The sequence below is a fragment of the Dasypus novemcinctus genome, chromosome 14, assembly GCF_030445035.2.
Source record: "Dasypus novemcinctus isolate mDasNov1 chromosome 14, mDasNov1.1.hap2, whole genome shotgun sequence".
NCBI lineage: Eukaryota > Metazoa > Chordata > Mammalia > Cingulata > Dasypodidae > Dasypus > Dasypus novemcinctus.
In genome coordinates this window covers 86,957,842-87,102,020 of record NC_080686.1, presented here as the reverse complement: position 1 = coordinate 87,102,020, position 144,179 = coordinate 86,957,842, and the positions used below count along the sequence as shown (strand labels likewise).

Sequence of the window (144,179 nt, the reverse complement as noted above, 5' to 3'; positions counted from 1 at the left end):
TGGCTTTGCCATAAGACCTGTGAAGCTATATTTCAATGGCAGGAATCTCATGTGGATTTGATAATTGTCCTTTTTCTTCTTCTCATAACTTCTGCCTCTATAATAAAGTAGCTTGATAAATATTATGTTTTGAACATGTACTTTTTCTGGAAAACATTTTCTTAAAATTCCTTTGTAAACTATGGGCTTTGTTACTCAATTGTGTCGAACCTAATATACAGAGTTCTTAAACTTATTGGACCACAGAACCCTTTTAACATGGTAATCCTATAACACTTCCCAGAGCGTGTTCTGTAGAATACCAGTTTAGGAAACATGGATTGGATACAACTATGATTTTTTTCTGGTTACAGATTATATGAAGTTTAGTCTCTTTTCTGACAACTTCAGCTATCTAAATCACTACATAAAACTGGAAAGTAAACAAATAATATTGACTTTGCAACATTGCAATGGACCTGTTCTCTTAATATGGGGAGACAAATAGAATCATTCTTTACATACTCATGCATTGGCTATAGAATGAATGTATTCATCATAGTTTTTAATATTTATACAGAGAGATACAGAAGTAAATATAGATGCATGTGTATGCATATGTTGGTATGCACATATATGCTGATATACATGCTTGTGTTCATGTGCATGTTAGAATGCATGTGTGTTGGCGTGTATGCGTGTTAGTATGCATGCATGTGTTGGTTGCATTCATAGTTTCTTAGCTCTGTCCACTTAGAGGCCCAGAAGTGGCCATCCCAGCAGCAAGGAGCACATTCAGCTTCAAGGTTTTGGTTTCTCCAGTAAAAGGAACTAGTGTTCTTTCGATACAATGTTGATTCCAAGGTTGAGGTAGGGAAAATAAAAGATGACCCTAGAACATCCTGTGGTACCAAAAAGTAAGAAAGCACTCAAAAATGACGAGGGTGAAATGAAAGGATACAGGAGTCAACCTAACTAAGCTCTTAATGGCCAAAGCCAGAACAATTTGAGCAACAAAATAAATAGTGATAGTATTAGACTATAACCATAGAATAAAATTAATTACCCATGAATCCATATGGATATAAATTATCAAATAGATAAACACGGGAAAGGGGTCAACACTTCCTTTTTTTTCTTTTTCTTAAAGCAGCTTTTTTTTTTTAAGATTTATTTATTTATTTATCCCCACCCCCACCCCCGTTGTCTGTTCTCTGTGTCTATTTGCTGCGTCTTCTTTTGTCCACTTCTGTTGTTGTCAGCAGCACGGGAATCTGTGTTTCTTTTTGTTGTTGTTGCGTCATCTTGTGTCAGCTCTCCGTGTGTGCGGCACTATTCCTGGGCAGGCTGCACTTTCTTTCGTGTTAAAGCAGTTTTATTGAGATATATTCATATACCATGCAATCTATCCAAAGTGTACAATCAGTGGTTTTTAGTATAATCACACTGTTGTACATTCATTACCACATTAAACAATTTCATTACTCCAAAAAGAAAATCTCCACACTCCTTAGCAGTCATCTCTAGATCCCTATATCCTTCCCCAGCCCTACATAACCACTAAAGATAACTACTAATCTATCTTTATAAATTTATTTATATTTACATTTTATATAAATGGAATCATACAATACATAGTTCTATAAAAATTAAAAATGGAAAAAAACAAGAAAAAAACAAAAACGAAAAACAAAAAACTATGTAGTTCTTCGTGTTTGATTTTTTTCACTTAGCATAATGTGATTTGTTTAGGTTCAAAGAAAAATAATCTTATATATTCAATATTACCCATATTCATATTTTACATGAGGTTTTACTATACTATACAGTCCCATGTTACATTTTTTTAGCTTTCCTTCTATTAATATACATGACCTTAGACTTTGCCTTTCAACCACTGTCATACTCATATAATAGCACTGATAGTTAAAAACACTATGCTGTGCTTTCACCTTTCATATTAGTTTCCAAAGATTAACAAACAACATTTTTACCAATTCTACATAGGATAATCCTCAGCTTTCCATTCTCTAACCTATTTTTATTTTCTGGTGACTCCATGAGTTTACACAATATAATTAACTCATAACAGCACAATCATACATATTTGTCTTTTTGTGTCTGGCTTGCTTCATTCAACATAATGTGCTCCAGGTTCATCCATGGTGTCATATGCTTTACAATTTCATTTCTTCTTACATCTGCATAATATTCCAAAAATGTGACTAAAAGACAGTTTGTTTATCCATTCATCAGTTGATGGACACCTGGATTGTTTCCATCTTTTGGCAATTGTGATTAATGCCGCTATGAATGTCGATGTGCAGGTGTGAGTTCATGTCACTGCTCTCCATTCTTCTGGATGGTTCTTCAGTAGTGGTATTGCTGGGTCACATGGCAAATCTATGTTCAACTTCCTTAGGAACTGCCAAACAGTCCTCCACAGTGGCTGTACCTTCTAAATTCCCACGAACAGTGAATAAGCATTCCTATCTCTCCACATCCTCTCCAACACTTGTACTTTTTGTCATTTTAATAGTGGCCATGCTGATAGGTGTGAAATGTCTCATTGTAGCTTTGATTTGCATTTCCTTAATCACTAGTGATGTTGAACATTTTTTCCTGTTTTTTCACCATTTGTATTTCTTCTTTGTCAAACGTCTATTCAAGTCTTCTGTGCATTTTTAAATTGTGTCATTGGTCTTTTTATTGTTGAATTGTAGCATATATTATTATATCCTGGATATGAAACCCTTATCAGACATGTGATTTCCAAAATTTTCTCCCATTTAGTCTGCTGCTTTTTCATCCTTTCGACGAAGTCCTTTGAGTGCAAAAGTGTTTAATTTTGAGGAGGTCCCATTTATCTATTTTTTCTTTTGTTGCTCATGTTTTGAATGTAAGGTCCAAGAAACCATCACCTACCATAAGATCTTTTTTTTTTTTAAGATTTATTTTTTATTATTTATTTCTCTCTCGTTCCCCCACCCCCCACCCCAGTTGTTTGTTCTCTGTGTCCATTTGCTGCATGTTCTTCTTTTTGTCCACTTCTATTGTTGTCAGCAGCACAGGAATCTGCGTCTCTTTTTGCTGCGTCATCTTGCTGCATAAGCCCTCCATGTATGCGGTGCCATTCCTGGGCAGGCTGCACTTTCTTTTGTGCTGGGCAGCTCTCCTTATGGGGCGCACTCCTTGCGTGTGGGGCTCCCCTACATGGGGGACACCCCTGCGTGGCACGACACTCCTTGTGTGCATCAGCACTGTGCATGGACCAGCTCCACACGGGTCAAGGAGGCCCAGGGTTTGAACCGCAGACCTCCCATGTGGTAGACAGATGCCCTAACCACTGGGCCAAGTCCGTTTCCTACCATAAGATCTTGAAGATGTTTCCCTACATTTTGTTCTAGTAGTTTAATGGTCCTGGCTTTTATATTTAAGTGTTTGCTCTATTTTGAATTGATTCTTGTATAGGACGTGAGATATGGGTCCTCCTTCATTCTTTTGGTTATGGATATCCAGTTCTTCCAGTACCATTTGTTAGAGAGACTATTTTGTCCTGGTAACATGGACTCAGTAGGTTTGTTAAAAACCAGTTGGCTGGGCGGCGGACTTGGCCCAGTGGTTAGGGCGTCCGTCTACCACATGGGAGGTCTGCGGTTCAAATCCCGGGCCTCCTTGACCCGTGTGGAGCTGGCCCATGCGCAGTGCTGATGCGCGCAAAGAGTGCCGTGCCACGCAGGGGTGTCCCCCGTGTAGGGGAGCCCCACGCACAAGGAGTGCACCCCGTAAGGAGAGCCACCCAGCAAGAAAGAAAGTGCAGCCTGCGCAGGAATGGTGCCGCACACATGGAGAGCTGACACAACAAGATGACGCAGCAAAAAGAAACACAGATTCCCGTGCCGCTGACAACAGAAGCGGACAAAGAAGACGCAGCAAATAGACACAGAGAACAGACAACTGGGGTGGGTGGGAAGGAGAGAGAAATAAATAAAATAAATCTTAAAAAAAAACCAAAACCAGTTGGCTGTAGAAGTAAGGGTTAATTTCTGTACTCTCAGTTTTATTCCACTGATCAATATGTTTCTCTTTGTCAGTTCCATGCTGTTTTGACCACTGTAGCTTTGTAATATGTTTCAAGGCCAGGCAGTGAAAGTTCTCCCACATCACTCTTCTTTTTTAGAATGATTTTGGCTATTCAGGTGCACTTTCCCTTCCAAATAAATTTAGTAATTGCCTTTTCCAGTTCTGTAAAGTAGACTGTTGGAATTTCTATTGGTATTACATTGAATCTATAAATTATTTGGGTAGGATTGACATCTTCATGATATTTAGTCTTTCAATCAATGAACACAGAATGTCTTTCCATTTGTTAAGGTCTTTGACTTCTTTTAGCTTTTTTTTTTTTGCAGTTTTCTGAACATAGGTCCTGTACATCTTTGAATAAATTGATTCCTAGGTATTTTAGTCTTTTTGTTGCTATTGTAAATGGGAATTTTCCATGATTTTCCCCTCAGATTGTTCAACACAAAAAAACATTACTGATTTTTGAGTGTTGATCTTGTATCCTGCCCCTTTGCTGAATATTTGTGAATATTTTAAACTCATCTTCATATTTGAAGGACAGTTTTGCCAGACAAAGAATTCTCAGCTGGCAGTTTTTCTCTTTCAGTATCTTAATTATATCATACCACTGTCTTCTCGCTCCATGGTTTCTGATGAAAAATCCACATTAAGTCTTACTGGGTACCCCTTGTATGTGATGGTTTCCTTCTCCCTTGCTGCTCTCGGAATTTTTTCTTTATCTTTGACATTTGACATTTTGAGTAGTATATGTCTTAGAGTAGGTCTATTTGGATTTATTCTGGTTTGGGTACACTGCACTTCTTAGACATTTAAATTCATTCTTTTCATGAGAGTTGGGAAATTTTCAGCTATCATTTCCTCAAATACTCTTTCTGCCCCCTTTCCCTTCTCTTCTCCTTCCAAATCTCCCATAACATGTATGTTGTTGCGCTTCATATTATCATTCAACTCTCTGAGCTCCTGCTCAATTTTTTCATTCTTTTCTATGTTCTTCTCTCTCATTTTCAGCTGTTCTGTCTTTGATATCACTTATTCTTTCTTCTATCATTTTGAGACTGCTGTTGTATGTCTCTAATGTGCTTTTGATCTCACCTATTGTGAGATCATTATCATTCTCATAAGCTCTGCTATTTTTCTTTCCAGGTTTTCAAATTCTTCTTTGTGTTTGCTCGGTGTCTTCTTGATATCCTTTATCTCTTTAGCCATATTGTCTTTCAACTAATTAATTTGATTTTGGAAATTTGTATACATCTCATTAATCACTGGTGACAAATACTGTTTCATCTGGGGCTTTGATTGGGCCGTTTCTTCCAATTTCCTTAGTATGGCTTGTAATTTTTTGGTGATGTCTAGGCATTTGATTATGATGGTGAATTTACTCTGATGCCCAATTTCTCTCTTTCATAAGGACTTAGTGGTGGGATTCTGTGTGTTACTGCCATTTTTGGATTCTTGGTTCAATCTATTCTAGGTCTTTAGGATTGGCCCTGTTAGTTGCTCATATCTGGACAATGGACCCAGTAATGAGTTGCAGATCCACTTCCAAGGGCCTTGGGTAAGGAGGTTATAAAGGCCGGAAAAAAGCCTCTTTTATTTATTCTCAGTTTCCTCTCATACACTACCTTGGTCTGCCAGCAGACAATGCTCTTTGGCAGCCTTCTCAGTTCAAAGCCTGGTCTGAGTGTATTTGCTGCAACACCTATGGGATCAACATGATAGAGGACCCTGCCTTGAGGCCATTCAGAGTCTCACAATTCAAACTTTCTCAGAGGCAGTTCTCTAACCTTTGCTGGCAGCCTCCTCCCTTTTTGCAGGTAGGAAATAATTCCCCTCCCCTCTGAGTCTTCAACAATCAGTCCTGGTCAGTAGGAAGGGTGATTGAGAGGATTAGTTCTCTTTAGTCCTATGCCGGCTCCTACCAGCAAACAATGGTGGGACGCCACCTGGCCTGGAAGTGCTCCAGGGACACAGCAGACCAGTTTGTAGGCCAAAAACTGAATCAGCCTTAGGCTGATTCCCATTTCCTGGGGTGGTGGATCCCTGCAGCCCTGTCTGTCCATAGCCACTAGCCAGAGGTTGGAGAATTCAAACTTGTCTGCTCCTTGGGTGGAAGAAGGGCATCCATTGGCTGCAGCTGCAGCTTCTACTCACAGTCTCTATGTTGAGATTATTTTCCTGGGCGTCTCTCTCTTCTGGGTGGTGTCCAGCCTCCCCCTGGTATCCTAAATCCTAGAACATCTTTTTCCAAGCTGTTTCTGCCTGTCCTCTAGCTATTTTTCTGGAAGAGAGGAGAGTCCCATGTCTCTCTAATCTGCCATTTTCCCGGAAGTCAGGGACAACTCTTTCTCAATTAGTAAATGTAGAAAGAAGAAAGAAAACAGAAAATCATCCATAGGAAGAACTACAGTAATAATTCTTGCACATTAAAAAAATTTTTTAATTAAAAATTAAAATTTTAAAAAATTGTTGCACAGTTACCATTGATAGATGCTAAAACTAGTGGGCGAAAGTATAATGAGAAACAAAATATTTGCAGAGTCTCAAAGTATTTTGCCAAGATATTTATTAATTACACAAGGGAAAATAATAACTTACAGTGGAGAAACCTGGTAGACACCACTTTCACAAAGAGATTAAAGTTAAGATTACCAGAAATAAAACATTACCAACATCATGTTCCTCCTGATATGATGCATGTAGGACATAAACTTCATTCCCATGGTATTCTTGCTAAAGCTTCATTATCTCAATCTAATCTGAGAAAACACAGACAAAATCCAAATTGAAGGACATTCTGTAAAATAACTGACCAGTACTCTTCAAAAATATCAAGATCATTCAAGACAAGGAAAGACAGGAACTCTCAAAGACAGTAGAAGACTAATTTAGTCTCCTACTCATAACTAAATTCAAGGTGGGAGCCAGGTTTGAATCATGGACCAGAAAAGGGGCATTAGTGGGAAAACTGGCAAAATTCAAATAAGGTCTATATATACTTAATAGAATTGTATCAATGTTAATTTTCTGGTTTTGGTCACTGTATTGTGGTCATGTAAGGTATTTGTGGTCATGTAAGGTATTAGTGTTGGGGGAAACTGAGTGAGGTATATGTGCGAATTCTCTGTACTACTTATATTACTTTTCTTTAAGCCTAAAATTATTTCAAAATTTAAAACAATATTTTAAAAAAGAAAAATGTGAAAACAAGCCAAGTATTTCTAACTCAATGTCTGTGTACAAAGTAAACACAACATAGGAAGCAAATAATAACCTATTAGCCATCTCACCCACTCTGCTTTGGTGAGGAGGAGGGAAGATGGAGGTTAGCATTGAGTATACGTTTCTTAGCTTTGGATATTTTTTGGCACTAGTTGGCAGACTCTCTGCCTCTTTCCTCACCCACAACTACACTGAATTATTGCCCAGGAACTCTAAAATTCGGGAAAACAGCCTCTGCTTTCCACTTTGGGGTGGCATAAAATTCCTATCAAGGAAAGCAGATTTGGCCCAAAGGATAGGGTATCTGCCTACCACATGGGAGGTCCAAGGTTCAAACCCAGGGCCTCCTGACCCGTGTGGTGAGCTGGCCCACACGCAGTGCTGATGCACACAAGGAGTACTGTGCCACACAGGGGTGTCCCCCACATCAGGGAGCCCCATGCACAAGGAGTGCGCCCCGTAAGGAGAGCCACCCAGGGCAAAAATCATGTAGCCTGCCCAGGAGTGGCACCACACACATGAAGAGCTGACACAGCAAGATGACACAACAAGACGAGACACAGTTCCAGGTGCTTCTGACAACAATACAGGCGGACACAGAAGAACACACAGCAAATGGACATAACTGGGAGAGGGGGGAGAGAAATAAATAAATAATAAAATCTTTTTAAAAAATCCCTATCAAATAACGCTACAATAATAAACACTACAAAGTTATAAATACAGATTTGAATTGATCCTTCTATCTCATCACCAAAAAATATTCTCTAGGCACAATGGTTACCTCCACCAATAACAGTGGTGTCCTTGACCCTTGAAAGTTTGCATTATGAAGTAAATGGATACAGTCAGCATGAGTACACTTTTAAATGACTATGCTGGTTTTTCTGCATTTGCTCACAGCCCTCCTCCACGGCCCTTCTCTGTGGCCCAGAGGGCTGATCCCCTAAGTGCCCAGGCTCCCTCGCCCTTGACTTCTGCTTAGGTTTGGCCAGTGGGAGTGAACAAATGATAACTGGAGGGTGAGAGAAGTGAGGCTGGGAATTTCCTCCCTTGCTCTTTCCCAGCCTCAGTGTTCTGGCAATGTCTTCATCTCTCGACTCCCACGGCTCCTGTTGGGTGTCCCTTCCAATCCCTACCCCATAGTTCCAGCTCTCTCTGAGCACCATAACACCATCTCTTCCACTTGTTCCTTCAACTTTTGGGGTGATAAGAGCTTCCCTGTCTGGCCAGTCCCTGGGACTGTCAATATCCCTAATGGTTCCCTCCAATCTTGCCCCACCTGGGTAAACATTCCAGTCATTAAATCCTCTTCAGGGAAGCAGATGTGGCTTAAGCAATTGGGCTCTTGACTACCATATAGGAGGTCCAGGATTCGAATCCCAGGGCCTCCTGGTGAAGGCAAACTGGCCCACATGGAGTGCCAGCCCATGCAGGAGTGCTGGCCCACTCAGAGTGCTGGCACAGCAAGATGACGCAACAAAAAAAAAGACACAGAGGAGAGACAATAAGAGACACAGCAAACTAAGAAGCTGAGGTGGTGCAAGAGATTGAGTTCCTCTCTCCCACTCCAAAAGGTCCCAGGATTGGTTCCTGGAGCCGCCTAAAGAGAAGACAAGCAGACACAGAAGAACAGACAGCAAATGGACACAGAGAGCAGACAGTGAACGCAAAACAATGAGGAGAAATAAATAAATAAATCTTTAAAAAGTCCTCTTCAAATTCCAAGCTAAATTCACAATAGCCAAAAGGTGGAAACAACCCAAGTGTCCATCAACAGCAAAACATGGTAAATAAACACAATGGAATATTTTTCCACTGTAAGAGGAAAGAAGTTGAGACACGCAGAAACATAGATGAACCTTGAAGACATTATGCTGAGTGAAATCAGCAAGGCCCAATAGGACAAATACTGTATGACTTCATTTAAATGAAATATTGAGAAGTAGCAAATTCATAGACAGAAAGTAGACTAGAGTTAATTATGGGAGGTGGGAGAAAAAGGTGGGAGTTGTTGCCTGGTGGATTTAGAGTGTCTTCAGATTTTGGAAATTTAAAATAAAATTAATTTTTTAAAAATCTCAGGGGGAAACAGATGTGGTTCAACCAATTGGGCTCCCATCTACCATATAGGAGGTCCAGGGTTCAATGCCCAGGGCCTCCTGGTGAGGGCAAGGTGGCCCACGCAGTGTGCTGGCCCACGCAGAGTGCTGGCCCACGCAGAGTGCTGGCCCACGCAGAGTGCTGGCCCACGCAGGAGTGCCACCCTCATGGGCATCCTGCCCAGCACAGGAAAGCCACCCTCATAGGAGTGCCAGTTGATGCTGAGAGCTGGCACAGCAAGATGACACAACAGGAGACACAGAGGAGAGAAAATGAGAAGATATAGCAGAACAGGGAGTTGAGGTGGTGCAAAAGAGTAATCACCTCTCTCCCACTCCAGAAGGTCCCAGGATTGGTTCCCAGAGCTGCCTGATGAGAATACAAGCAGACACAGAGGAACACATAGTGAATGGACAGAGAGAGCAGACAACGGGGGGGATGGGGAAAGGGAGAAATAAATAAAATAAATCTTTTTTAAAAAAAGATGAAAATTTAAAAATAAATCTCAGGCAAGTGTGCCTTACATTTCCTGTCAAGACCCTGACTTTCTCATTAGCCATATTGCAGAAACAAATAGATACAGAGCTGGCCAAGGCCAGACTCTACAGGGTAACTCCTACCTACGGTTATCCCTCCTGGGCATTGGATTCTTAACTGCAATACCTAATTAGTTTAAGAGCTGCAATAATCCATTCAGGTCCACCCGAACTGCAAAGCCACCTTTAATGATGACTAGAAGACCAGAAGATAATTTATTAAAAATGATTGGACCTAACATTCTACAAAATACATCCCAGATCTTCTAAAAACTGTCAAGATCATGAAAAACAAAGTAAGACTACAAGATGAGGTGATGAATAAATGCAATGTGAGAGCCTGGAATGGATCCTGAAACACAAAAAATACATCAATGGAAAAAACTGGTGAAAGTACAAAGTTTAGTTAATGGTGATGCACCGAAGAGGGTTTCTTGTTTTAACAAAAGTGCTGTGGTAATGTAGGAGGTTAACCATCAGTGGAAACTAAAACTGGGTGAGGGATATATGCAAACTTTCTGTACTGTCTTTGCAACTCTACTGTAAATCCAAAATATTCCAAAGTAAAAAGTTTATTTAAAAGAAAATGATTGTACCTTATTTTGGCATATGAACTATATACAGGTTAATAATAGTTAACCTAAGTACAAATAATTTCTTTATATCAAGAATATTAGGGAAGCGGATTTAGCCCAATGGATAGGGCATCTGCCTACCACATGGGAGGTCCAAGGTACAAACCCAGGGCCTCCTGACCCCTGTGATGAGCTGGCGCACGCACAGTGCTGATGCACGCAAGGAGTGCCCTGCCACGCAGGGGTGTCCCCTGAGTAGGGGAGCCCCACGCACAAGGAGTGTGCCTCGCAAGGAGAGCCACCCAGCATGAAAAAAGTGTAGCCTGCCCAGGAATGGCAGCGCACACAAGGAGAGCTGACACAGCAAGATGACGCAACAAAAAGAGACACAGATTCCGGGTGCCGCTGACAAGAATACAAGCGGACACAGAAGAACACACAGCGAATGACACAGAGAGCAGACAACTGGGGGGGCAGGGGGACGGGGAAGGAGAAATAAATAAATAATAAATCTTTTTAAAAAAAGAATATTATATACTGGGTTTCTTATATAAACTTGATATGTACCTCTCTAATGATGCTAAAAACCCTTCATTCTACCAGAGCTGAGAGAAGTTGTGCTGAGAGAACAGGCAATGCAAAAGAGACTCCAACTCACGTGTGCATACACCCTCCTTTAGGAAGAAATAAAACACCTAGCCAAAGAATGCAAAACAAAGCATCACCTAACACACACAATCGTTATTGTTCAGCCCCGGCGAGGGTGCTGTCGAACATCTCCATCTGTTTGTGGCTTACAAAAGCAATATCTCTTTTTACCCTATTTTCTGTGCTTCTTGAAGGGGGCATTTGGCGTATTGAAATGATAGAACCTTTGCATCTGCGGAGACACTAAGAAACAGCCTGCAGACAGCAGCTGCAGGTGGAACACTGACTCTTCCAGACACAATCTTCAGCCTCTACAACCTCACCCCTTTCTCCAGGCAGTAAAATGGGTCCATCTCATTGGGTATTTTTTTTTTTAAAGATTTATTTATTTATTTAGTTCCCCCCTCTCCCCCGGTTGTCTGTTCTCTGTGTCTATTTGCTGCGTCTTGTTTCTTTGTCCGCTTCTGTTGTCGTCAGCAGCATGGGAAGTGTGGGCGGCGCCATTCCTGGGCAGGCTGCACTTTCTTTCACGCTGGGCGGCTCTCTTTATGGGGCGCACTCCTTACGCGTGGGACTCCCCTACGCGGGGGACACCCCTGCGAGGCAGGGCACTCCTTGCGCGCATCAGCACTGCGCATGGGCCAGCTCCACACGGGTCAAGGAGGCCCGGGGTTTGAACCGCAGACCTCCCATGTGGTAGACGGACGGACACCCTAACCACTGGGCCAAGTCCGCTTCCCTCATTGGGTATTAGCTCTCAGCAAAGAGCAGTGGACACAGAGAGAGGTGGGGGAGCCATGGAAAGAATAAGCTGGCATGATTACTGCGCTCTCCTATTTCATGGAGCAGGTGAAATATATGGAGAGTACACAGGGCTATTGTACAGAATGGACAGTTCTGCTGTCTTGGTTTCCAAGGGCTACCTTACCAAAATACCACAAACAGGGTGACTTAAAACAGCAGAAAGGTATTGCCTCGCGGTTCTGGAGGCTGGAAGCCTGAAATGAAGGTTTCAGCAGGGCTGTGCTTCCTCTGACGTCCATAGGGGAGAATCCGTCCCCTGCCCCTCTCCGGGCTTCTGGAAGTGGCTTCCAGCAATACAGGGCTTTCTCTGCCTCAGTCCTCACATGTCGCTCTCCCCCATCTGTCTGTGTCCAATTCTCCCCTTCCTATAAGGACACCGTTCATATTGGATTAGGACCCACCCTAATCCAGTTTGGCCCCATCTGAACTAATAACGTCTTCAAAGACCCTATTTCCAACTAGGGTCTCACTCACGGGCCTGGAGGCTAGGAAATGGGCCTGTCTTTTACGGGGGACACGATTCAACGATAGCTCCTGCCTAGTCCTGAGTATTAACCTGACCGAGGGTCACGCCTCCAAGTCATCAGAGCCCATTAAAAGCATATTTCCTGCTCCAGTTCCTTGGCTGAGGTCTGTACCAGAATTCCTGCTCCCCCAGGCCCTTCCACTTCATTTCCTGGCCTCATCCCCACCCCCTTGCTCCTGGCCCTTTGCTCCTTCTGTTCACCTCACGCAGAGCCCCTGAACGTGTCTCCTGATAGTCACTGCTCCTCTGGCCTTCGCCTTCCTTGACCGCAAATCTAACAGGATTTGGTTTTCTTCTAACAACCTCAAGGAACCCCCTGCCAAAGGAAAACTAGATATGAATGGCCGGGGATTCATTTAAATATCTGACGCCCTGCAGTAGGCCATACTCACGATATTAACACCAAGTTTAAAGAGATTGATAAAACAGTTAATGCCAATATTATAAAAGCACTTTTAAAACTATGCTAAGCATTCTGGATTAATGAGGGAATAGGAGTATGCTGGAGTTATCTGTATGGGGGTTGTATTATTTTTGTAAGTGTCCTGTACATTTGAAAGTATTAAAAAGTTTATATATTATTCCAAACATCAAAACAACATCTAAATCCCATTAAATAACAACAACAAAATCTTATGTTACTATCTTGTACTGTTGAGTATGTGTTACAACTTTCATAGGCTACCTGGTGGGAATATAAAGTAGTACAAACCTTTGGAAAGCAATTTGATTGAGAACCAAAAAATAACCATGTATTTTCACCCATTGATTCCATTCCTTGGAATTTTTTCCATGGAAATTATACTATACAAGAATAAAAAAGGCTTATATATAGAAGATGTTTATTTTTGAGTTATTTATGTAACATGATGGTGACATAATCAAAACACAACTTTATTGTGTCTCTCCTACCCTCCCTTTAAAATTTATTCAGGTTTTTTTTTCTATTTTTTGTTTTTGGAGGCGGGGGCGGAGCGGGGGGACTTGTTCTGGCTTCTGGATGAATGGCAGGCCCCTGTTCTGGCCGCTTTCAGAAAATGGCAGTCTGATAGTCACATCAATTCACGAACATGGTCTTAGAGTAATTCAATGTGTCAGTTTATTATATTAATCAAGAATTCAATTTTCATTCGAAAGATTTCCCCTTTCCAGCTAAAGCCAGCATTTCCATGAGAGGTAGAGGAAATTAGGGGACTCACACAGTTCCTTCTCTCTTCCAGTCGCTTCCTTACATTTCCTCCCCCACTCACTAGCTACTATTTTAGACCCCTACTTAAAACAGATGGAAAGCAAAGAGGCATAAGTGGTTATGTCTGGAAATACTTTAACTGGTCATGACTAATACTGTTGCAAGCTGGCTTCCTGCTCCCTGGGCTTTGCAGCTATACAAAGCTGCCTCCCACACACAGTACTTCTGGAATCTTGGGAGATTCCCATCGCTGGGGACCTCTCCAGTTTTTATTTTCAGGACAGGGTGAAGCATTCCATCCTAGCTGCCGATATCCCCTCATCCCCAGTTCTCTGGCAATCTGCTTCACTCCGATTTCACCAGTTGGAAATCTCTCATCCTCCCAGGGGGTCCTCTAGGGCAGGACTTAAAATGACTCCAGTCCATCATGTATAAACAGTATATGAGACAGAATTAGAGCAGAGGTTATGTAGGGCTGGGGGAGGTTAGAGGGACTGAGAGGTGACTGCTAAGGAGTTTTTCTTCTTTGGAGTAATGAAATTGTTCTAAAAATTTTGGTGGTGATGAATGTACAACACTGTGATTATACTGAAAGCCACTGATTTTACACTTTGGATAGAATGTATGGCATGTGACTATATCTCAATAAAGCTGCTTTATGGGAAGTGGACGTGGCTCAACTGCTAGAGCATTCATCTACCACATGCAGGGTCCAGGGTTCAATCCCCAGGGCCTCCTGACCTGTGTGGTGAGCTGGCCCACGCACAGTACTGCCGTGCTCAAGGAGTGCCCTGCCATACAGGGGCACCCCATGCCCCACATGCAAGGAGTTCGCCCCACAAAGAGAGCCGCCCTGTGTGAAAAAAGCACAGCTCACCCAGGAGTGACACCGCACACATAGAGAGCTGATGCAACAAAAAAAGAGACACAGTTTCCCAGTGCCACCAGATAATGCAAGCTGATGCAGAAGAACACACAGCAAATGGACACAGAGAGCAGACAACAGAGGGGGAAGGGGAGAGAAATAAATAAAATAAATCTTTTTAAAAATAAATAAATAAATAAAGCCGCTTTAAAAAATACTAATATAGGGTGTTAATAATTGGGTGGGTTGGGGGAAAAATACACCAAATGTAAGATATGGGCTATAGTTAGTAGTAACATTTTGAAGATGCTCTTTCATAGTTTGTAACAGATTTTTCACAACAATGCAAGCTGTTGGTGGTGGGGAGATGTATGGGAGCCTTGTATGATAAAACACGTGTTTGTTCCGTAAATTCACGGATTTTACTATACACTTATTTTTTTGTGTAGGTTCATGTATGAATGATATTCTTCAATAAAATTTTAATTTAAAAAAATAGTATATGGGGGAAATGAACTTGGCCCAGTGGTTAGGGCATCCATCTACCACATGGGAGGTCCGCGATTCAAACCCCAGGCCTCCTTGACCTGTGTGGAGCTGGCTCATGTGCAGTGCTGATGTGCACAAGGAGTGCCCTGCCACGCAGGGGTGTCCCCACGTAGGGGAGCCCCACGCGCAAGGAGTGCGCTCTGTAAGGAGAGCTGCCCAGCACGAAAGAAAGTGCAGCCTGCCCAGGAATGGCGCCACCCACACTTCCCGTGCCGCTGACGACAACAGAAGCGGACAAAGAAACAAGACGCAGCAAATAGACACAGAGAACAGACAACCAGGGGAGGGGGGAGAATTAAATAAATAAATAAATAAATCTTTAAAAAAAAGTATATGGATGTACAATGGAATACTCTGCACCTATAAAAAAGAGAACAAACTATTGATACAAACAACAGCTTGAATTCAACTCAAGGATATTACGCTGAGTGAAAAAGCCAATCTCAAACGATCACATACTGTATAGTTCCATTTATATAACATTCTTGACATGACAACATTACAGTGATGGAAGACACACCAATGATAGAGGGGTTTGGGCTGGTGGGAGGGGCTGACAACAAAGGCATAGCATGAGGGAGTTTCTTTGTGATGATGGAACAATTCTGGTTGTAATGGTGATTACAAACATCCATATATGTGATAAAATTCCATAGTACTAGGCACATGCATACACATACACACAGTGCATATAAAATCTGATCAAAACTGAATAAGGGCTGTAGCTTAGTTTAACAGTATTGTACCAAAGTCAATGTCAATTTCCTGGTTTTGAAAATGTACTATGGTTATATAAGACGTTATTTTTGGGGAAAGCTGGATGAAGGATATACGGGAACTCTTATTTTTGCAGCTTCTTGTGAGTCTTAAATTACTCAAAATAAAAGGTTAAAAAAATAGTTCTGGCTCATTTCTGTCTCTCCCATGTGGCCCACACTTGAGCCACAGGAAACACTTTCTCATCCTTTGCCCCAAAACCCTGGGGCGGCAGGCCAAAACTCTACAGTCTGTGTCCTGCCACACAGACCACTTTAGCCAGTTCTCTTTGCCCCCAAATACTAAAAACATATTTGAGGCTCCGCACATTTCTATGGACGCACCCTGGGTCTCTCGCCCCTGGCATCTCTCAACCCATCCCTCCCCATCACCCTCCTATCACTTTGTGTATTCAGTCTGGCCGAGGGAACCCAAGACTTCTGCGGGAAGTGGTGTTGGGATGCTGTGGTGCTGGGATGGTGTGGGATGCTGCCCAGATCCCCTTTCAGGACACGGGCTCTCATTCCCACAGTTGGAGGGGTGACTTGAAAGCTGTCCTACGCTGAAAGGAGCTACCTCTCCCGAGGTTACATCCCCTTCCCAAGGGCTACCTGCATCTGACGATTGGTCCATGTACAGTACAAAGTCACAGCCTCCTAATGTCAATAGGGGACAACTCTGCAAGACCATCCTAGTGCCAGAGCCCTGTGGGGGGTCAGTCAAGGCACCACCTTCCAGCTCAAGTCCCTCTGCCCACTCCTGCTGCCTTTATTCCCTCACAGGTGTTGATCCCAAGATATTCCTCGATAAACCTCCTGCACTCAAAATCTCCATCTCAGAGCCTTTGCTGGGAAACCTGACACTTGATGAATTCTATAATGGCAGCGGTCTCACATTCACTGTAGAATCTGATACCTATCAAATTGGTGCCTCATTCAAAATTGAGACAGGAAAAATCTTATTTAACACACATTAGGGATGGCTACTTGGCCCAGTGGTTAGGGCGTCCATCTACCACATGGGAGGTCCGCGGTTCAAACCCCGGGCCTCCTTGACCCGTGTGGAGCTGGCCCATGTGCAGTGCTGATGCACGCAAGGAGTGCCCTGCCACGCAGGGGTGTCCCCCGCGTAGGGGAGCCCCACGCGCAGGGAGTGCACCCCATGGGGAAAGCCGCCCAGCACAAAAGAAAGTGCAGCCTGCCCAGGAATGGCACCACACACACGGAGAGCTGACACAACAAGATTACGCAGCAAAAAGAAACACAGATTCCCGTGCTGCTGACAACAACAGAAGCGGACAAAGAAGACACAGCAAATGGACACAGAGAACAGACAACCGGGGTGGGGGGGAGGGGGAGAGAAATAAATAAATAAATCTTTAAAAAAAAACACACATTAGTAATAAACAATAACAGCCAAAGAGAAATTTGTTAATAAATCATGCAAATCAATTTCATGGAATATTAAATAGCCATTAAAATGATAAGTATGAACATTTTGCAGCAAGAGAGTCCAGTAAAATAACCCTGACTCTAATATTAAGAGACTACAGAATTGATCCCCGATTGGAAAAAATAGCAATAAAGGACATTTTGGAGATATTTGAATATAGAAACATTGAAGAGATTTGCATACAGACTGTATATTAAATAATATTGTTGCATCAACATCAAATTGCTTGGACATGATAATGATATCGTAATTATGGAGAAAAATGTCTTCTCTTAGAAAATCCTGCTGAAGCATTTAGAGGTGAAGTTTCACAATATCTGAAACTTGTTTTAAATGGTTCAGAAAAAGATATATATATATTTTAGAGAGAGCGAGCCTGCATGTGCACACCAAAAAAAAACCTGAGAGAGCATGTGCTTGCACGAGCATACCGCACCAAGCAAGCTCTCCCAGCAGAGAGCAAGAAGGCTCCCTCTCAGTGGCACTCACTCTTACTCCCATTCCTGGACCAAATGCTCCCCCTTGTGTACCAAGAGAGTGGAATGCATTCACCAAAACATACCTCAAAGCTCTCCTCCCGGGGCAAATGCACCTAGAAGGCCTGTTTCACTCGATTTTCCTTTCCTCATGCACGATTTCCAAGAAGATGGACCCTTCCGAGGAAGCCGGGCTCCTCTGACTTCTCCGCCCGTCGTGCTTCCTCTGGGCCTTCTGCCTTTGAAATCCTGGCCGCGTCCTTCCGAGGCCGCCTCAGCCCTGGCGGCTCCGTGTTCCTGCAGAGCTGTCGGCTCTCCTGACCGTAGGCCTCGCGAATTTCTCCGCTGCGTTCCCACTTCAGGCACTGTTCTCCCTCCTCCCACCCTTTCCGTCTTCCTCTTGTTGTAGAATTTGAGAGAGGTTCAATTAGTTGCATGTAGAAAGGCCAGGACTCAGGAATGATTTTGAGAAGGAAAAATGGTTTATTGACGGCCGGCCGGACTCGGGAGCTTTCTGTTTCTAACCCGAGCTCTGAACAAGAATTTTGGGTTTCTTTTATACAGAGGAAGGGCTAAATCTTTCTTCATTGCAGTGCTCAATAGGTTTGAATGAGCATATATATCCTTCACATTCTAGGTAAGTTTTTAACATGGACTTCATACATTCTAGATAAGCTTTTAGCACATTTGGTTTGCATTTCCCCTGAATATTTAAAGTTTATAGAGTTTGCGTTGATAAACTGTTTCCTGGGGCTGGAGTCGTTGCCATGGTCATCAAGGGCAGGACTGCAGCCTCTCACCATCCCACACCCACAAGTCAGGACAGACAGTTTAGGTTAAGGTTATCTCTGAAGAGACAAAGAGCCTCCCACTCATAGCCCACATCACTCTAACACCCTTCCATTCAGCAAATCCTTACTGGCCAGCTATCCCCTGAAAGACACGGTTCTTGTTATTCTTGGGTATACAAAATCAGTAAGCCACAGTTCCTACCTTTTATGAATTTATAGTCTAGTCGGCCAGACTCTTGTAGGAAAGGCAAACTTGGAAAAAAAAATTAAAAATAACAACCTGGGGGGTCTTATAGTAGATACTAAAGATGGTACAGCAGAAAATTACATCAGACTTGGACTCGGGAAACCGAGATTAAAGTATCAGAACTGCCACATACTGGAAATGTGAGCTCAAGCAAATAAAATAACCACTTTGGGCCTAGATCTTATCATCTGTAATCTGCGTCAGGGTGGGGTCTCCAATGTAGGCCTTGAGACAGGGATTTGGGTACAAGAGGTTTATTTCAGAAGCGATCCTAGGAAGCATCAGTGGGGAGTGGGGAAGTTAATCAAGGACGGTTAGGAAGCGGTTTACTGAGTAGGTGCCAATTGGCACATCTTTGGGTGCAGCTGGCAAGAAAGCTAACATCCTCGTGCAGCAGCTCCCACCCATGGGTGGCTGAAGACTGCTCCTGTTACTCCCTTCCAGCCTACCCAGGCCAGGGCCAAGTATTACCAGAACCAAGGAAAGCCTCCTGCAGAACGACAGGTGTTCACGTGGGCCAGGAAGGGGGTGGGGAGTGGGCACCGCAGCATCTACTGTGTCAGCCAGAGAACTGTTCGGGGGAGCAAATGCAAGAGAGACTGAAAGCCCTGAGCAGAATGCCTCACCAAAGCATAAACATACCTTAAGGTAAAAGGAGGAGGAAGCGCCTCCTCCACACATCCCCAGGTGATACAGCTTGTTATTCTCTCCTTCCTTCCTTGTGAGCCTTCGAATACTAAACCCTACCAAATCTCAGAACAAAACCTCAGACCCAGCCTTCCTCCCATGTCCCCGTGGCCTCCGTGGTCCTCCCATTCCTGGACACGTGGAGGCAGCCGCCTCCTCCAGCTGGTCCTCGTGGCCTCCCCTTGGCCAGCTCCAACCTGCCAACTGCGTGGTAGGACGCTCTGCAAGACGCTGGTGTTTCCCATCTCCCCTCCGCTTCCGGGCATGCCATGGTCTCTTTCTTTCCTACCTGACTAGGCCCTCAATCTCATCCATAGTTTGAGGTCCTCCAGGAATAAAGCCACCCCGTGTGTCCAAAGACAGGCCACCCCGTTAGTTCCTTAGGTTCTCACTTCTAGAATCCAGCCCACTCCTCAGACCCAAGACCCACATCAGAAGCAACGCCCTTGGGTTTATTCCAACGTGGCTGCTCTTCGTTTTACGGCATAGGGAATTCTGGAGTAATCCAAACCTAAGTTCAAATCAGATCACATCCCTCTAGATACTAACTGTGCCACTTTGGGTAAGCTGCCCATGCCCATTTCCCAGCTGAAAGTTAGGGATAATAATAACTCCTACTGTATAGGGTTGCTGGAGGATAATAATTTATACACAAGTAGCTTTGAGTAGTGCCTGGCACACGGTGAGTACCCGATAGATGGCAGCGATCATTAGGGGTTTCCTCAAGGGGCTATTTTAAGACTCAAGAGATATCTATTAGGATGATTTTCTCTCCTTGCATGAGTGCGTGGGCTTTCTGAGCCCTTTGTACCTGAACTGCAGCTTTTCTTACTTTTATAGGTTGCAACAGTGAAACAACTCATGGTTTCAAAGGCCAGACGTCTAAATCAAGGCATTGGCGGAGAGGGTTGCTCTTCCCAAGGTTGGTAACTTCTGGCTGGCCCGCAGCCGTTGGGTTCCCTGGCTTTCCTGCAGCATGGTAATGCCCTCTCCTTTCTTTTCCGGTTCCAGCTGACTTCCCTTTTTTCAGCTCCTCCCCTTGGTTTTCTCTTCATAAAGCCTCCAGTTATAGAATTAAGATTCATCCAAATTCAGTTGGCCACACCCTAACTAAAAACAGCATCTTTAAAAGGTCTTATTTAAAATGAGTTCACACCCATAGGAATGGGATTAAGATTAAGAACATGTTTTTTTGCTGGGGGTACATAATTCAAATTACCATATAGCTCAAAGCACAGAAACATATCCTTTAGCAGACACAAACACCTGATTCGCTTTGTAAAGATCCCTCCTTTACTCACAATGTAAAGATCTCATCTTTACTGACAGCAGCCAAATAGAAGCGTTAGACTTTTTGAACAAACAGGCTTAAGAGCAGAAGAGCTGTGTTAAGAGAGAAACAACTGGGGCATTTTTCCTCATTCCTTCGTCTCTCATCATGCGAACTCTCGTTTTGAGAGCTGCTATTGTGCATTACAAATTCTGCCTTTTCCTGCTCTTGGTCAATGGAACATCTGCAGCTGAACCTATTAAAAGCTATGTTTGTTTGTTTTTAAATTGTGGGTGGGTGGGTGTGCAAGCGATGGAGGATGTAGTTTATACAGTTTTTATTTTCATTTTATTTTTAATAAATAATATATCCACAAGGGCTTATGACTCTAAAGGTATACAGGGAAGGCTCTCTCCCTCCCTCCCCTGCCCCAGCCACCTAGTTGATCTCCCCAGAGGCAACAAATATTGCCAATTCCTTTTGGATATTGGATCTTTTGTTTTGGATATTTTGTACAAATACAAGCAAATACATATTTTTTTTCTCTTTTAATATACATATCCACTTGCTTTTTCAGTTTAATTTTATTAAATATTTAATACATACAAAAGAATATAAGTTTATGAGAAAAGTATAAAAACACCACCTCTCAGCTTAAGAAACTGAAACGTCCTCATTTATTTTCACAGCTTCCTAATACTTTCTTCATCGGTTGTATCATAATTCATTCCATAAGTCTCCAGTTGATGAGTATATAGGTGTTTTCTAATTTTTTTTTTAATTATTGTTTTGCGCCCACTGTCTGCTCTGTGTCCATTTGCTGTGTGCTGTTTCTGCTCGTCTTCTCTTGAAGAGGCACCGGGAACTGAATCTGGGCTCTTCCATGTGGGAGAGAGGCGCTCAATTGCTTGAGCCACCTCCGCTCCCTGCTTGGTCGTGTCTCTCATTGTGTTTCCTCTTTGTGTCCCCTGGTTGCATAAGCCCACTGTGCCAGCCCGCCATGCCAGCACACTGTCAGCTCACTGTCTTGCCCATCTTTTCTAGGCGGCACAGGAATCTGAAACCGGGACGTCCCGTGTGGTAGGCAGAACTCAATCACTTAAACCATATCCACCCCCCTGGTTTCTAATCTTTTGTTGTTACACAAATGCTACAATGAAAAGTCTTGTGTATGCATTGTTTTATATATGTAAAGTGTAAGTGTAAAAGAAATCCCTAGATGAGAAATTGCTAAGTCAAGGATATATTCACTGGTCGTTATAAATTAATATTTGACTTGCCCTCCCTAGAGGTTGAATCAAATTAATTCAGTCATTTTTAAAATTTGAAAAGATGCCTAGAAATTTAACAAGAGGCAAAGCATTTAAGTGACAGAGCTATGATGACGGGAAAGCAAAAGGATCGTTTTAAAATGACATTTTTTAAAAAGAGAAAAGTATCTTATTTTTCTCCCGAGGCAATCAAGTATAACAACTCCTGGCTTCTCCTTCAATCCTTGGTGAAGAGTCCAAATATGGACTTTATTCTGGTGTAGTTCCTGTAAAGACTGATACTGTTCAGAACTGACCAAAACAATTACTTCCCGCAATGAGGTAGCTATGGAATCAAGCGCAGCCACACTTCTTTGTAACTATGTTTGTTTACTTAAAAATGCCTCCTGTCTTAGATATTTAAGATGTCCATTTTGGTTCCAAGTTTTGAAATAAAAATCCCTGCATTAGGGGGCAGGGGAATGCTGCTCTCTGGGGTTTGTATTGTTTTATAGCTGTCCTGTAAATTAGAAAGTATTTTAAATTTAAAAGTTTTTTTAAAAAATCTCTATAGCGTATAAGTTCCCCCAATGCTCAAAAAACAACAGAAACAAGCAGAATGATTATTAACTAAAGCATTTACCCAGAAATAGAACCGCTGTCACGTTAAAAGAATCTTTTGAATGGACTGCCGGGAGGCCCGTGTGGCTTCGTAGCTGAACGCCAGCTCCCCACATACAAGTTCCCAGGTTCAATTCCCGGCCCCGGTACCTCAAAAATAAAATAAACAGTAAATAGGCTGCCAAGGTTCTGAGCTCTGGCATCGGGGACACACGTGACAGCACCACACTCCTTAGGGAAGGCCGTCATCCTGAGTCCTTCTTGTCAGAGGGTACCACAGCGAAAAAGATGTTTAACATCCTGGGACGCAAGGAGGTCAAAGGCCCGACTACTCTTCCCCACCAAAATCCTCTCTCAAGGACCCACACCTCCTTCAAGAGATTTTGTTTTATTTATTTATTATTTATTTTATTCTTTGTTTCCTTTTTAGCACATTTAGAACAAAGCGTGGATGAGCCGAGGTACAGTTCTCCATCTTGACTGCTGTATTCCTGATTAGCCTCGCTGGCGTCCACACTGGAGAGGTGCTAGGCCACCTACTTAGTAAAAGCAGCCTACTTACCCTAGTGAAGAGCAATACATCTAAATCCATATTTCACAATGTTTGGTCCAAGGAAGGCCAGCAGTGGACTTACCAGTGGGGCAGGGGGTGGGCACGGCTGCTAAAACGCAGGTTTCTGGACCCTGGCGTTCGAGGGTCCCGGTGACCCGAGCGGTTGCTCGCGAGGGGCTCTCGCTGCGGAGGCAGTTCTGAAGAACCGGGAGGCGAGGCGGTCTCTCTGTGCCTGTCCCCCTGCCTCGCTGACCCGCCAAGGGGCGGTCCCGCTGCTGCCTCTGCTGAAGCCCTAAGTGGAAACCAAGGCTGAGCTGCAGCCCCTTAATTGTTGTGGGCGATTAAGGCAGCATGCATAGAATCTACCTTTCAGCAATGCCGGTAGCATGGCCCCCCGAGCCCATACAACAATAGCTTAGGTCACCCTCCCCCCCTTCTTTACAGAACCAGTGCCCGCCAAAAGTTCTTACCTCAAATCTGCCTCCCGCCCTAGCAACAGCAGCGGCCAATCCCAGACCGCCACCTATCCTTACCCACCCCCCCCCCTCCCTAGAGTATATATGCTCAGTCCCCTCAATAAAGTTTTGCAGCTTGATCAGAATACTGTCTTGCTGTCGTTCCTTGTATCTCTCTTGTCCCATACCATTCTTTCCCTCCTAGGATCCGGAGCGCCCGTTGATCCGTCCCACTGGGCGGGACACTTGATCAGGAGGAATCCCTTCCAGACTGGGGTGGAGGGGGTGGCAGGGAATCTTCCCCTCCCTGGAATGGACACTTACTCTGCATAAGTGTTTGCTTTTCCTAGTGGCCGTGCAATTTTACCAACTAACGGAATGCTGTACTCACTGTCATAATTTCTGACACCAACTTCGTTCCTGATCATTGGAGTCATTTAAAGCAAAAGAAATGAGTCAATGTGCCAGGACCCCAAGATTCTGACCATGATCTTGTTTCCCCATAACGCAGAAGAAGCTGGTCTTATGGGTGGTAGAACAGCCTATTGACACTCGGGGACAGCACGAGCTGGGGGACGCCACCCAGAGATGCTGGGGAATTTCCTTTAGAGTGTAGTTTACGCTGTGAGTGACAGGGCCGCCAGGAGTCGCGGGCTGGCTCCAGCGGGTGGAAGTGAGTGCATCTCTCACTGCTACACCTACCGACCTTCAGATGACTGCTTCCCAGCTCTGCGCCTCTGTGTCAAATCCCTTTTGGCTTCAAGTAGCAAAAATGATTTCTGTTATCTAACTGGAGCCTGACTGATAAGCCCACTTCTCAGTGGCATATCAGACCGATATACCCCAGTCCTCTCAGAGAGGGGGGCTAAGCATCTGCTCTTTTTAAAAAGTCTCCAGTGAATTTTGTGCTCCCTGAAACTTGAAATTCACTGACGAAGGTTCTTCGCAGTAAGACAAGGTAAACTGCTCCAGGAGTCTGAAGACTAGTTCACCCCGGCCATGGGGAAGCTTGATGCCCGGCTCCTGCCCACAACAGAGTGACCAGAATGTGAATTCAGAAACTGGGGTGGGGGTGGGGAGGTAGGGCAGGCTGGGAACAAGGTGAATTAGGAATGGGGTAAAATGGATGCGCAGCCAGGCTCTGCAGCTGGACTGCCAGGATTTAAACCTGCCTCTGCTGCTCTCTAGCCATGCAGCTTTGGGCAAGTTACTTTGACTCACTGTGCCTTTGTTTCCTCATCTGTAACACGGGGATAATAATCATAGCTACCACAAATGGTGGTTTTTAAGGAATAAAGGAGCTAAGATACATAAAGTGCTTAGAAGACTATCTGGCACATTAGACACACAATAAGTGTTAGGAATCTATAAGTACTGAGCGCTAACCGATTGCGCCCCTGGAGCTCCTGGGAATCCAAAGTAACTTCAGAGTGCAAAACATTTTCTCCCCAACCCCCACCCCCCAAACCTCAAAAAAAAAAAACCCAACTTTTTCTTAAATAAGGCGTCCAAGGTCCAGAGAGGCTAAGTGACTTCCCCAAGGCCACACAGCAAAAGACCAGCAAAAGCAGAGCAGTAATGATGACTAAGGAGTCAAATCTGATTTTTCCGGTGTTCTGAGTGCAGGACCTAGGTCTCATGCACACCTGGACCCCAAGGAGACATACTGCTTAGCACCTGGTGGGTCTTGAGTGGGAAGTGACTCACCACCCATGGCTGCAGAAATGATGTGTGCCAGAATGGTGTATGAATATTTTGCCCTTCAATTTCATTCCACTGTTTTTTACAGAAATTGCTCTAAAACTCCAGATCCCCATGGAAACCTTAGGAATGGCTGCCTATTGACTCTAAGGGAAATGCTGCTGTGACTACTCTCTTGATAATAAATGGCTATGATTAAAAGCCTGGTCCCAGCAGGTGCCGGCAGTAGGTCATGGCCATTCTCCTTGGACTGAAATCAGAGGCAAGCACCAGCCAGACTGCACAGGACCTTGCAGGCCTGGTAAGAGCCGTGGATTTACCTCAGGTGCCTGTGGAAGCCACTGGAAAATTGTTTTAAAACTGGGGAATGAGGGAAGTGGACTTGGCCCAGTGGTTAGGGTGTCCATCTACCACATGGGAGGCCAGCGGTTCAAACCCAGGGCCTCCTTGACCCATGTGGAGCTGGCCCATGCGCAGTGCTGAAGCACCCAAGGAGTGCCGTGCCACGCAGGGGTGTCCCCCGCGTAGGGGAGCCCCACGCGCAAGGAGTGTGCCCTGTAAGGAGAGCCGCCCAGCGCAAAAGAAAGTGCAGCCTGCCCAAGAATGGTGCCACCCACACGGAGAGCTGACACAACAAGATGACGCAACAAAAAGAGACACAGATTCCCATGCTGCTGACAACAGAAGTGGACAAAGAACATGCAACAAATAGACACAGAGAACAGACAACTGGGGCGGGGGGGGGGGGAAGGGGAGAGAAATAAATAAATCTTTTAAAAAAGGGGGGGGGGCAGGGAATGAGATGATCTAATCCTCTTAGTTTCCCGAGGCTGCCATAACAAATTAACACACAGTAGTTTAAAGAACAGAAATTCCCTCACAGACCTGAAGGCTGGAAGCCACCAACCACGGTAGCAGCAGGCAGCAGGGGGCTCCTCCAAGGCTGTGGGGAGCAGCCTTCCTGGCCTCTTCCAGCCTGCAGTGGCCCTGGCACCCCTTGTCTTCTTGGCAGCATCCCCCATCTCTGCCTCCATCTCCACATGGCCTTGTCTGTGTGTCTGTATCCTCTCTTCTTTTTTTCCCTAATTTTTATTGTGGTAGCATATATACCACATAAAATCTCCTATTTTAATCGCTGTCGAGTGTGCAGTCCAGTGGTCTTTGTTACACTCACTCAGTCCTCATAAGGACATCCGTCACCAGCCCACCCTAATCCAGCATGATCTCATCTTCATCCTTAACTACAAACACCTAGTTCCCAGATAAAGTCACACTCTGAGGTTCTGAGACATGAATTTAGGAGGACACCATCAGCCCACCATACTAATTTCTATTTTTTAAATACTACCCTGGCTGCGTGGTGGGGAAGGAGACAAGAAAAAAGTTAGGGTGGAGCTTCTGGGAAGATGGTAGACTAGAAAGACACAGGACTCTCTTCTCCTCCAGAAAAATGGCTAGAGGACAGGCTGAAACAGCCTAGAAAAAGATCTTCTAGGGTTTAGGACACCAGGTGAAGGCTGGACCCTGCCCAGAGGACAGAGGGACAAAGAAGGGAAATCACCACAACAGAACTGTGAGTTGAAACCAGCAGCTGCTGCTGCCAGCACCACCCCCCTCTTACACTAAAGAAAGAGTAGAATTCTCAGGCCTCTGGGTCTGTGGCTACAGACAAAGGGGGCTCCAGGAATCTACTACTCCAGGAAAAGGGGGAGAGAGGGACACAACCTAAGGCTCACTCAGCTTCTGACCCACCCTTAAAATCTCCCTCTCTTCTAGCCTGGACTGATTGTTGAGGACACACCTCCCCAGGAAAGGGGAGAGAGGGACACAGCCTAAGGCTGACTCAGCTTTTGACCCAGAAATTTGATCCGCTGTGTCCCAGGAGCCCTTCCAGGCCAGGTGGGACGGCACGATTGTTTGCCTAGGGAGCCAGCAAGGGGCTAAAGAGATACAACCCTCATAGTCTCCTTCTCTACTACCAGGACTGATGATTGAGGACTCAGAGGGGAGTGGAAATCTTTCCTAGTCAGGAAAAGAGAAGGGGGTTACAAGAGAAGGCTGGAGAACTGTCTCAGAGAAAGACAAGGCTCCTAGTTTCCGGGCAGGAAGTTTTATCACACTGATCTGGTCTGTGTTGCAACAAACACACTCAGACCAGGCAATGAACTGAAAGCTGACAAAGAGCACCATCTGCTGGCAGATGAAGGAAGTGCATGCAAGGAAATTAATAAGTAGGAGAGGCTTTTTCTGGTCTCTATAGCTTCCCTCCCCAAGGTCCTAGGAAGCAAGTCCACCAATTACTGGGTGCAGTTTTGAGCAACTAGCAACTAGCAGGAATAATCCTAACGATCCAGGTGAAGCCAAGAATCAAAGAGCCGCCTGCCACTAAATCCCTGGAAAAGAAAAGGAATTGAGAATCTGAGTAAACTACATCCTAATCAGATGCCTAGACATCAGCAAAAAATTACAAGCCATACTAAGAAAATAGAAGACATGCCTCAAGCAAAGGAATATATCAAAGTCCCAAAAGAGACACAGGATTTGAAAGAACTAAACAGCGAGAGGTGCACAAATTTCCAAAATCAAATTAAAGAGTTGAAAGACAACATGGTTAAAGAGATAAACGACATTAAGAAGACATTGAGTGGGAAGTGGATGTGCCTCAACTAATAGAGCATCAGCCTACCATATAGGAGGTCCAGGGTTTGAGCCCAGGTCCTCCTGGACCATGTGGTGAGCTGGCCCATGTGCAGTGCTGCTGCATGCAAGGAGTGCCATGCCACACAGGGGTGTCCCCCATGTAGAGGAGCCCCATGCACAAGGAGTGCTCCCCACAAGGAGAGTGGCCCTGTGTGAAAAAAGCACAGCCTGCCCAAGAGTGGCACTGCACACACAGAGAGCTGACACAGCAAGATGACGCAGAGTATTTGAGGAAGTAATAGCTGAAAATTTCCCAACTCTCAAGAAAGAAATGAACATACATGTCCAAGAAGAGCATGGTACCCGAATCAGAATAAATCCAAATAGACCTACTCCAAGACACATACTACTCAGAGTAGAATGTCAAATGTCAAAGATAAAGATAAAATTCTCAGAGCAGCAAAGATGAAGCAAACCATTATATACAAAGGATGTCTGATAAGACTTAGCATGGATTTCTCTTCAGAAACCATGGAGGCAAGAAGACAATGGTATGATACAATTAGGATACTGAAAGAGAAAAACTGGCAGCTGAGAATTCTTTATCCAGCAACACTGTCCTTCAAATATGAAGGTGAGTATAAAATACAAACAAACAGAAAGTAAAATAGTTTGCCAAAAAGAATCCACCTTTGAAGGAAATATTAAAGGAAGCCTTAGAACCTGAAATAAAAAGAGAGAGAAGCCTGGAGGAAAGTATAGAAGAAAGAATAGCAGAAAGGATAACCACAAGAGTAAAAAGACAGACAAAAATATGATATGACATATTGAGAACCAAAGAATAAAATGGTGGAAGTAAATAGTGCATTAACAGTAGTATCATTGAATGTGAATGGATTAGACTCCCAATCAAAAGATAAAGGCTGACCGAATGGATAAAAAAAAATAGAGCCATCCATACGCTGCTACAAGAAACTCACCTTAGACCCAGGGATACAAACCAGCTGAAAGTGAAAGGTTGTTAACAGTCTGTCTAAACTGCTAAATAAAAAGCTTAACTATACTTACGTTGCTCAAGTTATCTTAACTGGTTGCTGATAACTAATAAAAGTGTTTCCAAGTACAAGCTTACATGTTACAGGCAACATGGATTCCAGAAGAAATCTTAAAAACAGTAAAATCTAAGAGGTGAATGATGGAGAACTTAAAAACAGCTATACTGAAAACGTAAGAAAGTAAGAATTATGAGTCAAATTGTAAACTTTATGTTTCTATTGGTGTGTTGTACGTGTTTTGTGTTTGTCTGTTTATTCAATGCCAGTGTATATTTTGATACCTCTGGGTGGTAATATAAATTAATAAATAAAAATTTCTAAAAGACTTCTATTCAAATGGCCAAAAATTAAATAAGCACTTATATTAATATTTAAGTTTAAATGTTAATAAGATCTCTACAATGATAAAAATTGTAAGTCTTGATTAACGAAATTACTGAGTTCTTTCATAAAAAATAGTTCTTGCCAAAATTGAAATGAATGTTTAGTTTTCATCACAAAATAAAGAATGTAAAATTTAAATGAATATTTAAAAAGGTAAAAGGTTTGTGGGAATGCTAACCAAAATTTAATAAGTTTGTTCAAAAAGGTGTGTTTTGTCCTAAAATAGGATGGCTAATTTTCATAAACTCAGAATGGAAATGAACATATGCAGGATGGGATTTAAATGCATGTGGCAAGTTGTAAGAGGTATTGTGGTAACTTTAAGTAAGGAAATATGTTCTGTGAAGGTAAAATTTGTCTCAAAATAATATTATAGTCTATATAGTTGTAAATAATTATAAGAAGTTTAAGGAAGCATTGTTTAAATTAAGGTATTTAAATGGCTAATTCCAAAAAGTCATTATTAAACAAAACCTGAATTGATAATAATAATAAAAGGTAATTTTATAACAGAAAAATTTGTTGGCAGCCAGCCTCCCCAGTCAACTCCCCTGCCAGTTTCTAAAAGACTGTTTCTGGTATTGCATACTACTAAGTATTTAAAGTGAAGAAAAGTTCATTATTTTAACAAGTTTGTTTAGTGTTGATGGTAATTATATATTGTAAGAAGTTTGCCTAACTTAAGTATGTGGGATGTATAGAGTGTGTTTTTATTATTAAGAAAACAGAGGGAAGCGGACTTGGCCCAGTGGTTAGGGCATCTGTCTACCACATGGAAGGTCTGCGGTTCAAACCCTGGGCCTCCTTGACCCACGTGGAGCTGGCCCACGTGCAGTGCGGATGTGCGCAAGGAGTGCCCTGCCACACAGGGGTGTCCCTGCGCAGGGGAGCCCCACGTGCAAGGAGTGCACCCCATAAGGAGAGCTGCCCAGCGTGAAACAAAGGGCAGCCTGCCCAGGAATGGCGCTGTACACACAGAGAGCTGACACAACAAGATGATGCAACAAAAGGAAACACAGATTCCCGTGCCACTGACAACAACAGAAGCAGACAAAAGAACATGCAGCAAATAGACACAGAGAACAGACAACTGGGGCAGGGGGGAGAAGGGGAGAAAAATAAATAAATAAATAAGTAAATAAATAAATAAATCTTAAAAAAAAAAAGAAAGAAAACAAAATAATTTTGTCCTAAAATAAAATGATTAGTTACTAAGAAAAAGTAAAATGTGGGACTAAACCTAAATAAATACAGAATGTGCAAAAGGTTCGTGGAAAAGACATTTTTAATGTTAAAGTTAAGTAAGATTTATCATGAATAAAAGTAACAACACTGTAATATGCAGCAATCCCAAATACTGCTAGTTTGTTGTAAGAAATTAATATCCAACTGTGTCACTATCACTTTGTTTTAAAACTTGCTAAAACTTTCTTTAGTATCTTCTTAAACAATCAAGCCAGCCTGCATTTCCCTATCTATGGAAAACCCAACTATGAACTTTTGCAGTGCTTCCCCGAGGCTATGTGCATAGCCCAATCATCTGTCCTGGCATGGTGATAAAAAATCTGCCTGTGTAGGAAAAATGATGGACTGTTGTAAATCACCCTCAGATCTATGGAAAAACATCTGGGATACCTGCTCATAGTAACAGGTTACTGTCTGCTATGTCCCTGCCCACTCCTCTAACACCCCTTTCAGGACTGTTGAGGCAGATGCCTTCACGAAGATCCAGAGCCATACCATTGAGACCTGAAAAAAGGCTGAGTGGCTCCACCAGCTCATGAACATCACCTGTGAGTGTCCTTTATTGCTCACTCCAAGGACTGTGACATCGGACCCCTCCTGCTCTTGGGAGGGATGAGGTATGCTTTCACCACTACAGACGCTGCATCGGAACTCTTCTAATAAAACAGCTACTATTTTCTGGCATATAACTGGCATTCCATACAATCCCCAAGGACAGGCTATCATTAAACATGACAATAACACTCTTAAAACTTTGCTTAATAAAACAAAAAGGGGAAGAAGCGTGGGAAAGGCTAACAAGCCCACAGCACCGCACGACGGTTGCATTATTCACTCTTCCTGGCAATGTGGTTATGTTCATAACATCACAGGACTCCATAAGGCACTGTATACCTGGGCACAGTGTGTTAAGTATCTGCATGCCCATCTTAAGTTCACCAGAGGTTTTGTCGGCAATGTTTTCAGCAGCCCAGAACAAGTACTCCAACGAGACCTTTGGCAATTGGTGGCTGCCACGCATCATATTAACTTTACAAATCCTGGAACTGTGAATTTGTAGCTTATGTCTGCCTATAGACTTGGGCCTGTGTGCCATCTTATGCTATTGTAGCAGGCACTGTTAACATCACAAAGGTGGAAGGATATTTTTATGTACATTGTTTGCACTGTAATTTAACTAACTGTATTACTACTGCCAGTTGGAATGATGATCTTTTAACAGTTCAACAGCCCCCTTTGGTATGTTTCCTGTACGTTTAGATACCCCCGGTATAGTGACATCAGGGAAAGAGTGTTGCAAATTATTCAACAACAATTAGTACCCCCCCTCCCCCCCACAGTGTCCTTAAGCCCTAGATTTAATTGTAGCTGGCAGATCACAAATTAGAACAAAAATTAAATGCTTCAGAGGATACTGTTATCTCTTTGGGTAATCAACTAGATGCTCTACAATATCGGATGCATCTACAGTGCCATCCTCAGTATACTTGTTTGTGTTACTACCGTATTATTCAATAATACAAAATGGAATTGGACTGCCATCCATCTCCATTTCCAAGGAATTTGCAATCATGAAAATATTAGTTTAGATTTACGGAGCCTACATGATGAAATCCTGGCCCTTCAAACTGCTCATCTGGCAGTTAGGGACCCCAAACAATTGGCTGAAAACCTCCTACATACTTTACAAGGTTTCAGTCGTTGGAACCTGTTGCAGCATAGCTTTTGGTATTTCGCATGCTTTATTGTCTGTGTTCTTGTGTTGTGGTGCATGTCTTCTCTATCTTGCAGCCAAACTCGACAGTTCTCTGACATTTGCAAACTGAAACCATACACCTTAAACTCACACAAAAGGTTCAGCATGGCCTCTGATTGCTCCCGTGGCATCCCATGTACAATAGCCTGTAGCCGGCTGGTAGTCAAAGACAGGTAAGAGTTTCAGAGGAAACCTACCTAAGACAGGCACAGCCAATGCCCAGACAAAAAAGAAAAGGGGGACCTGTAGGGGTCCCCGAAGTAATGTGCTGGGCTCAAGCCATGTTGCTAGGGAAGACCGATGTGTGCAGCGTGGTGAGGGTGTGGTCACACGTCTGTACCTGCATAAGCAGAAAGGAGCTGATTGTCCTGATAGGAAGAAACCCTAAGAAAACCCTCCTCAAAGAACTTCGAGCATGATAGCCCCTGCTCTGAGAACAATGACCTAGTTAACTGCTTTAAATAAAGCTCGCGGTGCCAGCTCGGGGCCTTGGCTTTGCCATCAGCAGCCCGGGCCCACCTGGCCCCCTCTAATCTCGTCTTTGTCTCTATGAGTCTTTCATTTCTCAGCCTCACACTCCTCCCACCTCAGGAACCTGTTCAGCTGCAAGGGTCGCAACAGTTGGAAAAAGATACTGCATGCAAATAGTAACCAAAAACGAGTAGGGTAGCACTAATATCAGACAAAACAGACTGTAAATGCAAAGAAGTTATAAGAAATACAGAAGGCCATTATATAATAAAAAAAGGGACAATACACCAGGAAGACATAACAGTCATAAATATACATGCACCTAAACAGAATATCCAAAAAATATATGAGACAAACTCTGGGAAAACTGAAGGGAGAAATAGACATCTCTACAATACTCGTTGGAGACTTCAACACCCCATACACATCATTAGATAGAAGAATAAGACAGAACATCAACAATGAAACAGAGAACTTGAACAAAATGATAAAAGAGTTAGACCTAACAGACAGACAGAATGCTACATCCAAACTCAGCAGGTTATACAGTCTTCTCAAGTGCCCATGGATCTTTCTCCAGGACAGACCACATGTTAGGGCACAATGCAGCCCACAATAAATATTTTTTTAAAAATGAAATTATACAAAGCACCTTCTCAGGTCATAATGGAATGAAACTGGAAATCAATAATAGGAAAAAAGTAAATTGCAAGTGTGTGGAGGCTGAACAACACACTCCTAAATAATCAATGGGTCAAAGAATAAATTGCAAGTGAAGTCAGTAAATATATTGAGACAAGTGAAAACCACCACTTATCAAAACTTATAGGATACAGCGAAGGCAGTCTTGAGAGAAAAATATATAGCCCTAAATGCCTATATTAAAAAGGAAGAAAGAACTAAACTCAAAGATTTAACTGAACAACTAGAGAAACTGGAAAAAGAATAGGAAACCAATTTCAAAGCAAGCAGAAGGGAAGAAATTATAAAGATTAGAGCAGAAATAAATGAAATTGAGAACAAAAACCAAGAGAAAATTTAAAAAACCAAAAGCTGGTTCTTTGAGAATATCAATAAAATTGACAGGGAAGCAGACTTGGCCCAATGGATAGGGTGTCCGCCTACCACATGGGAGGTCTGCGGTTCAAACCCCGGGCCTACCTGACCCGTGTGGAGTTGGCCCATGCGCAGTCCTGATGTGCACAAGGAGTACCCTGCCATGCAGGGGTGTCCCCCACATAGGGGAGCCCCACGCACAAGGAGTGTGCCCTGTAAGGAGAGCCGCCCAGCGTGAAAAAAAGTGCAGCCTGCCCAAGAATGGCACTGCACACTCGGAGACCTGACACAACAAGATGACGCAACAAAAAGAAACAGATTCCTGGTGCCGCTGATAAGGATAGAAGCAGTCACAGAAGAACACACAGGGAATGGACACAGACAGCAGACAACTCGGGGTGGGGAGGGGAGAGAAATAAATAAAATAAATAAATCGTTAAAAAAATAAAAATAAAATAAATAAATAGAATTGACAAACCCCAACTAGACTAACAAAGAAAAAGAGAGAAGATGTAAATGAATACAATCAGAAATGAAAAGGAGGAAGTTACAACTAACCCACAGAAATAAAAAGAACCATAAGAGGATATTATGAGAAACTGTATGCCAACAAACTAGACAATCTAGATGAAATGGACAAATCCCTAGAAATGCACTACCTACACAGACTCTAAAAGAAATATAAGAACTTAACAAACCAATCACATTTAAAAAGATTGAATAAGTCATCAAAAATCTCCCAATAAAGAAAAGTCCAGGACCCACATGGCTTCACAGGTGAATTCTAACAACTCTTTTTTGAAAAGAGTTAACATCAATCCTGTTTACACTCTTCCAAAAAATTAAAGAGGAGGGAAAATTACCCAACACATTTATTACCCAACATCACCCTAATACCAAAGCCAGATAAAGATACTGCAAGAAAAGAAAATTACAGACCAATCTCTCTAATGAACATAAATGAAAAATTCTCAACAAAATACTTGCAAATCAAATCCAACAGCATTATTGAAAGACATATACATCACGACCAAGTGGGATTTATTCCTGGTATGCAAGGCTGGTTCAACATAAGAAAATCAATCAGCATAATACATCACAGTAACAAACTGAAGGAAAAAAACACATGATCATCTCAATCAATGCAGAAAAGGTATTCAACAAAATCCAGTATCCCTTTTGGTAAAAACACTTCAAAAGATAGGAACAGAAGGGAAATTCCTCAATATGATAAAAAGCATATGTGAAAAACCCACAGCTAACATGGTACTCAATGGGGAAGGGTTGAAAGCATTCCCTCTAAGATCAGAAACAAGACGAAGATGCCCACGGTCACTGCTGTAATTCAATATTGTACTAGAAGTTCTAACTAGGGCGATTAGACAAGGGAAAAAAAAGTTAAAGGCGTCCAAATAGGAAAAGAGGAAGCAAAACTTGGTAGGTGACATGATCCTGTACTTAGAAAATTCTGAAGTATCCACAACAAAGCTACTTGGGCTAATAAATGAGTTCAGCAAAGTGGTAAGATACAAGATCAACACACAGAAATCAGTAATGTTTTTGTACACTAGTACTGAATGATCTGAGGAGGAAATCAGGGGGAAATATCCATTTTCAATAGCAACAAAAAGACTCAAATAGCTTTGGTAGCCAAAATCAGTATACACCAGAAAAGAGGGAATCGAAGAAGAAACACAGCAAAAAAGAAACAAGCCAGCAGCATCTAATTAAAAAAAAAAAAAGGGGCGGGGGGGGGGTAGATAAAGAGGAAAGAAAGACAAGAAAACAAACAAACAAACAAAAAAAAAACAAGACAAACCCACAAGCAAGGAGTCAACCAAACACTGAGGAAAAACAGCTTTCCCTCCTAAGCCCCTGTGGAGTGGTCAGGCTGCCAGTATTTATCAGTTACCCTGCAGCTTTCATGATGCAGATTTTGACGTGGGTTTTAGCAAGTAAACTAAGTTAAATTATAAAACAAAAATAACCTTTTTTTTTTTTTAGGAAAAATAAAAGACTCAAGGAAAGCTAATACAGGAATAATGTCTGTGTTTTTCCCTGTCCTAATGCATCAGGCTAGATGTTTAATATCCTGGTGGGTTCACTACTCTAAGAGGAGCTGGGAATCCAACTTAGACACCTTGTATACCGGAGGTGGAAACTCCTCCACTGAGCTAAACTTTCTTGTTGGGTTGATTAGTTCTTTAGGAAGCTATCAAGTCCCTTTCCCTCAGGCAGGATTGACTCTTTGCAATTGGATAAACTGCTGATTAGGAATCTGTCCTTCCCCCTTTTTATTCTAACTGCTTTCCTTCCCAGGGCAGCAGGATGCAGTCGCCTGTGAGAGTTTCCTTTTGAAATTCAAATGGGACCCTGGTGACTGAACTCACCACAGGAAAAAAAATGACTCTCAGCTTCTTCCATACTCACTCCTCTCAGGGAACCCTAATATGCTCTTGGAAGCGTATTAAGCACTTCCTACTATCCCCCTCCCTTAGGTGAGTTGCACAGGACTAGCTAATTGCCTGACTCCACCTTCTCCCAGGCCAATTTTCCCCATCCCAGGGTGGTTAGATAAATCAGGCTGCCTCAGCAGATTTGCCTCTCTCCTCTTTCCGGTTTCTCCTCGAGCCAGCTGGTATGCTCCTCAAAGCTCAAAAAAAGGGATTCAGACAATCAAACCCACACACGGGAGACCCCTCTCCACCCTTCACCAGAACCCTCCCACTCTCGGATGTGCCTCCTCCTGGCTGGGTGACAGGCTGGGTGGCAGGCTGGGTGACAGGCAAGAGTCAGGCGCTTGCTGCAGCTTCTTGCCCTGAGGGTGGGGCTTAGCCTTCCCATGGCCCCACACTCAAGCATCGGATGTTCATGGTTTTATCTTGAGGAGTCAATCTTTTTGTCACACTCTCTCCAGATCAATGCCCTGAAGCCTCCTGCTTTGTGGGTTCCCAAAACAGCTCACTCAGGCAGGATTTTGCCCCCACTCAGCCATTTTTTGTAAGAGAGATGACCCGTGGGTGCACTTAATCCAATGCCTGAGTCCTGTCAACTGATTTTTGACAAAACTACCAAGTTAATGTTAATGGGACAAAACAGTCTCTTCAACAAATGGTGGTGGGAAAACTGGATATCTACAATCAAAAAAATTAAAGAGGACCCATATCTCACTCCCTATACAAATACGAGAATCAGCTCGAAATGGATCAAATAAATATAAAAGCCAGGGCCATAAAGCTACTAGGAAAAAAACATCTTTAAGACCTTGTAGAAGATAGTGGTTTCTTGGACCTTACACCCAAAGCATGCGCAACAAAAGGAAAAATAGATAAATGGGACCTCCTCAAAATTAAATACTTTTGCACTTCACAGGACTTTGTCAAAAGGGTAAAAAGGCAGCTAGCTCAATGGGAGAAAATATTTGGAAATCACATATCCGATAAGGGTTTAATATCCAGGATATGTAAAGAGATGTTACAACTCAACAATAAAAAGACAAATGACCCGATTGAAACCTGGGCAAAAGACTCGAATAGACATTTGTCCAAAGAAGAAATACAAATGGAAAAAAAACACATGAAGAAATGCTCAACATCACTAATGACTAGGGAAATGCAAATCAAAACTACAATGAGATATCATTTCAACCTATCAGAATGGCCACTATTAAAAAGACAGAACTACAAGTATTGAAGAGGATGTGGAAAGACAGGAACACTTATTCAGTGTTGGTGGGAATGCAGAATGGTACAGCATTGTAGAGGATTGTTTGGCAGTTCCTGAAGAAGCTTAATATAGACTTGCCACCTGACCCTGCAATACCACTACTACTGGGTATATACCCAAAAGAACTGACAGCAGTGACATGAACAGACATCTGCACACCAATGTTCCTAGTGGTGTTATTCACAATTGCCAAAAGGAAACAACCCAGGTGTCCATCAATGGAACAATGGATAAACAAACTGTGGTGTATTCACATGATGGAATATTATGCAGCTGTAAGAAGAAATGAAGTCGTAAAGCATAGACAACATGGATGAACCTGGAGGCCATTATGCTGAGCAAAGCAAGCCAGACACAATAGGACAAATACTGTATGACTGTGTTATGAACTGATTATATTGTATAAACTCACAGAGTTAATAACTAGAACATAGGTCACCAGAAAACAGAAATATGTTAGAGAATGGAAAGCTGAGGATTATCCTGTGCAGAACTGGTAAAAAAGGTTGTTTGTTAATCTTTGGAAATGAATAGAAAAGGTAAAAACACAACATAGTGTTTGTAACTAGTAGTAGTATTATATGAGTATGACAGTGGTTGAAAGGTAAAGTCTAAGGTCATGTATATTAATAGAAGGAAAGCTAAACAATGTAACAGGGGACTGTACAGCATACATTTCCTGAATGGCATGTATCTGGTATGTCCCAGGTTTCCAACCACCGCTGCGTGCAAACCTATCACCTTTATAGTAATCACACAAATCTTGATAACTTGAACACATATTCACCAACACCAAGTCCAACTTCTCTATAAACATTCTCCACCAAGTATTTCTGTGAATCATCATGGGTGCTTACTGTAAGCTGAAAGTACCCAAGTTCCTGACAGCTTTTGAGTTCTATGAAAGGTCATTTTCTCTTTCAAATTCCTGATGAAAAGGAAATTCACAGAGAATCAGAACCACAGCCGTCAGGCTTTATCACGCGTCTGCTCCCGTGCTCTGAGCAAAGGTCAGCAAAAACTGCTGACCACTGAAATAACAACATCTGCCAGGCCCCATCATCACTGTTCTTCTCCTTCTCCTGCCCCCAACCAGCTACTTCTGACGTGCCCACGGAAACCCCGGGCCCTCAGTGATGCAGGACTTCCCTTTCAGTCTCAGGAGGGTGGAGAAGTGGGGTCCAGGGAGCCCTGCATGGGTGGGGCACAATGGGGAAGCCCACCTCACAGTGCACCTGTCGCCAGTGATCCCTCTCCTCTCAGGCCTCACTGCCCAGTCTGGCCCACCCAGCTAGATGTTTCCTTCACTCACAGTGATATTCTCTCAGGGACCCTTATGGCAAGGACTGCTTTGAGAATTCCTCACCCATCAGACAGGCCCAGAGATGTCCGAACCCTAAAGACAGACGGAGTTTATATGACTTCCTTCCCACAAGACTCCTGAACCTCATGCAAAACAACAGGTATGGACGGACATCAGTTTTCAATGTTCTTGAACATTCTGTGAGGAGCAATGATTCCACAAACATTGTAGAACACCTGGGGCAGGCCTGCAAGAGAACATCACAAAATTCTATTTCTTTTTTTTTTTTAAGATTTATTTATTTCTCTCCCCTTTCCCCACCCGGTTGTTTGTTCTGTGTCTATTTTCCGTGTCTTCTTTGTCCGCTTCTGTTGTTGTCAGCGGCACAGGAATCTGTGTCTCTTTTGTTGCGTCAGCTCTCCATGTGGGCAGCACCACTCTTGGGCAGGCTGCACTTTTTTTCACGCTGGGCGGCTCTCCTTACAGGGCGCACTCCTTGTGCGTGGGGCTCCCCTACGCAGGGGACACCACTGCATGGCAGGGCACTCCTTGCGCGCATCAGCACTGCACATAGGCCAGCTGCACATGGGTCAAGGAGGCCCGGGGTTTGAACCGCGGACCTCCCATGTGGTAGACGGATGCCCTAACCACTGGGCCAAATCCGCTTCCCCTATTTCTGATTTAGCCAATGAACCCTGCTATAATGCTTGGTTGGGTTAAATTGCTGAATCAAGACTCAACAATAATTCCGTGGCTTAAAATATGTAAGTTTGTCTCTTATGGAAGAATTCCACAATACATTTTTTTTTTTTTTTGAGGTACCTGGGGCTGGGGATTGAAACTGGGACCTCGTTTGTGGGAAGCCAGCGCTCAGTCACTAAGCCACATCAGCTTCCCTGAGTTGGTTTATTGTTTGTTTTGCTTGTTGTTTTTCTTCTTTTGTTTTTTCAAGAGGCACCAGGAACTCAACCTGAGACCTTCCATGTGGCAGGTGGGTGCTCAACTGCTTGAGTCACATCTGTTCTCCTCCACAACCTATTTTTCAGGCAGATATGCAGCTGGGTCATTGAGGGATCCAGACAGATGGTGGCTCTGCTATCTCTAAAGGGTAACTTTGAAAGTCACACTAGTCATAATCACTTCAGCCAAGGGAAAGGGGGAAATGCATGAAGGAGTAAGTAATGTTCCACAAGTCTGTCCTATATCATCTGTTTTAGTTTCCTAGCTGCTAAAACAAATACCTGGCGACAGGTCGGCTTAACAATAGGAGTTGATTGACGCATGGTTTCAGAGACTAGAAGGCTTGCCCCCTCCCAGGATCGTATCTTCTGCCTGACCAGCAATCTTTGGGATTCCATGGCTTTTCTGTTATGTGGCATACACTTAGTGGCACCTTCTCCTCTCTCTTCTGGGTGCTGACTTTCAGTTTCTGATCACTCCCTGTGGCTTCTTCTTCTACGTCATCCAATTTCCTTTGTTCATAAGGACATCAGCCATGTTGGATTAAGGCCTATCCTCACTGAGTTTGGGCATACTTTAATAACATCTTCCCAGGGCCTATTTACGATGGGTCTATAACCACAGGGCCAGGGGTTGGGACCTGAACACGCCTTTTTCGGGGGGACATGAGTCAATCCCCAATGAGAACCCGGTCACAAGGCCACACCTCACTGCCAAGCAGCCTGGGAAGTGCAGTCCCCAGCAGAGCCACCATGCTGGAACAAGGGACAGCGAACTAGAGTCCATGGGCCGAATTTGGCACCGCCTGTTTTGTAAATAAAGTTTATTGGAGCAAAGTCACACATACTCGTTTACATATTTCCATAGCTGCTTTCTTGCTACAATGACAGAGTTGAGCCCTTGCAACAAAGGCTGCATGGCCCACAGAGCCTAATGTATATACTATTTGGCCCTTTACAGAGAAAGTTTGTCAACCTCTGCTCTAGAAGAGAACGAGTTTTGGCAGACGACTAGCAGTGTTCACGTTAAAATTTCACCTACAAAAGGGGTATACAAAAATGTTCCTTGAAGCAATTTTTGTCCTGCAAAAAGATAGAAAACAATTTACAGAGAGAGAGGACTGCTGAAATATGACCCACATATTCCACAGGGGGAAAAAAACAACAACAGAGCCTCTAAAAAGAATGAGGAAGTTCAACATGTACTGATAGAAAATCTCCAAATAAATTAACTTTAAGGAGTAAAATGCATAACATGTTCATGATGCTACATTTGTCAGGAAAACAGAATTTAATATGTAATATCGATATACTTACATGATGTATTAGTTAGGGTTCTCTAGAGAACACCAAGAAACTGAAAACAGGCTTTTTCTTTCCCATAGGAAAATCAGAAAACTGAAAGACAGAGTGGGAGGGAAGCTTGCTTTGCAGCATATACCCTTTTATAGAGATTTTGACTGTTGTATAACATACATATACCATCTATTTTAAAAATAATTAAAAATTCAACCAAGAAAAACCACATACACAAAAAGGATTATCTTTGTTACTTCTCTACTTCCATTGCTAACTAACCACTTTGCTGAAAGATATCTTTCTTCAAAGCTATGGTAATATCTTCAATCAGATATAATCATGCCTAATTAACCTAGGAGCCACTTGATATTTTTGCATCTGCTTCCCTGCTCTGGGGTATGTCAGATTCTCAGATACCTACTTTTCTTATTTTTGTAGTTAGCTTACAAATTCTGTATTTTGTTTTTTGTTTTTTTAAAGATTTTTTTTTCTCTCCCCTTTCCCGCCCTCCCCCTCAGTTGTCTGCTCTCTCTGTCCATTCGCTGTGTGTTCTTCTGTGTCCACTTTTATTCTTGTCAGTGGCACCCGGAATCTATGTCTCGTTTTGTTGCATCATCTTGCTGCATCAGCTGTCCTGGGCAGGTTGCACTTTTTTCGCACTGGGCGGCTGTCCTTACGGGGCACACTCCTTGCACATGGGGCTCCCCTATGCAGGGGACACCCCTGCGTGGCAGGGCACTCCATGCATGCATCAGCACTCCATCAGCACTGTGCGTGGGCCAGCTCCACATGGGTCAGGAGGTCCTGGGTTTGAACCTTGGACCTCTCATGTGGTAGGCGGATGCCCTATCCATTGGGCCAAGTCCGCTTCCCACAAATTCTGTTTTAGTCCCCTGCTTTTCTTGAAACCTCTTCTTCCCAAATAAACATTATATATTCAGTTCTTTCACACATGTTGAGAATAAAGAGAAGCAAATCTGACCTCAAAAAGGAATTAAGCACAGAAAGACAAAAGTAACAGTTTCGAAGGTCAATAAACAACTTGGAGGAAAAACCTTGTGAGAGAACCTTTCGGCTAAAACTGACAGAAATCCAACTCGCAGAAGCGGAAGAGAAAGGAATTTACTGGTTCATATGACTGGGAAGCTCAAAAGTTGAGGGTATTTTTATTATACACTTGCTGTTTATATATGTTCATGTATGGATGAGAAACCTGAATAACAATTTTTTAAATTAAAAAAAAAAAAAGTTGAGGCTGGCTTCAAGCACAGAGGGACAGAGGGACTCAGAAACACCCCCGGGCTCTCGCTTTTCTCTCAGCTCTGCCTGCAGGACCTGCCAGGCTTTCCGCGGCCTGAGGCCCACCAGCAGCTTCAGCGCTCAGGTCCCTCCCTCAGCAATCCCAGGGGAGAGAGAACTTCTTTCTCTGAACACAGCGATAGCAAATCCAGAAGAAAACCCTGAGGGGTCGTTCTTAGACGTGGCCCACTTGGACAAGGGGTGAGGTCCTAAGACTGACCCAGCCGATGCTATGTGCCCGCATCAGTGTGCAAAGAAGAGCTCCTGAAAGGACAGTTGAGGAGCGCTGGGTAAGAAAAGACAGCACATGTCCTCTATTACCTCTAGTAAGTCCAGAGTATGTCCAATAAATATTTTAACAAGCTTAAAACTATAAAATCTTGCTCCCTATAATGGTTAATAGTGGGTTTCTCAATTTCAAGGCAAGATGGCTGGGAATATCAAACTTCCACATACATATTGCCTGATTTATCTGTACTAGACATACTTTTAATACCGGATTGGAAACTTATTCATAAAATTGACAAAATACCCCCAAAATGCATTTTGTACATCAAATTACAATCCTGTGATCCCTCTAAAACCTTTGTTCAGAGCAGAGTATTTCTATGGTATTTCAGTTTGCCAAAATTTATCTTCTTCATTTTGGTTACAAACTTTCTAAATGGCCATATGAAACTCAAAGGATATGATTTATGTTTGGGGTGTATATTTAGCACTGAATTGTAAAATAACTTAAGAGGATGTATTTGTATTCCTCTTACCAAAAGTTCATTCATTTTCTTCCAGAATCTTCCTGGGCAGCTAAACCAACTGGACAACTGATATTTCCATAACCTGATTCTTAAAGGACTGCAGTTGTTCCATCCATCGCACAAAGCAGATTCATTTTAAGTGAAACTCAACTGCAATTAAAAGCTTACATTTTTGCTAAAAGAAATTGCTCATTTTTACAGTATAACTATGAAAATATGAATAGGAGATAGTGCTATACATGCCAGTTTAATGTCAAACACCCTTTACTTGGAATAATATGACTAAAGCCAAATTTCTAAAACATTATCAAGATGCTTTTAAAGCAACAGTTACCATCTGCTAGTAAGACATTCTATAGTATTTCAGGTCATCAAGGGTGACACAAAATTTTCAAAACAAAATCAATTTTAAATCACTTTTATTTAAAAACATATATAAATAGGCCACATAATACTCAAGCCCAAGAAGGCTACAGTCTTTTAAAAACATAAAAATCCCAAAAGGTAAATAATTATGGCTGATTCAGCTGACAATATTATCCCTCTTCAAGCAGCAGCAAACATTTCATGGTCATCTTTTATAAGCATTAGAGATTCACAGCACTGGGCCTCAGCCCTGCCCTCAAGGAGCTTACAGTGTATCCCGAGAGGCAGGAGACACACAGAACAGACACAAAGAGCTGCTTCTGAGTCCATACCCCTACCACAACAAGAGCAGTCACCGGCTTAAGTTGTCTCATTTTTAACAGATGGCGCATGGGAATATCTAAGCAAGTACATACTGCATCAAGTTTTAAGGTGACATATCAAAAAAAATTTTTTTATTTAGTTGATTAATATTTGTATTCATTTAAATTCAACTTAGTTGAATTTAAAGAAGAAAACATCATTCCAAGTCAACTGAACCATAATGTCCTCAGTCCTAAATGAAGGAATGGACTATTTATGTCCTAGAATTTTTCCATGAGTCCACAACGAGATGTCAAGTTCAATAGTTTTTACTGCCAAACCGATGTGCAAATTCAGATAGTGTGTAGACAGCTCCCCATCCTACTGCAGGATTCATACTGATAAAATCATTCAGATTCATTTTGGAATCTAGAAATAGATATGAAAGAAATGTCCAGTGAGAACACAATTTTGGTTTAACAGAAATAAAACAACCCAGAAAACCAAAGGTAGGGAAAATTATTCAAATGGATAAGGGTAAAATATCATTTCTGTGGTCTTCTTCCCCAAAATGCAAAACCTCAATTTAATCATGACAAAACATCACACAAACCCAAACTGAGGAACACTCTACAAAATAATTGACCAGAACACTCAAAAGAATAAGGTTTATAGATTAGTTCATTGTATTGTAGTAGTAGTATTGCATCAATTGTATCAAATTTCTGGTTTCCATAATTGTACTATGGTTATGTAAACATTTAACATGGGGGAAACTTGAGTGAGGGATACATAGGAACTCCCTGTACTGTTCTGGCAAAATATCTGTAAGTCTAAAATTATATCCAAATAAAAAGTTACATGAAAAAAAAATGCATGAGTAATCAAACTGCCAATTTATTGGATTCAACTGCCAATTTACAGGAATGTTAGAGGATCCAACAGAAAGATTCCAATCAGTAAAATCCAGACAGAGAAACTCAACAAGACAAATGATCCAGTTTCTTCAACAATTATAAGGGGGGAAAAAAAAGAGTCTACATATTATACATATTAAAAAAGACTTAAGAGACACGTCAACCAAGCACAATATGTGGCCTTTATCTGGACCCCAATTCAAATAAACAAATTGCATTAGAAAATTACGGTTTTATGAGAGAAATATAAATTTGAATACCAAATAGATATGATGGTTTTAAGGAATTATTAAAATTTTAGAGGTGACATATATTGCAGTCATGTTTTTTAATCCTTATATTTCAGAGCTTTACACTCAAATATTTAGAGTTGAAATGATATAACCTCTGGATTTACTTCAAAATTATAAGGTGGGGGAATGGGTGGGGTACAAATGGTACATATGAATCAAGACTGGCCATGAGCTGATAACTGCTGAAGGAGTGACACACTTTTCTGTCCACTTTTGCATATGATTTAATTTGCCTATATTAAAAAAGAAATTTAAGTATGTACAGATTTCTGCTCTCCCATCATAAACTACCACAAAACTGGACAAAATATATGAAACTGCTTCCAGACACTGGACAATGGACAGAGCACAACTGTGATTCCTAAGAAAACAGAAATAAGCAAGGGGAGAGCTAGGATCACTCCAGCTTACTGCCTAGAAGTAGTTTCCAACCCCAGCACAGACTGGGCGAACGCAAACAGCTTGGCAAACCTCAAAGTTCAAAAAGGCCAAGGCAGCTAAATGTCGGGGGCAGAGTACACAAGAGGAGGGACCTGCATCGACAGTCGCCGAGATCTGCAGGGTGGTCCCCTGAGTCTTTGGCTAAATACTCTTCTCTCCTTACATGGGATGAAATTTCATGAGGCCAGAGAAGGAAGCACCGGACAGTAGTAGGTATAAAAATTCCCAGAACTTCTGTGGGGCTAGGAATAGTCCACGTCCCCACCAGCTGGAGAGGAGAGAACTCTTAATGCACAGGCCTTGCTCAAGTCCTCAGAATGAGCCCAGCACCGGATGGGGCTGACCCAGGCCCAGAGTGCCTAGACTCAAGGTGCTCGGAACCTGCATGAAAAGCTTAAACGCAAGCCTCAAAAGCACCCAACTAAATCTAAGTACTTTAACTACATACACATGCTAGAACGAAGTTTATATTGGAATTGCTTTTTGGTGCACCGCCCTGCTTCCCAGGCAGCGTTAGAAGTGGGATGCTCTTACTTAGCAGAGGGCTTTGTGGGTTGACCTGTTAGACCTGGGCAAACTGCTGTACAGAGCCTGGGAAACAAGTGCTGTCACAGATACGAACAAACGTCCCCTCTTCCCAAGGAAACAGTTACCTCCTGGCTCCCGGCATTGCACTGCATGTCCTACAGCCGGCATCCCCAGCCCTGGGCAATCTCAACTCAGTATAACCAGTGTCACCCCAACACATCTGAGAGCAAGAGGTCATGAGGCATATGGGGACAAAGGGAGCAAAGGCCTCAGAAAAGAGAAAGGGACAAATTTGGTGAACGCTTTCATTTAGCCTCAGGTGGAATTCTGTAGCCATTGGTGACCCGTGCTGGGAACACAGTCTTTAGAACTAGGCTACACACTACAAATCTCAGTTTCATTCTTATCAGGAAAAAGAAAATATTTCCTTTCTTTAAAATACATTAAACACAAAGAATTGGTAGTGAGACTGTAAACACGTAGCCTCTGGAATTATCAAGTTTATGGGCTTAATCATAATGTAAAATATAATAAATGTATTAAATTTTAATCCATAAGAGTCAATCCCATAACTGAATGGAAGGTATTGAGTAAAGTTGCTATTAGTTATCTAAAGCATTCATTGATTATAAATATAGCTTGGTGTTTTCCCTTTCTTTTTTCAACCTTCTTTATTTTTTCATTTCTTCCTGCCCCCTTGTTTTTCACTTGCTGTGTGTTCTTTTTGTCTTCCTTGCTTCTTTAGGAGGCACAGGGAGCCAAACCCAGGACCTCTGATGTGGGAGGGAGGTGCCTAATCACTTGAGCCACCTCCAGTCCCTGCTTTGTTGTGTCTCTCATCCTGTTTTTCCTCCCCATGTCTCTTGTTGCAGCATCTTGTTGCATCAGTCCCCATGTGTGCTTGTTGTGTCAGCTTGCTGTCTTCTTTAGAAGGCACTGAGAACCTCTGCTCCCTGCTTTGCTGTGACTCTCACCGTGCTTTTTGTCTTGTGTCTCGTGTCAGCTTGCCATGCCTGCCCATGGCGCCAGCTCGCTGTCTTCTTTAGGAGGCACTGGGATACAAACCAGCGACTTCCCCTGTGGTAGATGGGAGTCCAGTCGCCTGAGCCACATGCACTTCACGGCCTTCTTTATTTTTTATAAAACATTACCAATGAGCTAAAAGTAATTCTCACTTATCCCAACTTCTAATATATTTCTTACAGGGGAAAATACAGGGTTTGAAGTAATGAATTTACTACATAAGAGATAATTACAAATAGATTAAATTATTCCATGAGAAACCAATATGCTTACCCTTACTTCAGAGGGTAAGAGATTCCTTTTCATTTCAATCTCAGTTCAGGAGGCTCCTGATGACATTAAATTACTTTTTTTTTAACAGAAGGTCCTGGGGATTGAACATAGGTCCTCCATATGGTAAACGGGAGCTCAACTACTTGAGCCACAGCTGCTTCTGGGGGCCCCTCATGAAATAACTACTCTAAAGCTATGCAACGTGCCAGAAAAATAAGGGAGTAGTAATAGTATTTCATCAAGGAATAAAGTTAGAAACATATTTGGCATATTTGAAGGGAGTCAACACCAAAAGAGGATTCAAACTCTGACCTTTGAGGCTCTCTGTGAAAAGCTATCTTAAATTTAAAAATTTATTTTGGAGGGAACGGATGTAGCTCAGTGGTTGAGCACCTGCCTCCCACATATGAGGTTCCCAGTTCATTCCCTGGTACCTTTTCAAAAAAAAAATTATTTTGGAATTGCTTATTGGTACACCCACCTGCCTCCCAGGCTCGACATGAGAATTTGGATAGCTCTCAGGTTAGCAGAGGGCTTTGTGGGTCGCCAGTTAGTCCTAGGAAACCTGCTGTGCAGGACTAGGCCAGGGCACTGTGTACCTTCAGCAGTTTACCCAGTCCTCTTCTAGATGCGAGGACCTCACCCAGAGCCTAGCACATAGTAGGCATTCAGTCCACTTCGGTTTCTCTTCCGCCCCCATCCTGTTTGAGTCATTCCTGTGCTAACTGTTCTTCATGTGATTTTGTGCCAGACTCTCTACATTTTAGTTTAATCTAATTTTTACCCAACCCAGTGAGTCAGGTTCTATCTTCCTCATTTGACAGATCCATAAATTCAAGCTCATACAGGTTAATCTCTTTTCCTCAGGGTCCATAGCTAGAAAGTGGCAGGGTCAGGAAGCACACTGTGCTTGAAGAGGGATTTCTTATTGGAGCAGTACAATGAATACTGCTAGCTCTCCCCTTCCTCTAATGTAGATTTTATTATAGAGCCAGTGAAATAGCATTTCACACATCATAAGGATGCCCTGGAGATTTCTTTCAATATGACACAAAATCCTACTGTAGTAGGACACAAACATGCAAATCTTCTCAAGTCCAGAGACTCAGTGACAGGTAGTCAACACTCCAGTAGTTTCGTAATTCTCCTAAACACTTTTCTCTAGCTGGGGTTCTTAAGCCTTCCAGTCTTGTTCCCTTGCCTTAATTTCTGAATCTAACACATACACAGAAACTAGCACTCCCTCTTACTCCCTTCCCACTCAGGGATTTTTATACACAGAATAACTTGAATTTTGTCCTTAGCAAGGAAAACTGTTTATCTATACAGTGACCATAAAACCCCTCTGGGAAGGCATCCTTGGGCTCACCTCCAGTTTCAATGCAGGGATATGATGGAGGCGGTTCTCTCCAGTTCCCACTAGAATCTTTCATGTGAGAGCGGTCAGAGGCAAAGTTCTTCAAATATGAATCTGCACGGATCACTCTAAATTTCCTGCAGATAAATTGACATACATTTATATTAGGGAGGTGTCACATTTGAAATTCTAACTCAGTTTTTATATGGGCTCATATTCTATGACATGCACAAAACTACCCAGGCATTTGGGCATTATTAAGAATTCACATAAATGTATGCAGTTTTGTTACCTGTTAAAGAAACCATGGTGTGACAGTATGAAGTTATTTTATGAATTCCAAAAAGAAAAAGATCAAGAATTAACCCATTCCTGCGGGTGCAGGGCCCTTTTGAATGAACAGTGTCAGTGAGGCACGAGTCAAGTTGGGTCTCCACCCTCTTACTGGAACGTTATATAAACAGAGATAAAGAGAGAGACAGAGGAAGTAGCAGAGGATTCCAGTTTCCCCTACAGCTGCACAAAGGCAGAGAAACCCTGAGAGGCCTAAGGAGCCAACCCAGGGAGAGATGCCTCATCGCCCACAGCTGATTCAAGGACAGAAGCCCTAAGGGCTGAGAGAAGGCCTGGAGTCTGGAATCAGCAGAGCACAGAGGCATGGACAAAGGCCCTGGAGGGGTTGGGCCTGATGTGGCAGGATGCCAGCATCACCAGTAGCTGACTGATGAGAAAGCATCTCTGCTGGGGCTTTGATTTGGACATTTCACAGCCTCAGAACTTTTACCCTAAATAAAATTCCCATTATAAAAGCCAAACTATTTCTGGTACTTTGCATCACCAGCCCTTTGGCAAAGTAATGCAGTTGAAATCCTTGGCACTATGAAATTTAGGGAAGGGAAAAGGAAATAAGATAGGTTAAACATTCTAGCTTATTTGCCTATCTTCCCTATCCCCCACCCCATCCATTTCTAGCAAATTTACTTGAAATATATTTTAAATCCAACAACCAGCAATATCAACAAAAATCACCCAGAGAGAGACACACAAACTGAAACCACGTAAGTATAAACAAGAATTAGATGTGCAGTTAAACTGTTTAAGTGGCTCCTCCAGGTTGGGCAAACTCTTAAGCTCCCTGTGACTCAATTTCTTCCTCTACAAAACAGGTTTAATATAAAGCAACTGTTCCAAGACCTGCTGGGAAGATAACTACTTTGACCAGCATTACAAATAGTACCTGGCACCTAATAAGTGCTCAATAAGCATTATTATTAATAAGCTTCTACAAAAAAATAGTTCTCCACAACTCTGTTTTCAGATTTGAAGAATTCACTCTTTCATTAAGCAAAGACATCAAAAGTGATTCAGTCTGGATATATGATGATATAGAGGAATTTTGTTCATTTGTTGGTGTATAACAGAATTACGATTCGTTTTCAAAAAACAAATTTTTACCTTTTAAAAATACACGTAATATATTTACAAATGAAATGATGCCTGGGGTTTACTCCAAAGTATTAGGGAGAGGATGGATGGAGTGGGGGAAGAGAGGGTTGGATTACAGAAGAAACCAAAACTGGTCATGAACTATTTACTATTGAGGCTGGATATATGGAGGCTCATTACTTAACCTTCGTATGTACTTAAATTTCCCATTTTAAAAAAAGCTAAAAGGGGAAACAGGTGTGGCTCCACCAACTGGGTTCCCATCTACCATATAGGAGATCCAGGGTTTGATGAGGGCAAGCTGGCCCACGTGGAGTGCCAGCCCACGCAGGAATGTGGCCCCACGTGGGAGTGCCGCCCTGTGTGGGAATGCCGCCCTGTGTGGGAACGCCGCCCTGCACAGGAGTGCAGGCCGACGTGGAGAGCTGGCAAAGCAAGATAACACAAGAGACACAGAGGAGAGAAAAGAATAAGATGTAGCAGAACAGGGAGATGCGGTGGCGCAAGAGAGTAATCACCTCTCTCCCACTCCGGAAGGTCCCAGGATCGGTTCCCGGAGCTGCCTAATGAGAATACAAGCAGACACAGAAGAACACACAACAAATGGACACAGAGAGCAGACAACGGGGGTAACGAGGATAACAGGGGGGATAAATAAAAATAAATCTCTAAAAAAAAAAAGCTACAAGGACAAAAGTGATTCAGTGGGATGACTGCTCTCATACCCCACAAGTGTCCACCCTTCTCAGAGTTCGGGACATTTTACTTGGGAGCTTGACTCATCTTCCTCCTCTTTTACTTCAGCTGCATGTGTGCTGTGTACCATTGGAGGGGACAGCGTCCTGAGGTGAGCCTCAGGTGCTCACTGCTCCTGCTGGTTACCCAATGCTGCCACTAAAGATCCATTACCCAAGCTTTGCAACTTCATTTTTTTGGTGTAAGGCATTTTGATTTTGTTTAGTTTCCGTGCTTTACTTTTATGACCTTTGTTTTTTAACTTTTCACAATCTAATATGGCTTCTGTCAACCAGAGTTAAATGCAGCCCCTTTACGTGGCAAACATGAACAACACTCTTCTCCTCAATGATGTCTCCAGAGGTCACCACAGCGCATGATCACCTCCACAGGCTCTCAGGCCTTAAAAAGATCAATGGGGGGAGTACATGGGGACCTCATATTTTTTGAATGTAACTTTAAAAAAATAAAGACGAAAAAAAAGAGAGAGAGAGAAAAAAAAAAAAGATCAATGGGTACCAAAGAAGCTTTTGCCTGCAGTCACCCCAGGTTGCCTCATAACATAATATTTCCATTTATGGTCCTCAAACTCAGTTCAGATTAGCCAGTGTTACTGTACCACGGCTGAGAACAAAGGTCAGGAGGTCTATGGGGATAGCAAAGGGACTCAGAAATAGAGGGAGACAAATGTGATGACTCAGCCCAACGCTCAGGAAATGTCCTGAAAACCACAGACATGGGTGGCTGGTGCTGGAACTGAGGCTTTAGAGCAAGGCTATAAGACTATAATTCTCAGTTTCCTCCACGTCAGTCTCATGTCCTAGAACCAAGTTATAGGAATTCATATGAACACACCTCCCTCCAACTCCTATCCTCCTTCCTTTGCAGAGAAGACCAGGAAAAAATTAGAAGGATAAGAAAAAAAAATTCTCTCCCTCTGTTCCTCCCCCATTTCCCACAACCTCTTAATTGTTAATAATGACAGATTATTCACATTTCCTTATTTAAGCACCCAGAACAACATCTGTTTAATGTAACCTATAAAGCATGTGGTAAGTTTTTAGGAATGAATGAAATGCTAGAAAAATAAATTTAATCAGGGATACTAATATTTGAGTTCTTCCCCAAAGTATATATTATGATTTTTACATTATATAATATACAGCACAGAGTATATATATTACATGCAACAGAAAGAACATTTTATTATATATAACATCTTATACGTATTATATATATGAACAAAGCATATATTAAACAATAACATTATATATTTGTTTATATATCATCTGTTACACTACAGTATATGGCATATGTAATACGGTATACATATTATGCTTTGGAAAGCATATTAAAAAGTCCTATAATGCTAAATTACAAAGGTACAGGCACAGAAATATATATTGTTGCCTTATTTATTCAATTATATAGTCAGGGGCATAAAGCATCTTTTTCAGGTGCTATCTTCCAGCCCTTTCAATCTGGCACCACAAACAAGAGTATGAAACAAATCCCCAACGTGCTGGAAAGAAAATGTTTGCGATCTCATCACACAATTTTTAAAAGACTGCCAACCTTCCATACAATGGATAACCTTTAAAACTTTAAAACATTTTGAACCTCCTATGTAGCAAATCATTCTCAAATAGCAACTTAAGGGTAATGCAAAGACAAGTGATCTTTAAAGGGCAAATGCAAAACAAAAAACAAAAACTGTATAATTGTCAAGGTCTTGCTTCAGAAAGTCAGTAAATCCATTCTGAATTTCCTCACCTTCTAAACTGTGGGTGAATGTCATCATCAGACTTAAAGGCATCCTCTACATAAGTGTCAAAGGGGCAGGGAAATGGCAAGACAGTATCGAGATCATAAATGAAGCTCTGTCCTCCACTTGAAACATGAAGCAAAACAACATGGTAATCCTAAAAGTGAAAATTGCTGAAGTTAACTAAGTTATTTTACAATGGTGAGTGTCAAGGTTATAGTCGTGCCATTCATATGGTCAAAAACAGATATATATATTAATATAGCCCTCCTTATAACAGCAAAATAATATAAAGCAAAGAAACACAAAACCCTGAAATTAGACAACGTCTGGTGCCAGGGAATATTTAAATAAATGTATATACTCTAAACCCGCAATTTTACCTCTAGGAATCTAACTTACAGAAAAATGTCCATAAGCATGTACAAGTATATATACAAAATAATCGCTGCAGCACTATCTATATTAATGAAAATTGAGAAACAACCGAAAGTCCATCAAGAGGGGAATAGTTAACAAACTGTGATAAACCATATAATGGAATATTAGACAGCTGCTAAGAAGAATTAGGTAAATTTATGTGGAAATCAGAAAAATATCCATGTTACACAGTTGAATGGAAAAAAGAATTTCTAGAAGAAGTATGTATTCTGTATTATTTTTTAAAATCTGTGTATGAGACATACATGGGCCTTCAGAAGTACACACGTGCTATGAATGCACAGAAAAAAGTCTGCAAGGACATCCTTAAAACTGCTAACAAGGGACTTCTTGGGGTTAGCCTGAGAGGAGAGCAAGGACTTTAATTTCTTGTTTTATTTACTTCTATAGTGTTTCAATTTGTTACATATAAAACGAAGAAGACATTTTTCATGCTCTAAAATTGATTGTGGTGATGAATGCACTACTCTGTGACTATACTAAAAGCCACTGATTATACACTTTGGATGGATTACATGGTATGTGAATATACTTCAATAAAATTGCTTAAAAAGAAAAAAGAAAAATGTTTTCCAAAAATATCAGCCAAGATTTATATGGCCAGTAAGGGAGAAAGATAAAAGGTTCTCCCAGGCAGGGTGTGTGTTGATTCCCACTCTCGCTCCCAGGCATGAAGCGCTGCCCAACACCAGCTACAGCTGAGAGATTTCAGGGCAGTTATCAAGGGCCAGGACTGCAGTCTGGTGCTCTGAGCTCTCCCAGAAGAAAATCCCTTCCACAGAACAACACCGAGAAAGAAAAATGTCAATCTGACCACACTGTAACACCACTTTACACTTGTGCAGTAATTGAGTGTTTACAAAGCCCCTTCTCAAATGTTATTTCATTTAAGCCTTGCAAAAACCCTGAGGTGGGGAAGATAATTTCCTTCAGCTCCAGTTTTATCTTAGGTAAGCAGAAATGGCATCAGAAATGGATTCTTTTCTCTTTCCCCCCTTAGTGTAGCCTACCCCCAAATAAACGAACCAAGACCTGCTCTTCCTAAAACAGTCTATCATTTCCTCCCATTGGGCTTGCTCAATTCCCCTCTGTTTGCAACAATCTTCCCCACTCCTCTTCATACCCACTACTCAAACTCTGCTTTTTCCCTACAAGTCTGTTTTTGATCATCCTCTACCTCCTGCCATGAGTAGTCTCTGCTTTATCCTAAATCTGTTTCTCTCTAACACCTTCTACCTTGTATTAGTGTGTTTGCTTGTTTGTTTTGAAGTACATACACCCTATTATTTATAGGAAACTGTTATTCATCTGTAGATACAACAATGAAGATAAAGTCCCTACTCTTCAAGAGTTCCCAGAGAAGCGAGTGGGAACTACAAGTAAACTGCTACAGAATGTGCAATAATCACATATAATAATGGAGGCCAGGAGAGCATGCAGGTAAGTGTATTCTGAAATCAGACAGCCTGATTCGAATATCAGTCCCTCTACTCACCAGCCTGTTTCCTCTTTTATAAAATGGGGATAACTGCAGTTCTACAGAACAGTGTTACAAGGACAACTAATAAGACTGTGTATGTAAGTGCTCAAGCTTTTTAAAAGCCAACCAAGGAACTAAGGGAACAAGAGCCTAACTTCCCAGAAGAGCTTCATGGAGGAAGGGATGCTATCACTCAACATCGCCTCAAAGGAAAAGCTTTCCAGGAAGAAGGTACAGCTTGTGAACAGGCATAAGCTATAAAAATCTACAACCTTCTGGTTAGTTTAGGTCCCCACTCCTACGTACCAGATGGCTGATGAACTTGTGAGGGGAAGCAGGCCTCGATGCTGAATCACCTTCACAGTGCAAATATGGAGTCAAAGAATACAGATTTCAGCAGGAGCATTCCTCCCCCAGCCCAGCCCAGTGCGTGCCCAGTTGCCAGGAAAAGACCCAGCAGGGAAACAGGGGAAGAGATGCCCACCTTGAAGGTGAGCTGCTCTTTTGGGTCCGGAGTCCTACACACTTTGCTCAACCAGGCCTACCCAAGTACAGGCCCACTTCCCACAATAGCAAGGCAAAGATAAATCTGCCTGAGGATGTGGCAAGACTTCTTGCAGCAGGATTCCCCGTCCTGAGCTGCCATAAGGTGTTGTGGAAGGACGACATAACTGCAGCTCTGTTCCCTGCAAGTTTCCCAAAGACAGGAAGCTTGAACTGAACATTTCAGCAATGAGAATGAACTTCCAGGGCAGACAAAAGGTCGACAAAAGGGGCTATTTAGCATGGCTAACAGTGATAGGTAACACTTCCTGAGCACTTCTTGTGGAAGCCAAGTGTAGGGTGCCACCTTTCCCTGTGACCCACATATAAACTCTGTGCTCAGGACTGCCTGTATTAGCCTGTGTCCTAGGATGGGATGAGGATGTGGGCTGACTCCCTTCTTGGGTCACCTGAACATCCCACAGCAGATAACCGTCTGTCCTGCTGGCGCATTCCTTCCCATTTTGCCCTGAATACACGTATACATTCCCAGCCTATGTCTGCATGTTTTCTAGCACCTGGCCCACCCCTGCTGCTATATCGCTTCCTGGCAGGGAGGGAGGGGAGTCCTTGCACTGGCCATTGGGAACTGATGTCCACTCCTGAAGCTGACCTTGAGGTCTCCTCTCCATGTGTGTAAACATTGCTCTGTCCAGTGCCTGTGGGAGTCGTGTTTTTATTGGTGACCCCAACACCTGCAAGCTGTGGAGGGACCTAGGACTGCTCTTCCTGGTGGCAGGCGCTGTTAAGCTCTTGTGACCCTTGAGGCAGGGAGACTCCCTCCCTGGAGGGGAACAACGCTTACTAGGGCCACATTCGGAATAATACTTCATATGCACATCTCATCTGATCCCCACCACCATGAGGTCCAGATGAAGAAAGTGAAGAGGGAGGGTAAATAACTTGCCCCAGGGCACACAGCCAACCCATGGGAGGACGGGACTTAAACCCAGGCCGCCTGACTCCAGAGACCAAGCTCCCTAACCCCAACACTGCTGTTTTCAGGATTTGACGTTAGAAATAGTCGATTGCAGGCTGGTGAAGGAAGCAAGAATGAGAACTCCATGAGCCCAGAGATTTTTAATCTGTTTTGTGCCTCACATATTACAGGTACTCAGTAAATACGTGTTAAATGAACGGAGCTAATGCAAATATATAAGGTTAAACAAGTACCCAGAAACGTTGTTAGATTATCATCAATGTAGTTTTTCTTTTACTTTATCTTAATATTTATTAAACAATTTTGTTTTTAATGGGGACAGATTATAGTGACACACAGATCTCTATAGGAAAGGACACCTGGCCTGAGACCAGTTTTGCTACTGACCAGCTAAGCAACTATGAGCTACTTACTTTTCCTTTCTGGGCTTGTTTCTTCACCTGGAAAATGAAGGGGTTGGAGTAGATCCGTGTTTTTCAAATACCAATCGTGCTCACTTGGCAGTCTGTTAACACTACTTCCTGAGTCCCTCTCTAGATCTACTAAATCAGCAATCTGTATTTTTAACAGAATTTCCAAATAATTCTAACCTGCAGCTGAACTAAACACTGCTAAAGTTCCTTCCAGTGGTAACTGGATAAGTGTCTCTGAGATCGCATTGGCCACCCTGGCCATTTAAAATCATTCCTATAAATAATTTCAAAATAAAAAGGTTTTTTTGTTTGGCTGGTTGTTTTTAAATGCCTTTAAGCACATCTGCTGTAGACCAAATAATTTATATTCTCAGTGGAATCCCTTGGAAGGAGGCTCTCTGTACTGACCATCTTACCCAGATCACAGGGCCTTCTCCAGGTCTCGCCTGCTGTTTCCAGATGGGTATCTACAAAATACAACAAAATTTATGACCCACAATTTTAGTTAAATCCCTACTACAGCCTGTAAATCAATATATATGAGAAATAAAATATTTGTAAGCAACCATCAATCAAGATGAAAGAATAAATAAAACACAGTTTTTTTCCTTTCAGCACTGATTCATTAAATATAAATCTGCATTTTATTTTTCATAACTCTGAAATTGTTAAAATACATGTACACATCTTAAACACTGATGTCAGGAAGTCCCCTCAAACATCATTTTTATCATGTCTCTCATCAGTTAAAAGTCAATTTTGATTCCCTATTACTTATTGTAGCAAACATTAAAAATCTATTTAGCACTGAAATTAAAAAAAAAAATGAAGAAATTCAAATTCTTCTACTTTTAGCAATGAATTACAACAAAAATTTTAATGTTATAACATTCTTTGGAGAGTGGAAAGGGCTCTGAACTAAGTATCCAAAAACCTGGCAGGTTCAAGTCTTGCCTTCCCACTTAATTCCTCATGGGTCTCCGGGAATCAGTAGCCCTCCCTGAGTCTCTATTTCCTCACCTATAAAATGGAGAAAGTTGCCCAAACCTTGCCTACTTCAGAGGGTTTCCATTAGGATTAAATGAGAAGATGTTTGCGAAAGTGCTTAACAAAATATAAAGGGCTTACTTTTTTAAATACTTCACGTAAGTTTAGTATAGTCCAGAGACAAAGAACCTTACTCCATGATCTAAAAGTGTGTGGCAATAATCTAATTTCCTACCTAAAAGTAATCGACTAAAACTCTTCTAACGAAGCCTTATAAGGGGAAAAAAAACTCATTCAAAAACTAACTCTAAAATGTTGATGTATTTTATAAAGCACATTTAAGAACAGTACTAAACTCATGTTATATTTAGCTTCTAATACCATCCTTATCACTTTTTTTTCTATAATCACTCACCAACTTACCATCTTCCTCTCATTAGATATGAAGACAGCATAACATTCTTCTAAAGGATACTGATCATGGTTTTTAATGTATTCACAGAGCTTCCAAATATTTTCTTCACTGAAATAAAACAATTATTTAATCAAATCATTAAATAGGAATGCTCTGTCTTTCACATTTGAACAAAAGACTAACGATGACAAAAGAAATCTGAAGAGACCGTAAAGGCCATCTCATCCAACAGCTGGCTAATATAATATGGAGGCATTTTATAATCAATAAAATGCTATATCAAAATTTATACTCTTTGGATCCAGGGAGACTTGAGATACAGTTGGAATTCCAGCTTAACCACTGTGGTTGTTTGAGGCTTTTCTGGACCCCAGGAAAGATCATGTCCTCAGAGCTAATCTATTCCTGTGGGTGTGACCCTATTTTGTAGGTGGACCTTTTGAATACATTACTTCAGTTGAGGACCTTTGATTAGATTACTTCAGAAAGGCATGACCCAGAGTGTGTCTTAATTCTCTTACTGGAGTCCTTTTCATAAACAGGATGAATATGGAAAGAAACACACAAAAACACAGAGAGCTCAGAAAGGGACCTACAAAAGTTGAGAGAGAAAGACAGAGATGGAGCAGCCAGAAGCTGAAAGCAATGGAGCCCAGAAGAGAAAGGAGAGGCCAGCAGACACTGCCATTTGCCTTCCCATGTGACAGAGAAGTCCAGGATTGCCTGCAGCCAGTCTTCCAGGAGAGAGCTTCACCTGATGCCTTGATTTGGACACTCTTCTCAGCCTCAGAACTATAAGCTTGCAAGCCAATAACCTCCCATTGTAAAAGCCAACCCATTTCTGGTATTGCATCCTGCAGCTTTTAGCAAACTAAAACAGCCATTTACAAGCTTAGAAGCTTGGCACATATTGATTTCTCTGGGTATCTGCTTTTCTCACCTGCAAAATGGGCATAATCACATAATATTGTAAACACTCAATAAATCCTAGTTTAACATTGATTCTCTGCTCCCTTAAAGAGTGGGGCAGGCAGGGTATTTGGGCTGGAAAGGATCAGAAACAGGTATGTCATCTGCCTGGGAATCTGTTTCAGAGGAAGCCCCAGTGAATGGGATTGTTTAGTAAGAAGGAAGTGTTGACTTTTAGAAAATTCTTTCTCATACTCAACTGAAATTCATCTTCCTATACCTCTGTCCCAAATGAATTTCTCTTCTATATGACAGGCTTTTTGAAGCAGTGATCAGACCCACCTGGGTAAAATGAGGCCCAGTGCAATAAACACTGATGTTCATAGCCGCATTACTCACAACTGCCAGAAGATGGAAACAACCCAAGTGTCCCTCAACTGATGAACAGTTATTAATAAATAAAATGCAGTGTATACACACAACAGAATATTATTCAAACTTAAAAAGGAATTAAGTTCTGATACATGTGACATGTAAGCAATGTGCTAAGTGAGAGAAGGCAGACACAAAAGGCCACATGTTTTATGACTACATTTACATTAAATATCTAGAATAGGAAAATTCACAGAGACAGAAAGTAAAATCAAGGTTACCAAGAGCTGAAGAAAGGGGAGAATGAGGAGTTATTGCTTAATGGGTAAACAGTTTCTGTTTGAAAGGGTTGTAAAAATAAACAGTGAAGGTTGTGCAACAACCATATCTTGTGCACTTAGAAATGATTAAAATGGCAAATTTTACATCATGTATATTTTACCACAATTTTTTAATAAGCCACACCAACACTCAGTCATTCACTGTCTAATTTCCCGCCATCTATACCATGCTATCTGAAAATGAAGCAACGTGCTTAGTGCCTAAGGGCTGTCACCATTTCATGGAAATACAGACTCTTCCAGTTTATAAGGCTTGGCATTGTCTACCTGATCTCAATATTCCATGCACCTAGACTTAAAATATCCAAATTGACCTTGTGGATTTTTCTCCTATAATTTTTCTCCCTCCCAAACACTTAAGAAACCTCAAGGAGAAAAATGGCAGTAGTGCTGTAGAGACAGAAATAGAATAGCAGCTATGTATGGCAGGGGAAGCATAGAGAATTTTTTTGTTTGTTTTATTATTATTGGAATAATGAAAATGCTCTAATAATGAGTGGAGTAATAATTGCACAACTATGTGATTATACCAAATGCTACTGATTAAATACTTTGGATGGATTTATGCTTCATTAATATGTATCAATAAAATTGATTTGTTAAAAATAAGTAAAAATAAAGAACCTTAAAAAAATGACTAAAAAATGGCAGTAGTGGTAGTAACAAGAGATCACTACTGAGTACTTCAATATGATGTAGCAAAACTTTACTGACTGGGAAGCAGATAGGGCTCAAGTAGTTGGGCACCCATCTACCACATGTGAGGTCCTGGATTCAGTTCCCAGTGCCTCCTAAAGATGAGCAAGATGGCAAGCTGATGTAATGGGCTGGCATGACAAGTTGATGCAACAAGATAATGCAGCAAGATGATACAACGAGATGATGCAATAAAGAGACACAAGGAGGAAACACATTGAGAAACATAACTAGCAGGGAGTGGAGGTGGCTGAAGCAATTGGGCACCTCTCTCCCACATGAGAGGTCCTGGGTTCAGTTCCCAATGCCTCCTAAAAAAAGAAGATGAGCAGACAGGGAGTGCAAACAATGGGGGGAGAGAAATAAACAAATTAAATAAATCTTTTTAAAAAATTACTGGCTGCTTCAGTTTGACAAGTAGCATGTATTAGCAAAAACTCTGGTGTGGGGTGTTATTGATGGGGGGAGCACATGGGACGGGGGGGAGTCCTCCAGGGCAAGTATATAGGAACATAAATATGGTAGGACGTACGCTGGGTATTTTTATAATAGTTACATTTACAAACATCAGCTGAAGAAGTGCTGAGTTCCCACCCAGGGGAGCTCTGTCACATTCCCCAATGGAACAACAATAATCCCCCAAGTGCAGCAGCAAAGATCAACAAGGAAGGATGGTCCAATGAAGAGCCCTTGATACTGATGACTATGCTTAGGAGCCTGTGTGCCTGAGAAATGAACTAGGTCTAGAGCTGCAGGGTGCCTAAGTGTTACCTCCCGAGAGCCTCCAAGTTGCTCAAATGTGGCCACTTTTTAAGCCAAACTCAGTATGTAAATGCATTACCTTCCCCCCAACGTGGGACATGACTCCTGGGGATGAGTCTCCCTAGTGCCGAGGGATTATTACCAATCACTAACTGGAGAAGCAACTAGAAAGAGACCTCGAATAAAAGGGTCAACTCAGACCAGCAGAATATCTCAGCCTACATGTTGGACCATGTGTTAAAAATTGCTCTTTGACCTTGAATAAAAGGGGGAAATGGCAAAGACAAATGAGTTGATATGGCTAAGAGTCTTCCAAAGTGATTCGGGAGGTCATCAGAGGAATGGATTAGCTCTAAGGACATGATCTCCTCTGATGACCTGCACACTTCAGCAGGACCCCAGGAAAAGCCAAAATAGATGCAACCCTAGGTACTGGTTCTCCTGAAGGCTATGGAGATCTATAGCGTATATAATCATGGCAGATGGATTTGGAGCTCTGTGCCATGTCAGAGGGCCCTACTTTGGAATTTGTGCTCCTGAGTCTGATGGAGCTGGATTCAGATGTGACTTTTCTACACATGCCTCTTCTGTCACTTTTACTGAACCTGTGGTTGGCGCTAGGGATGGTCCATACTCAGGAGACTTGAATCTCTGGACTACCCATGTGCCAACTGGGCCCTGAGCGTCAGCAGAATGGTGACTCCTACTCTCTGGTTCTTTGGTCTTACCCAGGTCAGCTAATAGGGAGGTGAAAATGGTCAACCAACACACCAGGGAATCATGAGTGCCTACAACTGTAAGCAAAGGAATTGCATCCATCATCCATGTAGAATCTAAGCCCCCTCTTGATCTAGAGGTGGAGGGGACATTGCCATCCCAGGGTCCACAGAATGGAAGAATAAAATATGGACTAGAGTGGACTTACTGATATTTTACTACAAAACTACTGTGATGAGTAATAGAAGATATTTTAGCATCGAGGTGGAGAAAGGGACCACAGTAGTTGCTGAGGGCAGGGAGAGGGTAGAAGAGATGTGATGTGGGGGCATTTTTGGGATTTTGAGTTGCCTTAATTACATTGCAGGGTCAGATGTTGGACTTTATATATCCTGCCATAACCCACCGAATGTACTGAGGGAGAGTGCGAACTACAGGGTAAACTATTATCTGTGTAGTGCAGCAGTGCCCCAAAATGTGCTCAGAGTGCGATGAGGGAGGTTGTTGGTGTGGAATGAGTGGGGTGAGGGGGTGGGGAGTATATAGGAACCTCTTATATTTTTCAGTGTAACAGTTTTTTTGTGATGTATAGATCTTCAAAAAAATACAATTTACAAAAATGATGTGGTAGGGAGTGGGGAGTGGGTTATACGGGAACCGCTTATGTTTTTTGTGGGGTTTTTTTGTTTTTTAATGTAGCATTCCTGGTGTTCTATTAATTTAAAAAAAAAATTTTTTTTAACTTTTTTAAGTCTAAATGCTCTGAGACTGTTTGAGAAGCCATTTGTCTGTCCAGCCTACAGAAATCTTGGAGTTTACCACAAATAAGAGCCTATAGTGTACAAAGCACTGTGCTAGTGGTAATTAAATTAGATAAATTAATGATAAATTAGAGCCTACAGAAGATGAGACATTCAGATCCACAAATAGCAAGCATAACAAGGCCATAAACGATGCATATGAAAGCACTGAGGAGGGAGCCATGAATTTGGAGGGATACAGAAGCTGGAGGAGGTATAAGTCAGTGGTGTCTCCCTGTCTGAGCCTCCTCCACTCTCCTAGGATGGGCAGTGTTAATGCAAAGAGTTCATGAATCCACACGAATCATAGCCACTGTGGGTAGACTGAACTCATCACGCAGTTTGAACACACACTGCTGATTATTTTTCAAATGTATATGATGGTGCACAGATGAAAGACAAAGTTAAGCATAAGAGTTACTAAATTTTTAGTCCCTTTTTAATCATCAGGGGTTTTTTTTACAAAACTTTTGATGTTTTAAAAAGGGAGGGGAGAACCTTATACTTCGAAACCCTGGAATCACTGCTGGAATAGAAAGAGTAAAGTAAAGAGGAGGGGGTGATGATACCATCCCAACCTATAAGCAGATCATTTTGGTAGCAGAAAAGGCTAAGGGCCAAGTCTCTACAGGGGTGCCCAGGGATGGGCTGAGGTCAGAGAGGCATCCCTGAGCACACAGCAGGTACTCAACAAATATATGAAAAACACAGAACAATTAAAATGGAATCACGATGAAAAAGTTTTAATAATGGAAGGTGGTGATGGTAGCACACCATTGTAAAAGTAATCAATTCCACTAAATTGTACACTTAAGAATGGTTAAAATGGCAATTTTTATATTGTACATGTCATCACAATGAAAAAAGAAAGAAAGAAACATGAGTGCCTTGCAAACCACACAGCACCACACGAATATTGGCTACCAACTATTGTTAAGTTGGGCCTTGAGAGACAAGTAACATCAGAAAGAAGCTAACAGAAGTAGAAAACAAGCATTACATTTTAAGAGCAAGCTGGCCCAGGCGGAGTGATGGTCCACACAGGAGTGCTGGCGCAGCAAGATGACACAACAAAAAGAGACACAGAGGAGAGAAAATAAGAGACACAGCAGACCAGGGAGCTGAGGTGGTGCAAGAGAATGATCGCCTCTCTCCCACTTTGGAAGGTCCCAGGATTGGTTCCCAGAGCCGCCTAATGAGAATACAAGTGGACAAGCAGACACAGAGGGGCATACAGCAAATGGACACAGAGAGTGGACAGTGGAGGGAGGGAAGCAGAAGTAAATGAATAAAATCTTAAAAAAAAAAAAAAAACCACTTTAGAACTGAAAATATTTTTTAAAAAAGTCAACAGTGCCAAGTTTGAGAAATCCTGACGAGCAGAAGGAGACAGGTCAAAATGAGGCCGGAGTTGGACTTCATCGAAATTTAAAATTTTTGTGTATCAAAGGACATTATCAGAAAGTGAAGAGACAAGTTACAGAATTGGGAGAAAATATTTGGAAACCATATACCTGATAAGGGTTTAATATCAAGATTATATAAAGAATTTCTACAACTCAACAACAAAAAGACAACCCAATTTTAAAATGGGCCAAGGGGCTTTCTCCATCCCCACCCCCCCCACACCCCATCCCCGGAGTTCAACAGAGAGCTGCAGCTTTTCATGCAGGGTCAGTCGCATCCTTAAGACATAATGGTGAAGGTCAGAATAAACGGATTTGGCTGTACTGGGTGCCTGGTCATCAGGGCGGCTGTGAATGCCGGCAAAATGCAGGATGTTGCCATCAATGATCCTTTCAGTGACCTCAACTACACGGTGTACATGTTCCAGTATGATTCTACCCGCAACAAGTTCAAAGGCACCATCAAGGCTAAGAACAGGAAGCTTGTCATCAATGGGAATCCCATCACTATCTTCCTGGAGTGAGATCCCACCATCAAATGGGGTAACGAATATGTTGTGGAGACCACTGGTGTCTTCGGTGTCTTTATGACTCTGGAGAAGGCTGGGACTCAGTTAAGGGTGGTACCAAGAGAGTCATCATCTCTGCCCCTCTGGCCGATGCCCCCATGTTTGTGATGGGTGTGAACCATGAGAAGTTTGACAACTCCCAGAAGATTGGCAGCAATGCTTCACATACCACCAACTGCCTGGCCCCCCTGGCCAAGGTCACCCATGACACCTTCAGCATCGTGCAGGGACTCGTGACCACTGTTCACACCATCACTGCCACCCAGAAGACTGTGGATGCCCCCTCCAGGAAAATGTGGTATGATGGCTTTGGGGCTAACCAGAACATCATCCCTGCCTCTAAAGGCACTGCCAAGGTGGTGGGCAAGGTTATCCAGGAGCTGAATGGCAAGCTCACTGGCATGGCCTTCCACATTCCCACCCCCCATGTGGATCTGACCTGCCGCCTAGAGAAAGCAGCCAAATATGATGACATCAACAAGGTGGTGAAGCAGGCATCAGATGGTCCCCTGAAGGGCATCCTGGGCTACAGGACCAGGTTGTCTCCTGCGACTTTAATAATAACAACCACTCTTCCACTTTTGATGCTGGGGCGGGCATTGCCCTCAATGACCACTTGGTCAAGCTCATTTTATTATACAACAATAAATTTGGCTTCAGCAACAGGGTGATGGACCTTATGGACCACATGACCTCCAAAGAGTAAGAGCTCCCTGGACCACCAGCCCCAGTGACAGCATGAGAGTTAGAGAGAAGTCAGCTGCTGAGAAGTTCTAGCCCCAGCTTGATCCCCCAACACTGGGCTTCGCCCCTCCTCCACAGCTTACATACCAGACTCCCTGAAGAAGGGGAGGGCTCAGAGGGCCCTACCGTGTCACGTACCATTAATAAAGTATACTGTACCCAGCCAAAAAAAAAGAGGACTAAGTTTGAGTTTCAGTACCACTTGCTAGATGTATGATCTTGGGCAAACAAAAGCTCCTCTGTGGCTCAGTTTGCCATCTTACTCCAACACATATCCAATGACTTTGGGTAAGAAAGTACCTCTTACTGTATATTGAGTTGGTCTCTTTAGGGCCTTGTGACTGTAAGCTTCCACCCCAAATAAATACCCTTTATAAAAGCAAACAGAGTTCTGGTACTTTGCATCAGCACCCCTTTGGTTCACTAATACAGTCATCACTCAGGAAATGAAGGGTGGAGCGGGAGTGAAAAGGACCAAGGCACAGGTGGTGCCTCAGCTACAAGGGCAGTCTAGGACAGGGATGAAGAAAGCCATATTTTCTCACGCTTAAATTCCATTCCTTCATTTTCAAGTTTCCTGGCCTTAGGTAAACTACTTGCACCCCTCTGTGCCCCCGTGTCATCTTTAAAATGGGGATAAGGAGAGTAACTACCTCCTAGGATTATCAAGAAGCTCAAATCAATTTACATCAATCACTCGGGCATATACGCCTTGACATAGGGCAACTATTCTAAGAGCCTAGCAGTTAAGATCATGGTTTCCCATGCAAAAGGGCCTGAACTGGATTTCTGACTGCTAGTAGCTGGTGGTCTTGGAAAGGTTAGTTCATACCCTCTGGCCATCATCTTGCAAAATTAAAATGACCACACAGGCGTCAGCATGGTAACTTTCACAGGTTCTCTGCGCTCGACCCCGCTTCCCATCCCAGAACACCGGGACCTGCTGACAAAGTCCGACCGAAAAGCGCCCTGCAGAAGTAATGCACCGCCATTGACCCGACCATTCCCCTCCAACTGCCCACGCTCTACTCAAGAGGCGAGGGCTGACATTCCCGCTCCCTCCTCCCCTAGAACTGGAAAACCCGCCAGGAGGCCCGAAGAGCCCCCGGCGTGGGGTCGAGGAGAGGTCGAGGGGAGACGCGGCCCGCGCCCCTCACCAGTAGCAGCTGCTGTAGACACAGGCGTCCCGCGGGGGGCTGGCCGGCTGGTAAGCAGCGGCGGTGCCGCGGCGGTCCCCCTCCATGATGGGCCAAGGCGGACAGACCCGACCAGGCCGCCAGCGGCCTGAGAGGTGGGCGGAGTCAGGGCGGCCGGGACGATTTCCGGATGGGCGGGGCCACGCGCTGGTGGGCGGGGAGTGGGCGGGGCAAGCAGCCCTTGCCCTCTGCTCGCGGAGCCCGGGGCCCAGCCGGCACAGCCGGGAACCCGAGCTGCAGGTCGGTGTGTGTGGAGCAGGGCCGGCGTGGGCGGAGCCCGGGGCCGGATGAGCAGGCCGCGCCGGTTCCGGGTGGGTGGAGCCAGGGTCCTGGTGGGCGGCCCCGGAGCGGGATGAGCGGCGCAGTTCCTGGAGGGCGGAGCTCGGGAAGAGGCTGACTAGGTGTGCGGAGTAGAAGGACCCGGGGGCCCAGCGGGCCCGGCGGCGCGGGCTCCTGTCGGGCTGAGGCCCCGGATGGGCCGGGCTTGCTGGCGGAGCCGTAACGGCGGGGGTCGTGTCAACCGTGGCAGAGAGAGGTCACCGGCAGGCTGCTGGGAGGGGAGCTGGGGGGACTTGCTAAACCGCTTGCGTGTGAGTCTGCCGGGGCAGTCTGGGTCTTTTGCCCCCACCGGGGACCGGGGTTGCCAACTGTGGAGGAACCAGATGAGACACTGACGACATCGACGTGTGCAGGTGAAATAAGAGAGCCTTGTGTGTGAAAATGTAAATGTCAGCACTTGGAGCCTAAAGTCCACGGGAGCCTGAGGGGAAAGGAGGGAGGGGGAGGTTAATTCCTGGTGTGGCTGCCTCACCCCCAAATCTCACCATATGCTAACTAATTTTTTTAAATTAGGAGACACGTTTATATTGGCTTGGAAAGATATGTTGGTTCCTTGGTATATTAAGTAAACGTGTTTATTTGCTGGCAGTCTGGAAGGAAAGATACCAAATTGTTAAACCAGTGATTATCTCTGGTGAATGAATGCCCGTTATCGAGGACTTTCACTTTACAGTTTAAAACCTCCTGAACTGTGTTTATTTGCTGTGGATGTATATAGCTGGAGAGGGTACTTCCCACTATTAAAACTGAAATTCTTAGCTTGGCCATTTAAAGTCAGGCTCTCCCAATCTCATGAGCTCTAAAGCCTACACTTGTTGAAGATTTAGAGCATACGTCTTTCTGTCAGTTATCAATTCTCTGTCTCTCAGCTCTGAATACACATGTCAACATATGCTCTATAATAAATAGCAATTCCTTTAACCATTTCTCCTCTGATGGTAAGCTTTCTCAATAAAGAATATTGAAGGGACCCTGCAGGAGAAAGAGGCTCCCTGTGATTGCTGGGTCAGCAATGCTGGTGCGAGAACATCCAGTGGAGTCTGCCCAAGCTGCAGGCCCAGCACTCCAACCCTCTGCCACCTCGAGGCTTTAGCCCAGCATTACTAACGTTTCTGCAGCCCTCTGGACGCTCTGTGTCTAACCAGAGCCCCATGAGACGTAAAGGCAGCCACCTGCCCAGAGTCCCTCAGCCAGCCCTTGGTGGCCTTCAGGCTCACACACTGAGCAAGCCCTCCCCCCATAGCCTTCCGTGGGCCTCTGCTCCCGCTGGTGCCCAGATACCTATTGCTCGCCCACACCACTGGTTGCTGATCACCCTCAGCCTACACTCCAGATGATTGGCCGTTGTTTGCCCAGCAATTCCCTACTAGCTCTGGCCTGGCTAAACCAGCAAACATCTTTGCTGTCTGATAATTGAGCAACACCTTCTCTAATGAGGTTTGAGCCCCTTCCAAGATTGTCCTTCCTTGGGTACTGTCTACAGTGTTTCCTTATGTCTTATAGTTGCCCTTTTACATAATTAATAATTCTTTATATTCAACTTCCCTTGTTTAACCTACTGTATGGTTGCTGTCTCCTGATTGGACCCAGACTACTGCAGTTCTAAAGAGCATGGACTTTGGAACCAGACCACATAGGGCCAAATCCTGGTTCTACCACTTACTAGTTGTGTGACCTTGGATACAGTTATTTAACCCCTCTGTGACTCAGTTCCCTCCTCTGTAAAATGAAGATAATAATAACTTATCTCACAGTGTTATGAGGATTAATTGAGTTAATGTATGTAAAAGACTTAGAATAGTTGCTGGCACCTAATAATAAATGTCAGCAACCATTGTTTTCAGTATAATCTCGCTCCGTTATCTCCAATACACCCCTCCTCCTATCACTGAATGTCTTACTGTTTTAGTTTGCCAAATTGCTCAAAGCAGATACCATGAAATGCATTAGCTTTTAACAATGGCAGTTTATTGGCTACAGGTTTACAGTTTTGAGGCTGTGAAATATCCAAATCAAGGCTTCACCAAGGATTCCTCTGTCACATGGCATGGCACATGGCAGCATTTGCTGGTCCCTCTTCATGCATCTGGTCTATAAAGAACTCCCGTGGGAGGATTAAGACCTTCCCTAGGACATGCCTTAACTGAAGTAACCTAATCAAAAGGCCCTACTTACAATAGGTGTACAACCACAAGAATTGACTACCTTTAAGAACATGATTCTCTGGGGTACATATAGTTTCAAACCACCACACTTCTGTTTACCAGGCCCTCAAAGCCTTTGCACAAAATGTATATACCCACTATCTGATGTGCTCTTTTCACCATCCTTATTTGCAGCTTTCCCCAAAAAGAGTTCATTGCTGCCCTTCATCCTTCCACAGTTTTTATTTTCTGTTGTGTCACATTTTATTCATATGTCTAATAGCATTGTCATGCTAAGTAACTCAACCTGCTGTTTCTACTTCCGTCTTTTCTGTTTTCAGGACACAGGACTTGTCTTAGAGTTAGAATAGAGTAATGGCCCAAACACATATAAATACTATTTTGCTGTCCTGTATGAGTTTGGACAAGTCGCCAACCTTTCTTTGTTATATGAGGATAATAGTAGGAGTTTACTCACCAATGGGTGCTGTAGTGAGGACTAAATAACCAACCTGGGCAAAACAGCATACATCGGTACCCTATGTAGTTAACAGCTACGTAGGTCTGCAGTTATTATACATCTCTATGACCATAGTGCCTTTTGGTCGGTATAAATCCTGGTTGAATTAATAAATTGTTAGGTAGGATATAGGTGAGGTTGCTTTAACTAAGAGGCCAAAAAATTTAGTGACCTAATGAGAAACAAATGTATTTCCCATGGAACAGCCTGAGCACATATAGTCCAGAACTGATACAGTGTTCCTGCAGCGTCTGTGGCCCAGGCTCCTGCTATTTGACTGAGGAGGCCATACCTAGGTGTGCCTTCGTCCACAGAGTTCACGATAGCTCATCACCCTCTCTGCTGTGTTTGCATTCTGGCCAGTAAAATGTGAAGGGTAGTGGAGGTTTAAGGGCAAAGTCCACTAGTTGTACACTTCACTTCTGCTCACATTCCACTGACAAAAGAGATGGTCACATCTGCACAAGGGAAGTTAGGAAATTTTATTCTGTGCATCCCAGGTAATGCTTGAATGTCTCAAAGATGGGAATAATGAATATTGAGGGAGAGTCAGTACTTTCTGCTATAATGTGCCTGCTGTATTATTCTTTTCTGTATTTCCTAAACTTTCTCTCATAGGCAGGAATAACTTTTTAAATAGGAAAAAAAAAGAGATCATAGAAAAAAATACACATGTTCCCATAATAGGGACTTATAATTTCAGAGGGGTAAGAGGTGCTTACAACCACATTCTGTCCCCCAAGCTGCAATGATCTGGATGAGGAAGAAATATGAGATGCATTCAAAGAGAACTATATAACTGACTGGGCAGAGAATTATTCAATGAAATTAAGATGTTCAAGGGCAGGGGTATGTGGAGGAGTGGCATATAACAAAGGAAATTAGAAGAAAGGAGCAGAGCATGTAAGGGAAGAGTCAGGAAATCTACATTGTACGATACACTGAGGGTTAAAAATAAACACACTTCTAACTTTTTATTTTGAAATATTTTCAAACTTACAGGACAGTTAAAAAAAAAAAAAAAGAAATTCCATACAGAGAATTCCAGCAAACCCCTATCTCTCCCAGTACCAGATTCACCAATTTTATTGTTTTGCCACATTTGCCGTAACACTCTAATTATCCATCAATCTTATCAACCCATCTATTTGTCTATCAATCAATATATTTTCTGACCATTGAATATAGGTTGTATACATTATGCTCTTTAGTACTTAATACTGCCATGTTATTTATGAAGAATGAGGAGTCACTTTTTTTTTTTAAGGTCATTTATTTATTCCCTGCTGCCTGCCACTGTTGTCTGCTCTCTTTGTCCATTCGCTGTGTGGTCTTATATGTCAGCTTGTATTCTCATCAGCTGGCACTGGGGATCTGTGTCTCTTTTTGTTGTGCTCTATCTGTTGAGCCACATCTGCATCCCGAGGGTAGTCGCTTATGTAACCACCTTAAGTACAATTATCAGATTCAAGGAATTTATATTGACATAAAGCTTATCGTCTATATCTCAAATTTTTTTCAAATGTGCCAGAACTGTCCTGTTAGGTCTTTCTTCCTCCATTATTGGCTCATGCCCAGGATCACATATTGCTTTTTTTTTTTTAAAGAATAAACAAACTTTATTTTATAACAATATTACAGAAAGCAAAAAATTGTTTAATAAAACTTGAAGCTGCTCTAAATCCAATCTGGCATTATGTTTATACAAAGGGTTGAAAGCAAAGGCAAAAATGTTCAGTATAGCAACTGCATCTCTTTTTTGTTGCATCATCTTCCATTACTAAAACTTTCCCATCTGCCCCAACAGAAACCCTGTACATATTGTACATTAACTACCCATTCTCCCTGTTCCCTGCCCCTAGCAACCTATACTTTAAATTCTGTATCTATGAGCTTGCATATTCTCCAATATTTTCTTTGTGGTTACTATGGGGCTTAAATTTCACATCCTAAATCTATAACATTCTTGTTTGCGTAGATACTTAATTTCAATGGTTACACAAATGATTTCCCAATACCATTCTGCCCCACACACACCTTTCTGTAGTTCTTATCACAAATTATATTTTATACATTATGAGTCCAAAACCACTGATTTATCATTAAATTTTATGCATTTGCTTTTAGATCCTATCAGAAGTAAAAAGTGGAGTTACAAACCAAAAATACATATTGGCAAAAATAGTATTGGTATTTGTATTTATCCACACTTCCTTACTGGAGGTCTTATTTCTTCATAGAGCTTTCATCTATTTTCTAGTATCTTTTCCTTTCAACCTGAAGAAATCCCTTTGGCATCTGTAGTGTTAGTGATGATAAAGTAGCCAGTCTAGTGATGACAGACTCCCTCAGCATTTGTTTATCTGGAAATGTCTCAGTCTCTCCCTCATTTTTGAAAGACAGTTTTGATGGATATAACATTCTTGGTTGGCAGTTTTTTGCTGTCATCACTTAAATATGTCATCCCACTGCTGTCTTGCCTCTGGTTTCTGATGAGGAATCAGCTCCTAATCTTATTGAGGCTCCCTTGTATGTGACTTGTTGCTTCTCTCTTCTGGGTTTCAGAATTCTCTCCTCAGCATTCAACAGTTTGATTATAATATGTCACAGTGTAAGTCTATTTGGGTTTATCCTGTTTGGCATTTGTTGAGTATTTCAGATGTGTGTATTTATGTCTTTTGTTATTTTGGGAAGTTTTCACCCAAATTTCTTTGAATATTCTCTCTGTCCCTTTCTCTTTTTCTTCTCCTTTCAGGACTCCCACAGTGCCCATATTGGTACGCTTGCTGGTGTCCCACAGATTCCTCAGGCTCTGTTCACATTTCTTCTCTTTTCCTTCTTTCTGCTTCTCAGACTGAATGTTAACAGATGTCTTTCTTTGAATTCTCTGATTCTTTCTTCTGCCAGCTTCTATCTGTTGTTGAATTCCTCTTGGGAATTTTTAATTTCAGCTATTATAGCCTTCAGTTCTGTTTGGTTCCTTTTCATGATTTCCATCTCTCTACTGGTATTCTCTTTGTGGTCACCTATTCTTTTTCCCGATTTCCTTTAATTCTTTGTCCATGTTTTCTTTTAGCTCCTTGAGAATATTTAGGACTATTTTTTTAAAAGTCTTTGTCTGGTATGTCCCAGATCTGGTCCTCTTCATGGGTGGTTTCTGAAGCTTTTATCTTCTCTTGCCTGGCATTTCGTTGTATGCTTTGTAATTTTTTTTTGTTGAAGCCTGGACATTTTGATATTTTAATGTGTTACTGCAGGCTGAGACTTCTGTTCCTTAAGCTAGACACAGCTTTCCTTGAATGCCAGGAGCTAAGGTCGGGAGGGGTGAGGAAAAGATAGAAAGAATAAAAGAAAACACCTGCTCCATAGCTCTCGTTCAGAACTTATCCATACAGTGATAACTCCAGGCCAAAGCATAGCATCCACACTGATCCTTTCTGCTCATGCATCTTTCCTTGGGCATAGGAACTCCCACATTTACATAGGTACATACATCCCCTCTTCTCTAGGAAACAGTTTCTTTACAGTCCCAGGCATGGCACTGTATATCCTACAACCAACAATCGCTATCCCAGTCAGCCACTTGACTGCTCTTCCATAGCATTCTGTAGGGGAACATTACAAGCTGCTTTTTGTATGCAGGGCAAATTCTTGGCCAGCAAATCCTTCAGGCTACCACCCAAAAAACTGGACCAGAGATACATTTTCCCAGTATGCGTATGAGGGTTACTGTGCTCCCTCTGGAACTGGAACCAGGGATCCACACTGGAAGTACAAGTAGGCTCTGTGCCAAGCCAGTGAGTTTATTTTTGTTCATAGCAGTCATACACAAGGACTTGTTTTCTTTATTTTCTATACTTCTGTACTGCTCAACTTTTTTTTAACATGTATTACTTTGTAATAACAAATTTTAAAAAAACCATTTCTAAAAAGTCAAAGGTATCCACATTAATAGAAATAGCTGCATGCTCACTTAACTTTTTCTCTGCTATTGGGCTTCTAGTTTGTTTTCAGATCCAGCTATTATAAATGAAGCAACATCTTACACATAAATCTCAGTCCATACCTCTGATTTTTACCTTAGGATGGAGTCCTAGAAGTGAAATTCCTGGGGTGAAGATTTTAAACATTATCTAGGTCTCTTGATACATGCTGCTATATTTCTTTCAAGAAATGGGCGCTTGGGGAACGGATGTAGCTGAAGTGATACTTTCCATGTATGAGGTCCTGGGTTTAATCCCTGGTACCTCCTAAGAAATAAAAGAGAGAGAGAGTGAGGGAAGAAAGAGGCCTATCCTTGAGCACTACATTGAGTATTATTATTAAAAACACAAAATTTGGGCAGCAAAACAAAAAAAACCCTGAAATTCCCCTTGTTATTTTAATTTGCATTTATCATTTTCCTGTGTTAAAGAGAGTGCTTCAATATAAACAGTGTTATGGCAGAAATGTACTATGGGAGCATAGGTTGTTGGGCTGGGTTGGGACTCACTAACTGTTCCATCATACCTACAGAGTGGGGCAGAAGGCGCCAATACTTCCGTGGCCCTCTGCATGGCCAGACATGGCCTATGTAGTATTACTCTCACTTACAAATACCATATTTACATGGGAAAGTTGCAAAATTGGAGTATTTTCAGGGGAGACAGATGAGTGAAAGTCTGAAAACCAAATCATAAAAATATATCTTCCCAACTCACCTCCTGTTCCCACACACCCTCTCTTCCTCCCCTTCAACTTTCAAATCTGAGAGGGGTGTCTGTGTCATATACTTAGCCTCCCAACATTAGTTTGCCATTTCTGTTTTAGGAGACCACTGGTAAAGGTCCCCTTTCTAGCTGACCCTTCTATACCAGTCAGAATTCTTGGTTGCAAACAACAGACACCATCTGGCTAACTTAAGCAGAAAAGAAATTTATTGGAAGGATTGTGGGGGAACTTAGGGGGCTTTGCAGGAGAGGAAACACAGCCCAGGTAAAACTAAGACAGTGTTCGAAGAATCCAAGAATAAGCTGATAAGGACGTCACCATTAATGCTATTGCCTCTGGACCCTCTGAGGCTGCACAGTGAATAATCTCTACCCCTGCATCTTTTGGTCACTCCTTCAAGAAGCAATGGATATCCCAGGCAGTAACATCTGATTGGCTGAACCTAACTCCACATGATTAATGCTTTTTCCTCCTTTGTGGAAAATCAATGAGATTAGCTACTGAATTTAAGAAATGGGAGGAGTCGGGTGGGGATGGTGGGGGGTATTTGGGAACCTCTGATGTTTTTTAATGTAACATTTTTTGAGATATATGTATCTTCAAAAAAATAAAATTACAAAAATGATGGGGGTGGGGAGTGGGTTATATGGGAACCTCTTATGTTTTTTTTAAGGAACATTCTTTATGATCTATTTAATTTAAAAATATGTTTTTAAAAAAGAAAAAAAAAAAGAAAGAAAGGTCACATTTACCAAGTTTCTGAAAGACATCCCTGTCCAAATTGATACTTACTTTCTAATTTTGCTACTTAAGTACAGAAACAAACCTACCAATGACCTCACCTCAAATAAAGTGATGGAATTATGATTCTACATTAAGTCAGCCCTATTTTCTGTCCCAGGCCAAGTAACAACACTTGATCCCTTCTTTGAAGCAGTCAGGGGTTGTGGGCAAGAACCTCAATGCCTACTGTTGGGAAGAGAAGAAAGGAGCAGATGACACCCTTTGGCTGGTCTCCATCTCTCAGGGTTCTGAAACCTCTATCTGCCTATTTTAAAGGAACTAAAATGACATATATAACCTATAGAGGGCAATTTGGCAATCTAACAAAATCACAAATGCATGTGGAAATTCTTATAGCTTTTTATTGAGATATAATATGCATAAAGAAAAGTGCACATATCATAAGAGTTCAACTCTATTAACTTTCACACTTAACATACTTGACTAACCAGAACTCAGAGCAAGCTTCCTTTATGCTTCACTATCTTACCACCCACCCCCAACATAATGTACATTCTGACTTCTAACAGTATAGATTAGTTTAGCCTGTTTTTCTACTTAATAATAGAAGGAATTACGCATTTTTAAATGTCTTCTTTTGTTTAATATTATGTTGGTGAGATTCTTCCATGTTTTTGCATATAGTTGTATATAATTTTTGGCCTCACTATTTCACTTCTACAAGTTTACAAATATAATACCATATGTGTGAAATGACACTTAGATCAATTTATTCAATTATGCAATAGCAAAAGAATAGAAACAAATGTTCATCAATAGAGGTCTGGTTAAATAAATCATTATAGGTCAACAAAATGGATTAATATACAGCTGTGAAAAGGGAGGAAGCTCTTTTTAAAAAAGATTTATTTAATTATACCCTGCCCCATTGTTTGCAGTCTGCTCTCTATGTCCATTTGCTCTCTCTGTCTGCTCATCTTCTCTTTAGAAGGCACTGGGAACCACACCTGGGACCTCCCATGTGAGAGAGAGGTACTCAATTGCTTGAGCCACTTCAGCTCCCTGGTTTGTTGTGTTTCTCATTGTCTTTACTCTTTGTGTCTCTTTGTTGCATCATCTTATTGTGTCAGCTCACCATGCCTGGCCATTGTGCCAGTTTGCCTTCTCCAGGAAGCACTAGGAACCGAACCCAGGACTTCCTGTGTGGTAGGCAAGAGCTCAATTGCTTGAGCCATATCTGCTTCCCAAGATGGTAAAGTTGTTTGTTTTTTTGAGGTACCAAGACCAGGGATTCAACCTGGGATCTTGTATGTGGGAAACCAGTGCTCAAACCACTGAGCCACATTCCCTGGGAGAAAGCTCTTTATGTACTCTTATGGAAAGGTTGCTCAGACTTATTGTTAGATGAAAAAGCACAGGACAGTATACTGTGTACAGTGTGCTACGTTTGTGTAAGTAAGGGGAAATGAACACACACACACTTTCTTGTATAGATCAGGGTTTAAAGAAAGCTACAACCTGTGGGCCAAATATGGCCTGCAGCCTGTTTCTATAAATGAAGTTTTATCGAACACATCCATACCCATTTGTTTTCATATCATCTAGGTCTGCTTTCACATTATGGCAGAGTTGAGTTGTTGCTACAAAGACCATATGGTTTGCAAAGCCAAAAATATTTACTATGTGGCCCATTGCAGAAAAAAATTTGCCACTCCTGGTGCAGTAAGTTGAATATTGGCCCCCAAAAGATATATCCAAATAAGCCCTGATACCTGTGAATGTGACCTATTTGAAAATAGGGCCTTTGCAGATGGAATTAAATTAAGGATCTTGAGATGGCATCATCCTGGTTTAAAGGGGGCCTTAAATCCAATGACTGCTGTTTTTATAAGAGAAAGGAGAAGGAGACTTGGACACCAAAACACAAAGGAGATGCAGAGAGGACAATGCCATGGGAAGACAAAGGCAAGAATTGGAGTGATGCTGTTAAGTCAAGAAATGTCAAGGATTGCCAGCAACCAGCAGAAGCTAGAAGAAAAAAGGAAGGATTCTTCCCTGGAACCTTTGGAGGCCCTGCCAACATTTTGATTTCAATCTTCCAGCCTCCATAACCATGAGAGATTAAATTTCTGTTATTTTAAGCCACCTAGTCTGTGGTATTTGTTATAGCAATCTTAAGAAACTAATACACCCCTGTAGAATGTAAGCTCCAAGAAGCCAGGGTTTTTGTTTGTCTTGTTTGCATATAGTATTATGTTTGTATGCCAAATGACAGTAAACTACACTATTTTAAATATTGTTCTTTCCTCTTTAATTTATATTGGTTAAAATAATCGTTTTAAACTTTTTTTCTATTGTGAAAATAACACATATTCAAAGCAAAAAAATCAGAGAAATTAAGAAAAGTATAAAGAAACTACATAATAATGATATCATCATCCCAAAATTAATGTCAGTTAACATTTGTTGTAGTTTCTCCTGGGCTTTTTCAATGCAATTATACACATTTTTAAAAAACAAAATTGGAATCATATGATACGTATTGCTTTGTGTTGGCTTTCTTAACCAATTACAATGCATTATGCAACTTTACATATAATTAGATTAATACAGAGTTATGTCATAATTGTTAATGACTGTATAGTGTTTTTGTTAATTTAATGAAACCCCACTGATGGATATTCAACTTTTCAGGTACTGGACAGTATAAATAATGCTATGGTAAATATCATGGTGCATACACTTTTGAAAACTTTTTCAAAGGTCAAATTTTAAGTGGAGAATATATAATAATTTCCCTATCTTAAATGCACATCTAAAGGAACATTTGATTTGCCCTCTGAACTTGTTTTAGCCATAGCCTTTCTCATCTCAGTTAAAGGCAACACCATCTTTCCATTTACTCAGGAAAAAAAAATTAATAAATGGAGACATCCTTGACGCCTCTCTTTCTCTCACACCCAAATCTAATTAATCAGCAAATTCAGTTGGCTCTTTCTCAGATATATCCAGAATCTGACCACTTCCCTTTACTTCCACTATTCCCATGCTGGTTGGTATCTTGCCTGAATAATTGCAATGACTTCCTAAACAGAGTCACAAGAGTTAGCAAATGAAAATACAGGACACCCAGTAAAATTTAAATTTTAGATAAACAATAAATACTTCTTTAGTGTAAGCATGTCTCAAATACTACATTCTCCATGCAGCAGAGATACTCCTTTCAAAAGTCAGTATATACAAAGTCATTCCTCTGTTCAAAACCCTGTGATGCTTTTCCATCTCGCTTATAATAAAAGTCAAAGACCTTAAAACTGAGGCCCATTTCCCTGCAGATCTGGTCCTAGCTGCTTTTTCCTCTTTGGTTTCATTGGCCTCCTCATCGTCCTCTGGTTCCTTTTGCCTGAATTCTTCTCCCAGATATACCTTACTTCAGATCTTTGTTTCTCCGCCACACCTTCCCTAATCACCCTGTTTAAACCTGCTCCCTTCCCTGCTTCTCCCTGTAAACATTTAATACCTTCTAACAAACATATCATTTATTTGTTTTGTGTATTGTCTTTCTCCTTCCTCTGGAGTTTAAGTTCCAGGAGGGTACTGTGGTTCTTTTCTGTTCACTTGTGCTCTCCAGTGCTTAGGACGGCACCTGGCACATAACAGATGCTCAATAAATATTTAATAACTGTTGAATTAATGAAATATAGTTATCTAAATCAATAAACAGCCTTTGTTTGTTTTACTGGGAGTCATCTCACATTCTGATCATTCAGCATGTTATCAGTTTCAAAATAAGTCAACCAAATGCTGTACTCTTAGAGAAGCCATTTTTTTCTTTTTTAAAAAGATTTATTTATTTAATTCCCCCTTCCCCCCACCCTGCTGTTTTTACTGTCTGTGTCCATTCGCTGTGTGATCGTCCGTATCTATTTCTCTTTTTGGTCTTCTCATTTTTTTCTCCTCTAGGGTTGACCAGGATTTGATCCTGGGGACCTCTGATGTGGAGAGGTTCCCTGTTAGCTGTGTCACTTCAGTTCCTGGTTTCTGCTGTGCTTCACCTTGACTCTTCCCGTCATCCCGCTTTTGCTGTGTCATCATCTTGCTGCGTGACTCACTTGCACAGGCTCTGGCTCACTGCTCAGCCACTCTTGCCTCGTGGGCAGTGGCTTACCCTGCAGGGACGCTTTCTCTTTTTTTCACCAGGAGGCCCCAGGGATTGAACCTCTCATATGGGTCCTCCCATACAGTAGAGCCCTATCACTTGAGCCACACCCACTTCCCTAGAGAAGCCATTTTTATTCGGTAATTCTGTAATGGCAAACACTTTTGAGCACTTATTATGTGCACAGTTCTAAAGTTTAATAATACCTTTGAATCCTGAGAATTATTATTCTATTTCCCAGATGTGGAAATTAAGACCTGGAGAGGTGAAATCATTTGCTCTAGAGCATATAAGTAGGATATGGCAAAACTGTCTACAGAGTTTGCCTCCTTAACTTGCAATCTGCTGGCTCACGGCTCTTTTTTTTTTTTTTTTTTTGGTCCCTTCCTTCCCTCCTTTTTTTTTTAATTTTAAATTTTTAAAAATTTTCCCTTCTTTTTTTTTAAGCTCATATGTTTTGGTTAAGTCATTAGTAAAAAGCTCCTAAGGCTCAAAGTCAAAACTATCAAAAAGCCAAGAACTGTCAGTAACCCTTAGTAAAGCACTCGGCATTTTGCATTTGAATTCTGCTTGGCGGGAAGCTGACGGCAGGTGTCGGGTGGGGTAAGGAGCAGACGCGAGGCCCGGCCAGCCAATCAGAGCAAGCGGAAGCCTCCCTTCCCCCGTCCTCCACGCGCCAAAATTCCAAACAAGACAGCTCACAGCTTCCCCCGTGTCCTTCCGCCGAGTTTAGCGAGCCGGGACTATCTAAGAATAGAAACTGCGCTTTCCCCTTCTATCTGCTCAAATTTTCGACACCGTTGGTGCGTGTCCCCTTCAACTCCGGCCCGGCCTCCTTCAAGCTACAGATAGGAGGAAAAGGAAGAGTAAGTGCCCTTGGCGAGTCTGCGGTCCTAGGCCAGGGTGGCGGCGTGGGCGGGCCAAGCGGCGGAAGGATCCCGGGCGCGCGCGCTGTGGCCGCTGGCGCGGAGCTTGTGGCGCCAGAATTCGGAGCGCGGAAGAGCCAGAGCGGCGGCAGCGGGAGGTTCACACGGGACTCCTACCTCGGCCGCCAGGGAGAGGAAGAGAGAAGATGGTGGTCCTGCGCAGCAGCTTGGAGCTGCACAGCCACTCCGCCTCCTCGGCAACGGACAGCCTGGACCTGTCCAACGAGTTCCTAAGCTTGGAGCAGGTCGGCCGGAGGCGGCTCCGCTCGGCCCGCGCCCCTGAGAAATCCGCCGTCACCGCTGCAACCGCGGGCGTGAGTAGCGGCCTGGGGCGGGCCCCTTGGGCATGGCCTGTGTGGACTGCCTTTGGCCCCGCGCCCGGATGGGGCCCGGGTGGTGGGCGGCGCAGGTCGGGTGACAGTTGGGGGTGGGGGAGAGGGAAAGAGTGTGGTCGAGGACAAGTAAAATGAAAGGTTTCTCAGGATCGAGCCAGCTTGAAGAGAGAGAGCTGGCTGGAAGAGGGCTAAGCAGTTGGCTCCCACCTCCTTTTACGGAAGAGGAAACCGAAGCCCGCCGGAGCCGGAGTGCCGTTGGGGGCTGAGCCTTGGTTATTTGGACTGCTCCTTCCCACCCCCAAGCCCCTGACCAATCGCCCTGGCCCCGGCTGTGGGTTAACATTCGGCAGTTACCGACATTTACTGACTGCTCTCTGTATGCATAATAAATACTTTCGGAGCTGCGGCGAGAAAGAGATTGTAATGCGGATTACCTGACCATTTCCTCTCCAGAGGGGTTCGGTAATAAGAACTTGGTGAATAATACCAGGGTGTGTAATGTGGCGGGATGGGGACCAACATTTCGTGCACAGTGTCTTCACCGAAGCCTCATAACGACTCTGTGAGAGAAGATAGTTATGATACCTTCATTTTACAAATGAAGAAACGGATTCGAGTGGGTAACCAGTGTTAGATGTAAAATTGAAACCCAGATTCTCGGTCTCCCAGAACCTTTCCCTTTGCTGCAGTTACGACCAGCGTTTATAGGGGAAGTTTGCAAGGGCTTGGAGCTGTGATGTGTTCTTGAAAGCCGTGCTCTTCTAGGGCTGAAGTGCAGCTAGGATTTTTGATTGGCTGTTCAAGGGTGAGAGAAGAGACCTTCCCCCGACTCTAGCTGCTTGAAGACGGGGGTGGAGGGAACAGCCTGAGCAGAAGGTTGGAGAGGTTGAGGAGACAGTACAAGTGCCCTTAGGACAGCAGGAGTTAGCTGGTTGTGTAGGAGTGAGGGTAGGCGTGTAGTAAGGAAAATAGGACCGGAGAGAGAGTTAAGATCTCTGAAGTCGAGGTGGCGTGGGCGTGGGGGGCTGTGTGGTGGAGGGAGTGACAAAGCATATTCCTCCAGTTCTGACAAGACTATTTCATGGTCCTGTACTAAGGGAGTGGTTACTACATGAAATTAGTTATCATTAGATTTTGTGGGTGCCCCATACTGGTTGTTTCTCTGCTGAGGGAAATGAGTTAAAAGAGTGCTGTTAGTCCCTTCAGTCTCTGAAGTCATAATTCCGAGCTGAAAATCCTGATTTTCAGGATTTGTTTCTCAGTCCACAAGTACAGGAGATGAAAGAGATATGGGGAGTCCAAACCCTTCTGCCCTAAGCCCTGGCCACTTGTTGAGAAAAACAAGTTCTTTCTGTAGGTATTTATTGAATATTTACTATATTTGGGACCGTGCTAGATCCTGTGACTGCAGTGATATATTGAATACTGATTAAGTACATAGGCTCTTAAGAACTACAGTGTTAGTTTGAATCAGTTTACCAACAGTCAACTGGTTTCAACACTTGTTAAAGGCGGGTGCTTACCTACTAACTGGGTAGTGAGGATTAAATGTGAGCATGCCTGTAAGGAGTTTAGTTCAACACTTGGCTTATAGTTTGGAACTGGTCATTGTCAGCTATTAAACCCATAGTCATTTTTAGTAAATAGCTACTCCCTCTTTCCAATCCTCAGGCCAAAAGCCTTGGCGTTAACCTAGACTTCTCTCACCCTACATCCAGTGCATTAGCAAATTCTGTTGGCTCTACTTTCAAAATATATTCAGAATCTGATCACTTTTCATGTCCTCCAATTGTTGCAATGCTGGGTCAAACTATTATCCCTTCCTGGATTTTTAAAATAGTTCCTTGTTTGGCCTCCCCTGTTTCCACTCTTATAACCATCCTCCACATCCCTCAACGATCAGTTCTCTGACAGAGTGATCCTTTTAAAAAGTCAAAACAGTTGATCACACCTCTCTTCAAAAAAAAGAACCACACACCCAAAACACCTCAGAACTCATATAATGCTTCCTATGTTCCAAGAACTTTACAAATATGAAGTCAATCTTCACAACCTTATGAAGTAAGTATAATTATCCTTGTTTTTCAGATGAGTACACTGGGCAAAGAGACTTAAATAACTTGCCCAAATTTACCTGTATAATAAGTGGTAAAACTGGGATTCAAATTTAGGAGTCTGATTCCTTTGAGTCCTGCTAAAATATTACCTTTTCAATGATGCTTACCCTAAACACCCTGTTTAAGATTATAAATTGCTGCTCTTGACTTCTTCAGTGTCCCTTTACTCTGCTTTATTTCCCCCTAGCACTTACCATCTTCTAATATATTTTATAATTTACTAATTTATTGTATATATTTTCTCTTCTCATAGCAGAATATATTTCCATGGGGGCTTGGATTTTGCCTGTTTTCAGTAGTGTAGTCTTGGCACTTAGAGTAGAGACTCTAGTACATAGTAAGTGTGCAATAAATACTTGTTGTTGATTGTCCCTGTTCTAAAGGAATTTAGTGTTTCAGAGGAGACTTTACACAGCAATTTACAGAGATTTTATGCTGTAAATGCCATGTCACTGGTATAGAGAGTGGTTGAGCAGACTACCATATGAGAGAACATTCCAGCTGGACATTTTAGAGTGGAAAGGATTTTTTTTTTTCAGGCATACTTGAGACACACTACCTCTTCCCTTTAAGTCAGGCCAGTTGTGTAGACCACATTGTGCTCAGAGGATTACCTCATGAGCATAGTAGTGAATCAAAAGAGCTGGATAGTCCTGAGGGTAATGTATTTATACCTGAGAAAAATACCAATACCAAAAATGAATCATACCTCTGTGATTGGGGTATTTTCTAATTTGGGAACTTCACATTAAGTTCATTTGATTCCATTTATAACTTGCTTTTTACATCAGTCAAAAATTTCAGAAACTAACTACCTGATCAATCTTATATTTGGTTATTTCCTAGTTTCCTTAACCACACATTTATTGACAACATTTCAGTAGGTTGGCTCCTTTTACAGGCAGCTAAATTCATTCCGATTGATTCATTAACTTGGGCTTTTCTTAGTTTAATCGCAGAGGCTGGCCTTATCTTCAAGTTCTAAAGCTACCTATAGTCACGTATTTAGTAAACAGATTTTACTTTTAAGTTTTGAATGTGATCTCTTTCAGCTGGGTTTAAGATATGTAGTTTTGGTTTTTTTCCTGACTTAGAGGGATACTCAGAATATTTTGTTGTTGTTTTAACTTGGGTTTTTGTTGTTCGTTAATTTGCTTGTTTTTCACAACTTTTGTTTTTGTCCTACCAGCCTTTTTAAGTTTGGATGCCCTTTCTGTGGTTTCTTTTTCCTCCAAAGTCAGACAAACCATTGTCTTTTTCTGTACTTTCACAGATTTGAGGCTTTTTTATTTAGAGATGTTTCTCATGCTGTTAAAAATCTGGAAAGATATTCCAAACTCCATACAGATGTGTACAACATATGGGAGATTTTTTAAAACTTGAAGCATAATGCAACACAAAAAAATCAAGTGCATAGTATTGAAGTATCACAAAGCAGGGATAGGGTGATTTTGACATATGTCAGTGAGTGGTATTCCTTGGAGTTGGGTGACATGGCACCCCTGTGTTTAAAAGAGTGCGCTTGTTTGGGGGCAGTGATTTGCTTTTTGCTAGACAGTTTGTATTAGACTGGAGCATATGCCAGAAAGAGCCCTTGATTTTAAGTTTAGAGGTTGCAACTTAATTTGGGAAACAGTGAGTAGCTAGAAATAGGATCTGATGAAATAGTGGATTATATCAACAAATTTGGAGATTATAGTAAAATTAAAAGGCAATAATAATAGATACCTACCACTTATACAGCACTTATGTGCCGAGTAAGGTACCTAATACACATATACCCATTTCCCTTATAAAGTAACTGTTAATAACCTCATTACAAATAACCTTAATGTAACTTGTACAGCATCACATAGCTAATCAGTGTCAAGAATCAACCCTAGGTAGACTGTCTCCAGAGTTTGAGCTCTCATTTAGTACACCATTATCATGATAGGCGAAAGGAGAGAAAGCTGGAGTCTCAGCTAAGCTGGTGGTAGTAAAAATGAAGAAGAAAATGCCAAATAATACTGCAGGGGATCTGAGTTCAGACACAGGGAGGGCGAACAGTGTTATTTCCAGCTAAAGTGATGAGCAGTAAACCTCTTGAGTTTAGCAGTAAACCTCTAGAGTTTGGTGAAAGCTTAAGATTGCATATCTTTGAGAGTCACCTGTGTAGAGTAATTGTTGTAATACTTAAGGGTGGGTAGAGTGTAGCAAAACACAAGGAGAAGATCTGCAGCAGTGGCTGCATTTTAAGAATGAATCATTTGACCAATCATGTAAACCAAGGTATCAAACCATTTAAACGAGGGGAGTGATCAACTCTAGAAGTCTATGTGATAGAGCAAAAACCACTATTGGGGATAGTTTTAGATCTACTGAAGGAGCTGTAGAAGTAGAAACTAAATTGCTTGAGCTTGTGGAATAGAGCAATAGTGAAGAATTAACTATAACATTAGAGAGGAAGCTAAGGAAGGATAGCACAATTACACTGGGCCATTGTGCATTAGAATATGATGTTGAAGTTTTCCAGGATCCTTAAAATCTGGATGAATACATTTTCTAGGTCAGTTTTATAACTGATTTTAAGAATCATGTTTAAACATTGTTTGTTGACTTGATGTTTGAGTTGATGATCCCAACACACATTTTTTGTTATGAACCTAACAGCTTTAATAAATTTGGTATTTCACAACAATTAATATATTAGACTATTTTTTATGTACTTGTGTCTACTTTGAGGAAAAATTATTAAATTTGAGTTCATGATTCTAAATCTATAATTGCCAGCCCTTTGTACTATCTTGCTTATTCTGCAGTCGTAACAGACTTAAAATTTAACAAACTATAAATTTCCCCCTTTTTAAAATTTCATTTTTCAAGAACCATCTGTGGTCTTTGTATCAGTGTACATTTTCACCAAAGAATGAATGAGGACACTGTATCTCCAGGTTTAGTTTTCATATTAAGTATGTTTTCTCTTTTTTTTTTTTTACTTTAGGTAATTTTTTTCTAGTTATATGTGTTGTGAAAAATAGAAAGTGAAAGTCCTCATATCATCCAATGTTAGTAACTATTAAGAGTTGACAGTTAATTTCTTACAAATAAGTTAGCCCTATTAAAATATAATTGATTTAATATCTCCTGCTTATATTAGATCCACACAAGATTATTCATCTATTGGTATTTATAACAGAAAAAAATTGCAGATAACCTAATTGTAATACATTAGACAACTTGTTAAATAAGTTAGTTTCATGTAATGGTTGGAATACTATTTATTCATTTAAAAATATTTAGAATAATATCATGACAAAAAAATATTCCTGTCACTAGGGGGGAAAGTTACAAAGCATATATACTATTATCCCAATTTAAAAATCGTGTTTCTGTATTTGCGTAAGAAAAGAGGGATTTGTGCCTCAAAAGATTAAGAGTGATTATCTGGATAGATGGAATTAAGATTGACATTATTTTTATCTTTATGCTTTTCTTCATTTTTTTCAATTAAAATGGGCATGTATTGCTCTTATTTGTACACTTGGTTTCTTAAGAAAGTTTTTGAAAGTTTACTCAGTGTGCATTACCTGCTTTGTTTTTCTCTCCATATTTTCTTGCTCCTTATTGCTTATTAGGATGAACTAAAACTACTCGCTATGGAAATCAAAGATTCTCTTAAACAGCTAGTTAAGTCTTCCATTCTGGTTGTTTATCATAAAATGATTATTTTCAGATATTAAGTATTATATTGTTTCTTGATACGCAAAATGATACTGTACAAAAAGCAACTGTGTCCTGTTGCTCAGGAAATCTCAGTAATTTTTTTTACACAAAAAGCACCTCCCCTTTTTGTGTAAGAATCAATTTGCTGTTTATACTAATCAGTTTATTAAAATATCTTAGGGAAATGATAAGAGTAAAGATTAAGTTTTATAAAGAAAATTATTAAAATCAAATTTTAGCCTTTTATACCATATGCAAAACAGAATGGTAATGGTAGTAGTGGTTTCAGATAAGTCAATAGGAATCATGTTGATATGGGCCGTTGGGGCGGGGCTGTGTGTTTCTTCATAAATAACCTGGGCTGTGTGTGTAAGCTAAATGTGTTAATTCAAGCTTACCTGGAGAGTATGTGTTAATTCAAAACCTATCTAATATTCAGATAAAACATTTGAAACTCTAAGAAACTAACAAAAAGTCCTTTTGCATATAAGCACCATTTGACTCCCCACACCTACATACTCTATAAAAGGAACCCAAAAATTCTGGGGTCTTGGTTTTTATTAGGACAAGAGTCCCCCGATTCCAGCCGGTCTTAATAAATCTTCCTTCTCAGCTTCTCACATCCTGGCTTTCAATACCGCATACACCCGACTTCTCTCTCTCCACAGCGATAGGTTTAACTTAGTAATAATATCTTCAGTGAAGTCTATACTATCTTTTATTTTCTATAAGGTCAAGCTAAATATGAATATAACAAAATTATGAAGTTTTAAGGTTGGAAAGGTCAAACATTTTTGCTCTCATATGTCCTAAATTGTTTCTAACACTATTTCCTTGTATATTTTAAAGTTGCCATCTAAACTGCCCTTGCCCCCCCCATTGGTTTTAATAGTTACAAAAACTATTTTAAATATTAAAAAACTATTTTAATGTTGACATTAAAAAGAATAAAGCTGTTACATGAGACTTACATGTATCCAAAACCATAGTTATTTAATATCAGTCATGGAACATTAGAAAATAATACGTGAATCTACTTGATGTTCTTTTAAATTTGTTTTTCCAATTCTCTTAACTGACAATATTTTATCTTAATATATTTTTATGCTTGCAAGTCATTTATTAATCATCCTTTCATACTTTTTTGCAACAAAGGTGGAATTTTTCCCCACTTTTCCTGTAACCATAAGGCTATCAGAGATAAATTTCTTCTGGACCGAGTTATGGTGTATAGCATAATTATATTAGTATTTAGATCAAAACAAAAACATTTTTTATTAAAAATGATTAAACAAAAAGTAAGATTTTTTTTAAGCCTCTTAAATGGTTGAAGCCCCACCCCCGTTAATTCATCTATCTGTAATAGGCAAATGTTATTTATTGCTGAAGACAGTGTTTGGCATTAATTCCATTGTTTTTAATAAATGTAAACTCTCTTCAGGTAAATAAATAGATAGTAACTGAGTTTTGTTTAGCAGTGCCACTCAGTTTTTTCTGATTTACACACTGAAAATCACTTGCCAAAAATGTTTAATGTTCTCTTAGCATAATTAGGGCCCCTTTCAGTTTTGTTGAAAGCAGAGAATTGGAAGTCATCTAAAATCGGAAAGAATTTGGTCTCTTTTTCAGTCATTCAATTTCTTAAAACTTACACCAATATTTTTCTTTGACTTTATGGAGTCTTTTAATGCCTTGAGGCTGTCCACAGTAGTCACATTTAGAATAGGTGGGAGATTGGACTTTTGTAAAATGGGAGAAAGGCAAATGAAAGAGGATGACTTGTGTTAAGGCACCTTTCAGGCAGATCTTTTTTTTTCAGAGAAAGTACATATATAGGTTGAGAATCTGGAAATAGAATCCCTTAAATTTATCCTTGGAAAAGTTTATGTTACATGACTCCTGTCTAAAATGTAGGTATTCATTTAAGAAAGAATACACCTATGTAAGGTATGATGTTATTTTTTTTCAAACATCCTTAAATATAGGTACAGTGATAGGCGGTGACAAATCATATACCTCATCCACTATTTTGCGAAGCACCTGTCTGATTCCTGTTGTATGGGTGTCCTTATTTTACCTGTGAACTGGTCAGGTAGTTGTCCAAAGGCATGGAGATGGTAGGACTGGACTAAAAATTTGATTGTTATTCCGACATCCTAGTATCTGGCAACTCCATAAAACAAAATTAAGTGACAAAAGGGTAAAACCAGGTAGGGGTGGCAAAGATAATGTTTCAATTTTTTTTAAAAACTACCTGTTTTCTAAAATCCTCAATTTCCATATTAGTAAGCTATATAATTTAAAAATTGTTTTCTTACTTAATTTAGACATATCCTATATATAATTTTAGAGAAGAATGTATGAACTTTTAAAATATTTCATGACAGAATCTTTCTAGTTTATAAAGCAGCCATTAATTTAGAGAGCCTCCAGTAGTCTAGGAAGCAAACCTTTTGGGAAGTTATTGGTGAAGGGCTATTGTATCCCAACATACTGCAGATTGGGGGCGAGGTATCTTTCTTTGTATGCTTTTCTGTAGCATGATAGGGAAGTTACTTAGAAGTGCTCTGTAATTTTTACAACAAATTAACATACCAAAAGAGTATTTGAATTCTTACAATTGGTGCATTATTTGGGTCAAGATAATGCGTAAGAAACTCCTTTTTGTCATCTAAGCCAAAATTACTTTTCTGATGGTCCAGTTACTTTAAGGTTGCTATTGATGGTTGGGTGGCAGACAATAATTTATGTGGGAATTTGGTATATATTTACGTATCTCTCAATTTGTCTTTAGGTATTCCTGATTTCTGAGCCTTAAAAAAATGAGTGCTTACTATTATGAATGAATATAACATTTTATTAGTGGTAGAAAACTACTTTTTGGACTGGTCATGAAGTAGAACTCTGAACCACTATTAAATCTTTTAGCCAGTTTATCAACATTGCTGGTATTTATCATAAAATGATTAATTCTAGATATATTGTTTCTTGACGATACGCAAAATGATACTGCACAAAAAGCAATTGTTACAAACTTGTGATCCGAGAAACCTAGGAGGAATTTAACTTAAGAGTTTTGACTGAAAAAAAAACTTTAGATGACTTTGTTAATTTTTCTTAAAGGATGGGTCTTCAGTTAAGGAAGTTGAAACCTACCACCCTACACGTGCCTTAAGGTCTTTGACAAAAAATGCACAGAATTCTTCAGATTCTAGTTTTGATAAGAAGATGGAAATAATGGAGAAACATGTTAATGGCAGGCATTTTACAAGGTAAGAAAAAATGAACAATACGAAATATTTTTAAAGTAGTAATTTAGGATTTGCGGTTAATATTTATGTCAGTTCTCTGGGTCCATTTGCTGCATGTTCTTATTTGTCTGCCTTTGTTGTTGTCAGCGGCATGGGAATCTGTGTCTCTTTGTTGTTGCGTCATCTTGCTGCGTCAGCTCTCTGTGTGTGTGGGTGTGTGTGGCGCCATTCCTGGGCAGGCTGCACTTTCTTTCGCGCTGGGCGGCTCTCCTTACGGGGCGCACTCCTTGCGCGAGGTGCTCCCCTGCTCAGGGGCCACCCCCGCGTGGCAGGGCACTCCTTGCGCGCATCAGCACTGTGCGTGGGCCAGCTCTACACTGGTCAAGGAGGCCCAGGGTTTGAACCGCGGACCTCCCATGTGGTAGACAGACACCCTAACCGCTGGGCCAAGTACACTTCCCCAATTCCAGGGTTTTTAAATGAAATTTGTATTATTTATAATATTATCAAATTACAAATTAAATATATTTTCAGAATGGTTTCTTTTTATTTTCACATTAATGACGATATTTGTGATATGTACAAGTGCAGTTGACCAAGTTGGCTGATGCAAGATCAGTTTTTTTTAGGTGCTTGAGAATCTAAAGAGACTTTTCTAATTAACTTGTTTGTGATGTGTGGCTCTGCTTCATCATCTATACAAAGCCTTTGTTCAAAGCATTGAGTCTGATTACTATCAAATTTTCGTCAATTCTGAATCATTTATGAACTTTCTTGTGAAGATTCCAAAGCAGTCTTCAGAAAGGGCAGAACTTAATTTTCTCTCTCTTACTTGTCTAATGAGTGCCTATTAGATGCTTTATCCATATTTTAGTTTGATTTTTCAAGAACCCTGAAGGAGGTGGCATGAATCCTATTCTAACACAAGGAATATGAGTTAAATATTAGGTAGGTTCACCGTACTGGGGTTTGGTTAAGGCAAGGATTTCTATCTAGGTTTAGCTCAAAATTTTAACTTCTTTCCCACTTGGTAGGGCCTAACATAAATGGAGGGGAAACCCCAATTCAGTAAAATTTGATGAAATAGAAGTTTTTAATCTATTCTCATAAATTATTGGTAATGATTTAGAAGTCTAAAATTTAAATAGAATTTCTTTAGCAAATTTTCTAGATAATAGAGTTTCTAAGCTTTTGTTCTGCAATTAATCAGTCTCATATTTTTAAATTTGCATTTTTAAAAAGATTTATTTATCTCCCCCCCCCCAATTGTTTTGCCCTTGCTATCTGCTTTCTGTGTCCATTCACTGTGTGTTCTTCTGTGTCTGCTGGTCTTCTCTTTATATGGCACCAGGAACCAGTCCTGGAACATTCCAGAGTGGAAGAGAGGTGCTTCATTTCTTATGCTACCTCAGCTCCCTGGTCTGCTGTGTCTCTTATTATTTCTCCTCTGTGTCTTTTTTTGTTGTGTCTTCTTGCTCCTCCAGCTTTCCACATAGGCCAGCACTCTGCATAGGTCAGCTTACAGCACAGGCCAGCTTGGCCTTCACCAGGAGGCCACAGAAATCAAACCCTGGACCTTTTATATAGTAGGCATGAGCCCAATTGCTTGAGTTACATCTGTTTCCCTGCATCTCTCTTCATCCATTATTTATGGAGTGTTTACTACTGTATTTCATTAAATCCAAGACATCAACTATTGAAATATGCATTATTTTATGAGACACTAAAAAAGAAAAAAAAGTGAAAATTAAATTTTTTTAAGAGTTACAGGTTTACAGAAAAATTATAAAACACAGAATTCCCATATACCACCCTGTTATAAACACTTGGCATTAGAGTGGTGTATTTGTTAAAATTGATCAACATTTTTATAATTGTCTTAACTATAGTCCATGGTTTACCTTAGGGTTCACTTTATCTTGTACAGTCCTATGTTTGTTTTTGTTTGTTTCTCTCCCCTTTCCCCACCCCCACCCCCAGTTGTCTGCTCTCTGTGTCTGTTCGCTGTATGTTCTTCCGTGTCTGCATGTATTCTTGTCAGCGGCACCAGGAATCTGTGTCTCTTTTTGTTGCATCATCTTGCTGCGGCAGCTCTTGGTGTGTGCGGCGCCATTCCTTGGCAGGCTGTACTCATTTCCGCGTGGGCGGCTCTCCTTATGGGGCTCACTCCTTGCACGTGGGGCTCCCCTACGTGGGGGACACCCCTGTGTGGCATGGCACTCCTTGTGCGTATCAGCACTGCACGTGGGCCAGCTCATCACACGGGTCAGGAGGCCCTGGGTTTGAACTCGACCTCGCACATGATAATGTGGTAGGCAAACACTATCCATTGAGCCAAATCCACTTCCCTGTTTGTTTTTTAATGTCTATTCTAGTGTCTAAAATTTCCCCTTTTAAGCATGATGCTAAAACTTTGATGTGCCATCGATTTTAAGCCACATCCCAATTTCAGAGACCTTAAAAATGTGGGGAATATAGTATAATATAAAGTAGCTCAGAATTCCTGGAACTTGAAATCTTCAGGTTTGTTTATTTATCCCCACCCCCTCACCCTCTTGTTTGTACTTGCTGTGTCTTAGGAGGCATCGTATCTGAACCCAGTACCTCTGATGTGGGAGGAAGGCACCTAATTGCTAGAGCCACCTCCATTTCCTGCTTTGTTGTGTCTCATGTTTTTTCTTCTTGTATTTCTTGTTACTTCATCTTGTTGTGTCAACTTGCCGCACCTGCCTGTCACATCAGCTCACTGTCATGCTTGTTTTCTTTAGGAGGCACTGTGAACCTCTGCTCCCTGCTTTGTTAAGTTTCTCATTACATTTTTTCTTCTTATGTCTCTTGGCGTCATCTTCTTGTGTCAGCTTGCCACGCCTGCCCATCATGCCAGCTCACTGTCTTCCTTAGAAGGCACCAGGAACGGAACCACAGACCTCCTATGTGGTAGGCAGGAACTCACTTTCCTGAGCCACATCTGCTTCCCTCTTTAGGTCTATTTTTGGCGGTCCATGAATTAATTCTTTATGAGAGTCTTTATATTATGTTTCATGATCTGAAGGAGAATTAAACATTCTTGATCACCTAAATCACCACCTTATTGAGAATTGCCATAAAATTTGATCCTTGATCTGTACTTGGGTTACTCAAAGACTTTAATTTTGTTCTTGGGTCTGGCCTGTGTTCCAGAACAGGTGAGGAATTAATGATGACTTACATTTTTATGAGAATAGGTGGATTAACTCTTTTGGACAAGATTGGTTTTACTTCTAAAGTATAATATTTGAAATTCCACATATATAAACCAGCTCACTTAAAAACAGCTTGATTCATAGGTTGATGAACAGATAAGCCTAAGTGCAGAAAATTGAGTCCTTAAAAACAAGTTATTGAGACATAAATACTGTTTTGTTTGCTCAGTGGATTTTTGGGAAAAAAAGACAAGGGTGGGTTTGGTTTGTTTTTTTTAAACTTTGGAAAGTATTCTTTCTAGTTCAGTAGATTCTGTCTCCCAGTTTGTTACATGGGTTATCTGATTTATAAATGGGAGTGTTGCTGCATGTGAATAATACTGCATGTTATGTGAAGATTGTGACAGCAGATGTTCTTAGCTAATTAGCATGTCATTATGGGGCATTAGTTCTGTTTATACTTAAAAACTCCTTGAGGATAAGGGACTACTACCCTGTGATACATATTTTCAACGTTTTTTAGGTACTTAATGCATTTTTTCTCCAGGCTGGTTTAACTTTTTGTCTTAGTTTGTAGCATTATAGAATATAAAATAAAAAGTTATGTCAATTATTTTTAATTTTTCATTATATTTTTTCATATAGGCAATTGGCCAGGCAGCAGGCTGATAGAAAAAAGGAAGAATGCAAAGAAGGTAGTAATATTAAAGGCATTTCAAAGATTTTAAAGTTTGTGATTATTATTTTTTTTACAGGTTTATTGAGGTACATAACAATGTATACATATTTAAAGTGTACAGTTTGTGTTTTGATACAAATATATGACCATGAAACCGTCACCGTAATGTAATAAAGATAATATGTCATAATGCCCCAAAATTCCTCCTGGCTCCCCCTCTCCTCTACCCTCAATTCCCAGTTTCCTGAACAACCACCAATCTGTTTATATTTTTCTATAAACAGTTTGCATTTTCTAGAGTTTTTTAATATAAGTGGATTTTTTTTGTCTGACTTCTTTAACTGTTGCTCTTTGTTGCTGAGGAGCATTCCATTAATAGTATACCATAATATTTTATCCATTCATCTTTTTTTTTTCTCTCCCCCTCCCCCAGTTGTCTGCTCTCTCTGTCCATTTGCTGTGTGTTCTTCTGTGTCCACTTGTATTCTTGTCAGCAGCACCCAGAATCTGTCGCATTTTGTTGCTTCATCTTGCTGCATCAGCTCTCTGTGTGTGCAGTGCCGTTCCTGGGCAAGCTGCACTTTTTTCACGCTGGTGAGCTCTCCTTAAAGGGTGCACTCCTTATGCGGGAATCACCCCTGTGTGACATGGCACTCCTTGCACGCATCAGCACTGCACGTGGTCCAGCTCATCACACAGGTCAGGAGGCCCTGGGTTTGAACCTTGGACCTCCCATGTGGTAGGCGGATGCCCTGTCCCTTGGGCCAAATCCACTTCCCTCCATTCATCTTTTAATGGCCTTTTGGTTTGTTCCTGTTTTGGGCTTTCACAAGTAAAATGTCTTGGAATATTTGTGTTACACACCTTTGTATTATGTGTATTTCCTTTTCTCTTGGAAATGGAATGACTGAGTCATATGGCAGGTGTATGTTATAATTTTTTTTTTTCTAATGTTTTTGAGAAAAGTGAGTAAGATATAATTTTGTTACATTGAAAATGTAGCTTTTCTTTTTGTAGCTTTTCAAGTATTAATTTTAGAATTGTTACAGATTCTAAAATGCTGTTATTTCTAATCTTCCCGTTTATTTTTATGTACACATCTATGAAGACAAAGTGATTCCAGTTACTCGGTCATTGAGGACTAGAAACATTGTCCAAACTGAAGAACACTTGCACGACGATAATCGTAATGTTGAAGTTCGCCGCAGTTGTAGGATTAGAAGTCGTTATAGCACTGTGAACCAGTCTGTGCTATTTGACAAACTTATAACAAAGTAAGTCAAAATTCTTTAAATCTGCACCATTTACTAGGCTAAACATTTAATTTAAGTTTTATGTGAATCATAAAGGAGAATGATTAATAGAATACTTTGTTATGTTGGGTTGAAATTCTTGGGAAGAAATTTAAAAGTATTTTTACACAAGGAAATCAGTGCCTGTTAAAGAATTATTTTAACATTTCATCACCTAAAGATTACAAGGAAAGAAAATTTTTTTTAAGTTCTAAAAATTTGCTATTAAGATTTTAGCTTATGTTTATATCAATTTTTTTTTTAAGCACGGCTGAAGCTGTACTTCAAAAAATGGATGACATGAAGAAAATGCGTAGACAGCGAATGAGAGAACTTGAAGACTTGGGAGTTTTTAATGGAACAGAAGAAGTAAATATATTCTTCCATTAAGGAGATGATTTAATAATCTCCAGTTTAATCTTTTTCTATAGTACCTATCCATTTTTAGTTAAATTATTCACATCTTTGTCCAGCACTTATTTGATCAGTAATTAGTTATTGCTGGAGTTGTAAGAATTTATAACTGTAAATACCTTCATTTTAAACAGGATTGGAGGAGGGTCCTACTAAATTTTTTAAGAAATATGCTAAATGCTAATGGATTTTATTTTAACATTTTTAGGAGAATCTTAACATGTACACGAGAGGAAAACGAAAAGGTATTCAAAGAACTGATGAAGAAACAACTGATAATCAAGAAGGCAGTGTGGGTTCGTCTTTTTTTTCCCTCTCTTTTTGGTTCTACTGGGTTTGAATTTCAATTTAGTAGGAATAGCCTCTTGATTTAGAAGTTGTAGTGTTTATGGTAATTGATCAGATACAGAGGATTGGTCATAATTAAAAAGGAAAAAGTAGGGGCAGCTTAAAAGGATAATGTTTTTCTTGAAAAAGTGTCTGAAATCAACAATTTTCAAGCATATAAAATACCTCCACAAGAACATGTAATGATCTCTACCTATTTTAGTTAGCGATTTAAGTCAAGTCCTAATATTCCATTTAGGGCTTATTATCATAAACTCTTAGAACTTTTCTTGAGTGAAAACCAGTTTTGTGATACGCATTCTAAATATTAGTAAAGGATGATTTGCTATTATCATAAGTAGATTTGAGTTATGCTGCATTGTTGCAATGGCAGCAAGAAGGGGTAGATGGAATGGGAAACTAAAGTTTAAAAGGCAAAAAAGCTAAGTGAGGAGGTGCTAAAAATTTGTCAATTTTATATTAACTTGGAAACCTAGTATAGTTGTATTAAACTAGCAACACTGTAAACTTTTGTTTGGTGTATACTGGCAATAACCTTCAAACCTCTATCAGCTTACGTTCCTTTTTTCTCTCCTTGCTTTTATTCCAAGAATCTTTATTTCTTTTTTTTTTTTTAACCTTTATTTATTAAAAGAATGGCAGATTCCTTCTATGGGTAGTGTAGAAGAAGATAAAAGGGGGTGGCAACTCCTCCTTTTTCTCTCCCCTTTATTAGCAATTGTTAACATTTTGATAAGTACCCTTCTGGTAGTAAGTGTTTATTAATTGTAGAATCTTCAGAAGACGGTGAAGACCAAGAAGATGAAGATGATGGTGAAGATGATGAAGAAGATGAAGAAGAAGATGAAGATGATGATGATGATGAAGACGACGACGACGATGGAGAAGAAGATAATCAGAAACGATATTATCTGAGACAGAGGAAAGCCACTGTCTACTACCAAGCTCCACTGGAAAGTAAGTACTGTATGATGGTTTTTTTTCCCCCAGAAGATGTTATAATATTTGCTTTATCTTTACTGTCCTTCTCTTATTCTCTCTTGCTTTAAAGTATTTTTCATGTTATGGTATTGAGAATACTCACGACTCTTTTCTTATCCTAAATTTACCTGAAGTCATTTCTACCAAGGAAAGTTAAATATTATCCTTGACCAAAGCAAATGAACTATTTTGAAATTTCATGTTTGCCTTCAGTTATTTTAGATTCTGCAACTTCGTTTTAATTTATTTTGTTAATTTGTATAGATAGGACTTTTTTAATTTATGTTAACATTTTATCTCAGTTCTTACAGAGCATATTCAGTTAGGAATGAAAATCAGCTATTATGCATCAGTATAATCCTAATGGTTATTTATGGCTACTGTGTGTTTTGCTTGGTTTGTACCTGCTTTACATATTTCCAGCAGCAACCCTGCAAACATATAAATTTAAAACATTTAATGGTAAAATATGCTATACTAGATATTTACTAGTACTTTCATGGAAGGCAGCACCTTTGTAAGTATTCCAGATAAAGAGCAAAATTGTCTTCATATATATTTATGTCACATAAATATATAACTCTCTTTTTAGAACCTCGTCACCCGAGAAAGCCCAACATATTTTATAGTGGCCCAGCTTCTCCTACAAGACCAAGATATCGATTATCTTCTGCAGGACCAAGAAGTCCTTATTGTAAACGAATGAACAGGTTTGGCTCTGAAATAATGATTGTTTTGTAACAACATAATTGTGGCTACATTAAGAGTAGAATTCTAGAATTTAAGAATAGAATTCTAGAATTTTATATTGAAAGTTTAGCTCTGTGCCTCTCTAGTGTACTAATCCCCACTACCACTCATAGTTTTTTTTTCCTCTCACTAATAGGAAGTATTAGTAATTACCATGGTAAAGTAATTTGTGGGTTCTTTTTCTTCTGCATCCCAGCAATTATTGCTTGTCTAACAGATTTAAGTCCAAAAAAGGTCATTTCTCTTTTTACTTCCTTCGTCTTGTAATGAAAGTTTTCCTCCCTCCATCCCTTCTTTTTCTTTTTCTTTCTCTCTATCTCTCTCTGTCTCCCCTTTCAAACTTTAATGTTGAAATAATTTCAAACTTACAGGGCAGTTGCAAAAATAATACAAAACCAGTACGGAGAATTCCAATATGCACTATCCAGATTATCTCATTGTTTCCTTCATCCCGTCCTCCCTCTCTCCTTCCCTCCCTCTTCTAAACATTTGAGACTATGTTGCACATATCATGCTCCTTAAGCAATACTCCCATGTATATTTCCTAAGAACAGAGATACTCATGTAACCTCAGTAAGTACAGTTTTGTTTTTTAAGATTTATTTTACTTATTTATCCCCCTCTGTTGTTTTGTTCTTGCTGTCTGTTTTTTGTGTCTGTTCATTGAGTACTCATCTTTTTTAGGAGGTACCGGGAACTGAATCCAGGACCTCCCATGTGGGCACGGAGTGCCCAATGGCTTGAGCCACCTCCACTCCCAATAAGTATAGTTCAAGAAATTTAGCACAGTTATGGAACATATAGTCTATTCCATGTAAGGTCTGAGTGTTCACTCAGGGCAATAGCAGCACCATAATATTTTGTGAATGAGCTTTTTGGTGAAGACTAAAAAGAGGGAAAAAATGACATTGGTGTGGGAAATGGTGCTTACCCACTAATATTATAAATTTGCTCAGAAGTAAGACCGAGGTCCTGTGTGATCCTATGAGATTACAACTCTTGCAAGTTTTCTCATAGAAGCAGAGTAACTGATCATGTTGAAGTGCTGACAGATTCATCTCTTTAGAAAAAAATATAATCACTACGTGTGTCCAAAGGTGTGTCCAAAGGTTCATTTTCAGGTTGTCAAAAATCACAAGTGTATATTAAAGATTTCTTCTTGCTCCATCATCCCTTTTCACATGACCAGGGCTTGAAAGGATGAAGGATCAGGAAGGCAAGCTCAGCCTGTTAGGGCTGCTCAAGATAAATTACACTTGAAAGTAGGCCACACCATCGATATTTCATAGACCCCTTAGAATATCACTGAAGACCAGTATTTTGGTAGTGATGGTTAATTATCTTCAGAAAGGGTAGGGTGTGTCCCTGGAATTTCCACCACCACCAAGCACAGGACCCAGGGCCGCTGTCCTGATTGTCTAACTCAAGGGGCAAGACCTCTGTTTGAGTCAGCAGAGGAGGCCAGTATTTACTTTGAGATTTAGTTTCTTCTCCCATCTTTAATGCATTTATGCTTCTGAAAGTAACATACTTGGTCCTGCCAACACCTGCTATGTATTAAAGTGTTAGAGTAGGACCATGTGCCAAGCACTGTGACTATAAGCAGGACTAAGCCAGGGTTCTTGCTCTTGTATCCATAGACTAGGGGAAGATTCTGATACATTTGAATAAGTGATGTAAACTGTCTTGTGAGTCGCATTATTTGACCATAGAATGTTCTTGGTATTGGTTTCAGTAATCAACTTAAATGTTTCTTGTGCCTTTTTTTTTTTTTTGGTAACAGCTTTATTGAGAAAAAATTCACATAACATAGTTGACCCATTTAAAGTATACAATTCAGTAAGCTTTTAGTATGTTCACATAGGTGTACAACTATCATCACAATCAATTTTAGAACATTTTCCATTTTCATCACCTCAAACTGAAACCCTGTACTCTTTTAAGGAGGTACTGAGGACTGAACCCAGGGCCCTCATACATGGGAAGCAGGTGCTCAACCACTGTACTACATGTGTTCCCCAGTGAGAGTTGTTTTGTTTTGTTTTGTTTTGTTTTGTTTTTGTTTTTTTGTTTTGTTTTTAGAAGGTACTGGGGATTGAACTGGGCCTTGTACCTGGGAAGCAGGTCTTGAACCACTTGAGCTACATGTGTTCCCCACATGTACTCTTGAGATTAAGTCCCAAAGCCCCCAGGCCTAAGCAACTACTAATCTGCTTTCTATTTCTATGGATTTGCCTATTATGCACATTTTATATAAATGGAATCTTTTGTGGCTGGCTTCTTTCACTTTGCTTGATGTTTTCAAAGTTCATCCATGTCTACCATGTATCAGTACTTAGTTATTGCCAAATAATAGTCCATTGTATGTATATCATATTTTGTTTATTCACTTTTTTGCTTTTGTGATAATGCTGCTTTGAGCATTCATGTACAAATTTTTGTGTGGACATGTATTTATTTCTCCTGAATGTATGCATAGCAGTGGAATTGCTGGGTCAAGTGGTAACTATGGTTAATGCTTTGAAGAACTGCCAGACCATTTTCCAAAGTGGTTGCACCATTTTACATTCTATTAGCAGTATATGAGGATACCAGTTTTTCCACCTCCTTGGCACACTTCCTATTATCTGACTTATTTATTGCCCTTTAAAGTTGTTTTCCTTTGTTTTTTAATTTTCTTGCCAAAGTGTTCTGAACATGTGTCATTGTTTCTGACAATGCTAATAATCATTTTGCTTAGCTTTTTTACTTTTTCTTGAAAAGACCAACTTCTGTTTATAGTTCCTGTATGATTTGAAATACTTAGGCATGGAAACAAAGCACATATTCAAAGAATCATTAAAGCATTGCTGTAAGTATCCTTGGAAAAAATAGGCAAGAAACCTTGCAACCACAGTGAAGGATTTTTCAAGAAAGCTTCTTTTGAACAGGATTTCTCTTTCTTCCTTGTGGTTGTAAACTCTAGTAATCTAAAGTTGTTTAGTTGCAGTCTGCAGTTTCTGGGACAGGCCTAGCCCCTGTGAACCACTTACTAGGTAACACAGTAGCGCAATTGCTCCACTAATATTTCAGAATACTCCCTTATCTGTCTTCTCATGGGTCTATTTGTCAAAGAACTAGAATTGGCAACTAAAAGCTCTGGTTAGGTCAAAGAGCTGGTCCAGTTCTGGTTTTTACCAGAATTTTCATTGGTTTTTAGTAAAATGGGAAAGAAAGAGTGGATGGATGTGTGGATGTGGGTATATGTATTTAGAATCTCTTTTTTTTTTTTTTTTTTTTTTTTAGATTTATTTTATTTATTTCTCTCCCCCCCCCCCTCCCCCAGTTGTCAACTCTCCGTGTGTGCGGCGCCATTCCTGGGCAGGCTGCACTTTCCTTCGCGCTGGGCGGCTCTCCTTACGGGGTGCACTCCTTGCGTGTGGGACTCTCCTACACGGGGGGCACCCCGGCATGGCAGGGCACTCCTTGCACACATCAGCACTGTGCATGGGCCAGCTCCACACCAGTCAAGGAGGCCTGGGGTTTGAACCGCGGACCTGCCATGTGGTAGGCAGACGCCCTAACCACTGGGCCAAGTCTGCTTCCCCTAGAATCTTTTTTAAACTGAAATAATTGTCATTCTACAGTGTGAAGTCATTAAGAATCTGGACCCATGACTAGGACTGCCTAGGTTCAGAGCTCAGTTCTACTACTTGTTAGTGACCTTTGGTTAGAGACTTACTCTATCTGTGCTTCAGCATTTTGAACTGTAGAATGTAGATAATAGCATTTACCCTTATAATTTTGTGAGAATTAGATGGGTTAATATATGTAAAGCATTTAAAACACTGTTTGGTATATACTGTGTGCTATATGTACTTGTTATAAGTATGCTTTGATGTTTTGTTTTTTTTTTTCATTCTTTCTTTGCAAATCAAATGTTGGAAATGTTGTATTAGTCTGAAACACTTTGTTGCTGTTTGCTTATAACTTGACTGGTTTATAAAATAAACAACTTGAAAATACCAGTAGAGTGTAGTATGGAATGTAGATTCCTTGAATAACAGATATAGGTTTGAGCTCTGACGCCATGTGACTAATTTTGATATATTGAGAAAGTTACTTAACCTCTGAGCCATTCTGGCCCTGACCATAAAATGAGCCTACTAATATCTACTTGTGCAGTGTTTTAATTACGATCAAATGAAATACAGGAAGCACTCAATAAATATTATTCCATTTTATTAATTGTAAAGTTAGTCTTCAATTTTATGAATATGTAGTGAAGTAAGAGTCTATTTGTAATAAAAACGGTAACATAAAATAACTCTTTCAGATTAGATATTTTTAGATTCAGACTGATAACCAAAAGGGTCTTTAGTATGTTTGGGTAGATGGGTGCGTGGAGGATTATTTTCTTAATAAATTACGTTTTGACAACACCTTATCCAAAACCCTTGGTGGGGAAGTGGATATGACTCAAGTGATAAGGCTTCCACCTACCATATGGGAGGACCCGGGTTCAATCCCTGGGTACTCCTGGTGATAAAGAGGAGGAAGCATGAGCCAGTTACCCGCGTGGCAAGCCAAGTGCCCATGCAGTCAGCCGCCCACGTGAGTGCCTGGGTGGTAAGCCAGTGCCTGTGCGGTGAGCCACTGCCCATGCAAGTGAGTCATGCAGCAAGATGATGACTCAACAAAAGAGAGATGTAGGGGAGAGTCAAGGTGAACCACAGCAGAGACCAGGAACTGAGGTAGCTCAGCGACAGGGAACCTCTCTCCACATCAGAGGTCCCTGAGATTGAATCCCAGTGAATCCTAGAAGAGAAAGAGAAGAGAAGACAAAAAGAGGAATAGATACAGAAGATCACACAGCAAATGGACACAGACAGGACAAAAATAAAAACAAAACAGGGAGGGGGAGGGGAAGAGAGGAAAAAACCCTTGGGGCCCTCTGTGTTTCAGAATTGAGGGTTTTTTAAAAAATAATTTACAGTAGTTACATGCTCAATATGTAGTATATAACATTAGCATTTTCAAGGGTGTCTGGGGCCAGCACCACATAGTCAATAAATTATAATTATATTGCAAAACATGAATAAGCATAGTAAGTGGGGTAGAGACTATAAATTTGCCTCTTGCCATTTCAGATCATGTTTTATTGATTGAGTAATGGAAAAACTTGTTCTCAGAATTTTTTTAGATCACAATTCTGGGCATACTATATGCAGATAATGGATTGTGCATTTTTTATATATTTGGTAATAACTACTTACCATGATTGCACTCTTTACTCAGGAAAAGCACAACACTGATCCACTAGAATGAGTAAAGGTTTTCCTAGCCAGAGTCTTAAATTTTTCGTGTGGATCTCTTGCTACTGTCTAAAGGTGAAAGTGACTTTTTAAATTAGTTTTTGTTTTGGGAGTGGCTGTAGCTCAGTTGTTTGAGTTGCTCCTTCTCATGTACAAGGTCCTGGGTTCAATCCCTGGTGCCTCCTAAAAAAATTGTATTACGTGTTGCACTTGGCATCTTATTTAATACTACCAGCCTAAGAATTTGATAGTATTTTATTGCTATTAGTAAGAGAGAAAACTGAGGGTTTTGTATATGGGTTAAGTAATTCATCCGAATTTATATAGCTGTTAAGTGGCAGAGTTGTGAATTTACATTTGATGATATGCTATAGATAAAGGACCATCTTATTTGTCACTGTTTGCCAGCATTGTTTGTTTTTTTTTTAACCTTTCCTGATTGATTTTGGTTTATATAAAAACCTCATGCTCTCTCCTTTTAAGGCTGACATCTCAAAATAGGTGGTCTTCTCCCAAACATGAAATTATTTATGATATGAAATTATGTATAACAAATGCTTTTTAATGAACATTTGATGGATAATCTTTCCCACAGCTTCCTGTCATTTTTACCTTTCCTCTCAGTTATCCAAGTCTTTTCTTCACTTCAAAAGATCAGCCAACAAAGCTTATTTTAGTGGTTTGTTTTGGTTTGTCCCATCACACACCCCAGCCCCCGAGATGGCTCCCTTGTCTGTTTGCTCATTGTCTTGTTTTTCGGTCGTTTGTGTTTTCTTTAGGAGACACTGGGAATGGACCCAGGACTGCCTTTGTGGGAGGCTGACTGATGCTCAACTGCTTGAGCCACATCCACTCCCTCAGCAGACATTTTAGTTTTATGATAAGGTTTTTTGATTCACTAGGTATTTCTGATGTTTGGGTCTTGCACCTTTTTATCCTGCCCTCCCTCATTATGATTTCAGTTTTCATCCTTCCTTTAGGCGAAGGCATGCCATCCATAGCAGTGACTCTACTTCCTCTTCCTCTTCTGAAGATGAGCAACACTTTGAGAGGCGAAGAAAAAGGAGCCGTAATAGATCTCTTGGCAGGTAAATGCCTTTTTAAATTCTCAGATATTTTTTGAATGTTGTGAGAAAGCTAGTTAATTTGAGAATGTATACGGTTTGCCTAATTTAAAAATTACATAACAGGCATCAACTAGAATGTTGTACCATTAGAAATAACCACAGTTGAAACTACTAGCTAGTTAAAACTTACAGTTTTCTTAGAAAATAATTATAATTATGTAGCTCAAAATGGTGCTTAATAAACATTAACTTGAGGAAATAAGGTTTTTTCCCCACATATATTTTCTGGTTAAAACAATGCATTCTTATTGTAGAACTGTTGAGGAAAATTGAAGGGTTTATTCATTTAAATTTTATATACTCTTTACAGTGTAAGTCCACATTTATTAGCCAACTCATTTGACTTTCACAATAATCTTATGAAGTAGATAAGGCAAGAATTCTTCCCATTTTATGAATGTGGATCAAAAGTGCTTGGATTCTAATAAATATTCTTAGAGAACAATCCTTGATAAAGCAAATGGAAAGTAATAGTTAAAGAGACATGCAAACCAACCATTCTTTGTATTCTTAGCTCTATCCTTGTATCATATTAGATCTGCTCTGTATAGGAAGGTAGCCACTAGCCACATAAACATGTAAAGAATGCACGTTTGGTTTTTGAAGACTTTGTGCAAAAAAAACAGTAATGTATCTCAGTTTTTAAAGTATTGGTTGCATGTCAGTGATATTTCATTTGTGATTTGCATTTTATTTCTATTGGACAGCAATAGGTTAGATGACCTGAAATCTGTATTTATATAAACTACTTGGATTTTCTTTTCTTTCATTCATAGAAGTGTGGAATTAATCTTGTGGGTTTTATATTGTCATATCATTAAGAGTTTAAGAAACACTCAGTAAATAGCCACAATTTAATACTTGTCCACTTAGGTTTCACAGTGTAAATTTCTCTTGGATTTTGGGGCAAGCAAGAATTGTCTTTTCTGAGCATGGTGTGCTTTTACTTGTGTTTAGATGCAGTCATTTTTTGCTTAGACTTTCTGGTACAAGTACACATTAGTACATGGTACTAATTAGTACCCTAGAACATGATACGAGTAGTGACCTAAGTGATTTTCGTTTTTTATCTGTAAAATAAGCACGCTTTCTAGGTATCTTCTTTGTAACTTACCATAACTGTGTTTTGAAAGTAGGTAAGAAAGTAGTGATACTTTCTTGCTTGCCTGAGAGGATGGGTATGGCGCCAAACACAGAATATTTTGCTGAGAGGTAATATAGCAGAGTTATTGTAGGTCAGAGACAGGCTGCTTGAGTTTGATTCCTGGCTCTGCCACTTCTGGTTGTGTGACCTTGGACAAGTTAGTTTACCTTTCTGTACCTCAGTTTTCTTTTAAAATAAGGAAAATAATAGTACCTACTTCCTAAGACTGTTGTGCAGATTTAATGAATTTACATGTAAAGCATCTAAAGGTGTGTCTGGCAAATGTAGTAAATGTTCTATATTCTTTGGACATGAACATTATAACGTATATCAACATTATCTTTGACTTCTCTGTGATGGATTACCTTATAGTGTTCATGATATCTTGATAACATTTTCATTTTACTTAATGAGGGAGTTTCAGATATAAATATTTCTAAAATATACTTTTGAACTTCAGTTCCCTCACCTATGCATAAAATGAGGACATTGAAATATATACTCTCATGATTGTTCCAGTTGAGATTTAATTTTTTTTTTAATTCTTAGGAAAAATTCCCATAATCTAACATGGAATTTGGAGAGGGGGTATATTGATGGGTAGTTTCTTTAAAAGTTGTTTTTTAATAGGTGCCTCCCCCTTAATTTTCGGAAAGATGAATTAAAAGGAATTTATAAAGATCGAATGAAAATCGGAGCAAGCCTTGCTGATGTTGATCCAATGCAACTGGATTCTTCAGTGAGTACTGTGTTTGAGATGTATACTTGAACTATAATATTGTTCAATTGTTTTATTTAAAGCTAATAAACAAGTTGTGTGTATGTGCTTTTAAGTCAAAAATTTTAACCTCTTGGATGTGTAATTTTTTTGTTTTTTTTTATCTTCAGGCCACAAGTAAAATACTGTTACTAAGTTAACTCTGTATGGATTAGGTACAGGTTGTGGATTAGGTGACATTTTAATTTTAACTTCATATCTAAGAATGTCAATGTTTCCCTACCATTACCAGGTACGATTTGATAGTGTTGGTGGCCTGTCTAATCATATTGCAGCTCTAAAAGAGATGGTGGTTTTCCCTTTACTTTATCCAGAAGTATTTGAAAAATTCAAAATTCAACCCCCAAGGTAATTTTTTTTCTTAAACTTTATGTTGAAAGAATTTCAAACTTACAAGACAGTTGAAAAATAATAGAAAACCCATACAGAGAACTCCAATATACCCTCCACCCAGATCTACCAACTTTTAGAATTTTGCAACATTTGCTGTATCATTATAATTGTCCATCCATTTGTCAGTTTCCTAAACACCTGAGAGTAGGTTCATCTTGCTCTTTAAACACCTAATACTTCTATGTACATTTCCAAAGAACAAGACTATTCACTTATGTAACCACCTTAAGTGCAGTTATCAAGTTCAAGAAATTTAACATTGATATAAAGCTTAAGTTTATATTCCAGGTTTTTCATATGTCCCAGTAATGTTATTTTGAACCTTTTCTCCTGTATTCTTAGATTCTGTCTAATATTGTGTATTACATTTAATTGTTACTGTCTTTTTTTAAATTGTGGAAACAAATATAGGTGAATTTTCCCATCTCAACCACTCCCAAACATACCATTCAGTGGGATTAATCATATGCACAGTGTTGTGCTACCCCCACGACCATCCATGACCAGGACTTTCCCACCACCCCAAACAGAAACTACGCCTATTATGCATTCAACTTTATTCCCCTTCTCCCCCTCACCTGCTATTCCTCGTAACCTGTATTCTGTTATGAATTTGCATAGTCTATTTATTTCATGTAAGTGAAATCAAACAGTGTCTGTCTCTTTATGTCTGACTTCACTCAACATGATGTCTTCGAGTGTTTCTGAATTTATTAATTTTTAAGGCTGAGTTATATTCCATTGTGTGTATATACCACATTTTGTTTATCTACTCATCTGTGGATGGACATTTGAGTTGCTTCTACTTATTGGCTGTTCTGAATAATGCTTCCTGCTATGAACATTGGTGTATGAAATATCTGTTTGAGTCCCTGCTTTTCATTTCTTTAGGGATGTATACCTAGAAGAACTGGGTCATATGATAGTTCTGTGTTTAACCTTTTGTATTTTATTTTATTTCATTTATTTATTTACTTTTTAGAGGTGCCAGGGCTGGGGATTGATTCTAGGATCTCTTATGTGAGAAGGTGGCACTCAGTGAGCCACATTGACTCCCCTGAGTTGGTTTTTTTGTTGTTGTTGATTTGCTTTTTGTTTTTGATTTGTTTTTGTTTTTAGGAGGCACTGGGAACTGAACCTGGGACCTCTCATGTGTGAAGCAGGTGCTCAACTGCTTGAGCCACATCCACTCCCCTGTGTTTAACTTTTTGAGGACCCTCCAAACTATTCCTCAGTGGCTGTAGCACTTTGCATTCCTACCAACAATGTACTACGGTTCCTATTTCTCTAAATTTCTTCCTGGCACTTTTTTTCTGTTCTGTTTTGTTTTTTTTTTTAACAATAGCCATTTTAATAGGTGTTTTAGTTTCCTTGACTGCTCAGATAAATACATGCAATGGGCTGGCTTAAACAATGGGGGTTCAGTGGCTCCCTGTTTTGAGCCATCATTAAGGCAAGGCTTTTTCCCAGAAGACTATGGTGTTATTGGGCTCATGACTGAAAATCCTTGGTTCTGAGTTCCTCTGTCGTGTGGCAATGCATGTGGCAGCCTCTCCTGGCCTTACCTTCTCTTCCAGATTCCATTGATGTTCAGCTTCTGGTTATTCCATCTATGGCTTTTTCTCTCTCTATCTGAATTTCATTCTTCTTATATAGAGGACTCCAGTAATAGGATTAAGACCCATCCCTGTTGAGGTGGACCATGCCTTAATTGAAGGATCCTCATCAAAAGATCCTACTTATAAAGGATTCACACTCACAGGAATGGATTAGGTTTATGAACGTGTTTTTGTGGAGCACACACAGCTCCAAACCACCAAAAGTGATACTTCAATAATGTTTTTTGTTTTTTTTTTTTAAGATTTATTTTATTTATTTCTCTCCCCTCCCCCCCACCCCAGTTGTCTTCTTTGTGTCTATTTGCTGCATCTTTTCTTCTTTGTCCGCTTCTCTTGTTGTCAGTGTCACGGGAATCTGTGTTTCTTTTTGCTGCGTCATCTTGTGTCATCTCTCTGTGTGGGCGGCGCCATTCTTAGGCAGGCTGCACTTTCTTTGGCGCTGGACGGCTCTCCTTAAAGGGTGCACTCCTTGCACATGGGGGCTCCCCTACACGGGGGACACCCCCGCGTGGCACGGCACTCCTTGTGTGCATCAGCATTGCGCATGGGCCAGCTCCACACGGGTCAAGGAGGTCCGGGGTTTAAACCATGGACCTCCCATGTGGTAGACGGATACCCTAACCAGTGGGCCAAGTCCGCTGCCTCATTAATGTTTTGGTTTTGTATCTCCCTAATGGCTAATAATGTTGAACATCTTTTCATGTGTTATTGGCCATTTGTGTATCTTTGGAGAAATCTCATCTTTTGTTTTGGCCTCTCTTTGCTGTTAGAGGCTTTCTTTAAATGTCTGATGATCCTTGACCCTCCATTAATATTGAAGAGTAAAGCTCTTTTTAAAATGGTTACCAGGCAGCGGGACTTGGCCCAATTCTGTCAATCCATCTCTCTCTTTTCTGAATACTTTAAAGTAGGTTGTATACATCGTGCTCCTTGAATACCTATAAGTTCCATGTATATTTCCTAATAGCAAGGATATTCACTTGTATATCCACCTTAAGTACGGTTATCAAGTTCAAATAATATAACATTGATAGGAAGTTTACAGTCTATATTCCAATTTTTTCATATGTCCAATTAATGTCATTTTGAACCTCCATTGTTAGATCCTATCCAGAATTACCTATTTTGTTTGTTATTGTCTCTTTAGCTGCTTTTTTTTTATTATTATGGAAACATATATACATCTCATGTACTCCCATGTATGCCATTAAGTGGGATTAATCATATTCATAATGTTGTACTATTTCACCACAGTCTATCACCAAACAGTATATCACCAACCATAACTCATTATGCATTAACTCCCCATTTCCCTGGCCCCTGCCCATGGTACCCTTTGCCTCAGTGATTTTGCAGTCTCTGATATTTTCAAAATTCTGTTATTTATGTTTATCCATTTCATTACCTTTACCGGAAATCTTTGTTTCTTTGTGTAGCTTCTATTTATTGTGTACCATCCTTTCCTCCCAAGCTGCAGGACTCCCTTTATAAAGCATTTTTTATAGGACCAGTCTAGTGGTAACAAACTTTCTCACCTTTTGTTTATGTGGAGATGTCTTAATCTATCCCTCACTGAAAGATATTTTTGCCAGATATAGAATTTTTAGTTGGCAATTTTTTATAATACTTTCAGCACTTCAGATATATCATTCCACTGCCTTCTCGTCTCAATGGATTCTGATAAGAAATCGGCACTTAATCTTTTACAGTTTCCTTGTACATGACACATGCTTTTCTTTTGTGACTTTCAAAATTCTCTGTTTGGCATTCAACGGTTTGAATATAATATGGTGTAGTGTGGATCTATTTGGGTTTATCCTGTTTGGTGTTCATTGATCAATTTGGATATGCGTATTCATGTCTTTGTTAAATTTGGGGAGTTTTCAGCCATTATTTCTTTGAAGATTCTCTCTCCCTTTTTCTCTCTTCTGGGGCTCCCATAGTGCATATACTGTTGAATTACTGTTGAATGGTATCCTCAGGACCCTCAGACTGTTCACTTTTCTTCTTCTTTCTACTCAGACTGATTGATTTCAAGTTCACTGATTCCTCTGTTCTTGAATCCCTCAAAGAAATTTTTTTTTCTGTTAACTTTAGTTTTCAGTTCTGTTTGGTTCCTTTTCCTAAGGTCTCTCTATTGATAATCTCTTCATGTTTATCATTCATTTTTCTAATGTCCTTTAGTTCTTTGTCCGTGTTTTGCTTTAGTACTTTGACCATATTTAGGACCATTTTTTAAGTCTTTGTCCAGTATGCCCCAGGCCTTGTCCTCCCCTAATGCTTTACTCTTCTTTGCATGTGCCATCACTGTTTCTTTGTGATGTTTTATAATCTTTTGTTAAAACCTGGACATATCGATATTTTCTTTTACTTATTTTTTTAATATTTATTTTATTTTTCCCCCTTCCCCTCCACCCTCCCTGCTGTTTTTGCTGTCTGTGTTGTCTCATTTTTTCTCCTAGGATTCAGTGGGATTCGATCCTGGAGACCCCTGATGTGGAGAGAGGTTCCCTGTCAATTGTGCCAACTCAGTTCCTGATTTCTGCTGCGCTTCACCTTGACTCTCCCCTTGTCTTTTTTGATGCATCATCATCTTGCTGCGTGACTCACTTGCGCAGGCACTACTCACCACGCAGGCGCTCGCATGGGCACTGACTCGCCGTGCAGGCACGCTTTCTCTTCTTTTTCACCAGGAGGCCCCAGGGATCCAACCTGGGTCCTCTCATATGGTAGGCGGAAGCTCTATCACCAGAGCCACATCCGCTTCTCCATGCTGATATTTTAATGTTATTTTTGGAATTTAGGCTCTGAGGTGTCTGGTCCTTAAGCATGTGTCAGCTGTATCATGACCGAGATTTCTTTGAATGCCAGGAGCTAGCCAAAAGAAAGGCAGGGTAGGAAAAAAGAAAAAAAATGAAAACACCTTTCCCATTCCTTGCAGATTGGCCTGTGTGAGGACTCTATTTCAAATCCTCCCAGTCCTTTCTGTGTAATGCATCTTGTGAGGACTCTATTTCAAATCCTCCCAGTCCTTTCTGTGTAATGCATCTTGTGCTTGAGCAATTGCCCTAGGAATTACCCTGTTTACATAAATCCTTTCTCCTGTTGTGAAAAGCATTTCCTCTCAGTTCCAGGCACTGCACAGTAAGCTCTACAGCCAGTAAACCTTTTCCCCAGGCAGCTGCTATTTGATTGTTCTGTAGAAGAGCTCTGTGAGCTGCCATTATTTGCAGGGCAAGTTCTGAAAACATGTAAGTCCACAAAAGTATGCTGGTTCAGTCCTTCAGCTGCTACCAGGCAGATTGTCACAGACCTACATGCTCCCAGTATGTGCATGAGGGTTACTCTGCTCCATCTAGAACTGGAGGTGTGGGCCTCTGCACCAAGCTTGATGAGGGAGTAGAGAAGGAGACAGCCAGGGTACCAAAAGATCCTACCACTTTTTTTTTTTTGTTAACAAATCAGTTTTATTGATATAAATCATACAATTCATCCAAAGTGTACAATCAATGGGTTCTGCCCCAAATGACCTTTTTCTTATTTTGGCACTCAGCTCTTACTGTAGTCTTTTAACTGCTGAAACTTTGAAAAAGATGTTTCTCCCAGTTCTTGGTGGTTATTCAAAGCTTCTCTGGGGGAACAACCCTGGTCAGAAGGCTCATCTTGTTCAGGGCGGGTCTCTGATTAATTTTCATTTACACCTTATCCGCACTAAGCAAAAACTCTCCCTTCTATTCCTGATAACCTTCATCACCTTACTTTTAAAATTGTCTCCTTTTTTTCCTAGTTCTTATTCCTTAACCATTTATATATATATATATATATATATATATATATATATATACACACACACACACATGTTTTGTTTTGTTTTTCTCCCCGTTCCCCAAGATGGCTCCCTCGTATGTCTGCTCGTTTGTCTTTAGGAGGCACTGGGAACCAAAATTGGGACCTCCCATGTCGGGGGTGAGTGCCCATCCACTTGAACCACTTTCACTCCCTGCAGGTTGAAGCATCTGCTCATCTTCTTTAGGAGGCACTGGGAACCAAACCCCCAGGGCTTTACATGTGGGAGGTGGGCACCCAGTTGCCTGAGCCACATCTATTCCCCCTGCCTTACCCATTTCAAAGTTCTTATGCCTAACCCACTTCAAAATCCTAGTCCCTGATTCCCTTTTGCTTACATAATTTTTCTTCCCAAATTACCCAACATGGAAATATTGATTAAATTAATTTGTTAAAATTAGTTAGGATTTTTACCTTTACATTATAAAAGTAAGGTACCATAAATCAATTACAGTTAAACATTGGTGAACTTTGTTAATTTATAGTTTTAATTTTAAATTAAATTTAATCACAAAGATATTAAGTGGCATTTGATTTTTATAGGAAATGTTGAATGTCCCTAACTAAAGTAATTTTAAGTATTTATGAAAAACAAAATGCCTTGAATTTTTTCTCTACATTTTCTTCCCTCCAACATACATTTTTTCTTATAAAAATGGAATTACATGATTGTGTTAACTGACATTTTCACAAGATGTTATTTTTCATTTTAAAGCTGAATTGTATTCCGTTGTAAGGATGCATCACATTTTATTTAACTGAGCCTGTTACTAGCCATTTAGTTTTCTCCTAACTTTTCAATATCATAACCTTCAATAATGAACATCTCATTGCTTCCTCTTTGTATGAGTCCTCAATTTCTTCTTTGAGGTACAATCTCAGAAATAAAATTGTTGGCTCAATAGATATGTTTTTAATTTTCCTGCTTTGGCTTTTGTATGTTGAGGTGACTGTTCTATTCCATTTGTTTGTCTGATTGTTTAGTCTTAACAGTTCCTTTGTCTTTTCCCTTATGGATTTTATTATGTTCGTTTCTTTTCATTTTTTCTTTTTAGATTCTATTTTGCCTTTAACAGATTTCATCTATTGTGATTTTCCCCCCATCATTCTTACTTTGTTATTTCTAGTTTTCTAGTATCTTCCTTAAGTGTTTCTTTTGAAAAGTAGTGATTAGTCTTCTGAAATTGATTATTTCATATAACTTTGGTAGAACTTAATCCCTGACATCTTCTATTTCTGTACCCTCTTAATTTCTATGAAGAGTTAAGGGTATAGCCAGTTTTCTGAGTTCTAGCCGAAGAACAATGAATAATTTTGACCCAAAATCATTTTAAATTGCTTAACTGTCACAAAGTAAACTGTTAAGTTTTTTTAAGCATGACTTCTATGAAAGATAAGGTGATACAATTAAGTGATGAATGAGTAAAAGAAAATGTGTTTCAAACACAGACTTTTATTTAATTTCTGTATTAATTGCAAGGTTTTAAGTTGTACTTTGTGGAATGAAACTATTTCAGTTGTTTCTTTTAAGTTTTGTTGAAAATATTTTTAATGTACTAAAAATTATGTATTCTTTTACAGAGGTTGTTTGTTTTATGGTCCTCCTGGAACTGGAAAAACTCTAGTTGCTAGAGCACTTGCCAATGAGTGCAGTCAAGGGGACAAAAGAGTAGCATTTTTCATGAGGAAAGGTGCTGATTGTCTAAGTAAATGGGTAGGGGAATCTGAAAGACAGCTGCGATTGCTATTTGATCAGGTATGATGTTAAAATTCACATGTATTAGATAGTTCTATAATCAGTGCAGGAGTAAGTGTACATATTAGATAAATCTTGTGTTTAATCACTTTTTATAGAAATAGAATCAAAAGTATTGGAGGAAATATAAAACCTTTATAGATGATTTCTTTTCTATGTCAAGATAACACCAAACTACAATGAATAGTTTTGTGATAGAAGAGAAAGAAATCATTGAATCTAAATTTTTTGAAGTCTTAGGTCTCATACCTAGAGAGTGATAATTTCATAGTATACAGTACTTTTACTACTTATAAAATAGTAGTGTGTTATGTCTCAATGTGCAGGTTGAAAAATAGTTCCATCTTGGGGTGCTTTCACTTTCAAATCCCAGATTGTATTGACCACACATTGTACATAATACATTCTGATCTGATGAGGCATATTGCTCGACGCTTTTAAATCTCTTGTTGCAGTTCACTGAGGTTCCTTCTTTACTTTAACTATGGAGGTTACTAAATAATATTTTCCCATACTGATATGGAGGAAGGCTGTGTCACTGCTTTCTATTTGCCTTATTTCCACAATTAGTCTTTAATAGATATTATTTTTGTGACCAGTAGCTATTGCTATATGAAATCTAAGGTGTATAACCAGTGGAATAGGGGATTTGAATATTTCCAGTTGAAAATGCAAATAAAATTAAACTGTATGTTATTATAATTTAGTCCAAATCCTTAAAAAGTATGTTTCTTGAATTTACATTTAGATTTATAAGTTATATTCTGATAAGTATTAATAATTTGAAAGAAAATTGTTTCTATTACGCTTACATATTTGAGACCTTTTGTGTAACATGTGCCCACTGAACTTGTTTTCTAGGCCTACCAGATGCGTCCATCAATTATTTTCTTTGATGAAATTGATGGTCTGGCTCCAGTACGATCAAGCAGACAGGATCAAATTCACAGGTAAAGATCTCTTGATGGCACTTCAGCCATTCTTCCTTTACTTTCAACTATATTGACGTTTCACGAGGGATAGAATGTTAAATGAGGGATAGAGGCCCCCAACATAGAGAAGAAAAAGAAGAACAAATTTGTTTTAGGTGGTAAGGTTTTCTTTTTTTTTTTTTTTCCTTTTTTCTTCAGTTTTCAACAGGAAAAAAATGTTTTATTTCCTTTTTAACATTTGAGGGATTCTTTAAATGTCTTGGTTACAGAAGATTTAACTTGTCATGCAAATTTAAATGTGACAAACCAAACCAGAAAAGCTAATGAAAATGCAGGCCAGGCCCAGTGGGAGCAGTAGGGGCCACATTGAGAATGTGGCAAGTGTCTGACCTTAAGAGCATAAAACAACATGGTGTTTGAGGAAACTGCCAGTGGTGTAGTGTTAATAAAGCCAAGAGTTCAAGGTAGATAGCTGAGAGAAACAACTTGAGCAGTAGCTATAGACCAGCTTTTTGCCCTGTGGGCCAAACTGAGGACATTAAGTTTTTTACTCCGTAGGCAATAAAAATACATAATGTGATGTATATAAAAATCTATAGATATAAGTCTTTATCTGTACCTATAAATAAAAATCTATAGATATAATATATTTAAAAATCTATAGCTATAAATCGATATAGATAAAAAATCTATAGATATAAATCTATAGTATACTTATATTAAATTTATCATGCAAATTATATTTTTACCAAAGACTTTGAAAATCTGGCAAAGTAAACATTTTTCGTTAAATTAAGCCTTTTTGGAATATTTTCAAGTATCTTTGAAATTCATCTTTTACTGTATTTTGGGATATACCCTGAGGGCCAAGAAAGCACCACAAACCTTTTTGCTTCAAAAAATAAAATAACATAGAAAAGGGAGTGTCACAAATTATGGGAGAAAAAGGAGCTTAACAAATTAGGGCGTTACTTTAAAAAGTCCTATCCAAGCACATTTATCTTATTTAATCCTAAAAACAGACTCAGTTGTTTCTCCAGGTTTCCAAAAGATGAATAAGTCAATATAGATCGGTAAAATTACATGAAAAAGCTCTTCTTGTTAATGAAGAAAATGAAACAAAATACTTGATCATATTCACATCTCATAAAACTAAATCCCATATTCTTTTCTTTTTTTGAACTTTAGCATTGATATAGTACCTTCTTTGCCTTTGCTACAAAAGTAATTGTGACATTACTGTTAACTTATTAACTGTAGTCTATAAGTTAACACTAGTTGTATTTTTCCCATGTATCACCATATTCATAGTATCTTGTGATAAAGGAATATTTTTGTATTATTAACCACAGTCCTTGTCTGTCACCAAAATCACTCTAAGTCCCTAAGTTTTCCTGTTTTTCAGTGGACATTAACCTCCCTAGACTACCCCTTTCAGCCATAGTCACATTTATAAATCAGCAGTGTTGCACTCATTGTAAGGTGTTAACCATCAGCTCTATCCATTTCTGTACACTAAGTCAACCTTATTAAACATTCTGCATACATTCAGCATCAGCTCTCCCTTCTCCACTCACATTGTTTCCTGCTAACCTGTCTTTTGTAGTTTAACTCCATGTGTTAATCATAGTGTTTAGAACATAGGCTTATTTCATTCAACATAATACCTTCAATGTTTTATGTGAATGTCATTGGGAAACAAGATTTCAGCCTGAGAGAGATTGCAAATATGAAATACAAGAATTTAAGTTAAAGCCTTCAAGTATTTACATTCAATTGGAAATAATAATAATGGTGGGTGTTGTTTTTTGTTTTGTTTTTAAGAAAAAAGGACTTCTAGTTCTGGACACTTAAAAGGCCTAAAAGCAATGTCAATCCAGTAGAAATTAGTGCCCATAGCATCTAGAACCTGGTCTCTAAATTCTAGGTCTCTTAGGAGAGATGGCCATTTGCTGGGTTGATACAGGAAATAAGCAAGACAAGCGTAGAACATCTTGTGATACCTGAAAACAAGGAAACAGCCAGACTACTAGGGTCCTATTAGAATGACACAGGAACCAATTTTGAATGGACTCCCGTTTTGGCCAAAGGGGAAATTTGAGCATCAGAAATAATGACGACTGCAATAGGTCAGAACCTATCAAATACATAAAAACAATCGGTTTTTACTTGTACTTTTTTAAAAAATCTAATTGATTACTCTTGGTTGCTGAGTCATTGACTCATCACTCTGGAAATTAATATAAATAAAGGGGGAAAAAATCAAGCTCAAAAGTTGATAACCTAAAGTTATTGCTAATAGAAAAATCACGGGTAATAGGAAAAGAATGATTCAATTAGGAAATAACTATTTTGCAACCCCTTATATAATGGCTTAAACCAGTGGTTCTCAAACAAGGATGATATTTTTTTTTTCTTTAGGAGGCACTGGGGTCCCACCGGGACCTCCCATATGGGAGGTGGACGCTCAACTGCTTGAGCCACATCCTCTCCATAGGATGATTTTTGGTTGTCACAAGTAGGGAAAGTTTCTACTGGCATTTGGGGTTGAAGACCGGGGTGCCTAAACATCCTACTGTGCACAAGATAGCTCCCTGCAAGAGAAAATTATTTGGCCCAAAATGTCATTATTGCCAAGGTTGAATAATCCTGATTTAGACAACAATCAATGGCTGCTAAAACAGAACGGTAAAAGGTTGCTAGGGAACTGTGATGGTTGGAGCAAGCTGATAACACCTTATCTGAACCTACTGGTCAGTCTTAAGTTGGAAACTGTACCTCTTGAGGTGATAAAATAGGAAGTGCTTAGTACCTTCCTATGAAATACTGTATCCCAGACAGTTAAACCAATATCTATCTAGCTTCTAGATCTAATTACCAGTTTACAGGAAATACAAAGGATAGAGGGACAAGTTAAAGGATATAGCAAGGAAGCAAATCCAGGATGTGGGGAAAAAATACTACAAGAAAATGATCCCATTTCTTGAAGAAATAAATGGCATGGAGGAATAAAAGAAAGTGTGTATGATGGAAACTGCTGCGGATTTGAGGGACTTCAAACCAAATGGATTCTGTGGACTTGGTTTGAATTCTGGCCTGAACACATCAAAATTAGACATTTTGAGGCGATCAGGAATTTTATATTAAGTGATATAATTATTAGGTTAAATTATTAACATTGGGGGTAATGATATTGTGAAGTTCTATTTTTTGTAAGTCCTTAACTCAGAAATGCATACAGGAAGAAAGTATGCATGAAATCATACGTCTAAAGTTTGCTTTTTTTAAAAACTTGACAAGAAAAGGAATACTGGTAATTGTTGAAACTGGATGATTAAAACATGGAGATCACTTTATTATTCTCTTTCCATTTTTTAAAAGTAGTTAAAATCTTTTTATTTTAATGTTTTGAATATATTCTTTATTTGGCGATCCTTGGTTTGATAATGTGTACATAATGGAATATTTTATAATCTTTAGATGCTCTTTGTTTTACCTGGTACTGTTTATTTTTGATGTCACATCCTTCTTTGGGAACTCTCAAGTTCCTTTGTGAAATTATGCTTTATGGAATGATGTTCAAGATCCATTTATGGTGCTCTAAGGACTATCTGTGTTCTTCATTGAGTATTTAATATGTTATTTTGCAAACTTTTTAAAAATCCATTGAAGGTAGTGAGAATGCCCTGAGAAAATTTGTTCATGGTCTTAATACATTAAAATAAAACTTATTAAAAGAAGAAATATTACTGGGTGATATAATCTTTGTCCATGGATTAATTTCTTCTTTCTTGTTTTTAAATTTAGTTCTATTGTTTCCACCTTACTAGCTCTTATGGATGGATTGGACAGCAGAGGAGAAATTGTGGTCATTGGTGCTACTAACAGACTAGATTCTATAGATCCTGCTTTACGAAGACCTGGTCGCTTTGACAGAGAATTCCTTTTTAGCCTACCTGATAAAGATGTAAGAATTTAAAGTCACCTAACACTTTGGCAAAATATGTTGCCTTTTGGTGTTTTGACTGTGCAAAGTCTTAAGTTTCTTGAGTTTTGTATCATGATCTTAAAAGGTAATTATTGAAAAAACTCAAATGGGGATCATTTTTTCTTTAAATTTATAAGAATGCCTCCCTAAAAATACTCATAAAATTTCTTCAACTTGAGCTTAGCATAAAATTATGTGACTTTATTTTAGTTCATTACTCATGATCTATGAGCAAACAATCCTTAGTTTTTGCTGGGCTTTTTCATGTACATCATCATATAATTGTACTCTTTTTTTTTTTTTTTTTTTTTTTTTTTTAAGTCGTTTAATCTTTTGGATACCAAGCAAGGAAATAGGGATAGCGCTATCACTTCTCTTACAAACAGCTTTTAATATCTATAAGAATTAACAATAGTTCAGTACTTATTTAATTCTCTCATTCCCATTTATGATGAATAGGACTTAGGCCCTATAAATGCAGATCTGTTTTATGATGTAATTAAGCTCCTAAAATTCTTACCAGTGCATCGTTTTTCTTATTTTCATTGTATTCATCTTTGGATATTTTTGTTGATGCCAATTTTTTTTAAAGAATAGTTGGCTAAAATTTCACATAAAAGCATTTTAAGTTGAAGCTTTTCTAACTTGAAAAATTAAATTTTTTTTATTTGTAGGCTCGAAAAGAAATTCTGAAGATTCACACAAGGGATTGGAATCCTAAACCACTGGACATATTTCTAGAAGAGCTAGCAGAAAATTGTGTTGGTAAACATTGTTTGAAGCCGTTAACTAAAATTTATTCATTTTAAAGATGGAACAAATTGTAGTCTTACCAAGGTTATGCTTAAAGAGAAATAGTATTTTTGTTTCTCACCTCTCCTTGTGTCATATTTTCTTCTCACAAAGGCATGAATATTAGATGGAGACATTTGGCAAATTGGTCATCAGGGAATGTTGAAGATCATACATCTCATAAATGACAAACTGAAATTAGAGTCTAGTCCTTCTGGGTTTTAAACTCTTGCTTTTGACCCTGATGCTATACTTACTGCTTGTATCTTTCATTCACAAAACTTGATTTGTTAGTTGTGATAACCACCATATTGGTTTACTGGGTAAATGAGAGAACGTGTTTATTGTTCCTAAAGATTTTGCTACTATATTGTTAGACTGAGTTAATTTCTTTAAACCATGATCGTGCTAATAGATATTTTGGTTGCTTTGTCTAGGATACTGTGGTGCAGATATTAAGTCAATATGTGCTGAAGCTGCTTTATGTGCTCTACGTCGACGCTATCCACAGATCTATACCACTAGTGAGAAACTTCAATTAGATCTCTCCTCAATTAATATCTCAGCTAAAGATTTTGTGGTAGCTATGCAAAAGATGATACCAGCTTCCCAAAGAGCTGTAACATCACCTGGACAGGCACTATCCACCATTGTGAAACCTCTCTTGCAAAGCACTGTTCACAACATCTTAGAAGCCGTGCGGAGAGTATTTCCACATGCAGAAATTGGAACAAATAAAGCATTAGATTCAGGTATAAAATTGACCATTTAAAGTTAGTTTTCATAATCAATAAAGCTAAATGTTTTATACATTCCAGAACTGTTTGTTTGTAATTGGCCCTTTTGAAAGGAATTTGGTTGTGCTTTATCTGGGATTTTTGAGGGAAATTTTCTTCTCACGGATTATCCTTAACCTATTTTAAGTTTGGAATATATTTTCATATTTACTTTTTCTTCATATCTATGCAGTTTAGAGTTTTTATTGTATTCTGATTTGCTAACAAGCATTATATAAGCATTTGCTTTGCAATCCAGAAAATTTACTAATGCACAATTTTTAAATTTGTGTTACAGATATTTCTTACCCTCTGCTAGAAAGTGAATTGGTATACAGTGATGATGATGTTCCATCAGTATATGAAAATGGACTTTGTCAGAAATCCTTTAATAAGGCAAAAAAAAATTTTAATTTTCTTCATTTGAATAGGTATCTTTTCCTTGCTAATGAGGTTTTTTGTTTGTAAATTCCCTAAAACTAAATGGGGTTGTAAAAAAGATAAAATATGGTAATCAACCTGCTTTTCTTGAAGGTTAAATTATTAGAACTTTTGTTGTTGTTATATGTCTCATTATAGTAGAAATTATACTGTAGAAACTATTCCTAAAAAAAATATGGAGGTTGTTTCTTGAAAATGTCAACTATTTTGTTATGATTGATCAACCTTGTAGACAAAACTTTGATTTATGAAAGTTCATAATTGGTAATTTGGGATAAAAATTAAAATTTTCAGTTTTTCTGAAAGTTAATTTAATAATTTCTTTTTAGAAATGCTTGTCACCAACCTATGTCTTTTCGACCAAGAATATTGATAGTGGGAGAACCAGGATTTGGGCAGGGTTCTCATTTGGCACCAGCTGTTATCCATGCTTTGGAAAAATTTACAGTATATACATTAGACATTCCTGTTCTTTTTGGAGTCAGTTCTACATCCCCTGAAGAAACATGCGCCCAGGTAATTCACTCTTGCCTAGGCAGATAAGCTCTTTGGAAGGCAAAGCAGTCTTCTATAGGAAGTAAAGAATTATCTCGTTCTTTTTGTGTTGTGTTTTTTGTGTTTTCTTTTTCTGATTTCTTCAGGTTTACAAAGTAGAACTATACATAATTGCTTAGTCATTAAAGAAAATGAGTTCAAACCCCAATTCCACCACTTAGTGGTAAGATCTCTCTGCCTTGTTTTGGTTTGCAAAATAACTTGTGAGAGTTAAATGAGTAAAGTTCTTGGTATAGTGATTGCTAATTAAGTATGTACTCACATATTCTGGTTTTGTTTTTGCTCTTGTTTTTATACTTAATTTTTAATATAAAATGTTTTATATCTATATTTTTTTGTTTAACTTTGGTTACCATAATAGAAAGTCTTCTAGATTTCTTGAACTGTTTATTAATTACTTGGAGCATCTATGTTTTCCAAACATTTGAGACTTTTACAAAACTTTTAAAACAGGGTTGTTATGTTTTATAGGAAGCATTTAAAAACTTGAGGATTTCAGGTAATTCTGGGACAGTAAACGTTGTTCCAGACTAATAGATCTAGCATCACTAATGTGCTAATTGAATGTAATTTTTTTTCTCTCTCCCAGGTGATTCGTGAAGCTAAAAGAACAGCACCAAGTATAGTGTATGTCCCCCATATCCACTTATGGTGGGAAATAGTTGGACCAACACTCAAAGCCACGTTTACTACGTTATTACAGAATATCCCTTCATTTGCTCCAGTTTTACTACTTGCAACTTCAGACAAACCCCATTCTACCCTGCCAGAGGAGGTAATTTATGGGGAAAAATTTTTATATTTATAAAGAGAATTCTTAAGACCAAAATAATAAAAATTCATTTTTAAAATTCTAGTACTAAAGAAATGAATAATGATAAAAATGTTCTTATCAAAGAAAGCCATTGTTAAATCATTTGATATACGTTCTTGCCCAGTGAAGCAGAGTGCATGTCAGGCTACGTTATACATTTTTCCTCTTACAAAAATGGGATTATATGATGCTTACTTTTCTGCAATTTGCATTACTTATCAATATATCTTATGTATTTTTCAGTCCATAAATCTCATTATGTTTAAGAGCTGCATGGCTTTTCCCATTATATTGATTTACCATAATTTATTTATTCAAATCCCTATTGATATGTATTTTGTCTGTCAGTTTTGTCTGTTGATCTGCTACAGTAAGCCTCATGGATTTAATTTTTTGTAGAGAAGTTGTGAGCTTACAACACAATCAACACATATGCAGAATTCCCATATATCATCCCTGCATCAGCATCTTACATTGTTGTGGAAATATTTGTTACAGATTATGAAAAAACATCATCAAACTATGGTATTACCACTAACTGGTCCATAGCATACGCTTGGTATATCTTCTTATGTTTCAATATGTATGAACATTGCTGTGTGGATTTTCCTAGCATTACTTCCTCAAGTCTAATAGCTGTAGCTAAGTCAAAGAATATGTACATTTTAAGTACATATTGCTCTCCTTCAAATCTTCTCCATAACACTTGCTTAATATTGTATATTTTATTTACTTATTTTTTGTCTGCATTTTGTCTATTCACTGCTGTATTCCTAGTACCTAGAACCATGGCACTGAGTAGGATTTCCATCAGTATTTCTCTAATAGAATGCCTTAATTTATCTTCCTATTAAAAAATGTTTTGAAAACTGTGCAAACCAATTTTGTGAAAAGTGTGGAAAAACACAAAAATTTATTTAGATGGGCCAACAGAGCCTGGGTACAATGTTAAATAGGCCAGGGAAGGCTTCAGTAAGAAGATAACATTTAAGCTAAGACCTGAAAAAGGTAATGTAACAAGCCATTTGAGTATCTGAGATATTTAAAAATTCCTGGCAGAGGAAGAAACAAGTGCAAAGGTCCTCAGACAGAAGTGTCTTCTGGCATGTTTGAAAAAAATAGTAAGAAGGCCAGAGTAGAATAGTTAGAGCAGAGTAAAAGGAAATTAGGTTAAAGAGTTGGTAATGAGCCAGATTATATCCTGGCTCTGACTTAATAGTTGATTGGTATATCTGAAAGTTGTATAAGCTGGGGAATTAACATTAAGTATATATTACAGTCTTAGGGTTGTAAGAATCCTTAAAGGTTTTTAGTTCAGTCAGTCATCTAGTTCTGGGGTCTGCTTTACAACTTCTCCTTTATGTACCTTTCCCACCTGTGTTGAAACTCTTCCTATTTGTTAGCTCAGACTCCTAAAAGAAAATCTCATTTATTTTAAGAAATTTTCCTTTCTTCAACTGCATTCTTTTCTTCTTTACAACTTTTTATAGATTTGAACATTCTTTTATGTTCATTGTTGTCTCCCTATTCTGACCCAGCCTCCCTCGCACTAAACATTTCTTGTATGATGTGATATATTCTTGAAGGTTATTGACACAATTGAAGTTTATATCTTGCTCACTTAACAGTACTAGGTTGATGAATAGTGTAACCTAAGTAGTCCTGGCCCATGTAGACATTCAGACACTCAGGCTGGGAGGGGGGCTTTCTCGTTTTCATCATTTTGCTTTCCAGGTTGTTTCCCTTCCAGTCAGCTGAAAAGAGTGGCCATGCATGTGTCTGTTTTAGAAGTAGTGTGTATCACTTCCTCCCACATCCTGCTGGCTAGAACTCAGTTACATAGCCACATCTAACTGCAAGGCAAGCCAGAAAATATGACAACAGTATGCCCAAAAGTTGAAGAACATGGATTGCAGTGAGTAGTAGCAGACTTTGCCACATATGACATATAGTTTTAGTTTCTACAAATTCTAGTCACTCACCTCACCTAAATATCTTTTATCTTTCTATTCCACTTGAAAGACTATGCCCAGAATGAATGGAGTATTCTAGCTATGTTCTAATCAATACAGAATAAAAAGGGATTGTTCCTTAGTAGCCATACTATACCATTGGCTTATTGTACTCACTGTCAATGAAACTTTCATTATTCATCATTTTTACATTTGAAACAGAGATGAGTTTATACTCTTGATAAACTTGATAAACATAAGATAAACTAGCTGAATCTTTATGTAGATGTAATGAGGTTAAAGAAATCTAACCAGTTTAACCTGGGAAAACTTTTGGAGAACGTGGAAATTATGCACTAAAAAGATTTTCTTTTCTTTTCTTTTCTTTTTTTTTTTTTAAGATAGCTTTTCTTAGGGTAATTTTTTCTAAGCCTATAGTATACTGGGTAAAGTATCCCAGTACCATACTGTATAGGAGGGGGGTATGGGCACAGAACTAAGAATTGTTCAATTTTTAAAATGAATAGTCTACAAAGATGCAAATAAGCAAATCAACTTTGAGCCTTATACTGTTTAGTGATCCAGTGATGCTGTTTGTACAGCACTGGGCCATAATATATGAGAAATACTTGTATGTTGCGTTATTAGCTACAGAGAAAGAATGCCACCAGCAGATTAGAAACTTTCATGAATCCATGAAAGACAGCAGTGGGGATTAGATTAATGAAATCATCACAGTTCAGAGCATGTATATAAAAAGACTGCTTTGAAAGGTGCAGTTAGTTTCTAGCCCTGGGTTAGTGCCCAGGAGTGGAAGAGCCCTTGAACAACTCTGGGGTGATTGACTTCCCATCCGTATGCCAAGCAGCAGTCAGCAGAGTTGTTTGTTCTCAGCTAGAGCCATAAGGGTGGCCCTTAGAACCAGTGTGGCAGAGCAGTGACTTAAATATGACTGCTGATATTCAGGAGAAATGGGAAGCCTTTGTGCCTTAAAGATAAATGACAGGCAGAATCTGCTTGTAATCAAAAACTTGTCACTCGTATCAACTACAAAGCTTACAAACAAGCATTTGAGGAAGGACAATGTCATGGATATATCCAGGCAACAGGAACACTGATGACAACCATTTGGAGGTCTTATAAAATAATACCACCTTGCTATATCCCTCCCCCCAACACGGGGAGAAAACCTATAGGGCTTAGATGAAGAATAAATTTTGAATTAGCAAGGTAGAAGATCTTAAGCCCAGTAATTCTTAAAGTACATAGTACTAAGGACAAAGATTTAGAAAGTTATGAGGAAAAAGTTAAAAGATATTGAGATAGCTTAAGGTCTATGATATAAATATTCTGCTACATTTGCCATTTTATTCTATCTATTTTTTCAATCCATTTTCTGAACACTTGGGTGTAGGTTATAATACCTCATGCTCCTTGAACACTTAATGCTGCCATTTACATTTCCTAAGAACAAGGATATTCCCCTTATATAACCACCTTAAGCACAGTTATGAAATTTAGCATTATATACAGCTTATAGTCTATATTCCGAATTTTCATGTGTTCCAATAATATCCCTTTTTTTTTTTTTTTTTTGGTTTTTATAAAGGGTATTTATTTGAGGTAAGAGCTTACAGATATCAGGCCATAAAGCACAAGTTACATCCTTCACCAAGGTCTATTTTCATGTGTTAGAGCAAGATGGCTGCTGAAGGCTGAGAGGGTTTAGGCTTCCTGAGTTCTTCCCTTCCAGGGTCTTGCTTCTTTCTAGGTTAAGGCTCCTTTCTTCCTAGGGCTTGCTTTTTCCAAGGCTCAGGGTTCCTCTCCTCCTGGTGCTGGCTTCTCTTTCTTCTGTGAGCTTATTTCCTGGGGCTCCAGCTTAAGGCTCCAGCCATCAAACTCCAACATCAAAAACCCTTGCATCATAAGCCCCAACATTGTCCTCTGCCATGTCTTTTATCTGTAAGTCCTCACACACCAAGGAGTGGGGACTCAACACCCTAATGACATGGCCAGTTAAAGCCTTAATCATAAATTAATCATGCCCAGTAATAGAGCAGATTACAACAGAATCCAATATCTATTTTGGAATTCACAACTATATCACACTGCTACAGTATGACTTATGGCCCAATAATATCCTTTTGCATCTTTTCTCATCTCTTGCTAGATCCATCTGCAATCATGTATTGAATTTAATTGTTACTATCTCTTCAGTCGAAGTTTTTTTGGGCTGTGGGAACATATAAACATCAACTTTCCCATCTCACCCCTTCCTAAGCATACCATGTATCACATTCACAACATTGCAGTATACTCACTACCTTCCATTACTAAAAATTTCCCATCTCCCCTAAAAGAAACCTACATCTCCATTATGCAATTAACTCCCATTCCCCACTTTCCCTCTTTCCCCACTCCTGGCATCCTGTACTCTTAATTTCTGTCTCTTTGAGCTTGCATAGTCTCCATTATTTTCTTTATAGTAACTACAAAGTATAACCTCCTAACTTTGATTCTATACACAAGCTATGTTCCTATACCCCTCTGTTTTTCCCATTTGTTGTAGTTTGTCACAGATTGCATGTTTATTCATTATGCATCCCAAACCACTGGTTTTTTATTACATTTTTTTTTCTTAGTTACCTTTAGAAGGAAAAAGAGTTACACAGCAAAAATACAATAATATTGGCATTTTTTTTACCTATGTCATTACCCTCCATTGGAGATATTTATTTCTTCACGTGGCTTCCATCTATTGTGTACTGTCCTTTCCTTCCAACCTGCAGAACTCTCTAGTATCCTTGGTAGGACCAGTATAGTCTTAACAGACTCCCTCAGCTTTTTAAAAGATAGTTTTCCCAAAAGTAGAATTTTTTGGTTGGTAAATTTTTCCTTTCAGCACTTGAAATATGTCATCTCACTGCCTTCCTGCCTCCCTGGTTTCCAATGAGAAATCAGCATTTTATCTTTCTGAGGCTTTCTTGTCTGTGACATGTTGCTTCTCTTGTGGCTTTCAGAATTCTATCTCTCTGACGTTCAGTAGTTTGATTATAATATGATGTGGTGTGGGTCTGTTTGGGTTTATCCTGTTTGGAGTTTATAGAACATGTTGGATATGTATATTCATGTGTTGTTGAACTTGGGAGTTTTTTGCCACTATATCTTTCAGTATTCACTCTGCCCCTTTTTCTCTTCTCCTTTTGGGACTCCCACAATGCTAATAATGGGATGCTTGATGGTGTCCCACAGGTTCCTCAGGTTCACTTTTCTTCATTCTTTGCTCTTTCTGATTCTCAGACTGGATAAACTCAGTTATATTCTCAATTCACTGATTCTTTCTTTGTTCTGCTAGTTGCAATCTGCTGTTGAATCCCTCTAAGGAATTTTTTTATTTCTGTTACTGCAGTCTTCAGCTCTGTTTGATTCTTTTTGTAATTTCCACCTCTCTCTCAATATTCTGTCTTCATCTGTTGTTTTCCTGATTTCCTTTTATCTTTGTACATGCTTTCCTTTAATTCTTTGAGGATAATTAGGACCTCCTTTTGTTTTTGTTTTTATAAGTGTTTGTCTGGAATGTCCAGAATCTGGTCCTCCTCACTGATGGTTTCTTTTTTTTTTTTTTTTTCCCTTTTTTAAATATTTATTTATTTTCTCTCCCCCCCCCCCCCCCCACACCCTGGTTGTCTGTTCTCTGTGTCTATTTGCTACGTTGCCATCTTTGTCCACTTCTGTTGTTGTCAGCGGCACAGGAATCTGTGTTTCTTTTTGCTGCGTCATCTTGTTGTGTCAGCTCTCCATGTGTGTGGCACCATTCCCAGGCAGGCTGTACTTTCTTTTGCGCTGGGTGGCTCTCCTTACGGGGTGCACTCCTTGCGCACATCAGCCTGCACATGGGCCAGCTCCACGTGGGTCAGGGAGGCCTGGGGTTGAACTGCGGATCTCCCATGTGGTAGACGGATACCCTAACCACTGGGCCAAGTCCGCCGCCTGATGGTTTCTAATGCTTTAATATTCTCTTTTACCTGGGCGATCACTTTGTCTCTCTTTGTATGTTTCTGTAACCTTTTGTTGAAACCTAGACATTTTTATATTTTACTGTGTAATTGCTAAAATTTAGAATCTGAGATACCTGTCCCTTAAGCGTGTATCCAGCTAGTTTTATGACAGTTTTCCTTGAATGCTGGGATCTAACCATTTAAAAAAAAAGCAAAGAAAGAAAACACCCTTCCTACCTGGGGGAGTGCTGTTCTTCAGGACTTATCCATACAGTGAGTTTAGAGAATAGCTCAAGACCAAAGTTTAGGGACTGCCCTAATCCTTTCTGTACATGTGGCCTTAGAAATTACCACCCCAATCCCCATTTCTTAGGTTCCAAATGTCTCCTCTTCCCCTGGGAAACAATTTCCTCATGATCCCAGGTGTTGTACATGTATCCTACAGCTAGCATTCTCTTGTCCCAGGCAGCCACTTGAATGATTCTGTAGGAGAGGTCTGTGAACGGCTTTCTACACGGGGCAAGTTTTGGAATGGTGAATCACTCAGGCCGCCACCAGACAGATTGGGACAAACACACATGCTCCCAGTATTTGTCCTGGGGTTACTCTGTTTCCTCCAGAACAGGTCCGGGATCTGCACTCAGAGTCTGTACTGACACTATACCAAGCCTGTGAGGGTTTGGAGGGTGGCTAGCCATAGCGTCATTGCTTTTAAGTGGCCTTTTTCTTGATTTGGTGCTTGCCCTCTTATTGCAATCCTTAAACTATTTACTGGGGCTTTGAAAAAAGATATTATTGCTAGTTCTTGCTGGTTGTTCAAATCTGGGTGGGAACAGAGCCCCGAAGCATCTTATACTCCACCATTTTGATCAGAATGGGTCTAGGAAAAATGATTTTGAAGCTATCATTCTCTGTCCAACCAAGAGCATTTGAGTGGAAGAGCAAAACATTTTTGTGCATGCAAAGACTAAGAAACAATTGACCATAAACTCCTGCCTGAAAGAATTATTAAAGGATTATTTCTCCTGTTTGATTTTTTATTTGCTTAAGTGGTGAAGAATTTTCTTGTCTGTTTTTTTATTATTAATATTGAAATAATGAATATGCTCTAATAGTGATTGACATGATGATTGCAGAACTATGATTATACCAGATACCATTGTGCACTTTGGATGAATTGTATGCTTTAATATGTATCAATAAAATTGATGTTATTTTTTTAAAAAGCAAGTAGCTAAGAAATAGTAAAGCTTAAAAAGTCACAAAATTGTTAATAGGGGAAAAAACTATTAAAACACAAAACTAAAAAAAGTGAAATTGAATATATGGTTTATACTTAAATCCAGCATATTTAGAAGTCTGTTTAAAAATCATTTGAGGGAAGTGGACTTGGCCCAATGGATAGGGTGTCCGCCTACCACATGGGAGGTCTGCAGTTCAAACCCTGGGCCTCCTTGACCTGTGTGGAGCTGGCCCACGTGCAGTGCTGATGCACGCAAGGAATCCCGTGCCACACAGGGGTGTCCCCCGCATAGGGGAGCCCCATGCATAAGGAGTGTGCCCTGTAAGGAGAGTCGCCCAGCGTGAAAGAAAGTGCAGCCTGCCCAGAAATGGCACCACACACACGGAGAGCTGACACAGCAAGATGATGCAGCAAAAAGAAACACAGATTCCCAGTGCCACTGATAAGGATAGAAGCGGTCACAGAAGAACACTCAGTGATGGACACAGAAAGCAGACAACTGGGGGAGGGTGAAGGCAGAGAAATAAAAATTTTTTAAATTATGTTTAAAAAAGTAAAAATAAAAAATCATTTGATAATTTAGGTTGTTAAAATACGTATATAATAACTTATTGTTGCTTTCAGTGATTGATACCTACAAAGTGTGCATGTATGTGTGTATTCATTCACAATGCCATTTGTTTTCTATTTTAAGGTACAAGAATTATTTATACATGATTATGGAGAAATTTTTAACATCCAGTTGCCTGGTAAGGAAGAACGAACAAATTTTTTTGAAGATTTAATTCTAAAACAAGCTGCTAAGCCTCCTATATCAAAAAAGAAAGCAGGTTAGTTCCTATATGAAAGTTATAAAAATAAGTTTTGAAAAATATGAATAGAACCTCATTTAATAGCAATGCTCGGTTGGTATGTGCTTCCCATATAAAGAAAGTTCTCAAAGCCATTTGTAATATAGCCCATCTTTTCAAACCTATTTTTGCCAGTTCTCTCCCCCACTCAACCTCTTTCTATACATAGCATTCTTTCTTTTAACTATACTCAGCATAGTACTGCCCTTCCACAATACCAATCTTGCTTGTTCTCCATCACTAATGCTTCTATCACCCATCTCTATTTAAGCAACTATTTATACTTCTAGGTATAACTAAATATTTTTTTTATTATCAAACTTTCCCTAACATGTCTAGGCATAATTAGTTATTCATCTCTTTATGACCCGTCATACTTTTTTCATAGTGCTAGTATGACATGGTGATGTTATAATTCAGTTTCTTACTCCTTTAATAGATTGCCAGCTTATTGGGGCAACATTATCATAGGCCTCTTTTTTTACCCTGAGAACTGGTCAGACAAAATTAAACTGTACAGAGGATAACCACTCAAAACCTGGCCACTACTTGCGCTGAATCATTTTGTCACCCTTGATATTATGAAGGAATATTAACTGAAATCTTCTATGTGTGTGAAGTTTTGCAGGCCTTGGAGGTACTCCCAGTAGCACCACCACCTGAGCCAAGGCTACTGACAGCAGAAGAAGTTAAACGGTTAGAAGAACAGGAAGAAGATACATTTAGAGAACTGAGGATTTTCCTAAGAAATGTTACACATAGGCTTGCTATTGACAAGCGATTCCGAGTATTTACTAAGCCTGTTGATCCTGATGAGGTATTAATTTTTGCTTTAAATGTGTTCTAGGCAGTAGTGGTTCGAAATCAGAGAATAGTTGAAGAATATGTGGTTGCCTACCTGTATCCTGAACTTGTTTTCTCTGTACAGAATCATGTGCTGAGTAGTGTCCTAATAAGCTTGGGGAGAATTCAATAGCTATGTAACACAGTTTTCTGTCCTGCGAAGAAAAGACTTAGGTTTGCCCAACCCAAACATTCTAGAAGCAATTTGAGAATATCTTAATGCAGTATCATATTACCATGACCTCCATGGTTGAAATAAACTGGAATTGAAGAAGACTTAATGAAAGAGCCAGGACTTACATTAACATTGAAGGATGGGTGACATTTGGAGAAGGATAGAGGTATAGGATGATACTATGCTATGCAAGAATAAGGATAAATACAAAACAAAACCAACTTTAAATATCATTAAAGTTTTCATATATATATATATAATTGTTATTCTCTCCCCTATACTGCCTGGCACAGAAACTTGATGCATTAACTGTTTTTTATGTACAGAGTTAATATTTGAATCCTTTGTTATATTTTAGGTTCCTGATTATGTCACTGTAATTAAGCAGCCAATGGACCTTTCATCTGTTATCAGTAAAATTGATCTACACAAGTATCTGACTGTAAAAGACTATCTGCAAGATATTGATCTAATCTGTAGTAATGCTTTAGAGTACAACCCAGATCGAGATCCTGGAGGTGAGCATTTAATTAGTGGGGTTTTCTCAGGGGGTGAAGTGAGGGCTGCTAACACTTAGTACTGTGAACATGTTACATTCACAGTGCTATTTAATCCTCACAACATCATTACCCCAGTTTACAGGTAAAGAAAATGATATTTAGAGAGGTTAAAACACTAGCTCAAGGTCACACTTCTAGGAGATTGCATACAGAATTGGAATAGAGTTTTGTTTCACTTCAAAATCTGTGTCTATTAACACTTAAACATGATATATCCCCTAACAAGGCAAAATTGTATAAAGCTTAACTTGTTTCTTTTGCATGCCAGTGCTCTTTTCTCAAAGTGGAAAAATAAACACTGACTCAATAATAAAATAGGTTTAAAAAAGGATATTCTTAGTTAAGACCATTACATTTTTTGTTACAAAAGTAATATAGTATAATATTTGCTAATAGTGATTTTCAAAAAATTTAAGTCCCTATTTCCTTTCTCAAAAAGTGGGCACTGTTAAGTTTGGGGATATCTTTCGATAATTTCTATGCCTGTACCCTCTCTACCTTCATCTATGTTCTCTTAAAATAAATAATAAAATATATAAGGTAAGGGATTATCTAACTTGTTTGTTCATTTCCAAGAAAAATTCTTCCGGTGCTTCGTTTTCCTAATTTCTTATTCTTGTTTTATGGATGCAGTGTCTTTAATTCTCTCAGTGGATAAAAAATAGTATTTTTAAAATATTTTTTTAAAGTTCTGTTTCCTACATTAACTCTGCTCAAGTCGTTGGTTTTCTGTCTTTAAATTGATAAGGTTTATAAATTAAATCCATTAGCCCAAGGAGGTACTTAGCATTTCTTCAATAATTGTAAAGATGAGTGTTCTTCCCTGTCTAGTCTTCTACCTTCCCTAGGCATTTTCCTATAGTTCAAAGTTCTGGAGGTAAGCAATGAATAACACTCTTACGATGGTGGAGCTTCCCTTAATTATGGAAAAAAGGAACCATTTATTCAGGAGGCAAAGGGCTTTTCCTGTTCCATAGCAATCTTGCTCCTGTTGCTTCTGTTTTTGACACTTTGGCAATCTAAAATTACTTTAGACCGGTATTCAAACTTTAGTAGGCATATCAGAATCACTTCAAGGATTTGTTAAAATATAGATGGCTGGGCCTCATTTCCAGGGCTTCTCATTCTATTGGTCTAGAGGGGGGGCCTGATAATTTGCATTTCTAAGAAGTTCCCAGATGCTAGTCCCTGGACCCCACTTTGAAAAGCATTGGTTGAGACTTTTTTATAGATAGGTTTTGTTACAGAAACAAAACAGTCATGCATAATATACAGAATTCCCATACATGACCCTTCCACCAACACTTTACATTGTTGTGGAACATTTGTTACAGATTATAAAAGAACATGATCAGGCTATTACCACTAATTATGGTTCATAACATACTCCTGGTATTTTTTTTCCATACATCCCTTATTATTAACAGTATGTATTAGCATTTTACATGAGTTGTAGTTTATGAGAGAGCACTCATATTTGTATTAACTATAGTCCATCTTCCATCACATGGTTCACTGTGTTATATAGTCCCATGATAATGCTTTAGACTTTATCCATTGCCTTTCTTCAGACACAAATGCCATGTAGACGCCCCTAGCAGCATCCCTTCTGAGAGTTACATCTGTTAGCTGTATTCTGTGAGTGACTATTGCAGGACTGACCTAGCAGTAAAAGCAACCTTGTAATCACTTATTTCCTGCCTTCTGCCTTACAGTTCATAGTGCCTGGACTCTAGCCTTAGGATTTTTCCCACCATTTCCTGTTTAGGGTTGCCATTTCGTTGTTCTTGTTTAGTTGCTCTCAATGCAGTAACATTCTGTGTGTCTCTTCCAGGAATTCTTTTAACATTTCTTGTTCAGTATGATTCTGGTAGCCTTCTCTCTTGTATTGTCACCATTGTTTAGTCTTGCTTTTGGTTGACTCTTAGGTATTTCAAAAGAATATGGATAGGGCAGAGCAACAGATTGTTGGAATAATGCCTTAAACATAGAAGTGAGGAAAATGATTTAACAGAGGAATTACATTGTGAACATAGTTAACAACACTGAAATATATATCTGAATGGTTAAAGGGGGGAAATGTTAGGTTGTGTATATGGTAACATTTTTTTTTTAATCCATGGAATTACACTACACAGTGAACCCTAAGTTAAACATAGACTATAATTAATAGTACAATTATAAAAATGTACTTTCATCAATTGTAACAAATGTTCCACACCAATGCAAGGTATTAATAATAGGGTGGTATATGAGAATCCTGTATTTTTTGCATGTTTGTTCTCTAAACCCACAACTTCTCTAATTAGAAAAAAAAACTACTGGCAAGCAGATGTGGCTCTAGTGATAGGGCCTTCTGCCCTACCATGTGGGAGGACCCGGGTTCAATCCTTGGGGCCTCCTGGTAAAAAAGAAAAAGAGAAAGCACGCCTGTACGACAAGCCAGTGCCCACTCAAGTGAGTCACATCAAGATGATGATGCAACAACAAAAAAAAGATGAAAGGGAGAGTCAAGGTGGAGCGCAGCAGAAACCAGGACTTCAGGTTGCACAATTGACAGGGAACCACTCCACGTCAGAGGTCCCCAAGATAGAACCCCACTGAACCCTCGAGGAGAAAAATGAGAAGAGAAAACAAAAAAGAGAAATAGATAAAGAAGATCACACAGTGAATGAACATAGACAGCAAAAATAGTAGGGGAGGGGGAGGAAATAAAAAAATTAAAATGTCAGTTTTCCCTCAAATTATCTACAAATGCAATGCAATCTCAATTTTAAAAATCCACTTAGGTGGGAAGCAGATATGGCTCTAGCAATTGGGCTTCCATCTACCATATGGGAGGACCCGGGTTCGATACCCAGGCCTTCCTGGTGAGGGTGAGCCAGGCCTGTGTAGGGAGCAACACAGCAAGATAATGACGCAACAGGGAAAAAAAGATATTCGGGGGAGAGTCAGGCGAGACACAACAGAAACCAGGAACTGAGGTGACGTAAGCAGCAGGGAAACTCTCTCCACATTGAAGGTGCCCAGGATTGAATCCTGGTGAAGCCAGGAGAAGAGAAAATGAGACAAGAACAAGAGAAAACGAGGAGAGGAGGAGAAGATAAAAAAAAAAAGACAAAATCACAGCAAATGGATACAGCAAACAGCGTGGGGACGGGTGGGGTGATGAAATCCAGTTAGGGATTTTTCTGTGGAAATTGACAGGCTGATTCTAAATTTTATATAGAAATGTAGAGGACCTAGAACCCAAAATTCCTTTAACGTAAATTGAGAGCAATGAAGCAATGTTAATGCAGAAAAATAAGTGCAGCTCAAAGGTAATAGAGGCTCCAAAAACATATCCACATATACACTCATTGATTTCAATAAATTTGTCATTGCAGTTCATTGGGGAGAAGGAAAAATTATTTTAAATAATGGTACTGGACTAATTGGAGAGCATAGAGGGAAAAAACCTCTATCACAATACATGAAAATTAGTTTATAAAAAATAGACCTTGAGAGGGCAGAGATTTCTTATAAAATGCACTAACAAAGAAAACAAAATTGTTAAATCAGGTTACATTGAAATTAACATTCTATGGAAAGGCACCACTGAGTAAAAAAGTAAACCACCAAATGATATGATATTCCCCAAATATTTCTGACTAAGTATTGATATCCAGAATATATAAAGAATACTATAAAAAATGAGTAAAAGAAAACCCAATTAAATGGGTAAAAGATTTCAATTGGTACTTCTCCAAGATAAAGTCCAAATGACTAATAAGCATGAAAAGGTGTTCAACATCATTAATCATCAGGAAATGCTAATTAAAGCTAGAAAGAAATGCTACTACAAACCCAATAGAACGGCTAAAATCATAAACACTGAAAATACCAAATGTTGACCAGGATTTGATACAACTGGAACTCTCATACATTACTGATAAAAGTGGAAAAATGGTACAATTACTTTGGAATACTGTTGGTATCTGCAAAACATAAACATACACCTACTCTGACCCACCAGAAGTTTGTCCATATATTTGCCTGACCCAGTGCAAAATAGAAATTCAGGGCCTCTGATTCAAAAAGCAGAGGAAATTGCCATTAAAGATACTAAAAAGGTTTTTTTCTTTCATCAAAAAAAAAAAATTGTTTGGATTTAGTCTGCCCTATTGAATCAAATATCCATAACATTAAGATAAAAAAAAAAGATCAGTATAATTCCTTTAACTTTTACAGTTCATGGTAAAAATAGATAATGGCTATAATCCTAGCCCAACATGTTAAGTTTATTTTGGGTAAATTATTAAAGGGAGAAAATTAAGTGCTGTATGTTTTATTCATTTCTCAGATCGTCTTATTAGGCATAGAGCCTGTGCTTTAAGAGATACTGCCTATGCAATAATTAAAGAAGAACTTGATGAAGACTTTGAGCATCTTTGTGAAGAGATTCAGGAATCTAGAAAGAAGAGAGGTAGGCAAGTGATTTGGCATCAGAAAAGAATGGTTCAGATAGTATATTGAGTCCTTTTAACTAATATTTCATATAATTTGAAATCTAGAAATCCTCTTTGATATCTCATGTATCTATTTTTAAGGTTGTAGCTCTTCCAGATATGCCCCGTCTTACTACCATGTGATGCCAAAGCAAAATTTCAACCCTGGTGGTGATAAAAGATCAGATCCAGAGCAGAATGAAAAGCTAAAGATGCCCAGTACTCCCATGGCTTGTAGCACACCTGGTAAGTGTGCTTGGGTAACTTATTTATGAAATTGTAAACTTTATTCTCCTCTAATGCCATTTACCATCTCTGTCAGTTTCCTTTATATTAAGGCAGTGAGTTATTTTTCTAACATTAATTAGCTTTACAGTCATAAAATAAATCTAAGTTTGTAATGATATACCACTTGCAATCCCAGATAACTTTTATCCAGTTGTTGGATTGAATGGATTTGAAACTGATTATCATTTGCTGTAAATTCGATTCTATTTTCTATTATCCCTTATTCCTAGGGTACTACCCTACAGAGAATTGACCCAAAGCCTTTTGTATTTATCATAGGCCTCCCTTCCTTGGCAGACTCTTCATTCCAAGGTTCATTCTTTAAGTCCTATAAATGTCAGCTCTATCCAGCTTCTTGGTTTCTCATTCATTTGTTTTTCCAGATTTTGGCCCCGTAGTTCCTCACTTCCTTGTTAACTCTTCGGTGTTTTTAAACAGCTTTTAAAACTGTGGGTGGAAGTGCTTAGTTGTTTGGGTGTTTGGCTTGGGCTAGAACTTACCCTTATTGCACTATGGGTTTGTTCATTCTGGGATAGCAGAGTAATATATTTGAGATAAAGAGTAAGCCCTTCTTTTGTGAAAATAGGAGGAGGCAGCTGGGAAAGGGAAGATGAGAAAGGAAAATCAGCAAGAGGCCTCTACTACCAGATTTGGTCTCAGTCAAATCAACTTTAAATCAAGTGTATATATGAAAATTGAGGCTGTGGAACTGACTTCTTTAAAACTATCTATTCTTAGCTATATATCCAATAGGATTGCATCCCTTAAGTTCGCCAAAAGATGTATACAAGAATATTTGTAGAAGGAGTATTCATAATAGCCCGATACTGAGCGCAACACAAATGTCCATTAACAGTAGAATGGAAAGATGAATTATGCAAATGTGAAAATAATTAAACCTCAAGTACATAAATAAGTATGGATGAATCTCCAAATATAATATTGAGTAAAACCTAGACATTCTTTTAGATATAGTAAAAAAAAAAAAGAAAAAAGGCAAAACAAATCCATGCTGTTAGAAGTCAGGATATTGTTTACCCTAGGGTGTTTTGACTATACTGGGGGCAACTCTGGAGTGTTGGTACATGTTCTGTTTCTTAATCTTGGTGCTAGTTACATGGTTCTCTTTGTTTGTTGGTATTTGCTACATGTTTATGTTTTGTGTACTTTTGTCTATCAATCAAAACTTAAAACCAAACAAAAAGTCTATTTGTACCTTGTGAAATTTCCTTTCCTCCTCTGGCCTGGTGTTCATAAGCCCCAACTTGAAGCAACCACTACTTACTATAGGTGTTTCATATTCAATTGGACTCTATCATCTACCACCACTTGATCCTCCTTTTTTTCCATATACATTTTGGTGAGTATAGTACCATTGGGCATTAATATTTATCCTAAGTTCATTTTTCACTCCTTTCTCTTCAGCACCTCCCAAATCCCAATTATTTTCAAAGTCCTATGAAATCTACTTCATTAACGTCTTTCCAGTCTGTGCTCTTGTCTCCCTTTGCCATTTCTGCCACCTAAGTTTTACCCCTTCTTAGGACAGTTGCAGTGTAGTTATCTTACCTCTAATCTAGGCAGAATATTTAACCTCTCTGTACATTAGTTTCCTCATCTGTAAAATAGTATTGATAATAGTAGCATATCTTACTGGCTTAAAGTGAAATATAAGTGAGTTAATACACATAAAGTTCTTAGATGAGTTCTTAGTATATGGTAAGCATTGTTCGTAGAGGCTATTCTTAACTTTGTCCTTCCTCTCCTTCGTTCTCATACTGCTGCCAGAGTAATCTTTCTAAAATACCCATCAGGCAGATCATGTCATTACCCTCCTTAAAATTAAAAAAAAAAAAAAAAATCCAAGAATGACAGGTCATTGTATGATCTGGACCTTGTCCAGTTCTTCAATGGCTTCTCACAGTACTCTCTACTTTGGTGTCTATGGTTCAGTCATACAGACCTAACTGTTTCTCAAAGATTCTCTCATATCTCAATATTTTGTGGTTTTGTTGGTTTTTTTTTTCCTTTGGGGTGGTTTTTTGGGGGGGGGGGAGCGGTTACTTAGACTTTACAAAATTGTTGAAATCTGTTTCATTCTTTTTCTTCAAATTCTTTGAAGCTCAGTTGAAAAGAAAAATCCGCAAAAAGTCTAAGTGGTACTTAGGCACTATAACAAAGCGAAGGCGGACTTCACAGGCGAAAGATGATAGCCAAAATTCAGTGGATGACAAAATTGAGAGTGATACAGAGGAAAATCAAGATACAAGTGTAGATCATAATGAAACTGGAAACACAGGAGATTCTTCAATGGAAGAAAATGAGAAACAGCAAAATGTCTCTGAAAGCAAAATAGAGTTGGGAAATAATTCTAGTGTTGATGATGAGCTTGAAGAATCTAGGAAGACTACAACATGTACAGAATTGAGAAAAGATAAGATTGTTTGCAATGGAGATGTTGCTAGCTCTCAGATAGTCTATATTTCTGATGAAAATGAAGCAAAAGGTAACTCAATTAAAAGGCAACTTAATAACTTTTAAAGTTTTTTACTCTGATTTCCTAAGTGATTTGCCATATCAATTTCTTTTCCTTATCTTTTAGATTACCAGTGTTAGTTAATTAGGGGGAAAATAGCATTATCTTAACTGTTAAGCTAATAAATCACTGTTTAAAAAGCACATACTTTTACATGAAAGAGTTTGTGCCCCAGTTTGCCACTTAGTAGCTTGTAACTTTGGGCAAGTTACTTAAACTGTCAGCCTGTTTACTTATCTGCACAATTGGAATAGTTAGTTCCTGGAAAGGAGACATTTTGAAGACTGAATAAAATAATCCATCTAAAGTGTGTAGCACAATACTTGTCTATGCAGCTTTTAAAAGCTGGCAGGATTCCCGCCACTTGTTTCTAAGCAAGATAAGCAGCTTCCTGTGATTCTTGCTGAGAGGTGTAGAAGAGCTATTACCCATCCCCAATGTTCCCCCATCCCTTTTATAGGCTAAGTCCAAGATTATTTATATTTACTTCAGTGATCCTCCTCCCAAATTTTTAAATTTAGAATTGTCTTCTGTCTGCATCTTCTTGAACCTTTGATTGTGAGTTTGTTTAGTTTTTGGAAATGCCAAACATTATTTAGATCTAAGTTATAGAAAGTACGTAACAGGGTTAAAAAATCTGGGTTCTGATCCTGGCTCTAGTAATATTTAGTTTTGTTACATTAGAAAAGTTTCTTCACCTCTTTTTGCCTTATTTTTCTCATCTATCAGTGAGTACATTGTTCTAGATCAAGGATCAGAAAACTTTTTATGAAGGGCCAGATAGTAGTCTCTGATACAACTATTCAACCCTGCCATGAAATGAGCAACTGACAATTTATAAAATGGTCATGGCTGTGTTTTGTAATGGTCAGTCAGATTTTGCCTGGGCACAGTAGTTTGCAACCTTTGTTCCAGGTTACCGAGTTCTGTTCCAGCTCTTAAATTCTGTGAATCTTGTGCCCAAGTAGAAGGCAGTCCAACCTGTTGAAGATTCCCCTGAAGTACCCGATTTGAAAAATACTTCTCAAAATGTCTTAATTTTTGAGTGTATGTAAGTGGCAGCATCTTAATCTTAACAGCAGGAAAAGTTAAAAAATCAAATGGTGTTTATGTCTTAGTAAGCATGCTCTTTTAGCTTATTTAATCTGCATACTCTTTGTTTTAGTCATTAGTATATCTGTGGGCCAAATAAGTCTTATTTAATTTTCCATTCTAGAAATGTGTGTTTTGCGAATGACTCGAGCTAGACGTTCCCAAGTAGAGCAACAGCAGCTCATCAGTGTTGAAAAGGCTTTGGCAATTCTTTCTGAACCTACACCCTCACTTGTTGTGGACCATGAGCGATTAAAAGTATGTAAATTGAAATCGTAATGCCCTCAGTGTGCAGATTAGTAACCCTAAAACACTGGATTGTTAATGATGGCAGGCCAGCTGCATAAGAATTATACAACAAACTAAAACGTTTTCTTCCTCCCAATTTTCCTATTTATTGCTTTTCCCTTGTCCCAAATTTAGAAATATATCTGAGGATCTGTGGTAGAAATCAGAAAGAATACAGTTTAAATGAATTTGATATGCAGCCAGGTTAACTCTTGCTCCCCATCCCTATACACCACCCGCACCACCACAACCCATTTCCCTCAGTTGGGGCTCTCATTCCTACTACTCTAATAAAATAACATCCTAATAGTTCATTCTCCTTGCTTTTGTTAAATTCTTTTTGTAAGGGTAAGCCTATATCTGGAATGCTCCATCCTGACACCCCTAAATAACAATCTTCCCAACTACAACTTGCATGTCTTGCAGTTGCTTTAACATATCTGAAATCACACTGGTTTTCTGCCCTTTTCCTTCAGAAGAAAAAAAATTGTCTCCGAATTCCAACTTAGCTGTTAGGCCACATTTCAAGTCTCAGAACACTGAGATTTTTTGATAGATAAAGCTACACCATGCCAAAGAGTCAAAGATGAATAATTTTTGCACATAAGAGTTTTAAAATTTTCGAGAGAAGTCTGTTCTGTGTAAGTACAAATTGTACTTGCTATTAGCAGTTAGCCTAGGAAAGCCTTTGTTCAATTCTAGGAGAGCTACTTGATGTGTACTTAATGGAAAAGGAGGCAGTGATATTCCTGGAGCTGCTTCTCAATAAACTTAAATCTCCCTGGAAAATCTATTTAAAATTAATGTGTGAAATCAAAAGCCCTTTAAATCTCATGACCCTGATAATGGTATTCCTAATATTGAAACAGGAACTTTGTATAGCTCAACATTGTTCTATAGTATGTTTTGAGGGGGAATGGGGAGCGATAGTTACTGCCATCAGTTTTTATAAAGTTTACAGCTTTGTTCTGCTAAGTATACAGGTATATCACTGGAGTCAACTATAAAAAGCTATTTATTAAGACTTTCAACCTGTGCTTTTCCAGTAACATAACCCATTAAAAGTGGAACTGTGTAGTAATGCATTGTATCAATTTGACATGCAATAAATAATGACCTTTTATGAAAGGATGAACTTGCTATAGAATAACTTCCATAAAGGCAGTGGTTGCAGATGACAGATGTTTACTTTATACTTTTCAACATACCTGTCTTAAGTTATTGGTCTCACATACTGGTTTTTTTTTTTTTTGGTCCTTTTTTTGTTTTTTTTTTTGTTTTTGTTTTGTTTTGTTTTGTTTTTGTTTTTGTTTTTTTATTGCATACTGTTTTTTTATCATGACCTGAGTCATTCTAGTTGATTTTTACTTAATCATAATGGCATTTTTGTTTACTAAGAGGTAATGGCATATTTTGGTAGAGTCAAACATGAAAAATCATAGCGTTTCAGGGAGGCTACCAATTTAGTTGTGAGAAAACCTGGAATGAGAATTCCTTTTTATTAGAAAAAGAACCCTGAAGTGATGAAGTAGTTCACCATTTATGTAGTACCTCTTCTTATTTCACATAATGGGATTTGAGTTTTTTTTTTTTTTTTTTTTTTTCCAGTGTGTCCATAGAGATTTATGGTTAGAATTGAAGTTGACAAACTTTTCAGCTATAGTTTTTAGGATGGGAGTTGCCGAGGCCAGGGGGTGCAGATCACGGAATGATAACAAAGTTAACTAACTACAGCTAAATGTCATCCACTGCCAAAGGCTTCTGTGCTTCATAAGTGACTTGGTCTGGCCTCTCTGGCTTAAAATTCCCCAGGACTTCAAAAGTAAAATATCTTGTCTCCAGGAATTTATCTCAAATTTATAAACACTCATATTTTCCTTTTAGAATCTTTTAAAGACTGTTGTTAAAAAAAGTCAAGATTATAATATATTTCAGTTGGAAAATTTGTATGCAGTAATCAGCCAGTGTATTTATCAGCATCGCAGGGACTATGACAAAACGACACTTATTCAGGTAAACTATTGACTTACAATTCTTTTATAATGCTGTTATTGTCACATAATGTTTCACTGATGATGAAAGATTGCTGGAACTTTAATTTAGAAATTAATTGATTTTATGAAAACAGACTTTTATAACGAGCGTTATGAATTATTTCTAAGTAAAAGTAAGTTTTTTTCCTTTTTTTTTTTAATCTACTACTTCGTTTAATCTACTACTTCGTTCTTACCAGTGGAACTGTAAAATCAATAGATTATGAAAAGTCTTTTGCCTGTGTTTGTGCATTAATGAGGACCTGTAACTTTAATAGACCTTTGGGACAGTCCTACAAGCATACAAATATCTTGATTATAACTATTTGAATTTACTGTAAGATGAACCCATCTCAGAGTCATTTCAAAGGGATTTAAATAATGAAGTCTCATTGGTAATATCATTTTATATGACAGTCTTATAAATACTGATCTAAATTTTTGACTATCAGATAAATATATACATTAATATGACTTTTTACAATAGTTTGTCTTTTTTTCCTTATTGAAACTTAATATTTTCCATTCCTACCTTTTATATAGAAAATGGAGCAAGAAGTAGAAGACTTTAATTGTTCCAGATCATGATGTCTTCATGGTATCAAGTATTCTTTATATTCAATTTGTTGTGTCCACACGACTGATGGAAGATGAAGTCCTGCATCTTTAAGGAAAAGATTTAAATAGTAAAATTAAATATTTAAACTTTGCTGGTATTTATGTACATGTGTGTAAGATAATTACAGAGATAACTGATAAATATTGCTTGAACAGGGCACTGTAGTAATATTAATGCTGTGTCATATCAGTAGTTGAGTGTGGGCAACTCTTTAAAAGTTATTTGATAATTAATGTTTTATGGCACTTGAGAATAATTAGTGACATTGAAATTTTTTGTATTAAGCACTTCTAATTTTTTCCTTCCTAAAAATAGTTGGTTGAATTGGGACTAGATACTTACTGAACCCACTGTGGCTATACCTTCCTTCTTGTCATCTTTTCTTGATGCTTTTCTCCTATCTACCTTTATTTTCCCCTGTACATCCAGTTAAGACCAGTGTTCAGGTCATAATTTGTGAAAGTGCCCTTGAACAAATAGCTGCACCACAATTCTGTACTTGAATGTCAAAATATTTTTAGATTAACATTTTATAATTCTAATTTGGTTTAATAAAGGTTTTAAATATTTTTTGGTTTACTTTGATGATTATTTACGTAACAACTGTATTAATAACTGCCTGGTTGAATGTCTTTAACAGCACAAAGTTTTGTATTTGAAAACTGTTTACTTCCTATAAAATTGTGATCAGGTTGTGTCCTATACATACCTTTAAATACAGTTGTATAAATATAAATATTAACAAACTTTGTATTGATACCAAAAATACATTTCTGGGAGTGGATGTGGCACAAGCAGTTGGGCACCTGCTTCCCAAATGGGAGGTCCTGGGTTTGTTTCCCAGTGCCTCTTAAAGAAGACAAGCGGACACAACAAACAGACAACAAGCAGGCACACAAGGGGGCCGTCTGGGGTGGGGGGTACATTTATATAATAAAGCAATGAAGCATTCACTGCCATGATTTTTTTTAAAGACATCCTGATATTAGTTTATCAGCTTTTGTTGGAAACCTTTTTCAAGAGGAAGGGATGACCATCCAAAATGAAAAATTCTAGACTATACTACAACTCAAAGTTGATCTACCTTTTATTCCTGATTTGTTCTGAATATTTTATTTAGCCTTCTGAAAACCAGTAATTTGAATACCTTAATTAGTAGATTCTGTCTTATACATAATACAATACAAGTCTTGAAAGCATTTAAATATATGTATATTCCTGGATATAAATACTTTTATTGAACTTTATTATAACTTAAAATTCTTGCAGATCATCTTTTCATGACTAGGGTTTAATTTTCTATGTATAGCTTGTGTAATATGTTTTAATGGTGAAAATTGTTTTTTAGTTTTATTTGTTTCTTTGATTTTAAAAATCCTTAAGATAATTCAGTGAATACCTGACTGAAAAATATTTTTCACATATTGTCATGCATAATTAAAAATATTTTGACACTGGAATGTTTATATGGTGCCTGTTCTTCAGCTACAAAAAATAGCGTGTTTCCTGTCCTTTCCATGACACTCTACAGATTCAGGAAGTGGCAGGCCCATATTCCTATGTAGACTTTTATTAGTGCTGAAATTGCAAACCTAGAGTATTTTATTCACTTTCTGCTCAAAAGTAAAGCCAGTCTAGCCAAAGTAGTTAAGTGAAGGGGAAAAAAGGCATCTTAATGGGAAAGGAAGAATTAAAACTATATCAATTTGTAGATGCTCTTCTGTGTAGAAAATCCTAAAGAATCCATTAGTTCACTCTGCCTGCTGTGCATTGGTGCATGAATCCTGCCATCATTAGCTCCATAGCTGCCCTTAAGCTCACGCCTGGCTTCTCTTAAGCCTTGGTTTGAGTGCCCCCATCACTGTCATGCTAGGTGGTGCTCTCTGCTATGCCGCAACCACC

The 144,179-nt window shown here is 39.5% G+C and overlaps 2 protein-coding genes and 1 pseudogene across 3 annotated transcripts; 2 read left to right on the top strand and 1 right to left on the bottom strand.

Annotated features, from left to right (window-relative positions):
* Nucleotides 1-43,685: 43,685 nt before the first annotated feature.
* Nucleotides 43,686-66,727, bottom strand: NTAQ1 (N-terminal glutamine amidase 1). Its single transcript, XM_004469469.4, has 6 exons — nt 66,423-66,727; nt 57,958-58,057; nt 56,964-57,014; nt 52,739-52,887; nt 48,797-48,921; nt 43,686-44,381 (listed from the first exon to the last, which is right to left on the bottom strand). The coding sequence occupies exons 1-6, from the start codon at nt 66,506-66,508 to the stop codon at nt 44,272-44,274; spliced, it is 621 nt and encodes a 206-aa protein (XP_004469526.1). The 5' UTR covers nt 66,509-66,727; the 3' UTR covers nt 43,686-44,271.
* On the top strand, nt 64,243-65,227 carry LOC101444668 (glyceraldehyde-3-phosphate dehydrogenase pseudogene; annotated as a pseudogene).
* Nucleotides 66,728-66,784: 57 nt separating the features above from the next.
* ATAD2 (ATPase family AAA domain containing 2) lies at nt 66,785-143,737 on the top strand. 2 transcript variants are annotated; one of them, XM_058275992.2, is made up of 28 exons: nt 66,785-67,153; nt 89,284-89,432; nt 93,239-93,288; nt 94,381-94,546; nt 94,831-94,933; nt 95,187-95,274; nt 96,098-96,283; nt 96,900-97,017; nt 103,332-103,439; nt 105,253-105,361; nt 105,633-105,748; nt 112,840-113,014; nt 113,876-113,964; nt 117,754-117,913; nt 118,609-118,699; nt 119,164-119,478; nt 119,801-119,933; nt 120,273-120,459; nt 121,088-121,273; nt 129,200-129,335; nt 129,977-130,173; nt 130,733-130,892; nt 135,277-135,399; nt 135,524-135,667; nt 137,832-138,215; nt 139,462-139,595; nt 141,510-141,638; nt 142,202-143,737. In XM_058275992.2, exons 2-28 carry the CDS (start codon nt 89,389-89,391, stop codon nt 142,244-142,246), a joined length of 3,876 nt encoding a protein of 1,291 aa, XP_058131975.1. In that variant the 5' UTR covers nt 66,785-67,153; nt 89,284-89,388; the 3' UTR covers nt 142,247-143,737. The 2 variants fall into 2 exon arrangements, with proteins under 2 accessions (XP_058131975.1, XP_004469527.1); XM_004469470.3 differs by lacking the exon at nt 66,785-67,153 and adding an exon at nt 79,864-80,317.
* Nucleotides 143,738-144,179: the final 442 nt, after the last annotated feature.

What these genes read in the sequence shown, in the direction of transcription:
- NTAQ1 (XM_004469469.4), bottom strand. Translation starts at nt 66,508, where the DNA reads ATGGAGGGGGACCGCCGCGGCACCGCCGCTGCTTACCAGCCGGCCAGC. An exon ending in ATTCACCCACAGTTTAGAAG is followed by an intron (nt 48,922 to 52,738) that starts GTGAGGAAATTC and finishes ATTTATCTGCAG; the next exon opens with GAAATTTAGAGTGATCCGTG. An exon ending in TCCCTGCATTGAAACTGGAG is followed by an intron (nt 44,382 to 48,796) that starts GTGAGCCCAAGG and finishes ATCTATTTCTAG; the next exon opens with ATTCCAAAATGAATCTGAAT.
- ATAD2 (XM_004469470.3), top strand. Translation starts at nt 80,150, where the DNA reads ATGGTGGTCCTGCGCAGCAGCTTGGAGCTGCACAGCCACTCCGCCTCC. An exon ending in AATGGCAGGCATTTTACAAG is followed by an intron (nt 89,433 to 93,238) that starts GTAAGAAAAAAT and finishes TTTTTCATATAG; the next exon opens with GCAATTGGCCAGGCAGCAGG. An exon ending in TAATCAAGAAGGCAGTGTGG is followed by an intron (nt 95,275 to 96,097) that starts GTTCGTCTTTTT and finishes TATTAATTGTAG; the next exon opens with AATCTTCAGAAGACGGTGAA.